Raw genomic sequence first — 121,896 nt, forward strand, 5'->3', positions numbered from 1 at the left:
CTTCAGAGTCTCCCAGAGGACCAGTGAGGTCTCTCTGGAGGCCACCACCCAGGCTGGCTCCTCCCGCGGCTCTCTTGCTCCTTCCCCCCCTCGCCCCAGACTTTGAGCTCAGGAGCCCGGCCTGATCGCCCCCCGCCTGCAGCGGCGGTCTCAGGGTCTGCGTCCCAGCGGGCAGGCCCGTCGGTTGCTGGCGCCCGCGGGTCTCCGAGGATGTGGGTGCCGGGCTGTGACTTCGGAACTGAGTCCCCACCATGGGCCTGAGCCAGGAGAGGAAGCCTCAGGCTGGGCTCTGAGGGTGTTGGTTGAGGCAGCAGGAGTGCAGACCGGACAAAGGACAAGGTGTCCATGCGGGGTCACGTCTCTAGGACACGGCATGTAGCGTCCCCGTGGGGGTGCACATGAGTGGCCAGGATAACCAAAACCATGGGAAAGTGGCGGCCCACGCTCACCAGCCACGGCTGCCGGGGAAGGAAAAGACCGAAAGGCTCACCGAAGAGGCCGCGCCGGGGCGGCCACACCATGAGGCAGAGCGCCCACCAAGACCGTGTCACGGGAGGTGCAGAGGACGCCGCATGCACTCCCGCAGCCCAGCACGTGCTGCTGAGCGGGGGGCCCGCAGCGCGCCGGCCGCCCTCTGTGGGCAGGGGCAGGAGGGGCTGCCATACAGAACCGGGCTCCCGAAGTGCAGCAGACGGCAGGGGCCTGAGCCGGGACAGGCTGGGGGCTCCCTCAGCCACAGAACCTAAGTGGACGCAGCGCTTGTAACGGGAGGCACAGGGCGGGGGGGCGGGGCGCGCCCCAGAGGCTCGCAGGCCCGGCGCACAGAACGCGGTGTTCCTGATGGCAGTGAAGTCAAGGGCGGGTGCATGAGAGGCTGGACGGTTTCTCAGAACTGGCTCACGCTGGCCGAGGGATGGTTGCAGTGCGTGCCTGCGCCGACCGCCAGCTCCAAGGCAGGGCCCGGGCACGGAAGGGCCCACCAGCCCCGGGCTGCGGCACAGCCGACCACCGCACCACCCGCCCTGTGGCTGTGAGAGGCGATGTTGTCAGAAGGAAGAGACCCCGGATGCGGTTCACGGAAAATTTCAGCGGGAGGGTCGTACTACCGACCTCGTCTGTCCGAGGGCAGTGTCATGCCGTGTGCAGCGTAAAACCACGTGTCGTTCCAAAAGCAGCTTCCGGCGTGCCCTTGGCCCCGGCAGAGGCCGAGTATCTGACCGGGGGACATCGAAGGACCATGTCACGAGAAGCACTCTCATGATTATCGTCAAATGTACCAAGTCCCAGAGTCGGGGAAGCCCAGCATGAGTCTCTCTCCTAAGGAGGAAGGGGCACCTCCGTGAGGAAGCGTCGGCGGCCCAGCAGGGGAGGTGCAGGCGTGGCAGGCGGGCGGCCCACACACCTGAGTCACCTGCCACCGCTGAGCCGGTGGCCCGCTCGGCTCACACCTCTGTGGGGAGCTGCTCAAGCCCAGCAGGGCAGGTTAGGGACGTGAGTGCCAGCCCAACGAGGATGAGGGTGCCCTGCCCCTCCCTCGGGCATGGCTTCGGACGTCAGAGGTCAGGGGATGTCCTCCGGATGGACAAGGCTCCCGGCTGCAGACCCGGCTGTCCCCTCACTCAGAAGGCTAAGCAGCTTGAGGCCCGGATGTCCGTAGCATGCACAGACTTCCTGGCAGTGCCGTGTGGTGGGCTGGTCTTCAGGAACTTGGACATGAGACCGCTTCAAGCTGGAGCGCAGTGGACAGGACGTGTGACGATCTCTGCATCTCATGGCGAGTATCTACGGCTGAGCAGCTCTCCCGGAAGAAGCGCCCAACTGTCAGGTCCTCGGCATGAGGTGGCAGGAGTCATGAGCCAGACCCCGCCGTGGCCCCCAAGGCTGTCGTGACGGACATGGGAATGGCGAGGCCGCGCGGGGAGGATGGAGACCCGGCAGTGAGGATTCACAAGGCTGGACCGACCGCTTCTGTTAAGGGCAGAGACCAACGCTGAATCTCCCCACAGGATGGCTGATGGAGGGGTCTGGGACATGGCAAAGAGGGGCAGGCTCGGGGTACACCTTTGGTACTGAGAGGGTCCAGAATGGGCCACCCCAAGATGTGCCTCTGTGGTGTGCAGATCACTGTGAACTACAGGCAACGTTAGCTGCAGGTTCAGGGGAACTCCTGCCCCCCTCCCCCATGAACTGCCTAGAGGACCTTGAATTAGAGGCCTTGCCTGGAAGAGATTACCAGTGATAACCTTGCAGCACACCTGTATGGCAGGGCAAACATTTGTCACCAGACCTTGGCCTGCGGTGGCCCTTTGCAGCCCCCAGGGTGCCCCGCCCCTTCCCTCGCTCCGGACGTCTCCTGTCCCCACGTCCCCGTCTGTCCGTGGCCCTCTCCGGTGGTGGGGTCTCTGACTCTCATGTGCGCAGGGCTCCCCTCACGGGTACCTGTTCAGTCCGGTCCTTTCTCTCGATTATGTCCCATGTTTGCGAGGGAAGGGGAGAGTCTGCTCCTCTCCGACGGTGCCCATGGGCGTGGGTCAGGATGAGCCGAGCTGTGAGCCGGGAGAGGGAGCACGGGCAGGGCCGGGGAGCGGCCGTGGCTCACGCACAGGTGCAGGGAGAGAGACTTCCACAGATGGCTGCGAAGGAGCCGTGGGGCCGTGAGAAGGAAAAGGACCCCGAGCCGAGGGAGGAGAGCTGCAGTAAGGAGAGGCACGAGCCGACTCGGGGACACAGAGGGCAACGACGAAGTCCGGCTGGAGCGGTGGCAAAGCCCACGGCGCCCAGGGGAGCGGAGACGCAGCTGGGAGCGGGGACGAGAGCGACGAGCGTGGGTTCCGTGCGAAGCACCACTGGCAGGGGAAGGACAGAGAAAGTGGTACCTGAGGAGGGAGGGGTGGGGGTCTGAAGTGGCCGCTATGGCCGCGTGAGAAGGACGGTCGCCACGCGCACCCGTGAGGCTCCCAGAGCCCGGCCAAAGGCGAGAGGAGGCCCAAGCCCACGGATTTGCGTGGGCCGGCGCGGGGGCTAGAACGCCGTTGGCTGGGCCTCCGGGTGGCTAGAAGGGCGAGTGTCCACGTTGAGGGAAGAGAGACAGTGACGCAGAGCCTCTGACGGTCACCACCCTGGGCAGCCAGTGACCGACGGGCAACTTCTCGTTCCTAAGAGAGGGGCTTAAAGGCCGGCCTCTGTCCTGTCCCGGTGTAGCCTGCACACACAGGAGAGGAGCAGACACAGGGTGCTGCGTGCTGGCAGGACGAAAAAATGATAAAAAATGGCTCTAGGGGCCAGAGGACTTCATGGTGGCTGCCGCCCTTAGAGGAGCTGGCGGGGGGCGAAGGGGCCGTCACAACTTGTTTCTTTCAGCTCAACGACAGAGTGATCGTCTTAGAGGCCACGCACGGCAGCAACGCTCCCTGATCCTCCTTGCAGTGAGGTGGGTCCCCTCGTCTGTGTCCTAACGGGCGAGCACAGAAGGGGGCCACCACGCAGCGACAACATGCCCGTCAGCCCGGCACACCCAACTTTCCACTCCTGTCCTCATCGGGTTCCCCCCGCAGAAGTCGCTGCTGCGTTTATTAACTTACGTCGGTGGATACTCTTTGGCAAGTTATGAAACAGTTCGTTTTACTTTTTAAAAAGTCAATAACACCACATCTGATTCTTTTTAACAGACCGTTTCTTCCTTTGAATACGGTCATTGCTTTTGCCTGCGGATTCCAGCCAGTTGTTGTTTTCTTGGAGGAACCCAGCTCTTCCAGTTTCTGGTCCGCCCTCCCTGGAGCTCGGAGACTTAAGGACGGTTAAAGGTGACTTGCGTGAAGTGGCTGGACTTCGCCTTCGTGGGAAGCGGAGAGTAGCTGCGCCTCGCGGTGCGTGAGCCGCCCGGCTGCTTACTCAGCAGGCTACGTGCGGTCGGGAAGGAGAGACGGGCCGCGTTCACGTGGAAAATAACGGAGCGCGGTCCAGCAGGATACCCGGGGGACTCTCGACTCATTAATTTTGGGATTAGGCCTTTACTTTGGCAACATGAGTAAATAAACAAGCATGATGAAATTAATTTATTGCATCAAGAGACATCTGTAATTCTGCAGTTCCTCGGCAAGACAAAAATTAAACAATTTCAGCTTTGACCGTTTCTCTTGTTATTCCAGCTAAACAAACCCTGCCGTCCTAAATTACTCAGCTCCTCGTTTCCAGCTGATAGGAAAACAAAGGGCCTCCGAAGTGAGCCTTTATGTCCATACGTGGAATACATATGAAAACACAAGGAGGACGTCCAGGTGCCGTAACGGGCCAGCTCAGAGCGTGGGAAAGGCTGATAAATGCTTCTCCCTTTAGGTGGGTCCGGGGCGTCTTGCTGCGTGAGCTCAGCTCCTGCCGTCCCGAGCTGTAAAGCCTGGGGGTGCGGATCACCTCTGAACAGCTCACGGATTCTGGGGCGTTCCACTCAACGGGGCGGTATTTCAGATTTTGTTTCTATTTTAATTTCCCTCCCTTTGACGAAAGGGGAAGCCAGGACTAAAGAAACACCGGTGCAGCCCATGGGACTGTCGTAGCGCCGTCTGCCCCGTGGAGGCGCTCTCTCTTGGGCTGCAGGCACGGCTGAAGGGCAGGTTGGCCTCTTCTGATCCGGGAAAGGGGACCCGAGGCTGGGGGCATGGCCAGTCCGGCCCTCGTGATTGACCAGCTTCATGCTCAAGAGTATGCGTGTGCTGTGGACTCAGGGGGGAGAGTCTTGAGACTCCTGCCAACATCAGCCAACTTTTAAGTCCCAATTGGGTACCAATGCGTGCTATTGGAAGAACCATGGGAAGAAGGGAGAGACTGGGAGGAAGATATCTCCAGGTGGCAGGATAATGGAGCCTCGAGGAGGGGAGGGGAGCCACTTAGTGATGAGGAAGGAGGCCTTCAACAGAAGGAAATGGCGACCTGTGGATGAAAAGGAGAAGAGGTTTGCAATAAGGGGTTAATGTCCCAACTGTACAAGGAACAAGGAACTCACACAGCTCTACAGGAAAACAAGCTAACAACCCAAAACACAGAATCTGATTTTAAAATGGGCAAACCACCTGAATAGATTTTTTTGTTGTTGTTTTACCAATGAAGGCATACCAACAGCCAGCAGTCGTCTGAAAAGATGCACAACATCAGTAATCATTAGGGAGATGCAAATAAAAACCACAGCGAGGTATCGCCTCACCCCTAACAGGGCGGCTATTATCAAAATATTTAAACCTAAGTGTCGGCGAGGACGTGGGGAAAGGAGCCCTCATGCACTGTTTGTGAGAATACACGTTAATACAGCCATTGTAGAAAATAGTCCAGACGTTCCTCAAAACATTAAAAACAGAACTACCGTATTACCCAGCAATCCTACTTTGGGGTATATATCCGAAGGGAATTAAATCAGCGTCAGAGATATCCGGCCACTTACGGTCATCGCAGCATTATTTACAGTAGCCAGGCCGTGGGAACGAGCAGAGTGTCTGTGACGGGATGAATGAATAAATAAAGTGTGGCCTATAACTCCGTAACGGTGCACCATTCGGCCTTAAAAAAGAAGGAAGTCTTGCTATTTGCAACGACATGGGTGGACCTGGAGGACATTTTGCTAAGCGAGGTAATCCAGATCCAGAAAGACATGCCCTGCACAGCCTCTTCTATGGGATCCTAAAAAAGTCAACTCACAGCAGAAAGAGCAGAACGGCGGTTAGCAGCGGCTGGGTGGGCCAGTCAGAGGGTGCGCAGTTTTCGTTATAAGATGAATACGTCTGGGGACCCAACGGAGAGCGTGGTCACTGTAGTTAATATACTGTACGCTTGAAATTTGCTAGTGGGTAGGTTCCAAGTATTCTTGCCACAAATACACACACACGTAACTGTGTGAAGTGAGGGGTGTGTTAATTAGCTTGGTCATAGTCATCATTTTACGGGGTATACATATATGAAAACACATTGTACATCTTAAATGTGCCCCCTTTTTTCTTGTCAGTCGTAGCTCAGTGAAGCCAGGGAAATGATGGTATCTTTGGAGAAAGCTCACAGTGGCTTCGGGACCTCCGCGAGCCCCGGGACTGTGGACCAGTGTGGGTTTTCCTGCTGGGGTATCGTCATTCAGTCACTGTGGCTGAGGTGGGGGTACGAAGAGGAGAGATATTTCAGATGCATTTTTTTTTTTTATACAAGAATCCTTTTGTCACCAGGTGTTGTTTTCAGAGTTTTGTGGAAGTAACTTGAACGGAGTAAGTGCCACGTATCAAATACCCACTATGTACTTGCTGTCAGAACGACATCGTAAGGGGTCTTACCTGGGTTTTAGAGACGAGGAAACTAAACCCCCAGAAGCTAAGAGACCTGCTCAGGGGATACACGTGACCAGAGAGCTTGGCTCGGTCCCGGGTCTGACTTCAAATCTGAGTGCCTTACTCGGCCCCTCCAGAGCACCCACTTCCCCGACGGCAGATCAAAACGTCTGCGTCTGTGTTGGGCACCTGAGTGTTCAAAGGGATTAACTTCCTTTAGAAAGATTTAACATTTGATTATATGAACATGTCATCTTCTTAATGTTCTTTTCTACTCTACAGAATGCTATTTTCTAGGTTCCTGTAGGACTTGGGTGACAGCAGAGGACAGAGAGGACAGACATGGGGCCTGAAAACGAAGACAATGACGTCCCTTTGGCATTGCTGGGCGCTCTCCTGGTACGTTACCTGTGCTTTTACTGCCTTTCAGCTCAGAGAGTTAGAATGTGAAATGATATTGACTCACAGAGTCCAAAAGAGCTCATAACCCATCTTGTTCTAGAAAGCATGTCAGGTGACCGGCATCACAGTCAACGAGGCATTGTTTGCCTTTTTTAAAATTGAATTTATTGGGGTGGCATTGGTTAATGATAGAGGTTTCAAGGGAACAATTCTATGATGTATTAGCCATGTATCGCATTGTCTGTTCACCGCCCGAGGTCAAATCTCCTTCCGTCACCACACACTTGACCCCTCCGCCCTGTGCTACCCCCCAACCCCACTTTCCTTCTGGTGACCACCACGCTGTTGTCTGCGTGATGAGATTTTGTTTATTAGTTTGTTCATTTGTTGCTTTTGGCTTTATATCCCGCCTGTGAGGGAAATGATACATTTTTCTTGCCCTTTTCTGTCTGACTTCACTAGCTAAGTAGTTTCTGATCCGTCATCTTTCCTAACTACACTGTCCCCTCTGTGGGGCGAGAGGCTGGCCTGGCCCCCTGCCTTCCGTCAGCAGTGCCCAGAACTCCTTGATGTGGGGAGTACCCAGCATCTGTTGAGTTTATTCTTGCTGGGACAGCGGAGTGTGTCAGATGGAGCGTACGCGTAAGAAGGGCTTCTGTACGGAAGAACTGTGTTGCTTGCCCTCTGGAAGAAATAGAATAATTTGGAATCAAGGCTACATGCCATTATTCATGTTTAATACTCTTTATGCATTAGTCGATTATCCTTTGGAGTCTATAAATATTAACAATCCTGTTGAATGAAGAACATTTCTGTATTTTAAATCTATCACTTCGTAAATGTTGTCCCGGGCCAGCGACGGTCATCGTTGATTGTATCCTTTTATCTGGATAGATAGCATTTCTGCTGCGTGATGAGAGAACCAGAGAGGCGGGTGCACTGAGGAGCCCCGGGCTCTGCTTCTATCCATCAACAGCTCTGTGGGTGTTCTAGGTGCCTTCTGCCTCTGTCCTTTTGGCTTCTTATTGATTGGCAGTTCTTCGTACTTTGAGAAAAAATACGTTCTTTACAGACTTTGGTTTGACTTTATTCTTGTATCATTTTTCACTTGTATCGTATGAGCGCTTTAATTAAAATGGCAATTACAAGCCAAGACTACATTATCTGTATTTAATGCTGTATTTATTCCCCGTGACGGTGCAAGGCCCCTGGTGGAAAGTCCGTCAGTGACCATGGGTTAAGAGATTGATCTCCAGCACCAGCCTTCGATGCCCGTGGCCTGCAGGCCGCTTGCTGAGACTTGGGAGAAGTCGCCCCAGCCCTCCAGCCTTCAGCCTGAGCACCTGACGGCTGAGGGGATGGAAGCAAACGGTCTGTCAGGGCCGTGGAAGTGGTGGCACCTGCTGACTGACTGTATGTTTGGGTCCGTTCATTCCCTGTTTTTCCACTAGGAAAGTCATGTTATCTGTATTTTATAGGCTATAGATGGGTTTAGAATACAGCTTTACCTTTTCTGCTTTTCTTAACCAGAGGCCAAGTTCAGGGCATGTTATAGTGAGGTGGCTTTTCTGGGTATCATAGATGTTCTTCCTTCTTCGACCCCTCAGGGTGGGCCGAGGGGAGGCAGAATAGGTTCTTTCTGGCATACTGTTCCCCTGATGGGGTCAAAGCTTTCAGAAATACCACCGATCCCATTGCCAGTCAAGCCACTCTGACTATTAAAACATGTTTTAGCCTCCTAAAGCTGCCCCGTAAAGACACAGAATAGCCAGCATCAACCCCGCTTCAGATGAAGTCATACACTAATCCAAACCCAATTGAGTTTGGAAGAAATGAAACTCTTTCACAGTGAACTTGTAGGCAAAGTTTGTGAAAGTGGTCACTATTGAGTAGGAAGGCTACCTGGCTGCCGATGACGCGGCGGGAGTCTGGGGGTCTGTGGATTGTTCTCAAGAGAGTGTCGGTGGTATTCTGGGTGGTCACAGGACCAATTTCCAGTCAGAGAATTAGCAGGGTTGACAGCTGATATACAAGCAAGTTAAAATTTAAAAAATAGGGGAGAAAACGTATCATAATTGACAATAAAATACTCACCATTTCCCTCTTCTTTTTAATTGAATGCTTTAAACATGGTTTCTTTTTCTTTTCTGGGTTCAGTGTTATGAATCTGGTAATATGTAATCCACAAGGTAACGTGCTCCAAAGGAGGAGGGGAATTGCCAAAGCTGGACAGGAGTGTGTTTTTAGAGCTTAGACTACCCAAAGGGTCAGAACATTTTTTCTAGGAATTCTGGAAAAATGTGGATTATGCTCCAGCCATGGGTAACTCACGCTCTGCATACCGTACTCACATACACAGACTGATATTTGTACTGAGATGCAGACAAATCTCTAGGTAGCCCCTCAGGTATCTGCTTGCTCCAGAACGTGTCCCTCAATTAGCGATAAAAGAGTTGCTAATCATTGGCAGATGACACTAATCAACTGTAAAGATGTTTTAAATCCATTTGGGTCTCGTATGGCAATAGATATGTCCTCAGTCACTGCCGTCCACTGCCTGTCTAAGCGTCCGAGCTTGCAGCTAATGTTTAACTGGATGCTTAGACATCAGTGTTTGGACTTACAGACGGACAGAGACCCCCAGCGGTCTTTTTTTTTTTTAATTTTTTTTATGGTATTAAATTCACCGTGGTGAGAAATAGTTCCTTTTAAAAGTACCTTCTGCACCCAACTTGTTGTTTCTGAGCATTATTAGAAATAGAAGGTGCCTGGGTTGTTAGGAGGATTTTGCCCCTGAGCAGACCTGGCGCAGGTCTGCACCGGAAATTCCGCTTGTCTGTGCAGGAGACTGCCCAGGGTGGGTTGGTACCTGGAATCCTGCCATCGCGCTGTGCTTGGCTTTGAAGTGCTGGCGTGATGTAAGGCGTGGCTTCTTCCATTTGTAGTGACCTTATGGCGGCTACAGGAAAATCATGATCGAAGGTCATGGCGGGTGCATCTGCTCCGTATAAACGCTTTATTTCACTTGGAAAAGGCTCAAATGATTGAGAGCCCACAGGTTTTGGCCCTATAGCTAGGCCGGTGAAGCTCTGGAATGTCAAGAGGTGATAAGGAAGTGTTTCGTTTTTTCAGGGACAATTGAGAAATGTCCGTCTTATTTACAAAAGACGTGGCTATCTTCGAAGGCACACTCTGTTTGCCTTCTCTCCACGGTGAGCCAACAAACACATCGCTCCAATTTCCTGGAGTTTCTTCACTCCTTCTCCTGCCAAGTCCCATCCCAGCCTCCTTTCAAAACTATGTGCAGAACACGTATCTTTCAGGGAGCTTTCTAGACCAACCCAGCAAGCTGCAGTCATTCTCCCAATATTCCTGCTGGGTTTTAATTTTACTGTTTAAGATTCAATCATTCATTCGCCGAGTCATGTACCGCGTGCACCAACCCCTGTGAGCCATAGTTCTAGGCACGTGAAACACGTTGGTGACCAAAATAAAGAGTTCTCTCCTCAGAGAGCCTATGCCTCCTTAAAGGAGCCTGCTGGTGCATTTTAGGTGTTGCCTAGCTCCGGCTATGGGGCCCGTTAGTCTAGATGTTTCTGCGATGGCTGTTTTTCAGAGGAGGTGACTCAGACTTTGAGTAAGCAGGTTAGCCCCATGATTGGGGTGGCCCCATCGAACAGCTGAAGCCCTTAAGGTGAAACACTGAGGTCTCCCGAGGAAGGAAGAATTCTGTCTCCAAAGCATCTTCAGCCCTGAGCTGTGTCTTCTCTGGGTCCCCGCCTGCCAGCCCGCCCTGCGAAATTCAAACTTCCTTGCCTCCCCTATTGTGTGAGCCAAATCCTTCAACTAAATCTCTCTACAGACCCACATGCATTTTTGTTGGTTTTGCTTCTCTGAAAAACCCTGAAAAATACAGAGACACGGACAATAAATACCGAATGCCGTCATTAAGTAAATTATATGGTATTTTAGAAGATGATAAATATGAAAGAAAAAATGGAAATGTAGAGCCGTAAAGGGGGCCTGGGGACGCTGGGGATGGGGGTCAGCTGTTTGATGCAGCAGAGGAGGCCTCAGGGTGAAGACGGGATTGAGAAAATGTCGGAAGATCTGGGGAGAGTCCCACAAGGGGCCCTCTGCTCAGGCAGAGCGACCCGTGGAGCCAATCGGCGTGTCCAGGGAAGAAGAAGGAAGCAGACGTGGCTGCGATGCAGCGCCCAGAGGCTGAGTCCCAGGGGATGCGGGCAGAGCAGCCACAGGAAGGAGCCGGGGAGCCAGGGCCGCCGAGGCCACTGCACAGCGCGCCGTTGCAGAGTGTTGAGCAAAACCGATGTGATGCCGATTTATGTTTAAAAAAAAATCCTTCCTGGGATTAGACATTAGAGGCCAGCAGGGACATGTGTTCGGAAGCTGGACCCGCCAGCTATTGTTCTGTACCTCACCACCCATGTTTCCACATTTCAGTGGCTGAAAACAAGCCCCACGATTGAACGCATAATGATGTAGATTGGCAAATCAGAAGTCATGGGTTCTTCACAGACTGAAGGCCAAGGAGTAGATTGCACATCCTGAGAGGAGAAGCTCCACGCAATGTTTTGAAGGGGTGGGCTACAGGAAGGGGGATAATCGCTGACATTTGGGGGCCAGTCTGCCGCAGAGGCCATTTTGACAATGAGATAGAGGACTACTGGGGACCCTAAGAACGACTTTGCATTTCTGATAAAAAGAACCTATGTGCTTGTTATATTCTTTCTCTCTATTCCTTATCTTGAATGCAGATATAATGTCTGGAGTGTCTGCATCCTTCTTGTGGCCATGAGGACGCAGATCCAAGGACACAACATCTCCAAGAATGGCAGAGAAGAAGTAGAAGGACCCAGGCCCGTAAGAATTCTGTTGGCTGCTGCCACGCCCCGAGACTGCCTATTTCTTGATTTCTTGTTAATGAAACAATAAGTGTTTATAGTTTTCATCAGGTTTTCTGTTTCTTGCAGATGACCTTATTCTTAATTCGGCTTGGCATTCAAACACCTACGTTCTCTGATTTGAACTTGTTCCTCCAGACACACCTGCCCTCTTCTTGGTTACTTGGTCTCTGTGTTTCAGAAAATCTTCACTGGTTTCCATCTCCGGGACCCTTCCTGGCCTTTTGTGCTTCAATGGCGTAGCTCTTGCTGTTTCTTCCACGTGGAATTGCAGCAACAGCCACCTCCTGTCCTTGTCTCTAGTCTTGCTATCCAGTCTGGATGTCCCGCTCACGTGTGACTTCCTCCACGGAAACTTGCCTGGTCTTCCTGAAGGTGAGCGTGTCCTTCTTTGAAATCCTCGGGAGCTTGGCTCTGCAGAGCAAAGACCACACCGAGCCCCAGAATATAACGTTTTATGGTCCGTCCTCTCATCTTCTGAAGTGTGATCTTTGACGTAAACTGGACTCGTCTGTCATTAGCTTTCCTTGGGGAGGGGTTGCACTTAGGTGTCCATTCATTTTTGTCCCCAAAAGGAGTAGAAGAAATGGATTCCAGGTGTCTGACATATAAAGTAGGTTTGGAGTGACAAGACTGGGACGTGGTGGCACAGAGAGGGCCCCCTTGATCAGGTCCGAGAACAGAGAATTCTCTCACTGTGAAGAGGCCAGGAAGAGTTCCGCCAATTACAGCACAACCGAAAAGAGGTTCTGGCCAATGGCAAGAAATGAAGAAGCTCTTTGGTCTCAAGTCACGTTTTTACTGTTGAGTGGTCATGTTTTTGTGCATTATTTTTGTTACATTTTATGAGAATTAGGCACATAATTCTATATATTCTACAAGAAAAGCTGGGCCCATAAAATATTCTGATTAAAAGTTGTGTTCTTTGTGGTTTTATACGCATGTTTTCTTTGTATTAGAACCTAATATGCTTGCTTAGAAAAACACATTTCATTGTTTTTGAGTCATTTCCCCATCTTGAGTTTATTAAACTTGAATTAAAATAAATTATTCTAAAAAACAAAGCTCTGTTTTCTACACGGGAACTTGAAAAACTTTTGAAACTAAATAGAGTTACAATTCAAAGCGTTAAGTGAATACAAGTCTTAAAAATGTGAAGGACTTGCCCATCTCAAATATAGAAATTTATTACTGCAACATGGTAATCATCTCTGTCCCTTGGTCCTTTCCAGCAGAGGCTCTTTGATTAATGGGATATTAGATGCCTAATATTAGGTCATGAATTAAATTACTCATGCTCTGCGTCGCCCCTTCGTATCCACTCGGAGCAGCAAAGGGCGGCTGAGGCTGCACAGCTCTGAGGGGGAAGCAAAGAAGCTGACACGCGTGGACCAAGGGGCCTACCCACAGCCCTAGGAAGCGAGGGAGAGGAGACACATCTTTGGGAGAAGCGCTTTCAATCCCGGGCCTTTCATCTCCCCCATATTTGTAAATAATGCATCAACAGAAGGGGGGAAAAAAAGGCGTAGCAAATGAGGAAAGCCCAGGAACACTCCCTAAGGATGCCTGTCACTACTGGGTCTTGACGATAGCCAGCTTGCTGAAGAAATATATCTAAATTATGGACTTTTTAAAAAACACGTGAAGAAGCCCAGAAAAGTCATAGGTCCTGACTACAGAGCCCGGCACGATGTCAGGAACAGTTTCTAGACACCATGTCCTCTTCTGAGCTGTAAGCCCACACGTGGGCCCCTCACTGGCCCAAGTGCAGAGCCATTTCCTCATGCGAGCCTGGAGCTCCAGCGACTCCTTTCTGGTCTTTCAACAGCTTTCAAGGAGTCAGCCTGCCTTCTTTCCAGAAAGCAAACACCCATCCTTTGAACTTCATGTCCCTACCATGACTCACCACCGTGGAGGCCTCGGCGAGGGTAAGCAGAGTTTTTATAAAGTTTGGAAGTTTCTTTCAGATTCACGTAAGGAGTTCGCTAGTCCATGAGGGTCGGCTTTCTCCTGTGATTGGAAGTTTCCTTACTTCGTTCATTCAATCCCTCTGCTCAACAGATATTGATCAAGCAGCTGCTCCGTGCCAGACACTGTTGAAGGCTGTGGGGAGACACCCGGGGACGAAACTATAATGGAGCGTGGGCTCTCGTGGGAAGGGATAGTTCTCAACAAGCAGACAAAGCAATGTGCCGGGAGTGGAAAGAGACCCGAGAAAAATAAGCAGAGCTCAGGGGGAAGAGGAAGCTGGGGGGTAGGGGGAGGCTGCTGTTTGCACTGGGTGGCCCGCGAAGGCTGCAGGGTGGGGTGCACTGGGCAGCTGTGGAGGGAAGAACCCTCGGGAGCGGGGTGGAAGTGCTGGGCGCCTGAGGCCTGAGCGTGCCGGGGGCACGGCAGAGGGCTGGGGTGGCAGGAGCAGAACGCGCGCTGGGTGGGGTTCAAGGCAAGGACCCCAGACAGGACTGCGAGGGCCTGGTCAGGGCCCTGTGGTCCCTTGTAAGGCTCCTGGCGGTTGCGCCAGACAAGATGGGACACCGTGGACCAGCTTTCAGCAAGGAGCGAGGGGATCCGGCGTAGGCCCCAAAGGGCCGCCTGGCGGCTGTGCCGAGAACAGAGGTCAGGTGAGGCTCAGGAGCAGGGAGCCCCACGCAGCGGAGGTGGCTGCAGGGCCCGGCGAGTTTTCGTCTGGGCGACAGGTCCCCAGCCCCGCCTGGGATACACGGATTCCCCAATTTCTCCACCGCAGGCCAGCTTCCGGGTGCAGCGCTGCCTCCGAGCTGTTCATAACCCGCGCTGATCTCATTTCTTTCTTTTCAAGAAGATGTTCTGATTGATTTTTAGAAGGAAGGAAGGGACGGAGACAGAGCGGGAGAGAAACATCGTGGGTTGCCTCTCGCACGCCCCTGACTGGGGACCTGGCCCGCAGCCCAGGCTCGTGCCCTGAATCGAGCCCGCGACCCTTCGGTTTGGGGGTCGCAGCCCCACTCATGGAGCCTTACCAGCCACGGCCCTGATGTCACTTCTGTACACGGACCGACTGTCCCTGGTCCCCCTGCCCATCAGCCTCTGCTCCAAGGGAGGACAACCTCGGCCTTTGACTCCCCGAGGGTCCTCCTGCGGGCTCCACAGGGGTGTGTGACTCCCGGAGGGTCCTCCTGCGGGCTTCACAGGGGTGTGCAGCAGCCCTGCGTTTCTCTCTCTCTTCCCAGGTGTTTCGGGTCCACCCACTTCCATCCCTCGATCTCGTTTTTAAGGCCTCCTTGGCCTTAGCGGCAGCAGGGTCACTTGTATGTTTCCCGAAGCCGGTCTGGCTCCAGGGGCAGCTCAGTGTCCCCCCACCCCACCCCTGTTCCTGTGGGCGGGTCTCTCCGGCCGCGTGGGCCCTGCAGCAGGTGGCACCGTCCCAGGGGCTCAGGAGCCCCCTCCTCCACTTTCCGCAGGGTTGGTCCTGCTCCCCCGACCCCTGGGCCCTCCTACACAGTCCCCGCTTCCAGCCCGGAGATGCTCCGGCCCCAGAGCTCACCCGAGGAGCAGCGGGCCGCTCAGGCCCCGGGCCATCGCTCGGCTTTCCGCTTCGGCCGCCTTCCCCGGCCCCGGGCCAGAGGCCGCTGGCCGCCCGCCAGCCGGCGGGGCGCGCAGATGTCTCGTTTGGCTCGCGCCGCGCTGTTGAACATTTTTGAATAATCGCCAGCACTTAAAATGATGAGCTTTATATAAAAACCTGAATTTTTCATTTCTCTTGAAAACCCAGAGACTTGGCTCAACGGAGCACATGTTCCCCCCGGCAACCGTGCGCCTGGGCGAAGTGGTGGCCTGCGGGGGTTGGGAGGGCGGGCCCTGCTTCCCCAGCCCCTGCCCGGTGGGGTCCCCGCAGGCCAGGTCCCGCTAGACACTTAGTGCAAAACCTACGGTTCCCACCCTCCTTCTGGCCTCCTACCCCGCTGGCCTTTCCAAGGTTGTTCTAGAGGTCCCAGTGCCTTTGAAGGCTTTTTAAAGAAGAGACGAATCTTTTAAAATGATACTTTAAGGTAAAAACAACATCATCTCCCAACAGATAGAAAGGAAAAAAAAGGGAGACTAACGTTCACGTAGGAAAAAAATGACCAGTCTCTTACAGCTTTGCAAAATAAGACCCTAAATCGATTTTGGCTCGTTGTCCCGATGACTGCCTTCTGGGTAACTATCGGGCACACACCTTGACCTTCCCCGTGGCCTAGCCCTCCCCACCCCCAGTCTGTTCTCGCACAGCCTCCTGGAGCAGCGCTTGGAGAAAGACCGACAAACAGTTCAATGCAACCGTGGACAGAGGTGCCAGGGCTGGACTTGCTGTTGCCATTTCTGGCCCAACGCCAGAGTCCCTGTGGCTTCCGGGTCTGCTTTCAGAGGTCTCCGTGGTGAGGGAGGGACTGTCCCACGTCCCCCTACGTACGGGGCCGCCTCCAGCCGGTGGGTGTGAGCATGGGAAGTTGTGTTTTTCCCAGTCACCACCTCCGGCCACCTCACTCATGAGCCGCTTCTTGTCACTTCCTATGACCTGCGCTCGGTCCCCTGAATTTCCAGGCACCTTGCGCCACGGAAATGTTATTTTAAAGTATCAGTCTCACATTTGATTTAAGTCCCTTCCCTGCTCTGCGACCTCTCCTGTGTGGCCCAGAGATGAGCCTTCCTGAGGGCCCCTCGCTCCACACTTCCCAGGCCCACGAGGTCCAGCCACCGTTCCGCCTCCTGGGCCTTGCGTTGGCTCCGGCCACCACCCCACAGCTGCCTATGCTTGGACTCCCCTTGCCAGGAGGTCCCTGCAGTGGGCAGGGAAGGAGGCCTCAACCTGGCCACTTCCTGTGGTCCCCTCCTAACCCAGAGCCACTGTGTTCGTCTTTGCCACGAAACGGGGGTGAGGAGCCCGTGCGCCCTCCCCTGCGGTCTCTCCTCCGGTGCCCTCTCTCCCACCAGCACGGCGCAGGGGCACACTGGCCGGCTGGCTGCCCAGCAGACTTCTCTGCAGGGCTTCTGTCGCACGGAGACTGCGGGTCCTCAGGCCACACCTCAGGGTCTCCTCTGGAGCATCCAGTTCCTACTGAGCTGGCAGGAGAGGCCCCCTCTTCTCCCGGGAAAGGGAGTGAATCTCCTCTTACCTAAACCCTCCCGTTTCCTTGAGGACAAGGAGTCTCCTCCTGCTGATGGCAGGGAGGAGGGCACCCACTGCGTGCGGGAGGCTCGCTGCCCTGGGGGGGGCGTCTGTCCCTCGGGGGCTGCTGTCTTCAGAGGACAGGGACAGCAGGTTTCACAAGCGTTGTGCTCTGTGCTGAGCCTCGGTGCCAAGTCTGGGACAGGCCTGCTCCGTGCCCCCCACGGTGTGCTCATCAAGCTGGCTGAGTCAGCAAGAGCACCTCCAGGAACGAGGGACAGGGCACTCGCCCCAAAATGGCTGTCAGCGAGGAACAACACAGTCCCACTTGACTGAGGACTGAGTGGGAAGGTCTGGCTTCAGGCTGCACTCGGGGGTCTTGGGGTGAGAGCCGGGGCCGGAAGGCTCAGGGTCGCTGGGGAGGCCAGGCCAGTGGAGATGCTGGCTGCCCGGTCACCCAGACAAAGTCATGGAACGTGACTCAGCCGCAGCTGTTGGATCCAGCGTCCCGTGTGTCAGTCAGACCCAGCGAAGTAATTGCTGTGACCACGTCTTCTCTGTGCCTCCTGCCTTGGCCGGCTCGTTTGTCAGTTACCTGTGGGAAGAGCTCACCTGTGACTGCGGCGTCCTCTACCTTTGTGTGCAGTTGTAGTTCCGTCAATGTTTGCTTTCTGTACTTTGAAGCCTTGTTCTCGGTATACGCCAGTTAGGGACTGTTACACCGTTCTCGCGAATTGACCCTTCATTGGGGGGAAAATCACTCTTCCTCTCCTATAATACGACTTCTCGTCTTAACAGGTGTCCTGTGCTTCCTCTGTGGCTGTGCTTTTCTCGGACTGTCCTTCCCATGCTTTCACTTTGACCTGCTCGCTGTCTTCCGGAGCCCAATCTGTCTGTTCTGGAGTTTGCAAACGGTCCTCCAAGAGAGAGCTGGGAGGAAGGTGGGGCTCACTACCGGGGCCTGCCTGCTCTCTGGGCCCCGAGGCCCTGTGACCCAGGGCCCACTGCCAGGTGCGTGATGCGTCTTCCAGCATCCATGACCTTTGTGAGCAGGTCAGCCCGCATCCAGCCCCTCTATCGACACCAGAACTGACGCCGACCCCTCTACACTCTGGTCCCCAACGTTCTCCTATTGCCGTTGCTGCTGTTTTTCTCCTCCTGCAGGCGGAGGCCTCTTTTCTCCTCACCCCGTGAGTTTTCAGAGAGAGGAGACCTGCCTGGCCTGCCTTGTTTAATCAGAATTCCTGTCCATGCGCTGCTGGAGCCTCCCTGGATGTGGCCTGTCTGTTCCCCCCACTTCCTGACTCTGTTTCTTTTATAAGTCACTTCTGCATGACTTTGCATTGCAGGAGCACCAGCTCTAAGATGTTTACTGTCCTGTAATAATTGCCTCTTAAATTAAAATGTATTTCTAGTCTGCCACCATAGTTCTCGTGATCATTTAAACTTGGTCACATAGTTAAACGGATTCGGTGATGCCCCCAGTCTTTTTTACAATGGCTTTGCTGTCGTTTTCTGTTAGATGGGATTTATCGTGAGCAAGGTTTTGTGACAGGGCATGTCACAAGTTCGTTCCCAAGTTCCCAAGTTCGTTCATAGCTGCCTGTGGTCTTTATAACTGAATGACAGAGTGTTGCAATGGCAGGCATTTGAGACTTAGTTTCTTTCCCTTTGCGTGTGGGCGACATTGGCCATTATCCTCTGATGCTCAATGTTACCGTGAAGAAATAAAAATGTAGCTTAATCTGTAAGTAACATTTTTATTTTTCCTGGACACCTGAAGAAAATTTACCCTTAAAATTCAGTAAAGACCAGGAAATATTTTCTTGTCTACTCTGCTGTTTCAGGATTTTACTGGAAAACACTGTGCCCTTGGACTTGGTCGTGCGAACTCCTCTATTTGGGAAAACTATCTTCTATTTTGATTTAAAGTTCATGCCATGTTCCGTTTGTTTAGATTTCTCCTTCAGCGCCACAGATTACCTTCATGTTCCACAGTCTTTATACCTCCTCTGTGTTTATTATGTTCTCTTTAATTGTTTAATCTCTTCTCTTTCTCTGTGTTCAGAGTAATTGTCCCCAGAGTTTCCTCTGGTCTAGACCCACAGTTCAATAAATAGCCATTAGCCAGATGCGGCTATTTAAAACTCAGCTAATTAAAATTTTTTAAATGCAACATTCGGTTTCCTGATTGCCCCGACCACATGCTGCGTGTCCAGTAAGCGCCGCGGCTCCTTCACGGCTCTAGAGGGAAGAGCCGCCTCCCTTACCCCCCAGACAAAACGCACTGTCCTGGATCCGTTTGTTCCACTGTGGCCGTGACACCGCTGCGGGACAGAGCAGTTCCCCACGGAGCCACCGTTGGGGGCACCTCCGCCTCCTCTGCCGCAGGCCCGCGCGGGCCCAGCAGACGGCTCTCCCCGCAGGACAGCTCTCCGCCGGGAGTTCGCGGCGGCCCGGCGGCCTTCCTCTTTCTTGTGCAGGCGTTGCTTTGTTCGGTACCGGTCCTGTGTCCGCCCTCAGCATTCCCGCAGGACCGTTATTTCCGTTGTGTGGCTCTGTCGTGACCTGGAGGTCGCATACAAACCTGTGCCCTGGGAAATTCTCCCACCGTGAGCGCCCTGAGAGTGTCCCCTTCGCCAGGGCGTTTGCTCTCTACAGGCAGGTATTTTCCTCTCACGGTCGCATACCACACTTTTTCGTTTTAGTTTTATTTAACTTGTGCTGAAATATATTTTCTCTTCTTTTTTTATAGTTTGTTTTCTGTTTAACTGCTACTTATCACGGAAAGATTCCTCCAGACCGATCGATTCCTGCCGACTGTAACGTGCTTCCACCTTTCCTCCTTAGGCGCCACGCTGCACGGTCAGCAGACACGGCCCGCGGCGCACGCTGGCCGCCTGCTGTCTTCCTAAGTGATTTCACGGACAGCCACGCTCCTTCATTGACCCGCGGTCACTGGCTGCTTTCCGGGGGCCCCAGCTGAGTTGACCGGCTGTGACAGAGATCACACAGCCTGGGATGTCTCAATATTTACTCTCTGGTCTTTCACAGAAAAGGCGGGCCCCGCCTGAGAAGGAGACAGGACCTGTAACCTGGGCGAGTGTGGAAGGTGGGGCCGGGCCGCACCAAGAGGAGAAGGACCTGCTCCGGGCAGCCCGGCAGGGGCTCTGGGCTCCGCCTCCCGCTCACCTGCCCCTGCCTCAGGTCACCTGCTCATTTCTGGGAGGTGGGCTTTCCATGTCTATAAAGAATTCGGCTTCACCATCGCCCCTGTGGTGTGATTTTTCAGCCTTTTGTCTTAATGAGTATCGGGAAGTTGGTATCAGGAGTTCCTTAAAAGAGCTTTGTTTTTCAATGACCCTTCGTGGTGTGTTTTTTCTTTTTCTTTCTTTCTGTGTGTTGTACATATCTTAGATTTTGCAGAAATAAAATCCTAAGGTCCAGCTTTCCTCTGACTCTGGAGGACAGCATGTAGGTTGCAGAACACGGTCAATGAAGAGCATCTTTACAAAAAGCTCTTGTATTTACTTTCTGCTTCTGAGAGGGAGGATTTGCAGTTGGAATCAGGAACCACAAGGGGGAGTATTTCTTTTCACTTTCTTTGAATAAACTACCAAGTATATAGAGTTTATGCTGTTTTTTTTTTTTTTTTTTGTTTGTTTTTTAATTGAAGACGACCAGTGGAGAAAACTACACAAGAAGAATGTGACATTTTGTAAATAATTTCATTCAATCACAAAATTGAATCAACAATATTCTGTACACCTGCAAGGTGCCAGGCACTCCAAAAGGCTGTGTATTAGTAAACACCATACTCTGTGCCCTTACAAGCCACTGGTATAGAAACGTGCTTGAAATTTTGGGTGCTCTTTTAAAATGAGTAATTCCAGATGGGCTTACACTGAACCAGTCTTTCAAAAAATAACTGCCGCATCCGGTTTTTAATGAGGAATGTGAATACCACCGAAGGTACGTTTTAGTCCACAGATCTCACACCGCGCTGTTCAAACTTTCTCAGACAGGGTTATTTTCACGTTTCACCAGTTCTGCTGCTCAGTAATAAAGCAGCTCATGTGGACTGAGATCTGAAAATCGATTTCCTCCACTTTTTAACACAGCGTAGGAGCATAGGATCCAAGTTGCTCCAAGGAAGTCAAGAAGCATTTCAGGAAGAATTCCTGATAACAGGGCCAAAACATGTGACCAGAAACCTAGGACAAATACTATTTCATTGCTGAAAATGATGGCAGGAAATACTTGGGCAAAATAAGGAATTTATTATCTCACGCAGTTGAAAAGTCCACAGATAAATCTTCGTCCGCTCCCTTTCTCTGTTTGTGTGTAGGATCCTGAAATTGGCTCACAGCAGATGCAGAAGCCTGTCCTTAAAAGGGGTGTGTGCGTGTGTGTGTTTGTGTGTGTGTTTGTGTGTGTGTGTGTCTTCCCACTGGAGGTACTGCAGAATAAAATCCGAACTGGCTTTCAAGACTGTACAGGATCTGTGTCAAGGTTCCCTGTAATCTCTTCAAAATCACCTCCCAGGCTCTCTCCTTTTTTTTACACCTCAGCCACGCCGGCCTCTCTTCTCTTCCTCAAAGGCGCAGGGTCCTTTCCTGCCCCAAAGCCAGGCTGCCTATGTCCCCACGCCTCATCCCGGCCCCGCACACCGCGGCTCTGTCACCCCTCAGGTCTCCACTCAGGCCAGGCCCTGCGCAGTCCCTACTGACCCTACGGAACCTGCACCGGCTCCTCCCCAGCCCATTTCCCCCTTAGCCCCCACCACACACTGACCTGCTCCCTCTTCTTACGGGAGCGACGGACCTGCCTGTGTTCCTAACGAGAATGTAAGCTCCGTGAGGCCAGGACCTTACTTTTACAGTTCATGGGTGTATCCCCCGTGCTTAAATAATAAGCACTCAAAACATGTTTATTGGATAAACAAATTACTTTAAAAATGAAGCAACACAGACATTTACTGAGAGGGAAACAAAAATATTTTAAAAATCAGCTACAATTCCGCTACCCATAATACAGTAACTACTGTCATTGGACGAATGCTAATCCTCCTCTTTCCTCTGGACACTAAAGTTACGTGGATATAATTTTTTTAAATGCAATGATACTATATACTATTTATCATTTCTTAGATTTTAATTTATTTGTATTTCAATATAACAGCAAAAGAACTGAAATGAAACTGAAGAAATTAGAAATCATCACGTTTTTATTCAGAAGGCATAGTTTTTAGTTGCCCCCTGATAGATCTTTCTAAAATGAAGAAATGAGATGATGAAAAATATTGAGGCTTGAATCAATGTTTTATAGCTACATGTCCTAATTTGGGGCAGTTTCTAGTATGATTTTTAAAATATTCTGATAACCTTCACATTTTATCCCGTAACCATAATCCCACAATTGATGTTCCTGTTTTATATTTAAATGGATTAAAATCTCATTTCCGTTATTTATTTATTTTTTACTATTAATTTCTTTATTACTAAGTTTTCTTACTTTGCTTAGTCTCTTGATTGACCGGATTTTTGTTCAAGGAGACTTTTTAAGAAGGGCTCTGGCTTTCTTTTTTTTTCCAGGTTGAGGCCCGCCAGGCTTGGCCTTTATCAGCACCCATTGGGCTGGATGTAACATCTGGCTCATGCTTTGTTCTGAGCCTTTCCTAGGTGCACACCGCCATGGTCCGGCATGGACGCCCGGACAAGTCTAAGGCCACGGCCATCATTCCCGTTTTCCCCGTCTGACTGTGAATGTGATTCTTTATCCTGGATGTTTACAAACGTTACCGGCATAGATGCTGGTGTTCCTCAGGCCTTGTCGACTGCTGCTGCCCTGGGTGACTGGCTGTACCTCCCGCCTCAGCCCCACGACTCCCTTGCAGGCGCACCGACCTGACAGCTCTGCTCGCCTCTGTGACCTCACCATGGGGCTCCCCCCGCTCTGCCCTTGCGTCTGCTCATTCTGGCAGCTTCCGCCCCAGCCGCTGCGGGGGGGCGGGCACCTCCGGGAGCCCAGGCACAGGTGAGCAGCCGCTCCCACGCAAGCAGCTGTACCCCTCGGACGGCCCCTGCTCCCCGGAGTCACCGTTCATGCTGTGCGACAGCGTCACACCCAGGACAGCGAGCTCCACGGGGAAGGGCCCTCCCTTGATAGCCACAGATCTAACCAGCAGTTGAACCCCGACTTCCTGCGGGTGAAAAGCTGGAAAGGTTGATGGATGTGCGCGGGCCAAGTACCGGGCAGCCAGTGGACAGGAGAAGCGCAAATGCGCCACGCTGCGCGCTCCACGTCTCAAGGCGGGTGGCTAAAAAGTGTTATTAAAGAGAAGACGCCTCACTGTGATGAAAGGCGACCTGCAACCAAGATTGCTCTACCCAGCAAAGCCATCATTAGAATGGAAGGGCAGATGAAGTGCTTCCCAGACAAGGAAAAGCTAAAGGAGCTCATCATCACCAAGCCATTATTATATGAAATGTCAAAGGGACTTACTTAAGAAAAAGAAGATCAAAACTACGAACATTAAAATGACAACAAACTCACAACTGTCAACAACTGAATCTAAAAAATAAAAACAATATCCAACTAAGGAAACCAGAATAGGAACAGAATCACAGGTATGGGGATCATTTGGAGGGAGGAGGAGAGGGAGAAATGGGGAAATGGTGCAGCGACTAAGAAGCATAATCGGTTGGTACAAAATAGACGGGGGGAAGTTAAGAATAATATAGGAAAGGGTGAAGCCGAAGAACTTATATGCACGACCCATGGACATGAACTAAGGGGGGGGAGGTGGAATTGCTGGGGGGAAGGGGGTACTGGGCGGAGGGGAGCAAAGGGGAAAAAAAAAAGACGCTGTAAGCGAGCGGGTGGGAGCGCCCGCCGCGCGGACGAGCAGGCCTGGCCCCCGCACCTCGGGACACCGCCCGCGCACACCATCCCCGCCGCCCGCTCGCGGGTGGGCACTAAGCTCCCCCGTTGCCAGGAGGCGGGGCTGCGCCGGTAGGGGGCGGGGCTCGTCGTGCGCATGCCCCGTGCGCGCGGGTGGGCGGAGCCGCAGGGGCGCCTGCGCGCGCGCGGGGTCCGCCTGTCCCCTCGGCGGCCCGGGCCCTCCGCCCCGCAGCTCGGGCGGGATGGTGCGGCAGTGCCAGGTAAGCGTGCGGACCCGTCCCGGACGTGCGCGCCCCGCTCCGTCCCCCGCCCCAGGCCCAGCCTCGACCCGCTTCGGGCACCCGGGCCGCTGCGATCCCTCCCGGCCTCGGAGGCTGCGCCCCGGCCCAGGGGACGGCCATTCCCGGGCGCCCGGGCGCGCAGGTTCCAGAGGCACCGCGACCTTTGTCCCTGCTCGCAGGCTCTCCGTTTTGACGCCGACAAGTTTTATTTTAAAAGATACGCGTCCTCTCTCTCTCTGAGAAAGTCTGCACCGAGCGCCTGTCCTTTTTCCCGTTGCAGTTTACAGCCGGCGCTGCTTTGTATTGGGTTCAGGTGTTACCGCCCGGTGCTTAGACTGTCGTCTACCTTATTTACCGGAAAGGGCCCCCGCCGGGGACGCGCGCGGCGGGGACAGGGGCGCGCTGCCCCTGGGCGCCTGCCAGCCTCCCACGGCTCGGGGGCGAGCTGCTGTGCGCCCGGCCGCCCTCCCGCCCCGGGTGCGCTCACCTGCGCCGCGCGCGCGCCTGCTCCGTGGGAACCCCGGGGCGCGGCGGTGGCGTAACCTGACCCCGCGCAGCTGGGCCACTGTGGCGGAGACGGGACTCAGAGGTCAGGTGCCCACCGGGACAGGCAGGTTTCCCCGTTTTTGGTAATTTGCTTTATTCGTGTGATTCCTCTCTGGACCCAGACACGTGTTCCGTGTGTGAGCGCTGGTTAGAGGCGCTGGAGTTCTGTGTCGGCTGCAGACCCTCCAAGCTTCCCCGTGTCTCGGGGCTGGCGTGAGGGTTTTAGTTGTTCATAACGACGTCTGTGAAACGCAGGAGCGCGCAGGAGCCGGTGCGAATGCTGCTTAAGGCATAAACGTTCAGAGTTTAAACGTGTAGAAACAAACTTTCAGGGGCGATTTAATGCTCTCTAACCTACAAAATCTGTCTTTGGTCCAGAGTAGTCCCCTGGGGACGCAGAACGCAGCGCGCACAGCCGGACGAGGGCTGCGGCTGTCACCCACGGCCTCTCCTCTCCTTTCAGGTGGAAGTGCTGTATTTCGCCCAAAGCGCCCAGATCGCAGGAACCCGCTCGGAGGCCGTTTCTGTGCCGCAGGAGATCAGCGCGCGGCAGCTGTGGGACGCGCTCGAGGCTCGCCATCCCGGGTAGGGACACGTTTGGGACGGGCACGTTTTAGTATTTAAAAAATGCGTAAATGAATAAGTGACAAAAGGGAGAGCTGAATTTTGATTTTCTTAATGTCAAAAAGGTCGTTCTGTGTTTCTGGAACTACCCTGAAAATGAAAACTCTAGGATTTAAAAACGCACAGTTCCTTAAGGGTAGAGATATTTTACTGAAAAACACGGTGAGCCGGGGTCTTCCCAAAGGGACAGGATTATATTTGCTCCTGTAATTTGCAAAACATTGGAAACGTAGGTTCGGCGTTTTTATAACGTTAAGTGAAATTGTTACAAATTCTGTTAAAAATCTGTGCTTTAAACTTGAAGTCAAAATCGAAATGTCTACGATTTAAAGAAAAACGAGAGATGAACCCTAGCTGCTGCTGAATTATCAGTGTTTTGCAGCAGTTGATTTTTTTCTGGTACTGAAAATCAGTAGTTTTACGGCTGCTGTTCCTGCCTCAAGTTCTTATGGCACAAATGAGAAAAGTGGCTTATCTGAAGGTGTTCGGGAATATCAGCAGTGTCACGCAAGTCCATTTAAACGTTTAACGTGCAGAAGATACTCCACAATGTATGTTCAAAAGGAAAACTACTTATTTTTTATTTTATATCTTTTAGTTGCCCTTAAAGTGCCCGGATAATCAGTGACACATGCTGAGATCTTTGTCCCACCTTACCTTTCACCTTTTATCTGCTGGGAGACACCTGGTCTTAGGGGAACTTCCGAGGTAGTCTTGTATACTTAGAAGGCTCCTGAGACTAGCAAATTTTTCTTTTTTCTTTTGACCTGGTCTGAATGTTGTCTTCAGTCTAGGTTTTTTGCTTTTTTGTTTTTGTTTTTTTAATTTCCCAAGACACACAGCGTCCGGTCAGGAGTTGTTAGCAGTTCAGTGGGTTCTTTGCAGTGAACACGTGTCTGTTCTCCAGCGGATGCGTCCTCTCTCTGCAGAACAGGTTACTTAGGAACTCTGCATGCAGGGCTTCCTAAAGTCATGTTTATGTGATGCCTTTCACCGCTGCCTGAGGCATCTGTGGTCCCACACAGCACTGACCCTTCCTGTTATACTGGTTTCCTTTCAGGTTGGCGGCTGTCAGAGACCAGGTGATACTGGCTGTTCGTCAGGAATATGTCGAGCTGGGAGACCAGCTCCTCGTGCTTCAGGCAGGAGACGAAGTGGCTGTCATCCCCCCCATCAGCGGGGGGTAGTGCCGTGGAGCCCCCCGAGTGCGGGAGGTCCGTGTTCCGTAAGCGGTCTTCAGGGGAAGGGCCGGGGCGCTTTGCCTTGGACTGTGCACCCTGGGCGAGCCTGTGTGCACCAGCTCTTGGTTAAAGCAGCAGCGCTCCGTCTGTGCACAGACTTACCAATGCCTGCCTGCCATCCCTGCGTCAGCTCTCTGGGAGCAGTTAATGTCAGATGGGTGTGTTCATCCGATTCGCTCAGCGGGGTTCGCGGAGATCTTATTGTTCGTCGGCCACAGTGCTGGGTGCTGGAGCACTCCTCTCAGTTTTTCAGGAGGGAAAACTATATTCAGGGAAGTTACAAAACTTGTCTGTGATCACGTAGCGGATACGTGGCAGAGCCAACACAGAACTCAGCTTATTGGACTCTGTGTACTTTTTCACAAACAGGCTTTATCAGTCTAGAGCATAGCTCTCCTGGGCAGAAATGGAGAACGACTACATAGGCAGAAAGTAAGAAGATCACTGTGCCCCAGGAGAGAGCGCGCCCGTGTCCAGCTGTGTCATAGCCATGTAAAGAACAGCTTCGTTGTGACAGCTGGGCCCCACGGGCTCCAGACTCTGTCGTCACTCCAAAAGCGGAGGGTGGTGTGAAGGACCCTCAACCATACAGTCCCGCGGGGCAGACAGAATGAGGCTTAATGTACCGTCAGCCGAAGAACAAATAACAGAGAAATGAACGGTCATACCCGATGAAAAACTTCGCTGAGTTAGGAATGAGAGAGAACTTTCCCAATTTGGTAGCGTTTTCCTCCAGAATCGGGAGTGCATGTCATCCTCAGCGGGACAACCTTGGTTTCACTGAGGGAAGGAGCAAGCCAGGGGTGCCTGAGTACTTCTTCACCCCCTTTCCCTGCCCCCTTCTTGGGGTGGGGGGCACCTCCCAACGGGAGGAGGAAACGGCACAGAGCCAATTGCCCAGCATGCCTGCCGAGGCCAGATCCTTCCTAGCCTTGCCATTTAGAACTACGCGAGGGATTCCTTGTTGGACAGGTAGCTCTTTTATTTGGAAACTGGGCTCACCTCGTCAGCTCCACAGTTTTAGGAAAATGCTCTCTTTCGGCGTTTGGAACGGAGGCAGAAAACGACGGGCCGCCACCGAAGGGAGGTGTGTGTGAAGCTTAGGGCTGTTCGGGGAAGGTTGGGGAGCCGACCCGGCCCCGCGGTGTGTTATCTGAGTGCGTTGGGCAGCGCTTGGAGCGTGCGGTTCTAGAACCTGAGACCCCGTAGAATCGGGTTGTGGGAACTTGGTGAGGTTCACGGGATGCGTTTGGGTTCCTTGTCTCATTGCCAGGAAAGGGGGCGGAGGAGGCTCGCGCGGGGTGTCCAGGCGCTGGGGACCCCCTGCCGCCCGGCGGTGCGGGGAGAGCTGCTCGCTCCTCTCCTGTGGCCGGGGAGCTGGGGAGCTGGGGAGCAGGGCGCGGGCTCTAGGAAGGTCACTCGGTTGGCATCCCCGTGAGTGAGCCCGTAACTGTCGTCTTTGCTCGTCTTTTCCTGTGGCCGAAACCCCACAGGCCGCGCGGTGCTACCCAGAATCCCCGGGGCCTGCGAGGCCCTCCCTGCCTGCCCGGCCCCCGCCCGGCCCTTCTTTCTGTCCTGCCCTTGCTTGCTGGGCTCTGAGGCCCCCCAGAGTTTCGGTGGCACCGCGTGCTCTTTCCTGCCCCAGAGCCTCGCCTTTGCCGGCCCCGCTGTCCCCGCCTGGGGGCAGCCTGATCAGGCGTCAACTCTAAATATCACCTCCTGAGAGAGGCCTTCCTCGGTAGGTCCTCTTTTTTGTTTTTAAAGATTTTATTTATTTACTTTTAGAAAGGGGAAGGGAGGGAGAAGGAGTGGGAGAGAAACATCAGTGTACGAGAGATACAGCGATTGGTTGCCTCTCACGCGCCCCCAACTGGGGACCCGGCCCGCAGCCCAGGCCTGTGCCCTGACTGGGAATCGAACCGGCGACCCTTGGGTTCACAGCCGGCACTCAGCCCACTGAGCCACAGCAGCCAGGGCCCTCGGTAGGCCCTCTTCTCTTGAATAACCCCCTCCCCAGCCCTGCGCTCGGGTGAGTCCTGCCTCCTGGTGATGCTGTTTGTTGCTTTGCTCCCCTCACCCCACAAGGAGCCCCCTGAGTGTGGAAACCCAGTCTGTTCCGCAGGCTGCGTGGGTGCGGGGTGCGTCCTGGCCCTTCCTGAGCTTGTTCTAAGTGCTCGGTGGGTGCAGTGAGGGGTGCTGGTGGGGGGGCGTGGAGTCATCCTTTTCTTTCCTCGGTGGCTTGGCTGGGCTTGCGCCCCGTCCCGTGAGGTCCCCCGTCTGCTCCCCCCGCAGTTCTGGGCAAGCTGCTCGGTCCCCCAGTGGGGGCGGGGGTGCGCGTGTGGATGAAGGTGTCGCGGTCGGAGCCGCACGGTGACGGGAGGTCAGAGCAGCAGCTCCAGGACGTGGAAGAAATCGGCCTATGAGATAGATTATGTTTTAAGTGATCATGTTATTGGTAAATTCCTTTGTGTGTCATACTTGGTTCATTCGGGATAGTTATACATAACACTGTTTTGCTCAAAATTTACTTTTTAAAAATATTTTTTAAATTTATTTTTAGAGAGAAAGGGAGAGAAAGAAATGGCAATGTGTGGTCGCCTCCTGCGTGCCCCCAACTGGGGACTGGCCCACAACCCAGGCCTGTGCCCTGACTGGGAATCGAACCGGCGACCCTTCGGTTCTCAGGCCGGCGCTCAGTCCCCTGAGCCAGTACACTGATTTTTCTCATGCAGAACAAACCATGCCTGCTGCCACATCTAACGTAGAAAAACTGAGTGGAAACACAGCCTGTAAGTTGGTCTTTTGCCTCTCTTACCACCATTAAGGTTTATTAATATCTCATTTCTAGGGAAGATGTGAACGGAGCTGAAGAGAAATCGAGAGATATAATAAAATTCACCACTGAGAAGCTTTCCGTGGATGAAGTCTCACAGCTGGTGGCGTCTCCCTGCTGCGGGGCAATATCCCTGTTTGTAGGTGAGCTGCTCTCCCCGGCCCGCCGGCGGCAGGGCGGCAGGTGGCAGGGTTTCCACGCTGAGTGTTAATGCGAAACTTCAAGCTCCTGAGCAGTAAGCCGCGAGGGCCCGTGGGCGCGGGGAGAAAGTTTGTTTCGGTAATCTTCAGGTTAACATGCTGAAGGCATAATGAAGGCAGGCTAAGAGTCATTATTAGCAGAGAGAATTCTCCTTTCCAAACAGTAAGGGAAAGACGGTGATGATTATAGCTTAATGATAATCCTGGGAACATGTTTTCCTTCTTCTTTATCCTCATTTTTTCATTGCTTAGAGAGAGAGAGAGAGAGAGAGAGGAACATCAATATGAGAGACATCGATTGGTTGCCTCTCATAAGCTCCCCGACCGGGGATTGAACCCACAGCCCTCTGGTGTGTGGGACGATGCCCAGCCAGCTGAGTCACACTGGCCAAGGCCGTAATGTTTTCCTTTTCGGTAATAAATGCCGTCAGAAGAGAAGCGTATCCTGGTTTATCATGTGTTTTCATTCGCTTGCCTGGTCGGTGCATTTTTTCTTGTGAAAATTATCTTCTGTTTAAAGATCATTTTCATTTTTAGAAAAGTTCAAAGTCGTATTTAGACAAATCGGTGTGCTACTTGTCTATTCAAAAGTAACCCTTTTTTATTATGTTAATGTGCAATTTCTATTATAAGGAGAAACCTTACTTTAATTGCCTTATTTATTTATTTTTTTTAGGGATCACAAGGAATAACTTCGAAGGGAAAAAAGTCGTCAGCCTCGAATACGAAGCCTACGTCCCGATGGCAGAGAGCGAGGTCCGCAGGATCTGCGGGGACGTGAGGCGCAGGTGGCCGGTCAGGCACCTGGCCGTGTTCCACAGGCTCGGGTAGGGCTCCGCGGGGGCTTCCGCGTCTGTGCCCGGGCCGCCTCTGCGGTTTCTCAGGGCCCCCCGGCGCGGTGGGAGAGGTTCGTGTGTTTCTCTGTGACGGTGGGGGCACCTCCCCGGCGGCTCGGCCGTTGCGACGTTGTTGGGGGGAGCGCCTGGTGCTGTGGCACTGCCCGGGGGTCACAGGGCTCCTGGGCGCCTAGTGGGACAGCGCATGCTCGCGTGCCCCGAGACCGTTAAAGAAGTGTTTTGTCGTCCAGACTCTGTGTGCGTGACAGCCGCTAGGGAAAACGTTCTCTAGTGTGAACGCCTTGGAAGGTCATCACATGACTTTGCCTTCCTGTGCCCCTAAGAGTGGAGTTCGGGGCTGTTAGAGGAGCCCAGCGACTGAGGCTCATCCATCGTATTCTGTTAGTTATTCCTTAGTTATTAATGACTGTAATTTTGTTAAGAATGAATGTTAGCAATGCTATTACTTAATACCTGTTGCTATTTAGTATTTTAAATTCTGTTCCACTCCTCATTTGGTAACTGAGTCTCCAGCATCACCCCGCACGGGCCTAGTGTGTTTGAGTCAGATGTTCGTTGAATCGGCGACGGGTCCCTTTCTTCCTGGTGCCCTCAGGCGGGTCTCGGGGGTGGACCGGCGCCCACAGATTAGCCACGGCCTCGGCGCCCCCTCGGCTGACGCGCCCGGGATGAGTTCTGTTTTCTAACGAAGCAGGATGTCTGGGGCGAGGAGCGGCGATGTTCCGCTCCAAGAGCGCGTCCCTGGGTTTACTTTCCTGTGCAGCAGACTCTTGACCGAGTAGCTTTAGAGCAGACGGTAACCCCCCTGCATTCTGTTCCAGCTCCGTGCCCGTGTCGGAAGCGAGTGTTGTCATCGCAGCGTCCTCGGCCCACCGGGCGGAGGCCCTCGCGGCCGTGAGCTACGTCATCGATACGTTGAAAGCCAAGGTGCCCATATGGAAGAAGGTGCGTTAAGCCTTTGGAAGTGACTTTTCTCAGGAATGTTTTAAGGACCGGGCAGAAGGGCACGTACATACAGAGTTTATATTCGTGGGTCTCCCCTGACTTCCTAAAATCTTGTTTTCTGTATCTGCGAGATAGGGTATTTGTGTGACATCTTTTTCCCAAGGTTGGTTCAGCATGAAAACTACATGCCCCCCAAATGCACGGCCCGGAGTCGGCCCCCACAATGGGGAGCATGCCTCATCCAGACTGTGGCCCTTGAATGTGGGGAGGGGGGCCTTCCCTTCGGAGAGCAGGAATAATGCCTGGCTACTTAGGCAACTGCTAAAGCAGAAAGTCCTCAAGGCAGAAGAACCTCCTAGAACTTCCTCCTTTTAGACAGAGAAAAGGGGTGGGGGGTCCTCTCCTCGGAGAAAATGCAGAGTGAGGGAGTTTAGACCACGCCTAGGAACGCGACCTTGTTTTCCGTCTGGGTCCAGCCCACCAGTCCCAGCCGACAGCTTCCCGGTCAGCAGAGCCTCCTGGAGAAGTGGGAAGGCCCCACTGCCTCGTGTCTGCCCCAGCGTGGGGGCGTGGGCAGTGGGCTGCTCTGTGCGCCCAGGGGAGACTTGTCCCCCGTGGTGAGGCTGTCACAAAGCTCAGCGAGCGAGCGAGAGGCCAGAGGGGGGCCAGCGGGGCAGTGTCTGCAGGGGCCGCTGTCAGCCGTGCAGAGGAGGCAGCGGGACTCCCAGCCGGGGACTGCGGGCTTCAGAGGCCGTGCTTCTGATACAGACCGAAGCCCGTTGTCGTGAGGACGCCGGTGGGTCCGAGGGCGGGACTCGCAGATGGCAGCTGCCTCGCCGCGGCTCAGCCCCATGGGTGCTGGTGGCAAACCAGGCTCCGCGGCCCGCAGGGCGGAGGCAGGTGCCCGGGAGCGCGTCCCAGGACGCGTTGTGAGCCTGGGGCGGGGCAGGGGACAGCCAGCCAGCCCACACAGAGCAGATGAGAGGGTCGGCCCCCAGTTATTGGGGGGACAGGTGTTCAGAGAACAAGTGAGTGTGGATTCTTGTTCCTGCAGAACAGGAGCCGACCGGAGAGGAAGACGAGAAGGTGCTAAGTCCCCCGCCTTCCAGGAACTGTCCGTGCTCCTCTGGTTCCGGCACAGCCGGGGCTCAGGGCCTCGGTCACACGGGCCGGCGGCAGGGTGCCTGTCACCAGGGCGCGGCTCAGACCCGCCGAAGGGCGTCTGCGGGTGGCCCCTTCGTCTCAGGGCCGAGGACACTGTCCCCCTGCCTTTGCGACAGTGTGTTTAGGAAGGGGGAGGTGGTGTGGGTGCTCGGAAGGAAACAGCGTGCAAACTACAGCCCCCCCAGAACTCATGGTCTGTTCTGCCCTGCGGGTGCCCCCGTCTCGTGGGGGCTTCTTGTCTGGTGAGCCTCCCACCGCTTGGGCGTCCCAAGTGTGGGGAACACGCTTGTTCCTGTTGGGCCCTCAGTGCCGTGTGCAGACGTCCGTGGGGCTGTGAAGGAGGAGCAGGTTTGCACAGTTGTGATGTGCGTTTCCCTTCATTGTTCCAGCGTATTCGTATTTATTCAAGCGCTGTGTTTTGAATTCCTGTTTGGTTCTGTTTTAGGAAGTGTATGAAGAATCATCATCCTGGAAGAAAAACAAAGAGTGCTTCTGGGCCGCCAAGGAGTAAATCGCTGTGTGTTCAGGATGCTAACACTGACATTCGGGCAACTGTTCTGTGATCACGTTCTGATTTTTCTTCTGCAGAAGTGACTGGCGCTTGTTTAGGATGAGGTCTTACGCTGGAACTAGAGGGGGGACAGGCTTCAGGGGGAACTGGAAGGAGAACTTAAATGTGGGAGACTGTGGCGGTGGCAGACCGACTGCCCCGTGACTGAGTTCTCGCCGTCACCGGGCTCGCTGCGGTGCGGCCCCTTCTCATGGGGTTTGTCTCCGAGCCCCGCCCCCTGCCCCAGCCCGTGGTGTCGTCGTCACCGGGAAGGTTATGGGAACGGTGGCAGAACCGGAGGGCATGCAGAGTCGTCACTGGACGGTCTTGATACATTTCTAGAATGTATGCATTTAAAAAATAAACCAAATAAACACTTGATTAGAAACATTTAAAAGCAGTATTTTTCTGTTTTTTTTTTTTTTTTAATTTAGTGATAATACCTAAAACATGTATTTCATAATATGGAACTTTCTAGTACTTCAGAGTCTCTCATGTTGCCATCACTTATTTTCTTTGTTACAAGCGCTGCATGAGTATACAAACCAGCATAAACGTGTTGTAACACCGGACTGACCAGCATCAGGACTCGTTTGTGTTACAATGTTAGCCGTATTTAAAATCTGACCCACAACCGATTAAAAAGGATTATGTGGTTATTTATTAAATCAGTTTCAGGTAGTATTCTTTCTAGCTGCCTGTGAAACATTATCATTAGTGACATCATCAATAAACACCCTTCTGCAAGATCTTTATACTGAACAGACTCTCTTCCTAGCTTGGAGTGTATATACGCTCCATACAGGCCTTAAAGTGATGAAACACTGATGTCATTTCAGGCAGTTGACACCGTCACAAAGTTGCCATTATGCATATCGGGAACAAAGACTCTACTTGCAGTCACTTAGTTTGATGGGGTTTTTTTTTTGGTAATATTTGTTACATCTAGTAAACCATTGTTTACATAAGGAAGTAATTTTTTCAACTCATTGAATGCCTGCGTGGTGCTGGGCACCCAGCTAGCTGGCGGTCCTTGTCCACCAGCCGCACCTGCCACAGGGAAGGTCCTCATCTCATCTTTCGCTGGGACCTACAGGACAGCCACACTGCCAGGAACCCCCCGGTTAATGGGGCTCTTCCCTCCGCCTGCCCAGAGGCTGGGCTGGAAGGACCCGGGGAGGCAGACACTCCCTTCCTGAGAAGTCTCGCTTCTCCCTCCGACCAGATCTGAGCCGGCCCCCGCGTGAGAACAGAGATGGTCTGATCATTCGGAAAGTGCATTATCGTGGCGTGACTGGCCCACGGTAGATACTCCTAGGATTTTGTAACCCTGTTAAGATTTTTGTTATGCCATAGATGTTAATTTTAGGGGTATGTGGACATGAGGCTTTTTCTACTCCAATGTTTCCTTAGAGGATCTTTATGGGCGGTAATTATCTTTTTTAAAAACAAAACCTTCTTCGAGCATGTTTTTAAACAATCGTGCATCCATGAAGTACGCTATATCCCGGGTCTGGAACACAGACCGTCTGCTCTCTGGTCTCCAGTGCTGGCGTCCAGGGGCCCAGCTGGGGCAGCTGGAGCACTGGGGGCATGGCCCTGGGCTGGAGAGGGTCCTTGCGACCCCCGCTTTCTCAGCAGCGGTGGGGTTCATTGGTGGTTGACATGCTGAGGGGCAGATGTCACCCCGACACAGCCCTGCTGTCTGCAACTGGACTGCTCAATTAATGGGAAGAGTAACTTTAAAAATATTAGCTGCTAAGCAGATTGCCTGTGGGGTTTCAGAGTCACTGAAACGGTGGCTGTGTGTCACAGCCAGGTAACTGCCTTTCAGAAGTGGGAAATTTAACCCTGGCTGGTGCGTCTCAGTGGACTGAGCACCAGCCTGCAAACCAAAGGGTTGCCGGTTCGATTCCCAGTCAGGGCACTTGTCTGGGTTGTGGGCCAGGTCCCCAGTTGGGGGCGAGCGAGAGGGAATTACACATTGATGTTTCTCTCCCTGTCTTTCTCCCTCGCCATCTCTAAAAGTGAGTACCTCTTTAAAAAAAAAAAACTGGGAAATCCAAGTTACTTACGAATTAAGTACTTTTCAATAGGTAGAAAAAGGAAGGGGGTTTTATAGTCTTTGAAAGTAACAGCAGGCGCTCAGTGAGCGACGTGTTTTCTGATGCTGGGCGTGTCTCTCCTGTAGGTGGGATATTGACACATAGTTCAGTGCCCTCTGAGGAATGGTGGTCAGGCAGCCCATAGTTTGAGTCTCAGTTTCAGGTCCCTGAGTGAAGCTACTGGGGAATTAGAAAACTGTTCCTGGGTATCCTGAACTCAGCGACTTCTCCCTCCTGCCACCGCGACCTCTGCCGTCCAAGGCCCCACTGCACGGCCGGGGCTGTCACTGCAGCCAGCTGACCCGCCCCTGCTCCGTCTCCCCCACAGGCCATTTCATACCCCAGGAACCTATGGAGGCTGAGCTCACCCTGGGACCTCCGAGCCCACAGGGTCCCTTGCGCTCCGCCCCGCCCCACGCCGCTCCTCTTGCTCAGGCTCGCAGCTGGTACGCGGAGGCTGCTTCTGCAGCAGGGCCTCCTCCCGTGCTTACAGAATGCTCTCCCCCCAGGTGTTCCCAGTCTGCTCCCACACCTGGGTCCCCGGGGGACCGTCCTCTGGCGTCGCCTAACTCTGCGTTACCGCTCGTTCTGGCGCTGCCTGCTCCCTGGTGCGCTGCGTCGTTAGTTCATCCCCATCCCTAGGCCGTGGAGTTCCCAAGTCAGCACTTCTGCTCGGTCACCACGACCGTGTCTAGCCAACACGTGTACTCAGAAGTACCGTTGGGCCCTGACGGGTGGTTCAGTGGGTTGGACATCCTGGAAAAGCCGAAGGTCGCTGGTTCGACTCCCCGTCAGGACACATACCTGGGTTGCAGACTGGTCTCCGGTGGGAGCATGTGCGAGAGGCAACCCGTTGATGTTTCTCTCCCTCTTTCTCCCTCCCTTCCCTCTAAAGATAAATAACCAAAACCTCTAAAAAAAGAATGTACTGCTGGTGTTTTGTGCCCCAAACCACACACCTGAGGCTTGTTATGTAGTTGGCGTGCCCTTTCCAGGTGCGTGCCCGGACCTGGCTCAGTGAACGGCTGGGTAGGTGCCGCCTCTGCCCTCCACGCCTTGCCCGGTCATGTCCGTGGCAGCGACGAGATGCTGGGCACTGAGCACGTGACAGCTCTTGGCGGCCCCGGGGCTGGTTCCGCATCCTGGCTGTCGCACACCACGCTGCAGTGACCCCGGGGCTGCATGGAGCTTTTCAAATCACTGTTTTCATTTTCTTTGGATAAATACCCAGAAGTGGGATCACTGGATCACGTGGTACTTTTATTTTTAGTTTTTTGAGGACCCTCCATACCGCTTTCCACAGCGGCTGCACCATCTGCATTCCCACCAGCAGGGCACTAGGGCCCCCTCTTCTCCGCATCCTCGCCAGCACTTGCTGTTAGTTGATTTATTAATGATGGCCATTCTGACTGGTGTGAGGTGGTATCTCATCGTGGCTTTGTTTTATTCTATTTATTTATTTATAACAATTTTATTTATTTATTTATTTTTAGAGAGAGGGGAAAGGAGGAAGAGAGGGAAAGAAACATCCCTGTGTGGTTGCCTCTCACTCACGCCCCCAACTGGGGACCTGACGTGCAACCGAGTCATGTGCCCTGACTGGGAATCGAACCAGCGGCACCTGGCTCGCAGGCCGACGCTCAATCCACGGAGCCCCAGCAGCCGGGGCTTCACTGTGGCTTTAATTGGCATCTCTGAGGGCTGTGACCGTGAGCACCTTTTCATATGCCTGTTGGCTCTCTGTATGGCCTCTTCGGAAAAATGCTCAAGTCCCCTGCCCTTTCGTAAACCGGGGTTTGTCTTTGATATGAAGATGTGTGCACTCTTCACGTACTGCGGGTATGTGATGGGGTGTATGGTTTTAGCTCAGTGGAATAAGAGGAAAACAAAGGCAGTCGGATTTCGCTCGTGTGTGGAATCTAATGAACAACAAACAGACTCATAGATTCAGGGAACACGCTGGGAGCTACCCGAGCGGAGTGGGGAAGGGGTGGGCAGAGTCGGTGAAGCGATTAAGAGCGACAGATGCCCAGTTATCAATGTCGCGGGGCTGTACAGTTCCGCACAGGGAACACAGGCGATAACACGGGAGCACCTGCGTGTGGCCTTCGGCGGGAACGGTCCGTGGGCGCAGTGAGGCAGCGCCCCCAGCAGGGGGCAGCAGAGCCCGGGTTACAGCGACAGCCACGCGCGTCTCAGGTGTCAGTGGGCTGGTTTTGTTTTGCGCACAACCAAAAAGTGCCGTTTGGTTAGTAGCCATTTTTTAAAATTTAATCTTTATTGTATTTTTTTCCATTACCGTTTCGTCCCCTTCCTTTTTTTGCTTAATCCCTCCACCCCTAACTACCCACCCCCCCACCCCCGCCCCCGGCAAACTGGCTGTCACCTGCTCTCCATCTATGAGTCTGTCTGTTTTGCGTATTAGTTCAGTCTGTTCATTAGCGTCCACACAGGAGGGAAATCACAGGGTATCTGTCTGTCTCTGGCAGGCTTATTTCCCTCAGCATGATGCTCTCCAGGTCCATCCACGCTGACACAAAAGGTAGGAGTCCTTTCTGCTGCATAGTATTCCATTGTGTAAATTAAAACCACAATGAGCTATCACCTCACACCTGTCAGAATGGCTACTGTCAATAACAAGTGCTGGCGAGGATGCAGAGAAAGGGGAACCCTGGTGCCCTGCTGGTGGGAACGCAGATGGTGCCGCCGCGGTGGAAACCAGTGTGGCACTGACGCAGGCACATTTCATTTCAAGAGACAAGCTGTGCTTTAGAGCAGGGCTCCTCACACTGGGCGGTAACAGGATTCCCGCGACCTTGTTACACTTCTGATTTGCAGTCAGTAGCTCCAGGTGGCACCTGAGCTCCGCCCTTTGCAAGAGGCTCCCATACCCGTGGGCCGGCGTGCCGGGCAAAGCGTGCCACCTGGGGGCTAAGCTCTGCGGGCGGCGGGGTGAGGTTCCCACGCACACTGAGCACGCACACCTGAGCGCCCTGCCGGTAAGGGGGGCGGGTTAGGCACAGCCTCTCCGTTCTATCTGCGTCCCGAAGGTGTGCTGAAGCGCAGGGGGCATGTAAGACAGAGTGAAATACACAGGTGGTAGAAGTCAAAATCCCAAGGAAGGAGCATTATTTTCAAAGACGATTTTAATTCAGGAACGTGGTATGGAAAGAGAGGTTTACAAAGAAATAACGCTTTGCGGCCCGGTCTCACACCTGAACAGCAGGCAGGCTCCTCAGTCAGGGTGGTGGGCTCCGCCTCCAGGTTGGCTTCTGTTTCTCAGAAAGCAAAGGACTTCTGCAGCTTTGTGTACAAACACGCTTACATTCATTTTTGTATTTTTAGTCGAGAGACAAAACAAAACTAGTTCATCAAAAACAATATACTTATTACATCTTAAGATTTATACATTACGGATGAAGGAAGATATCCAAGACACTTCGACTTTTAAAAATATACAATTCTGATATAGTTGTGCAATATATACATTTACATATTGCCTATATCTGCCAAAATAAAGCAGGTACATAAGAAACCATCTTTTTATATTTACATAATGGCTACATTTTCATCCTTTAAGGTTCAAAATGATTTACATTTTCATTTATTTCAAACTTTACCCCCATGTTCACCTCTAGATGGTCAGTCTTTCAAATGGATTAAAATGGGTATGAGTTACTAAACATGGAGGGCAGCGTCCTAAAGTGTTGGGTGTACAAGTATTCTCTGTGTGCAAACTGAAATATTAAAGATGGCCCAGGCAGTTTACTTTGAGGAACCCTGGTTTCTGTTGAATGATGTCTTAATTTATGAGATTTTCCTGCATTAAGTTATAGCTGTTGATCAGAATAAATACACTACAAAATTAATACCTTTTGTAATAACTTTAGCATAATCACTTGTGTGATTATAATAAATTGGTTTTTGTTTTCTTTCCTCTTCACAGTTCATAAGTGACTTCTACTGTTTTATATAAATAACCCTGCCTGCTAGAAAAAATCTGTCAGACGGTCTCATTTCGCTGCTAAAATGAACAAGGCCGATTTCAGGCCCCTCCAGTTTCTTCCCACGCGGTTTTCTAAGGGTTGCGTGGCATCCCATGTTCCTCATGTCACTCAGTCATGTCTGAATACCGCTGTGACATGGACTCTTGAAAAGAGCATCTTTTAAGTCCCATCTCTTAGTTTCCAAACAGAAGTGTGGCTAAATAGAAATACAAAGCTTCTTTTAAAACAATGTTTAAAAACGTCTTTGATGACTAGTCACCTTTGCCTCCAAGGCCGGAGAACCACTCCTGTACTGACAGGCACACCCTCCCCTGAAATCGTTGCTCGGGCCGCAGAAGCTGTGCATTTAGGCCACTTGCTGTTAGGGCCGTGGGTCGCGGTCCGGGGGATTCTGCCTCCCGAGAGGCAGTCCCGGACAGTGTTTGATTATCATGATCATCACGTGAGTGTGGTCCCGGCATCTGGTGGAGAGGGCCCGGGGACGTTGCTGGACATCTTACAAGGCACAGAACACCCCCCCACCCCCCCAGGAAAGCATTACCTGGCCCCATGCACGTGTCACAGTGCCAAGGCTGGAACCCCGGACCTTGTGTGCCAGGCAGGGCAGAGACTAGGGGCTACTTTACTTCGCTTACAGGCATCAGGCCGCGCCTGGAAACAGTGCCACGGAGAAGGCAGGACACCTGAGCCCTCGCTTCCCGGGCCCCGACCCCCACGCATGCAGGACCACGGTGTGGCGCTCAGTCCAGGAGGCCGGGCGAGGTAAAGAATTCTTCGTCCCGCACATCGAGGAACTAGGATGCTCGCAGACACACACAGAAGTTACAGGATTCATTCGATATTCTTCAGCAACTTAACGACCAGTTTCTCTCCCACACATTTTTTTTTTTTTTTAACTGTGTAGACGGCTTTCTCAGAGGAGAAGCCCACTTAGTCTTCCCAGAAGACAAACCCTCTACTTTGCTTTATGAGGCAGATAGTAACTCCAAACCACGAACAGGTTGGGATCTGCGCAGGCCTCAATTCTCCCACACATTTTTAAATGAAAATTGTATTGCAATGAAATAGAGGTTTACTCCAAGCCGTTGCTAGAAAAATCGGGTATAGGACGTCTCCCTGGAGACACACCGCGCCCCGTTGGCTACACACCCCTGACGCGTAGTGGCTGCTTTGTCGAACACAAAATAAACGGTCAGACGGTGCCCGGCTGTGGACTGCGGTCGCCGGGGCCAGACCCACGCGGGCGAGCTCCCGCTGCCCTCTGACCCCCCTTCAAAGTCAGGCCTTGCAGGTGGTCTGTTTGGGCTGCGAGCGTCCCTGAGGGGCTCCGACCCCGTCTTCCCATCTCTCCGCGGGGACACGGACGTCCACAGGGCCGATGCGACCTGCCCGCAGCTTCTGTTCTGCCGCGGGGCCTGGCATGGACCACTGTTCGCCCCCGCCCCCCGGGAAGGCGCGCACCCAGAGCCGGGAAGGACGGTGCGGAGGGGCGCTGAGCCGGGGCGCTTCGAGGAGGCCCGTGCGCACCGCGACGGTGGGCGCTCGGTGCCCGGGCACATCGGGGCCTCGTCTCCATCCGGCCCGGTCTCGGGAGCTGGGACCCGAGGGTCTAGCTTGTGAGCCAACGCGCCCAAGCGACAGCCTGCGCGGAGGTTTCGGTCCCCGGACACGGACAGCTCGGAGGGGCTCCGGCTGGTTCGGGGGCGCCCAAGGTGCCTCCTCGCAGGTCCCCGAGGCGGCCTGACGTTCCCTCCGGCTTCTCACTCAGTGAACTTGGCCCCCCAGGTTCAGCGAGCCTGCGAGCTGAGCAGGCGGCTTCTCACGATGCAGAGCGGCTGCCGCAGGGAGGGCGTGCGTGGGCAGCCGCGGGCCGCGGGGGAGGAGGCCGGCTCGGGGGCTTCCAGAAGACGGGGCTCCGGGGGCTCAGCGTGGGAGGTGGCGACGAGCAGAGCGTTCCTCCTCTTCCCCAAGTTCACCAGGGGCAGCCAGCGGGGACCCACAGCACCGGCGGCCCCTCTGCAGGCAGGATTGGGGGGCCACCCTGGGCTGTGCTGGCGCCTCCAAACTGCCTCCCCCCACTTAAATGGAGAAGTCCCCGGCGGGCGGCACACTCCAGTTATTCAGGGTTTTCTTAAGTCCGTCACAGCAAGAAAGGGACGAGAGGAGGCCGCCGGGGGTGACACCGGCCAACTTTACCCACTTTACAACCAAACTGTCCCCGTAAACTCTGTGTTAACTTCCGGTGACCTGCGTAAGGGGGAAAGTTGTTTTTTCCCGGACATGGATATCCGAGCAACTCTGTCTGTACTCCAAGTACTTCTACTTTTTTTGTCACTGTTTAAAAACAATCATTTTACACAGTTGGACTGCCCCCCCCCCACCCCCAAATCTCAGCAAGGCTACAGTTTTCTTTAAGACAGGTCACGTTCCTACGCGTTTCCCCGCTGCGGCACGGTGCCCATGCTAATGTAAACACTGGGCCAGCCAGATGAAGGTCGCTTTTCCATGTAAAATAACCCGCACCCCACCCCACCCCACCCCCATCCCCAGGTTCTTTCTTCTACGCTGACCTGCAGTGTTCTTAAAACATCAGGCGAGTTCATCTATTACACTGCCCAACACCGGGGTTTTCTCCAAAACCCAGGCCAGCAGCAGACCCCAGAGGGGAGGCTGCCCGGCCCACGGCAGGCCCTGGGCGGGTGCTCAGCTGTCCAGTTCTGTGGTTTCGTCCAGCTCATCTGCGTTTTTGGTCATTTTTTCATATTTCCTTTTGAAGAAGCCGAGCTGTGGGATGATGGAGCAATGTCACCATCTATGGCTTATTCTGGGGGGCGGGGGGGGGGGCTTAGAGCCCCTTCGCAGCCGCTTGACCTAAAGTGGGAGCCACTGGGGCTCTAGATGGATGTGTGTGTGTGTGTGCAGATGGATGGACCAGGTCTCACCCCAGGGAGCGGAACCGAACTGCATCACGTTCAGTCTCTCAGGCCGTATTTCCTTGCGGTTGAAGGAAACACTCGTGGGTCTGGATGAAAGGAAGGTTGTATAGGGGCCGGGGGTGGGGGTGGGGGCTGCAGACAAGACCCAGGAGGGAAAACCCTTTCTCCCTGTCTTCCGGGCCGGGAGCAAGAGTTGCTCATAACCTGCATGGCCGTCCCCCTAACAACTGGGCAGGGACCGTAGAAAACTTCAGGCTGCTGCCTGATCAGGAGCCTCAAGACAGAGGTCCTCAGGAGCCCCGCATTTTTAAATACGCGACTTTTCTTACCTTCCACAGCACCGCCACCAGAGCCAAGAGCAGCAGGATCCCAGCGATCACACTTCCTACGATAACCCCGGTCGGCACTTCAGCTTTCTCATGGGGCTTCATGACCGTGATGGGGATCTGCAGAGGGGCACACACAGCAGCTGAGTTCTGGCTCCGAAAAAGAAAGACGGGCTCTTCCAATTCTCCCATTTTATAAATGACGGCCACGTGACTTGTTTTTCCCTGAAACATCGTGCAGGACAATTTCTAGAGAAAACGCTCCTGCAAAGTACAGGCCAAGAACACACGTGTTCTGGTTTCCCCCTTTTAACTGCCCCAGGTTTTAGCAGACGTGGCGTCTCCAACAATCTCCGATGGGTTGATTATTTATGAAATCGCAATTTCAGTTTCTTACATACAGGTTCGTGGTCACGTGAAAGAGCCTGGAGCCCAGGGTTGGGGAGGAGAGCAAAAGGCCTTGGGTTTAAACGAGATGTCGGGTCCACTGAACTCCCACGCGCGCTTACTGATACGGAGTTTTAAGCAGCAGAAGTAATATCTCGCACGAAGCTGAACGCCAGCGAGCATGATGACAGCCCCCGTGCAGATAAAACCAAAGGAAATTTTTGGCCAACCCAGTACATTCTCCAAGAGCTTCCGGGGGACAAGGCCAGGTTCAGGCATCTGATTCCACGCGGGCTCAGCGACAGAGCTGCTTTGCATCCCAGAGATGACGAGCCGGGCTAATCCTGAAACTGGCCTTTTGGGGCCTGCATTTCCACTTGTATCTTCAAGAGCTAAAATCAGGCTTTTTAAAGTTAAGGACCCAATCACTATTCATTCATGCGGCGCTCTGCTCTCTACTTCTCTGTCCCAGAACTCCCTCATCTGCGGTCCATGGGTCTAGAGGACCCACGAGTATAAAGTTTTTCAGTCGGATTTTTAAATAAGCCTGGGATTCAAACAAATTTAAGAGTCACATAGTTGGCTCTAGGGATATGTCCAGTTATTATCTGGATTCCAAGTATTATTCAAAAAGTTCCCTACTTTTTATTTGGATGCAAATACTATTTCCATAGACACAATAAGGTTCTAGCTGGCCCTGCTACTTATCAGTATTGTTCAGAGAAAACCAGGAAAAGAAAAATTTCCTAAAAGGCCCATTAAAATTGTTCATTTGAATTTTCAATTAATACGTTTATTTAAAACTGCTTAAAAAACAAAACAAAACATGGACACTTCAGCAAAGGTCCAGGCATTGTCTGAACACTACATTTTTCTAAAATGAACTTAAAAAATTTCTCTAGTGCTTTCCCCCTAGTCTTAAGTTCATAGCACTTTGAACTTGAAGATGACATTTCCTTGGGTTTTATTTCTGACTTGGCCCGGCCTTGGCAGAGAGGGCGCGGTCCTCAGTAGGGGGCCCAGGGACAGAGAAGCTTCTCTGTGGTGTGGAATCCCTTTCCCTGGGAGGAGAGAGGAACAGCTGTACTGTGAACGCCACTCTCAGGCCGTGAGAGGCCTGGAGGTCACAGGCCGATGGCTCTGTAATCAAGTTCACAGCCTGCAGCAGGGGATGGAGGCCAAGCTGGCTTGAGGCAGAGTCTTGAAGTGCCTTCCAGTTCCTAACAAAAGCTCTGGGCGGAGAATGCTCAGGGATACCCCAGCAGAGAGCTGGGCAGGGCACCCCCACTGTATCTGAATGCGGCATGTTCTAACCAGAGCTCCAGGGCAAAGGAAACGCGGCCCCTGCCGGCTCTCAGAACAGGGAGCCTTTGTTTTCTCCAAAAGTACATTTCTTTGCAAAACTTAAAAAAAAAAAAAAATCAAGGCGAGCATTTACAGTTTTCTAGACTGTCAGACCTCATGAATGCACACTTCACTCCGTCTCGCTGTAAGGAATATGCTGAAAAAGAAGAAGCAGCCCTCCACGAAATGCCTCTTTTGTTAAGCGTGCTTTGCACTTCTCTTGGAAAAATACTTGCACAGATGATTCAGATAAGCCAGCCCTGGATTTAATGGGCTAAGACCTGGACTCTCCTGTTTCAGGGAGGAGGAAGCGGCCGGGGGTGCCGGCTCTGGCAGGGAGAGGGCGGCCACAGCAGACTGGGTCCCGCAGGCTGGGCCTGGCCCGGGACCCCTTCTGACCCAGCCTTGCCCACGTGGGGCCGGGAGGGGCGGGCAGGTAGCGCACACCTTGCCCGAAGCTCAGTGTAGAGACCGCAGGTGTTGAGCGTTTAGAGGCCACGCTCCATCGCTGCAGGTAAGAAACAGCCTGACCCGAACCCTCTGGAAGCGGCCCCGGGGGAGGGGCGCAGCACTCACCGTGACGGAGTTGTCCTCGATCACGTAGACCTGCGGGTTGTAGGTGCCGATTTCCGCCGAGGCCGTCAGCTGGACGGTCTGGAACGTGGACTGGAACACAGAGTAAAGAACACATTTCATCCTAGCACGAGGTCATGCATGAAGCTCGCGTGTTTATTATCGATTAATTTCCCTGTGGAACACTACAGGAGCAAAGTCCAATCTCAAGACTCAAGACACTCAGTGTCCCGAACCAGTGACAGGTGACAGGCCATATGCAAACGCCTGGGGACTTCCCGTGTGGGTGGCGCGCCTGCAGAGTAAATGAACCCCAAACTCCGGGGTTGAGTCCACACATCTCTGCAGGAGGCTCTACCTTCAAACGGGGTTACAGAACAAGGCTTTGGAAATGAGGTTTTTAATTGGGGAAGACCACAGTACAGATTTCTAAAAACTTAAGTTGAGGATATGAGGGAAAACCACACACGTGCTATTTTTATAGAAACAGACTCCTGGATCCGGGGGTTGGGGGTGGGGGCTGGTGTAAAAGGGGAAGGGACTCACAGCACAGACCAGCAGTTACAGAACAGCCCGGGACGTAAAGTCCAGCACAGAGGACACAGTCAAGAGTACTGTACTGATCAAACTAAACTATTAGCCAGTTTTTTGTCTCATGCAAAGAAAAAAAGAAAGAAAGAAAGAAAGAAAAAAAAAGAATACTGTACTGACTGTGTGGTGCCGGGCGGGGACTGGAAATCCCAGGGGGGTCGCTTTGTGACGTATGTGACTGTCTAACCGCCACGCTGTACACCCGAAACTGATACCTAATAATATGGAATCTAAACTGTAATTGAATTTTTTTAAAAAGGCAAACGATATTTTTATCTATTTCCTTGAGTAAGGAACAGCATGGAGTGGGAGACCAGATCATTCCTGCTGTGTGCACACGCGTGAAACGATGCTGCTTGAAAGTACACTTGAGCTCGGCAACGCATGTCCCTGAGCGTTGGTCGCGCGATGTAACGTGACCCGTTTCAGATTTCCTAATCTGAGCATGTCTATCAAAACACACGGGATTGCGGGCAGGCATCTAGGAAGCACATGTACATGATGCTGATGTTCCTAGGAACCTAATATGAGAGAGTTTGGCACGCATTCCTGGATCTGGCACGGAAAAATAAGTCTCTTTTCTGAAGGCTATGTTCTCGACATGCAAATTCGTTCCTCTGTGATGCAAACAGTGGGCCTGCTGCTTACTCTGAAATAGAACACCGTGCCCAGGTTTGAGAGCCGCCGCCCCCCCCCCCCCCCCCCCGGCCCCTCGGACTCAGTGGTCCAGGGGACTGGGGCACAGGGTGCGAAGGGCCCCATGAGGCGATTTTCCGCACGCCACCTGGGAGCCAGAAAAAGAGATGCATATCCAGAAAGGGAGCCATATACTTCCTTTCCACTAGCTCAGCACCTCTTAGTCGTCTTCATTTTCTCAACATGGAAGATGGCGTCAGAAAGTAACCCCAATCCCTGGTCTCTGAAACATATCTTATTGGGGGACCATTAAGAGTGTTCACGCCCTGGCCGGGCAGCTCGGTTGGTTAGAGCATCGTCCTGATAGGCCAAGGTTGTGGGTTCGATCTCCGGTCGGGGCACAGACAAGAAGAAACCAATGAATGCACTAATAAGTGGAACAACAGACCGATGTTTCTCTTTCTCTAAAAGTCAATTTTAAAAAAGAGTATTGATAAGGGTTAAAATTTTTTAAAAGCCTATCCATTAAGTGAATACTGGCTTCATAGTCCCTGTAGACTACAGATGGAAGACTCTCCTTACCACGCTGACCGTCTGCCCTCCCAAGTCAGGCCCGCTGCACAAGCACACACAACGCCTTCTGCAGGGCTAACACGCGGTGGCAGGTGCATACGCCACGCACGCCTGAGACCAGCCTCTAACACGGGTTTTCCGCACACAGGGCGGCCCACGGGGCCATCGGTCTGCAGGCCCACACGGTCACCTGGTGATGAAACTCCTTGTCATGTTCCCCCTGTTTGCAGTACGTCAGGAAGAGGGGGGAAGGCAGTGCCGTCATGGTTGCGACACAGGAAACGAGAGCCACACTGAAACGGAACAGCCCCCGTGCCGCTGAAAGGGCTGCAGACGGGCGGAGATACCCATCTGACCCCCGCGCGGGAGAAGATGGTGGGACCTGATACTCGCTGATCACGGTCCAGGCTGCGTTCTCAGTACAACCCCCGTAACCACGCTCAAAAGCCTCCCTATCGCTCGCCTTCAGAGCTTGGTTCCCAGAAATGACACGTTGTTTTTTCCTGAGCACCTTCGGACAGAGACTTTTAAAAGTCCGACAGTTAAAACAATGTAGCTTTAAACAAACTCAAGAAACGGCCAGTGCTTTCGAGAGAGTCGGCAGAATTGCCTGATTGGCAGCAGCTGGGTGGCGTCCCAGCGGGCGACAGTGGCTGCCATGGAAACCTGTCCCTCCCTCCGAGGAGCCCAGAGCCAGCTGGGGGCCTGAGCACTGAACTTCAGCACCTGACAGGGTCTGGGGGTCCCCCAGGCTCGAGAGCAAACACAACTAACGAGGAAGTGAAATAAAAGGAAGCAAGAAGAAACCCCGCTTCTCCTTCCCCTCCCCCCGCCCCCTCCTCTCTCTCTTCCCCTGCTTCTCGCGAGTCCTCTTCCTGTTATGCCTTTATCCAAGAATGCTGCTTATACTTTGGTTCCAGGGACAAGTTTTTTTGGGAGCCTAGTTCTCTAACAGGACACAAAACTCCACAGCAGGGCATGGGGTCTGTCGGAGAGACCGTGAAAGGGTTAGAGACTAGGGAGTAGAGTCTGGTGGGTAAGCACCTTCAGGACTGATTTATTTGTTATAAAAAAAAAAAAACCCACCCAGAGCCGCGAGGCCCCCAGGAGGCTTCAGACTAGCCGCTCCTCTGCTGCCTCGATCAGAGACCCTCCCCAGGCAGCCTCGGGAGCCCCGCCTTCCCTGCAGACTCCAGCCCTGGCTCCCCAAACCTCTGCTGAAAGCAGATATCACTACGGCTACACCTGCCAAGTGGCAAAACACACTGGCGTGGCTTCGGCGCTTCCTTCAAAGATTTCTCGAGATTGAAATGACTTAAAAACTTGTGAGCACACGGGGCTTCTTCCAGAGAAAGGGCGGGACGGGAGAGCTCAGTGGGTACCCGCTCCAACACAAACAGAGGAACCCTGTGTCAGAGCCGTCCCCTGGGTGGTTTGAGGCCAGCCCGACGGGCGGCTGGGAGCTCGGGGAGGAGGTGCGGAAGGCGCCGTGGCTGAGCACGCGGAGGGAGACACAGCTGGGGCCCCTCGCGCCCCGGGGCAGCCGAGGGCACCTTGGCATGGTGCCCCGAGACTGGCGCGGGGGGCTGGCGTGGAGTCTGAGAAGCAGGTGCTTCGCGAGCCCGGCCAGACTGGACAAGCTCTGGAAAGACACCCAGCGGCAGGCTTCCCGGGGGGGAGCTGCTCTCGGTCCCGCGGGCGCCGCGCAGTGGCCAGGACACTGATCTGGCCAGAAGGGAGGAGGAGCTCCTCGACCACGCAGCCTGGCGGCTTAGGGAGGAGCCTGGTCGGTGCAGCTGATACTCACCGCTGCGAACGTCCCGTTCCAGATCCTGGTGGACACGTCCAGGACGTACTCGGCCCTCACCTGCGGGTCTCTCAGCCAGCAGGTGACGTTCCGACAGGAGGCGGTCCTGCAGTTCTGCACGGCCGCGTCGAGGGGGACAGAAGAGAGGGTTAGTGTCGGCCTGGACAAGGGGAAGTCACAGCTTCACAGCGATGGATAGGGTGGGGAGGGCCAAGGGAAACGGGCGACCTCACGAGCTGTCGGGCGTGAGGACCCTCCCCTGTGCCGCCTGCTGGACCGGCGCGCTCCCTGGCCCGGCCGTTGGCCGTCTATCCGTACAGAAGGCCGGGGAGGACACCGCTCCTGCTCAGCGACTCTTTCTGCCCGTGACAACCACTCATTCGTGTTTGTCAGCCACTTACTAGCTCCGCAAAGTGCTGGGCCTCCACAGGCAGAAGGCAGCACAGCTCGGCCGGAAGCGTGACTGATAAAGCTCCATTTCGTAGATTTCAGGGACGTTGACAGCGATATAATTAGTAGCTGCCACGGGTCAGGGGCGGGAGGGATGGGCAGCTGAGGCCCAGAGGGTTCTCAGGGCTGTGAAACTCCTCTGCGTGGCATAATGCTAGACACACGTCACCATGCCAGTGCCCAAGCCAATGACGCCTACAGCCCTCGAGTGAGCCCACTGTCACCCCTGGGTGATTACAGCGGAAACACATGCACCACTCTGGTGGGGGGCTGGGCCTCTGTGAGGTGAGGGGTGTGTGGGGAACTTCTGGGTTTTCCACGCAGTTTTGCTGCGAACCTAAAACTGCCCTGGAAGAGAACGTCGCCTTCACGAAGCCCGTGGCGTTCCGGCCCGTAAAAAAGGAGCATCGTCCGCTCTGCCCCGGCGTTCGCACACACCCGTCCGTGACCGCCGCCGACGGGCAGAGAGGAGGCTGCTCGCTGGCTGCCGCCCGGGCCGCTGTCACGTCTCCCGAGACTTTCCGTTTCTTCGTGGCAGTTTTGGTTGCCACGTTTGGTTTCTGCTGTTTCCCCCTAGTGATGGCCCTTTTTACGAACTCAAAACATTTTTGCAAAAATAAGGCAAGTGCCAAGATGAGTTTCCACTGGGAATTTTTACATATTAGACATCAATTATATTTTTCCTGTAATTACTTTAAAAAGAAACCATTCCATCCTTCCACGTTCCCACTTCCCCCACGCACCATGACATAAGACAATTTCCTGTAGACAATTTCACGTTTGACTTTGATTCGCCCGGGTCATCCGAGGCGAAATAGAAATCTGTGGTGCGGGTGGGGGAGGGGTGGAAAAGGAAGTGCCCGGATTTCCAGGCAAATCGCACCCTGACTCCCCGAGAGAAACTGTCACCCCCCAGAGCCTGTCCTCACCAGATCTTTCACGTGCCGGAAATTTTCGCTCTTGAAAGATACAGGCAAAGACGTCTGCCCTATTTTCAGGGGATTTACTTCGGCGTTACAGCTGATGTCACCGGCCTGCAAAAACGGGACACCCGGTCAGTCTGGGGAAGGAAAAGCATTCATGACGTCCCTTTCCGCCTGCTGGGAAGGCCTGCTGTCCCAGGTCGGGGGCGGGGCTGTGAGGCTGGCTTCCCTGCGGGCCTGGCCACACTTCTCGTCCTCACTCGTGTGACCTGGGACGCACTCCGGTGCTGCTGACCTGCCCTGGAACTGCTGGAGGCCAGAGCTCATCAGCAACGAGACAAATCGGCAGGAACAAGAGACTGTGAGGTTCTGTCGTTCAGGGTTCCCTCCTGTGGGTCTGTGTCAGGTTTTGACGTTAGAACCAGCTCAGTAAGTGCCGGAGGACGGCAGACCAATGTCAGGGAATGTCAGAGCCACGAGGGGACTTTAAAGACAAGCACAGAGATCAGCCAGAGATTCCGGGCCGACTGCCGCCTGGGGTGCGGGGTGGCTCTGGGCAACCCCGTTCTCCAGAAAGTGACCTCAGAGATGGCCATGAGCAGCCAGGCCAGGGTGGCAGGGGGCAAGTCCAGGCCGCCAGCTTCATGACTAGCTACGAACGGCAGCCTGCAGACAACCGGTCCCCCCCAGGGTTCAACCTCTCCCTTCCCCGCCCTCTAACTTCTCCATGGCCGGGCCTCAGACGAAGTGGCTCTTGACCTGGCCAAGCCGGGGCTTCGGGAATCATTTCTGTCATCTAGACGCAGATATTTGTTTTCTTATGACAACATCCTGCTTCTGGTATGAAACTGATGTTCGTGAATTGGCACCAACCGGGTTGGTGTCCCAGTTTCCCGTCGACGGCCGTCGGACGAGATCACCCACCGAGCGGGAGTTTCCGTATCGAAAGGGCACATCGTTACAGGCGGCTCGGTGGCCCTTACCTGACCTGTGTGGACGCCCGTCAGGTACATCAGCGGGTTCTTCTCTCGGGTGTGCTGGGGGATGTGGATGGTGACGGACACCATGCTCACTGGAATAGTGCCCATGGTCACCTGCGCGTGCAGAAGAAAACAGTCCGTTTATAAGATTTTATTTTTCTGCCTCATCACGCACACATTGCAATAACCTCTGTGTTGATGAAGGTGATGAAGGGCAACTCATAAGCGGTGCGGCTGAGTCCATAAGGAAGTGAGTCAGGGCCCTACAGTGACACTTGCCACCTCTGTGGTTTTGCCTCTGGGAACAGTCGTAACATCTACCATGTGAACTAGTGGATAACTGGTGACTTAGGAGCTGGCCAAGAGCGCCCACCACGTGTGGGGCGGGGCTGCCAGGGCACGAAGTGGCCCCTGCGCCCGGCGGGCAGGTGGCTTGGGCAGGGCTGGCCTCTGCACGCTTCCTTTTTCCCTGTAAATAAAGATGATCAGGGCTGGGCACAGGGAGCGCGTCTGCTCTCCCTGGTGGGCGTCTGTTCACTCTGGCCCGTGAGTGTGCCCTACGGGGTGTTAACCATTGTAAGTAACACCCACGGGGATGATAACCTCACCACACTCCTGCCTGATGTGGGGCTACGTGGGACACCACAGGGAACGCACTTGGTCCAAAGGCTGAGTCTTACTACCGTCTCTCTGAACGTCACCTGGCTCGCAGGCCGGCACTCGGTCCACTGGGCCACACCAGCCGGGGCTCTAAATGTCATTTTATTGTGACTACAGATTGACTCAACGTTTCATTAAAGAGGTAGTTGCCAAATACCATGCATATTTTACAAATCCCAGTATTTGGATCACAAATCAAGGCTCTTTAAAAAAAAAATATCACCGAATTGCAAGGTTGCAACCATTGAACAGACTAGTAAATGTACAAAAGAACATTGTACAGACTCGGGGTAGGGGATAAATTTTCTTTTTCCTTCCCAAAGTTTCTGTAATGTTATATTATAAAATACTTTTACATATTAATCTCTCTTTACATAATTGATAATAATCTTTAGAGTAATAATTGCTTATACTAATAGACAATAAAAACTGATTTTAAAACTTTTAAACACTACCTAGCATGACTACCAAATGCGTGGTTGCTCACAAATGGTGAGCTTCTCAAATAGAGATGGTCTCTAGGGATAAACTGGCCTACGATGATGTCCCAGAGACTTTGCTCACACTAATTCCATTATGTGAACATTCTGTTGAGTAATGTTGGCCATTTCCTTTCATGGCGTATCAATGATCCCTCACCCAGGACACACGACTATGCACAGAGCCCAGCACGTCACATCTACGGTCCATCTCAGTGATTCTCAAAGTATGGCCGCCGGCCCGGCCCCGTTAGTATTGCCTGGGAACTTGTCACAGGCGCTCATTTTTAGACCCGCCCTAACTCAGAAACTCTGAGGATGGAGCCCCATGACCCGCTTTCCCAGGTGCCCCCGGAAATCTAACGTGTGCTCCAGTTTGGGGACCACCAGCACATTTCCACTTCTTTTTACTTTCTCTTTCTCGTCTCGGCCTCATTCCCCTCCCACCCCACCACTTCCCGTCTTTGTCACAGACACACCAACCTTGATGGAGAAGACGAAGCCTGGACCGATGTCCTCCAGGCTGTGCACCACAGAAGGAACATTCCCGTCTGAGGAGACTTCATAAAAACTTACGTTGGTAGACCTGCCGTAAAGCCAGATATTTTAGTTTTGCTGTTCTCCTCGAAACAGCATTTCCCACGTAAAGGTCTCCAGCTTAAGCTACAAGCCGAATAGTTTACATTTAGGCCCAAGACCACGAGATGAAAACAAATGCTTAGTATGGGCTTATGGTCCGGTGTCCATCTCGAAGGCTAAAACGAATTCTTTTCAAAGGTCGCCCCTTCACGGTGTTTCCGCTGAGACTCTCTGGGCTGTGAAGGACCTAGAACAAGTACAGTTGCTTTCCTCAGAACTGAGAGTGGCTCTCTTATCGAGGTTGCTCTGACCTTGGCTGGTGTGTTAGACAGTAGACAGCGGGTCCTTGCTGAGTGGGTGATGGGTCGATCCGCCGGAGGACGTCCCACCTGGGACGGCCGAAACCCAGCGACAGCGCTGGGCATTGCTCTGGCGCTCGTCATCACAGGACGCCTGTGACACAGGACACACGTCCTCCCTCCCCTCCTCTAGTTCCAAACAACTCTGATGCCTCTGGGCGGCACTGCATCGCTCAGTCTGTTTCCATCAGCGCGGAGACCACCCTTCAGTGGCCGACCCAGGGGTTTTGTGAGCTGAGGCCTAGAGGCGCTGGACTGATTTGACCTCTTGGTTGGAGAGGGTCAACTGGGGGTTGCAAGTGTGAGGATGACCAGGTCAGAGGGACATCACAGGACCAAACTGTCCTCTCTCACTTCTGAGGCTCTGAGGCTGGGCCCCAGAGCAGCTTTGTTGATGGGGAGAGCGCGGGGGGCTAGATGGAGTAGGAGACTGAGAAGCAGTATTTATTCTCACCTGGTCGCCTGTCCTAATTATAAGAGGTTGATTCTATTTCCTAAAAAGTTACAGTGGACATTTTCTGAGAGGGAGGTGTTTGATCTCTTCTCTGAAAATGCTGCCTTTCTCTTCACTAGGCCCCCTTTAGGAAAAACACGTTTCCGAATTCGCAAAAGGGAGGTCCATGTCGGGAGTCCTGAATAGAGGTGGTTTGTGAAGGTCCCACACAGGAGAGGAAGCGCGGGTCTGCGAGCCGTGCAGGGAGACCGGGGGGCCTGCTTGGGCCTGCCGAGGCCTGAGACAGAAAGCCACCGTTCTCCCTGTGCCTCCAGGAGACCTTTGTGGGGGCCCCGGGACACCCGTTTCTAAGTGGATTCATAGCTCTGCTTCTGCATTTGAAAGAGATCCAACACCGTTCCCATTGTCATTTCAATTTTCCTTAAGCCACTTAAGTGCTGGTGAATATATTTATAACAGCAGTTAGCTAACTCGGGGATTCTGTGTTAGAAGTAATTCACTATCATCTGCTTCCACCCATCATATTTGCCCAGTATAGCTGCACATTTAAATAAACAGTATCCAAGTGGTTGCTAAAGGTTACACTCAATAATTGGGAAGGACTTTTTTTCAAAAAGCTTATGAAGGTATTTGTTTAAGAATGGTTTCCCCCTCCACCATGGCTTGTGATGTTTTAATAAAACAAAATAAAAATGCAAAAAAACAAAAAAAACCAACCCATTAAATTGGTTACACACATTACAATCTAGCCAGGAATAGGGTAAGTTAGATCTGTACGTCCTGATGTGAATTTCTCTAGGATCACATAAAAAGCAAGCTTTATCATTCCATCTGGGTAAATAATGTGTGTGTGTGTCTGTGTGTGTGTGTGTGTGAGAGAGAGAGAGAGAGAGAGAGAGAGAGAGAGATGCCTGTAGGATGGTAGAAAAACAAACCCTGTGTTTGGAAGGTATTCTTAAAACAGTCCAGTTAGTCATCTACTGAGTGGGCAGAGGAGGTCGGGAGGGATGATTCCATTTTCCACTGTGTATCTTTCTCTGTTTGGATTTTCTGTCCATGTACATGTAATGTCTTTCTTTATAAAAAACATTAAAAGGGATTATCTGGGTGGTAGGATTAAGAGCCACGTTCTCTTTATTCTTCATAATTCTTCATATTAATTCTTTAAACTGCATGATATTTTTAAAAGAAGATCAGAATGTCTTAGAGTCCAACTTACCATCACAAAAATATACCATTAAGCTGTTAGCAAGGGGAAGCACTGCTGTTTATTCCATGGTCAAATATCTGAGAAAACTGACCGCGGTGGAGGGTGAAGTCATCAAGAGGCTGTACTGAGAAAAAGCTTTTAGGTCCCGGCCAGGTGGCTGGGCTCATCGCAGAGCCCTCCCGTGCACCGGAGGGTCGTGGGTTCGATTCCCAGTCAGGGCACATGCCTGGGTTGTAACTGACATTTTTCTTCCACATGGATATTGTTCTCTCTCTCTCCCTCCCTGTCTCTCTCTAGCATCAATAAATGTATCCTCAGGGGAGGACTTTTAAAAAAAAAGGGGACCCGTATCAGTGAAGGTAGGAAGAAAAAACTTCAAGTGGTGCATCCCGCCCACCCCCCCGACTGCGTGAGTCTTCGGTGGCTTCCCCAGCAATTAAGGACCGTCTGAAATCTGCGGCTGCTGATGACTTTTCAGGGCAGTGGCTTGGACGGACTTGTTTCTGCTTTTACTGTTTGCGACTTGCCTGATGAGAAGCATTCTTTTCCTCCCGGCTCATGCGTCTCAGTCTCCAGACATATTTTCCTGGTCGATTACTCAGGGACCTGGGGCTGACCTCCATGCTCCCGGCTTTTAGGGGCTGCAGTGACGTGGTGGGAGTGGGAGAATTCTTGTCGCTGGACACTTGGCAGCCTGGCCTTTTGGGAACACGCTGCTGACTGTTGCCCATGGTCCCTGATCTGTGCTGGGAGGCAGTCTAGCCAGGTAGAGAACTCCGGTCCCAAGGTGTAGAGGTGGGTGTCACCTGTCACACATGTCCCTGCATAGCTGAGCCCTAGGGTGTCTGCACCCAGAGAACCGCTTTGCTTCTAAGTGGGAGTGAAGGTGATGATGTCAACCTGCTAAGTGGCAACGGTGGTGTCTACGTGTGACTCACATCTCAAGACACCTGTCTCCCCGAACAATTCATGAGCGGTAGTGTCACCTGGCCCCATTCTGGGCTGCGCTCTGGGCAGGCAAGAGAAGCGAGCGGAGCGGTTCTTCGTGGGTGACCTCCTTTGGAAATGCCGCATTTCCTCTTGGTGGGAAGAAACTCTCCGTCTGTTAGGTCAGGAGTTTTCTACCCAGAAATTAATTCCTTTGGTAATTAGATTCAAGACTTGTGGACCGACTATGTGCAAAGCACTGTTCTTGGGGCTGCCATGTCTGCCAACGGGGACATCGCTGGGGAGCTCGTGTGCACAGTCGGGAAGGGGCCGGAGAAGGTGCGGGACTCTCGGGCCCCAAGCACGGGGTTGATGTCCTGGGGAGGCTCGCAGCTCGTCTGGGTGCCCGTGGGGGCCTCCCGGGCCAGAGGGGTTATTCCCCCGCCTTCCTGGTGTCATTCTGGCCAAAACACCTGGAGTGGCTCGAGGGTCCCCTACGGGCCAGGCTGCCCCTGGACTTCTGTTTGAGTTGACAAGGGACGAGCATTTTAATCCCCACGCTCCAGTTAAGAAGGAGCACACGGAGGTCACGTGGAGTCACGAGCCACCCGCGTCGGGCAGCGGGGTGGCGTCAGTGGCCGCGGGCTGCCCGCCGGGCCCCCTACCTTGTTATGTGAATCTCCGCGTCGTACAGCAGCGGGACGGTGAAGCCGACCACATTGTCCGCCGTGTCCTGTTCGTGGCTCTCGCTGTCGAGGCAAGCACCGCAAGTCACGCAAGGAGCAGTAACAGAAACTCCACTCCTTCCCCACTTCCTTAGGTCTCACCTTAAGGCTTGGAAGCGGACAGAGGCCTGATTCTGAAGGTTTTGAAGGTTGAAGTCGAAGATGATGGTGAACGTCACCTGCAGCCCAAAGTTAAAATTCATCAGTACAGGGTGCTCCGTGCTCGGGGGCCAACAGGAGAAAGCAAGGGGCCCATGGAGTCACGCCACCCCAGCCCAGTTCAGATTTTCTCTGCCGCAAGCTGCCACGTTGGTAGCGCCTGTGTTTGCCCGTCCACCTTCCTGCCTGCCTCACCTTCAAGGTGAGAGGGCTTAGCTCCCAGCCCACACAGACAAGCAAGCCCTCCCGCCTCAGGCACGGCCACTGCTCTGCTCATCAGGGGCCTGCAAAGCATCTCCGGGACCCGCGGTCCAGCCCTGGGACCCATGTTGGGCCATGTATTCATCAGGGAAGGCCTTTCCATGTTGTATGTGCATTTCAGAAGGAACTTCCTGGGGCGGGGGTGGGGGAATCTCGTTTTTATTAGCAACTTAACGAAAACATTCAGGTTTTAGACCCGTCCTCTAAATAGGCACCAGGTGTGTCGTGAGGCCGACGGCATGGTGGCCCCTCACAGGGCGGGTGGCATGTCGGGGAACCAGCGGCAGCGCGGAGGGGGCTGGCGTGGGTTTGAGGGTGAGCGCAGGCCGTACCTGTTGTCCCGTCTTTAAGGCAGGGTAGCCCACGCTGCAGGCGATAGACTGCTGAGACGGGGCCACCTGGCATGTGACTTCGGTCCCGTCCACCTGAGCGAGAGCAGGAAGCAGTGAGCAGTCAGCATGTGATGTGTGTGTGCGTGCAGGCCACACTGAAGGACATCTGAGCCACCCGGCATCATGGCGGCGAGATCGGTTCACACTGCAGTAACCTGCTGTCGCCCAGGACTTGAAAATCGCGCCCTGTCCAGACGGCTAATACACTCTTTTCATGGCTAAGCAAGACACCCAGCAAGTCAGAGGAGTTGCTTTTCCCCAAAGTAAACCACAGCTCTCATATTTTATAAGCACAAAATAACTTTAATCTAATAGTCAGAAACGCTGGCTTTAATATATACGTTTCTCTTAATATATTTGAAATTTGTAGTTTCATGAGAAGCCAAAATCGTATATTGGTGTTTATTTGTATTTTAAATAATCTGAGGGCTCTTTTTTATTTTTCCTTTTTTTTCTCTTTAAAATAAGAAGTTGTCATTTTGCCCAGGAAACTCAAACCCTGAAGTCAGAACAGGTTGAGAACACTGAATCTATGAAGCTCACACTGACTTTAAACCAGATGGAACTATTTCAGAATTCTTTCACCAGGTAGGGAGCTAATTTGGAAAATCTTAGCTTTCCCTCCTCTCCTTTCCCTGGCTTGGTGGCCGCGGAGGGACCCGGGAGCATTTGTGGTCAAGTGTGCTCCTGGTATAGTGATCAAGCCGACACAGTGAAGTGACCTCACTGGAATGTGTCTTCCTGGCAGCCGCTGCACCTGGCTGAGCCGTGGGACGCTGGCTTCCCCAAGCAAGTGTGGCTCAGAGCATCTGTGCTCGGCTCCACGGCCGCACCGCACAGGTGGCTGGAGGGCCACGCAAGCATCTGGCCGCGGCGGCCGAGTCTCGGGGCAGAGGGAACACTGTGCTGGCCCGCGGAAGACCTGGTCTGGACACAGAGCCAGGTCATGTCCTCATGTGGTTCAACCCCCTGGGAGCTGCCGAGTTAGGACCGGTCATGCTGATCACGGTCACAGGCTTCTCACAACATGGGGGACAGGAGGTCCGAGAATAAGGAGACGGTGACTGGCAAGTGGCCCTGGGAGCCTGGACGTCATCACCTACCGGCATGGACCAGGAAGCAAAAAACAGGTTCTCCGAAAAATCCACAACGATTCTGCTGTTGTACGCACTTTCCCCTTTGTTTTTCAGTGTTACAGAAAATGTTAACCTTTTGTTCTGGCTGCTGACAATAAAGGGTTTTTCTCTGTTAAAAAAGGAGAAAAAGGAGAGAAAAGGTCATGATGGGGAAAAAGGGGGTCAGTATTCCAATACTTCACTCATTTAGAAAATAAAGTCTTTAGATGTTTTTTGAATGCGGAGAAAATTGCTTAACAATGAACTTCATTGCAAAATGATATTGACAATAAATCAGGAAGTGCTACTGGGTTTTCTTCTTTGTTGCCTTTAATTACATGGCAGGACAAGAAACCATCCAAATACAGATGGTGTTATGTTTCTTATTGTTTTACACCTATATGGATGGTAGACACTGCAATTTAGATTTTAAAGGTCTTTATTACTTATGGACATTTCTTTTATAGGGAAAAATCTCCATAAACATTCACTTGAATAACACAATTAAATGTGTCTTTTATTTCTACATCTTACACAGAAGTTTATTTTTTTAAAAGATTTTATTTATTTATTTTTAGAGAGAGGGGAAGGGAGGGGAAAGAAAAGGGAGAGAAACACCCATCAGCTGCCTGTCACATGCCCTTAATTGGGGACCTGGCCCACAACCCAGGTGTGTGCCGGGACCCGGAATCGAACCGGCGCCCTTTCGGTTTGAGGGATGATGCCGCGCCCGCTGAGCTTTAACGTAAAACTTACGGAGCAGCCGGCACCTGTTGGACGTCAAGAACTAGGTCAGAAATGCAGACTCCATCTTCTCCACAGTCTTTATAGAAAGGGACCTACACAGGGGAAGCAATTCCAGACACCTGCGCGTCAGAAAGCAAACTGTGGAAGGATACACACAGCATTGTCCCATTCACATGAAGTTCCAAACCCTGCCGACCTACACCATGGCTTAGGAGTACACACTGGTAAGAACCATCAGAAAGAAAAGCATTGATCACCGCAGAATTCAAGGTGATGATGTGCCTGCGGGAGCAAAAGGAGTGTGGATCTGTCGGGGGTGGGGAGTGATGCAGAGAACTTCACGGGCGTTAGTGACATCTTACTTTTTAAGTGGGCGGTGAGCACAAGGTGTTTGCTTTATTGCTATTTATTTCTTCCACAAATATCTGTTGACCCCCTACGGCGACGCAGGCACCACTCGCCCGGCCAGGTGGGAATAGCGCAACGAACAAGGACAGAACTGTCAGCCTCTGTGGGGCTTCCATGCTGTATGCGTAAGTAATTGTATTTCATTCGGAAAATCAATGGGTTAAGGGCTGAGTTCAAAGCATCAGTCAAGCAGTAGCGACCAGGAGACTCGGCCGGGCTGACCTCCAGGAAGGGCGAAGCGCACTTACCTGGAAGACCTTGGCGGCCTCCGAGTAGGCCTCCAGGGTGGGGCTAGAGCCGGGTTCGGCCAGGCTGATGTTCACACAGAGGTCCAAGGGGCTGACAACGTCGGAGGGCTCCTAAACACACACGCACGCACGCGTGTGCGTGCACACAGGACACAGAGTCAGCTTATTAGCCCACAGAAGCATTAAAACAAGAAAACAACCCTGTCTTATTGCAAAATTTCAAGACTCTGCCTTCTTCCCGTCTGCCTTAATTCTGCGCTTTGCGTCTCCAGGGCTGAGAGACCCAAAGACTGGGGTTCAGTGACAACCAGAAGCAGCAGCTCCTCGTTACGCTCGTCAGCAATCTCACTATGTACACACAAAGGCTTATAAATATTTAGATGCTGTGTCCAGGTTTAATGCTCAAAGGACCCCGATATCAGTATCTGGCTCTGGGGTGGCTGGCTCTGGTCTTTCACTTCCTGTCCGCCACCCCTGGCCGTCCTTGGTGTCCTCAGCAAACCTCTGCAGGGGAATATGATGACCTCAAAGGGACAGTCCCCGAAGCTGGCTGGCAGGCAATGGGCAGGCGTTCCCTTCCTTAGCAGAACCTAAATCTGCTCTATCAGACCAGGTCAAGGTGGTCCCCACATCCGAAACCCAGCCCCCAACTTCGGCTCAAGCCGGCCGTTAGGAGCTACCCTCTCCTCGCACAGGTACGGTGACGCACGTCTCAGTCTGTGGCCACAAAGCCAACACGCCCCGACCGCCTTCTCCACGTGGCGTTGCGTGCAGGGCGTGCAGGACCTGCCCTGTTTCATGGGCCGCTTGGTTTCCGAGGCCTCTTCTCTGATGACAAATGTAACAATGCCAAAAGCGGGCTGTGAGGATTGTCTAGCAACTCTCTCACACACATGTTCCCCGTCCTTGTCAGGAAGAACCATGGACCAACGGGAAAGACTGAAACCCAGATTTGCCTTTTCCTGAGAAGCGAGAGCTGGTTATCAGCTTTGCTCACTCAGGAATCCCTCTCGTCTCCGGCCCTCTGCAGGCCTGGCTTCCAGGCAGGCCTCCTGACTCCGAGGAAAGGCTTCCTCGCCTGGCTCGGGATTGGCACAGAGGACAGACACCGGCATGGGTATCAAACACAGCGTTAATGGAAACAGTCTCTCCTAGCTGGCCAAAACACCACACAGCTCCTGGGAACTTCTCACGCGAGAAGGAACAGCCTCTACTTGAACAACAGCCCCGCTGTCTCATTGCCCCACTGTGGACCACATGTTTAGTTTGGTCTACCATTTAGCTCAGGGGTGGGAGAGGAGGGAAACCAGCTTTGATTCCTGTACGTGGTCAGTTTAATCAGCCCTTTAACAATAAACCAAGTCCGGGCCTTTGCAAATAAGATACCCGGGGCTTGAACAAACACACAACGGATTTTAACGCATCTAGGCATCACTTTGATGGTCTTTCAACTCGGCTTTTCCATTTAGAATTTCTGGAGATGTGGTCTCTGTATCATCTACCTACACTAGAACTAGCCGGGGGTGCCCCTTAAATCTGCATATTCCCTGGATCTCCAAACCCCAAACCTTTCATGGCAAGGACCCAGAATGTGCATTTTGTAAAAGTTGCCTTGGCAATTCTTTGGCATCTTAAACTCTCTGACAGTCACGTTCTAGAAAAGTTCTTAAACAGCTCTTTCAAAAATGGTTTCCTGAGTAAATTATACTTTCAAATACCATGATGTGCTTTCTAGGGGGAACTAGTCATATAATTCCTAAAATGATTTTCCTGTTGGACGTTTTCTCCTGAAAAGCAGTTTTCCTACTTCAGAGATTTTCAGAATCCACTTAAATGAGAGTAATTATGGCCAAGATTGGAGCAAAGCATTTTGACCTGATCCTCTACCATCTATCCCCTTTGTTAATGAAACCCAATAGTGGAAAAACCCAACTGAAATGTTCTTTTCAGTACCTTGAAAATGAAGACAATTTTTTCGGTGATAGGAAAATTGCCAAAACAAAACATATTGTCCACGGAAAGCTCTCCCTGTGATGTAGCTAATAACGCACCGTGTCCTTGATGGCTTCAAGAACCTCATATTTAGCTGTTAGCTGCAGTCCCTAGTAAAACCGAAAGCTACTAACTTGTCAGTAACGGAATGTGACCTCTATACACACATACAGGCAAAGGAAACACGTGCCCTGTTCATAGAAGAGAGAGGCTTTCATCAGAACGACACGTGTTTTCTGACTGGCTGGTTTCCATCTTAGACGGTCGCCGCAGAGTAGACGTGAGAAGGACGGAGAGGGCGGGGTGACGCCGAGGCCTCACCTGTATGTGGATGACAAACTCGGAGCACGTCTGTGCGTGACCGACAAGCGCGGTCTGCTGCAGGCCCCGCTCGTTGCTTTCCGTAAACACGCCCCGGGACGTGACTCTGGATGAATACAGGTCTGCGTCAATTGTGATGTCATAGGTAATGGCTGTGGTAAAAATCACAGAAACACGCCATTACAAAGTTTTTAAAGAAAAAAAGCACCCGTCTTAGTGAGTCTTATTGGGTAAGGTCACAACGAGGAGAAAGTGTAAAATGGTCTTTCTGCCGATGGGCTGTGAGCCATGGACAGCTCATGGCATCCGTGATTCTAGCTCTGTGATGTGCGTGACTACGGGGTCAGAGAAATGTGATTACACAGGTGTGGCCGGAAGCAGGGCAAGGAAAGCGGAGTTGTCACCAGGTACTGAGTCAGCTTGGCCTGGTCGCTCCCTTGGACTCTGGCTTCCGAGCAGCATTCGTAACAGGATGGTACAAGCAGGGAAGGAACACTTACTGAGTACCCCCCACGGACCACATTCTTATATGGTGCCTCATTCAAGTTTTACAGTAAACCGGGAAAGGAGCTGTAATTATCCTGCGTGTCAGACAATGAACGGAATAACAGGTAAAATAATTCACCCGCGTTCACGCAGAGAGGGCATGATCACCCCTGAAACGGGGGGAATGCTGAAGCCAGAGCCCATGTTCTTGCTGTCTCTGCCGCGGTGAGGACTCCCTGTCATTTGAGGAAGAATGAAACACTCCAAGGGACGCTGGGTGGCACTGGGCGTGTCCAGGTGCCCTCGGGGGGGAAAGGCATACAACGTTGCCATGAGGAGGTTTTAATCAGACAGACTTGTGTGGCTCCTAACCCGCTCTTACGAGCTGTATCCCTTCAGGCAGTCTGTTCAACCCCTTTGCACCTCCTCATCTATGGAACAGATAATGACACTAACCGGGGAAAGGAAATGGAACACCAGTGTGATAAAAACTGCCGTCAGAAGCCAAAGTCAAAGCCACCTTCAACCAAAGTCTGCTGACCGCACGTCTAAAATCAAGGGAGCTCTGATACTATCATGGCATCAGCTGGGGTTATCCTACCTTATTTTATTACTTTCAGTATTTTAAAGGCTAAAGAGACTTCCAAAAACATTGATTATAATGTGGCGGGACCCCAGCCAGGCCCTGAAAGAGGACGGGGCCACCCTGAGAGACGGTGACACTTCCTGCTGACATGTGTCCACGGGCCCCCTCCCTGACTCCTGCTGAGAACGGGTCTCAGCTTCTCCTCACCTCCCCGGATCACTTAGAAAGCTGAAAACACTGGGTGTGAATTTTGTATCCTTTTGTGTTTTCTCTCATTATTTCGTGCTCCTCGATTCCTGAGGAGTAGGAATACTGCCTGGTCCTCACACCGAACAACTCTATCTGGGTCATGGTGTGACCCACGGAGGCCCCGCCGGCCCCCGTGCCCCCAGAACGGGCTGCAGATCCGGGGGAGCTGGGCCAGCTGAGGTTTCATGTAGGGGACCCCGGGATTATGGCACAGAGGCCACAGCTCCGTGCACAGACCGTCACCTTCTAGAGATGACAGAGGAAGGTCTGAGCAAGGCTTCCTGCCTGATTCCCCCGTCCCAGGCACCTCACAGGCGTGACAATCTCAGTGTCTGCAAGGAAAACCCTATTTCTCCTGGTCTCCTGACTTAAGGCGTAAGCTGTGCTCAGGACTGAGGACCGTTAAGCGCACCTGCCTCCATTCAGATGACTTCAAGTCCACTCACCCACGTGGCTGTCCCGCTTGGTCGGTCTGAACTTCGCACTGAAGCAGAGGCGGAGGCGTACCTCGGCGTTCTTGTTGGACAGAGTGATTTTTTCTGGTGTGAATGAAGCGTCTATGGACACATCCGCGATGCTCTGTGACCTGGAGATGCGGGGGGAACAGGGGAATGGACATGTTGCCGGGGACCGCGCGGGGGACTAGGGCCAGCGTCTCCCCGTTATTCCCTCCCCGCTGTCTAAGCACATCAGTATTTTATATTTGAAAGCTCTAAGGTGGTGGTAGGGATACTGCTTTTTTTGTTTTGTTTTGTTTCCTTTTATCCTCCCCCAAGGACATTTTTTTCATTGTTTTTAGAGACAGAGGAAAGGGGGGCGTGGAGAGAGAGAGAGAGACATCCATGTGCGAACCATCAGCTGGTTGCCTCCTGCGTGCTCCCCGACTGGGAATCGAACCTGCAGCCTTTTGGTGCCTGGGACGAAGCTTCAACCAGCTGAGCCACCCCGGCCGGGGCGGGACGATGTTTTCGTCTGTGGCTGTATCCCCGGCCCCACTCCCATTTCCCGTATTCCACTGAATGACCGCAGGCCGGCGTGAGCCCAGGCGGTGAGTCTGCAGCCTCTCTGCAAGCGGGGTACAGAGTCATGGTCCCTGCCGTGTTTTGGCAGCTGGACGCAGTGACATTCATTCTCGTCACAGATCGGGGAGATGACAGGTGGCAAGGTGGGGGCGGCAGGGTGAAGAGTGGCTGTGGCCGGTCCTGTGGCCTCTGTGACTGGTGGTGGTTCCTGGGCACGTGACCACGATGGGGGCAAGCAGCCTGAGGCCAGACCACGGCAGGCCAGGCCACCTTGAGCCCGGCGCTCCGCCCTGTAGGTCCCTGGAGGACATCCCCCTGCACACGGCCTCTCGTTCCTACAGCCCTCCTCCGCAGCGCGATGGCCAAACCGCGTCTCCGTTAACCGGTGGGAAGTCTGAGACACGAGGACGTTGGGGGGCTTGACCGAGCAACAGCGAGTGAGGCTAACGGCGCCTGAGCCATCAGGGCCCGCGGCCTCTCCGTTCCTCGGCCAGTGGGACTTCTCCTCCGTCACGACGACCCGTCATGCACCCCCTTAACTACTGCCAAAGCAGCACCCAGAAGTCGGTCACTTCCCTGCTCCTGAAAGTACTTCAAGGAGACCTAGAAAACATTTTCTTTTCATTTCAGGACCTGAATCCATTGAAAAATTATTTTGGTGATTTCTCATGTATCTGCCAGGCCCCCCGATCAGCAGTCAGAAAACATCTCGTAACAAATGCAGCCTGTCTGCCCACTCACAAGGCCTACGGGGTCCACGCGAGGGTTTCCTTGAAGTCAGTCTCTGAGAAGTGGGGCGCTTATCCCAGGAGAAAGGGCATAGATTTAAATGGTTTTGTAAAGTTGTTTTTTAGAAATGATTCTTAAGAAGTCACCCAGAAAAACCAGTCTGAGCACCTCTGAGAGTGTGAGCACAAGATGCCATGAACCCGGCTTGACTGAACTTTAATAAATGGATTTCATGTGTCTTGACTGTTCTGAAGAATCAGATTCGCCTTCCGAGGGAACGGCGTGGCCGCCGTGGGCTGTGTGCGGGGCGGGCTTACACGGCGGGGCTGTGGCCCACGCACACGGCTGCGGGGAGCTCCCTGACGGTACAGTTTCTTGTTTAAAAAGCAGCCATGTAATTACACTACCACGCCCGGCATTTCCCCAACGGTCTGCCGCTCTGAACTGATTTCACTGATTGTGCTCAGTAAATAGGTTTTCTTAGTTTTAGAGTCTTAAATAGGATCCTTGGGTGTTATTTCTCCACGTAAAGATTTCATTCAAACAATGCATGTTGTTCTTCAAAACCACACGTGAGATCCTGTTAACAGTGTCATCAAACTCAGGACCAGCACAGCCTCCCTGCACAGCTGTTCTCGATGTATTTGGACGTTTAAAGCACAGTCGTCAGCAGAAGCAAGGGGACAGGAGGCTGAACGACCCTTTCTGGGGGACTCTGGGACCAGGCTCTCGGTTTCTTTCTGATTCCATTTCCTCCCCAGCCCCCGAGGCTTATTCATTTTTGTCCTTGAATCACGTGGCCCTGAATCACTCATTGTCCCCGCTCTCCAGGACTCCTGAGTTCAAGGAGAGGTCACTGGGCCTCTGTCACCGCTTCCTGTTTGCTTTGAAAGGCGCCCCTTCACAGGAAGTAGCGCTTTGCCCCTGCGGTCTCAGGGCTCAGCGCCTGCAGGTCACACCCCAGCCTCCCCCCCCCCCCCACCCCCGTGCACCGAGGGAGGTAGAATCCCAGCCGCCCCCGGAGGCCACGGGCCCGGCTCTGTCCTTCCAGGCACGTCTGCCCACCGCAGACTGCGTGCCCCTGGGAAGCCAATGGTTTTCTTTTTCTTTCTTTTAAAAAAAAAATTATTTATATATTTATTTGTTTATTTATTTATTTATTTTATTTGTAGAGAGAGGGGACAGGAGAAAAAGGGAGAGAAACATCACTGTGTGGTTGCCTCTCACGCGCGCCCCCAACTGGGGACCTGACGTGCAACCTAGTCCTGTGCCCTGACTGGGAATCGAACCAGTGACCCTTGGCTCGCAGGCCAACGCTCAATCCACTGAGCCACAGCAGCCAGGGCGAGCCAATGGTTCTCGTGTCCCACCAGGGGAAATGTATTCCTTCCTTCACGCCAACCACGTCACAGGGCGACCTGGCGTCCTGCGGAGCACGGTGGCATTTCCGCGGGGCCGGAACTGCGGCCGGCCTGCGTCTCGCCCCGTGCCACTCACTGCTGCGCGCCTGGCCCTGCCCCACTCACCAGAGCTGAACGACCCGTCCGAAGGCGCCGACGGACAGGTCGGTGATGGAGTCGCCGTTCAAGTCCCCGTAGCCGTCCAAGGACCTCCCGAAGTACTGCAGGGGGCTCTGGAAGGCTCTGTCAGACCCCAGGATTTTCTGAAAGGGCACATTGGACACGAAATTACAGGGCACAGCCACTGGAACAGAGAGAGAGGCCGCGCCTACACGGCCCTGTGCATTTGCTGCGCAGCCGCGCCCCATAAAACACCATTGGTCTGTCAGTGTCTTCTCGTCTGATCTTTTTTTCATTCCTGCAACCACATTTTCATCGGAGAAACAGCACGAATCTTTTAGCGTAAAATCACGAACCAGCACAACGCAGTGGCGGGTCAGTGGCCTGGGAAGGAGCCGGTCAAGTTCAGGTCCAAGGGCAGCCCCACCCCGCTTCCTCTGGGTCCTGACCCCAAGCTGCCTGCTCAGCGAAGCCTCCCGTCCCCTGTGACACAGTTGACGCCTCCCATCCCTCAGCGCTCATTCCCTGTCTCATTAAACACATGCTTGGTGACAACCTGGGACGCTTTATCTTAGTTCTGTTATTCTTCCTCCGCCTCGTCCGCAGGAATATGTCAACGAGACCCACGGAGAGCAGAAGGCGGTCCTGCTCTTGGCAGCAGAGCCGAGGGCCGTCCTGGCACCCAGTAGGTGTCACAGCACGGTCCCTGAACGTGTGAGCCGAGTTGCAAGGGAGGACGGGCAGAGCGGGTGGTCCGCACAGGCCTCTCTAGCTCTGGCACGAGGACCCCCACACGCTAGCGCATCGCCACGAGACGCAGCGTTACCTGGGAACACGTCCTGCGGATGCTGGTCCCCTGGCCATTGTAGACGTACACGGCGCCCGCGTTGTGGTTTTCCAGAGGCGCCCCGACGGCCACGTCATTGAGGCCGTCCATGTTGACGTCGGAGAGGACGGCAATGGCCGAGCCGAACCGAGCATTTTCCGCCCCCTCGGGGCCTTCCAGGAGCTGGTGCGAGTTCAAAATGCCCTTGCAGGAGGGAAAAGGGGGCGATGAAAGCAACCGGACAGCTTCTGGGGTTACAATTCACAGCCGACCGTGGCCGAGCCCGTTGGCCCGCCGGGAGGCGCGGACCGGACTGTAACCCTGCAGTTCCACATTCTCCGGCCACAATGAGAACGTTAAGGACGAATCGTCATAAGTCAGGTCACAGGATACGTGCTCATTAAACAAGCGAAAGGAGGGCATTCTCTGTAGCAACACGACCCACATAAAATACCCGTTCCTTTATCTCCTTTCCCCTCCATGTTAAGGTCGTCACCTGTTTCTAAACCTTTTGACTTAAAAATTTTTCCAGTGAAAATTAAAGATTCTGAATAAAATTAAGGTTGCAGACAAAATAAAATACACTATCTTAATTTAGACCTTTACATAACATTTACTGAACAGTGGCATGATTGTAATGGTACGGGAAATGAACAGCGAGGTTGTCAATATCCCATTATATGAAACACTAAATCATTCCACCCAAAGAGAGGCCCCTTCCTTGTAAAAGATGCAGCTGTTTTTATAGATTTTGACATCAAGAATGGAACTATTTCGTGCCTTCACAAGAAAGCAACGTTCAACTCCACGAAACTGGGTCAGTGCTGAGTCTCTCTCCTCCGTGATAATCCTCCAGAAATCGGTTTGCTAGTAAGTTGGAGGAAGTATTCGATCTTCACACCTTCAGCAATTAATGAGGGTTCAGAACCGCTGACGAGCAAGAAACATTTAAGACACTGGGATTTGCTCTCTCTTGATTGAATGTGCGGTTACGCATTCTTTATGTTCTTTAGAATGGCTTTAATTGCTTCTGTTCAAGGGCTGACCTTACATTAATTTAAATAAATTAGGGCAAAATATCACAACAGCTAAACATAATCCTTCCTGTATCAATATCGGCTCCTCTTTTCCGCCCCTTCCTCTCTGTGAGCAGCTGGTCTTCTCTGCCGCCACACTTACGTGGATGGATTTCGAGAGTTCAGTCTTCGAGTTGGAAAAACTGTTTTTCCATGTTAGAGAAGGCTGAGTTTTAGGTGCAAGGACTGGAAAGTCCAAGAGTTGGACGTATACCTAACCGTTACACGCAGCAATGGAATTTCCTGACGAAACCGAGGCAGAAAGCATCCAGGACTGTATGGAGGTTTCCAGAGGGCCCGGTTCGCTCTATCCATCGCAGGTAAAACGTTAATGAGATCGTTGTGAGCTGTCAGCATGATCGCTGCGCAGCAAAAAAGAACTGGGTGAGGTGCTTGGAAAATACACAGATGTTTGTGCGTGCGCGTGCCTGTGAGGGCTTAAAAAGCGATACGCATTCATAACAGCTTTACTTGTCAAAGAGAACGCATGGTCAGAGGCCTCCTACGGAAAATGTCACTGCAGGAGACGTGAAGCTCTCGACTAATGTGATTTTTAAAATTATAACTACATGGCGACATTCTCAAAATGAAGAAATATCATCCATACTATATAGGAAAATCATTATTCGAGAATAATAGATGTCTTTAACCACAGGCAGCAATGAAGGAGAACTTTTATTTCCCAACACGGACACGCATCGAGTCGGGGTACCGCTTTTTGTTACCTTGGTGATGGTGAAGAGGTAGACCCGTCCTTCCTCTCTCTTTCGCTCGTTCATGTACATGGGCGCGCCCACCAGGAGCACATCTGTCACGCCGTCTCTGTCGACGTCAACGGAGCACAGCACGCTGCCGAAATAGGACCCGATCTGGAGCAAGAAAGCACGTCCCCCTTAGGGTTGCTGGGGTTCCCAGACCCCTGACAGGACCCTGAGCCTGCATGTCCTCATTCGACAAATAAACAGGGAGCCGTTACTACCTGTTCAGTGCTAGGAACACAAAGGTGAGAAATCCAGCCCCTTCTCTCAGGCTGTATCATCACCTGATACTTGGCCCTTAAACTGTAGGGCACACAGAAGCCACCGAGAAAAGCTCTTTAAAAATACTGATTCCTGAGCCCCCTTTCCATTCCGATGCAATGCCGAGAATGGGATGCAGGAAATAGTGTTTTTATAAACACTGCCGCTGTTACTGAGGCTGGTGGGTCAAAGACCCCCCCCCTTAGAAGGTGGGGAAAGGTGTGTTCTAGAGAAAGGGGGGAGGAGAAGAGAGAGGGAAGTGGAGCAAACGTTGGGCTTCCATGGAAAACATATTATAACAGAGCAGAACACCAAACGCTGTGTGAGCAGAGAGCAGGGAGCCAGGGAGGCCTAGAAGGTCAAGTGTATGCATAGCATTTCAAGGTCGCCAAGGAAGCCCTGGCTGCTGTGGCTCAGTGGATTGAGCGTCGGCCTGCGAGCCAAGTGTCGCTGGTTCGATTCCCAGTCAGGGCACATGACTAGGGTGCACGTCAGGCCCCCAGTTGGGGGTGCGAGTGAGAGGCACCCACACATTGATGTTTCTCTCTCTCTCTTTCTCCTTTCCTCTCTAATAAAATTAAATAAATAAATAAATAAAAATAAATAAACAAATAAATAAAGGACGCCAAGGACTTTTCTAAGTGAAGAGGAGCAGGGATGCCTGAGTAATGTTCGTGTCCACGGCCTGATCTGGGACAGGAGGGTCATTGCCAGACAGATCGGGACGGGTGATCAGACAGAGAGAAGGTGAGATGAGACCGGCTGGGACCCCGAGTGTTCCTCCCATTCACCCCCTGTTCAGCACATGCCCCGTGAACCCCTCTTAAGCCTTTGGAAACGAATAGGGAATGATTTCTCCCATAACACTTTCATGGTTTTCTTTTTTCTCAAAATTAAAGCATCCTTTTAAAAAGCATTAAAGAGGAGGGAAAAATGCCCAGTCACAATTGGTGAGTGGGGAAGGGTGTCGAAGACTCAGGGCTTCTCACTCCCGGAAAATCCAGAGAAGGTGGGATCGGACTCACGCCCAGAGAAGAGAAATCTGGAGAGGGTCGGTCCCTCTGACACAGAGAAGGGAAATTCCCCGTGGTTGTCTGACATCCGTGATGCTCATTTCAAACGCATGCCTCGCCCACGGGTCAAAGCTGCTCGGCGAGGAAACAAGTCTCCCGGCTGCCGTGCCTGCGACAGCCATGACTGTTTGACCACAAAACCGTCACACACCCGGGGAGAGTGGCTGAGGAGAGCTGCTCTGCTTTTAGCGAGCTCACAGCAACAGGAGCCTGCTCCCTGCTTCTCATTATTTCTCCTCCAAACCCTCGGCTCCTGGCAGGCGCCTGCCTACAGAGCAGTGGCGAGGTGCTGCCATCACGGCTAAATGACGCCCGTGCGTGTTTATCTGGGGGTCACAACTCTAGTGGGAAGTAGCCAAACGGCACGGGCTCTGAGGCCACCTGGGCCTGGGTCTGACGGACAGCTCCGCCTGACGAAAGCTACGGGACCTAGAACGGCAGCCAGCCTCTCCAGAACCTGTCAAAAGGAGATGGCAGGTCTCCACGCCCCTGTGAAGACGCAGGGAGTATTCGAGTAAGGGCAACGACAGGGCAGCGCCAGCCACAGAGCAGGCCCCCAGTCGGTGGTGCGCTCCGTTCCCACCAGCCCCCACCTGCCCCGGCTGTGCGATGGACTTTACCTGGTCGCCTCTGTGCGCCTGAACGATGGTGACGTTGCCACTCTCGCTGACACGGTAGAGCACCACCTGGCCGGTATAATTGGCCCGAGGCGCGCCCGCCACGAAGTGGAGCCCTTTCCCAGTGGAGACCGCAGCCACCGAGTAACCTAGGAGAGAAGGGGTCCCGAGTGGCTGCCAGACCAGCTCAGCAGGCAGCAGCGCTCAGCGGCCCTTTCCCGTGGGGTGCGAGGCACCGCTCCGTGTCCTGAGCGTGTCCCTGAGGGCACGTCTCGCTGTTTCTAAGATGACCTGCTCCTGCCCTGTGACCAGTGGCACTGCCCTCCGTAGGGGGGACAGCTGACTCTACGTCCCGGGGTGTCCCCGTCAGCCACTCACGAACCTGCCTCGCAACAGCGTTTCTTGAATGAATCACTAAATGGATGGAAAGGTCATGGTGCAGAGTGGAGAGAACACGGGCTTTGGACTCAGACAGTCGCCGCTTCAAATTCCGGATCTGCCACCTTCAGGCAAATTATTAACCTCACTGGCCCTCAAAGGTACAATGGGGACAGGGAGACTTCCCTCCAAGGGTCATTGCAAGGATTGACGTGCTCACGTAGATTTCTACCGGCCGCTCAGGAACTGTCCCAGAGTAAGTGCCCCAAATCGGGGGCGGCTCACCATAGGAACAGAAGACCGAGAACTCTACGTTTATATAAGAGCGGCGCCTGCCGGGGTGGCTGTTAGGAGCCATTTCTGTTTTGGAGAAACACAGGAATAACGCCACCTGGACAGGCAGAAGAGATCGGTGACCACGATCCAGGCTTCATTAGGCCGTGACGGGCGTGGGCCTGACTGGCAAACGGGGACACAGACGCTGGGTAATAAAGTGATGAGGGGTGGCAGGTCAGGGGCTGTGCAGAACTGACCCTGAGATTCAACAGGGGACTGGTTGAGGGGAGGGAACGTGAGTTTGCCGAGCCCAGCGCTCTCTGCCTCACCTAAATACGAACTGTGATTTCTGTCCTGCAGAATTTCATCAAAGGCTTGCTTAGGGAAGATCAGACGGCCGCGAGGTGTCCGCTGAACGACAGTCCCGCTCCAGTCATAGGCGCCGACGGCCCCCAGCATCAGCACACCCTAAAGTAGCGGAAACACGGAGAGGGGACACATCTCCGTCAAAGCCTATAAATTCAGGAGAAGCAAAGCGTTGAAATGAATCACCCGGGTTTAAGGGAGACAAAAAACTGAGCGTGATGAAGAAACAGCAGATAAATGTCTGTGGATCTATCACAGAATGGCTTTAACGTATTTGTGCTGGAAAGTCAGCCGGTACCACCCCGGGCTTCGTTTGTCTGAGGTGTTATACAGACAAATCTGTATAATAAGCCATAACAGGAGGAGCACACAGCTGTATTCAGATTTCCATTCCCAGGAGCACATGTGCTCATGATGGAGAGACGTGAGCCTCTAGAAGGGGGTTGGCAGGAGCCTCCAGTCTCACGGATTCATAAGAGAAGCCCACGGTTGGGTACGAGGCCGCCTGAGAAACAGTGAATGCTCCCCCATCACCTCTCTCCGGTCCCATGTACTTGAAAATAGCACAGCTACAAAAGGCCCTGCGTCTCAGGTTGTTGGAGCATCACCCCACACCAGAAGGTGGCCAGTTCGATTCCTGGTCAGGGCACATGCCAGGGTTGGGGGTTCAGTCCCCAGTCTGGCCTCGTACAAGAGGCCACCGATCAGTGTTTCTCTCTCACATTGATGTTTCTCTCCCTCTCTTTCTCCTCCACTTCCCCTCTCTCTAAAAGTAAGTAAGTAAATAAATAAATTTTTTTTTAAAAAAGGGGCACTCAAAGCTGTGACAGCCAGGTCAGCACCAGTGGGGGGAGGGGGAAGGAGACAAGCTACTCTGGCCAAAATACACTCCAACCTGAAATATTCAAACCTCTGAGTCTTCACAGAACACAGGGTTGGGCGGGATGGGAATCATTACTTTTAAAGTTTTTACCGTACATATTAGGAAACATTTTGAATTGAGAAAACACGAACCGTTAAAACATAACAAACAAGGAAGTGTGTTTGAGACTAGGAGACCATGAAATTAGGCAAGTCACTCGTAAACCCGGGACTTGGCATCCAGGGAATGGCGCGGAGCTTCAGGGAGTGTACCAAAACGTCAGGAATTCGTGTGAAGAATTCTCCGTGTGGGGGTTCATTCATATTTCTGAGGGGAAGACCTGTGACTTTTACGAGTATCTCTGACGATTGGTGACCCAGCAAAAGTCAGCACCTTTCGTTCTAGGAAGAAGATGAGCTGTGTCTGCTGACCAGTCCTCTGAGCTCACGCTGTCCCCTGAGTACTGCTGTGTCCCCACGCCCTTCAGAGCCCTCGCGTCCTGAGCAGAGTTGGACTCAGAGGCCCGGGAGACGGCTGTTCCTGAGAACGGACTTCCCCCGAGCTAAGAAGATGCCCCCTCTCCCATTTTCCTAACTCCTTACTTTTCCAACTATTTTCTGTCTCTGCTCTTAGAGGAGACACAAGTCGGAACTTAGCAATGCCGGCAATGACAGGAATCCATGTCTCTAACACACCTGTCCCTTAGTCAATTGACTCAAAGGAAATTCCTGCCGTGATAATACCTTGAATTAATATAGTGCCCATGCGTCCCTGCAGCACTCAAAGCTTTCTTGTACATCACCTGTTTTTCTTTTTTGTTTGCATACAAAATCCCTGTGGAGGAGGGAAGGGCGGGCATGGTCACCCTCTGTGTTTAGGTGGCAAGTGGGCGGCACAAAGAAACACAAGGACCCCGACTGGGAGTCAGCACTGTTGCCCCCCCCCGGGGGCTGCTTTTCCCATCGGGTGCGCGAAGCGACGGCGCGCGCAGGGGAGCAGCCCCCGACCGCACGGCCGGAAGGGAGCTGATATACACACGTTTGCCGGAGCGTAGTCCGCGCTGAAGCCCACTTGTGCCATCTCCATCTGGAACTTATCGCCTCCTTGCACGGTGCCTGGGAAGTGGCAGTGTCAAGAATTATATCGCTGCCGTGCATTGTAAATCAGTGTTCCAATCACGGACACACACGCACACGCACACGCAGAGTTCTGGGGTTCACTCGGAAATACAGGGCTGGCAGGCGGGAACAATCACTAAGGAAGTGTCTCGACAGACACGGAAGTCCTCGGTATTTCCACGGCGCAGCTTCATGTGGTCACTGATCTTGATTACACATGAATACATTGACTGAGATGAGGTTTCTAGTGTCAAAGAACGCTCAATATAGGGGGTGGGGTCAGGGGACTACGGAGGTGACAACCTTATAAAAAACGACCTATCGTTGTAGCTAAGAAGCCCTCTGAACCTTTAGCTTTCAATGCTGGTACTAACATTCAGCCTTTAAATATCGGTCCCAATAAATGCGTACGCGCCGCAGATGGCAGTCACCTGTAATGAAGCCTACACCGAGAGGCACTGGGGTCAGGCTCTGGGAGCCAGCACGCAACACTGAGCAGAAACTTCACCCATTGGGGCGTCTGTCCCAGTTCAACATGTACGGTGCCTCTGACTCAGCCCCAGGAGGCTCAGTGAGTCCTCATTTCCATACATTGTGGTCAAAACGTGCCTCATTAATCTTCGCCAAAACAAAGCTCAATTTCTGCAGCGTCATTTTAATGGAGAAGACCAACTGTACCCGTGACTCCGTCACTTGTTTAGAAGACGTAATCATTTACACAAGATGAGCAGAGAGCATTCTCGGGAAAGTAACACAGCGTTCCCCAAAACCTCACACTGGCGGGCAATACACAAGTTCATCAGTCGTGAGCATTTAGACTGCGAGAAGATTGTTCATATTCATGCCGCCACAAAAGAACAAAATCATTACAATAGGTAGCTAAATAATTTTTTGATTATTTCAGGGCACGTGAGATTTTGATAATGATTTAAACAACTCAGGAGCACCATGGGATGTTTAAGAAGCAATATGATCTTTTGGATAGGACTTTCCAGTGGATAATTAGATTAGGATATGACTGATGCAGCCCCCTTGGCCCTAGGTTCAGAAGCAGTTCTGATAGATAGTAGGTACTCAATAAATATGCATTTTATTGTTAATGGTTAACCATCAGGAACCAGGTTTGGGATCATATGGGCCTTTTCACTAACTGGGGTGTGCGTTCCAGTCTGCATGTAAGCGACCTCTTGAAGCCAGGCCATTCCTCCACTGACTTGACCTTCCAAGGCCATGCAACTAAATGATTGTAGATCTGGAAAACGCTTCCTTGAAATCCAAACTACTAACAATCTTCACTATATTTTTCTGATTTTAAAAGTACATGTTTTTTTAATAAAGAAATCCAAGACTTTCTGAAATTTCATAACCCAATGTAAAAAAGACTTCTTACAATGACCAAAACCACAGTGCCAAAAGGTAAAACTACTTACGATCACAACAGACATTACTAAATTGCCCCCAAAATGTTAGAGAATTTATAATCTTATCAACAGTCTCTGAGATGCTTTGCTTCTCCATAATCTCTCCAAAAATTAGCCATTACTAATCTTTGTTTTCTTTTAAGCACAAAGCCACATTGATTTCATTTATGCTTTTAAATAATCAGGAATATTTTCTTGGCCATCTGCATTTTATCTTTTTTAAAATACTTATTCATGCTATTTGCCCATTTTTCTTACTGATTTTTGAGAGTCCTTTTCATACGAGGTCAACAAGTTCACATTCAGAGGGCAAGTACGCAGGAATAAAACCGACAATTCTTGGAAGAAGTGTTTGGAAGGAAACTGTTGGAAGGAGTCTTTTTACCTTCGATGCTGAAAATGTGTTCTCCTATCGTCCCGGCCTTTTCCAGGAGATCCGCCTCATCAGACACATTGAAGAAATATCGTTCGGTTGGAACACTGGCGATGGCTTTAATTTCTTTTATTAAGTTTTTAGTGTCAAGTGCATTTCTGTTTAGGTACCCTAGAACCTTGGAAACAGAAGGACAGGAAGCAAAGGTCATGGGGCACGTTCTGACCCCAGTAGGCCCTCTGGACGAGGAAACCTACCCCACCCCCACCGACAGGACGGAAATCAGCAAGCAGCAGCCACAGGGTAAATTTTTCTTTGATATAAAGTTTTGTGAGCCAGTGAGAAAGGCAGTCTTGGGAAGCGATGTTATAAAGGATCATGAACAGAAAGATCATGAAAAGAAAATGCACGTAGCCTGGCCGGTGTGACTCAGTTGGTCGGAGAATCATCCATACACCAAAAGGTGGCTGGTTTGATTCCCAGTCAGGGCGCATGCCCGGGCTGTGGGTTCCATCCCCAGTCGGGGCGTGCACGGGAGGCAACCAACTGATGTTTCTCCCTCACATCAACGTCTCTCCCTCTCTTTCCCTCGTCTCTAAAATCAGCAAGAATGTCCTCAGGCAAGGATTAAAACAAACGCACTTACGGCTATGCCGAACCTCAGGATGTTGTCCTCATTACATAGTTCGATGACTTCTTTCAGCATGGAACCGTCGTGGGACTCCCCGTCCGTCACCACCACCATGACCCTGGTAGCGCCGGGCCGGCCTCCGGCTGCCGTCGCAAAGGCGAAGTCCCTGCGGCCGATAAGAGGGAAGACTTACCACCGAGATGGGAAGCTAAAACAGGCGCCTCTGCTTGGACAGACACACAAAGCTGCTTTAGCCCAGCCTGTCGTGACTCAGGGTCTCTCTCTGCGTCAGCCTGCAGGTCTACTCAGCACACTCTACTTGTAGCTCGTAGGAAAACATAAACGTGTAACTCTCGCGAGGCATTAAAACAAGTTTCCGTGGGTCCCAAGTTGTGTGTTATGTGTGTGCACCTGTGTTTTACATCAAAAACCCTTAGAATTATCTTTTGATGAGAAAATTAAATTCATTAATACTAATGAACAGATCCAAAGTACTCAAAGTTGTCATAAATTTTACTCACTGAATCTGCATGTACTTTTCCAATATAAATTGTTTTTTTAAAAATAGGTATACATGGTAAAAAAGCATCTGGAAAAGCATCAAACAAAAATCTGACATCAGGCCCCTCTTCCCAAAGCGCTGTCACAGCCGCTGACCCAGTTTCCTGTCACCGGGCGCTTCGGCCACGCTGGATTTCCCAGCTAACACTGTAACAGATGCCCCGGGTGTCTCAGTACGCTTTTCCAAACGTATATGTACAATAAAATAACTGGGACAGAAGACATAGACATTTCAAATATTGATAGGTAATGCTAAATTGATCTTCAAAATGTTCAAGTGATTTACATAACCATGATGTACAAGAATACATTTCTTTACCTCTTTTCCTTAACAATGAAGATTGTGAAACCTTTTAATTTGGGGCATTCTGGGTAGTAACAAATAATACATCATTGTAGTTTTAAGATGCATTTTTTAAATTATGAAGGCATAATGAGCATTTTATATGTTTATTAGCCATTTGTATTTTTCTCTAGGAACTCTTGATTTTTTAATATTTGCCCATTTTCTTTTGGTGTGTTCATCATTTTCTTAGTGATTCATAAGATCTTTTGTTAAGAAAGAAAATGATCCTTCGTCACATATATTGTAAAAAATGTCTTCAACTTATTAATCATCTTTTGAATTTTGATGGTATTACTTCTGTACAGAAATTTCATATAATCAAACCCGTTTGCTTTTTGTGGGTGTTTTACATTTGACACTGTATTTTAAGAGGACTCCTTATCTCTTAGCCCCTTTCCCATCGCCCGTTTCCTCCCAGCACTCTGAGACGCACAGAGGGTCAGCGGTGACCAAAACGCAGGAAAAATGTGGCGCAGAGCCGAGGAGATCAGACACAGAACTGACGAGATGTGGCCTCTGGGGTGGCATCACTAGAGGGACGAGAAGCACCGTCAAGGTCTCGGCCTCCCTGCCTGGAGGAGGGGTGGAGTGTGCGTGAGAACAGCGAGGCCAAGGGCAGGGGCAGGACAAAGGACGAGGCCCCCCGTCCAGGGACCAGAGAGTGTGAAAAGTGACCCCCCTGACTCTGGATAAAGAGAAGCTGCAGAGCTGGCTCCTGTGGGCGTTCGGGAGGGAGCTGAGCGGACGGCGGAGCCTCAGGGGGACGGCATGGGGCTGGGCTGCTGTCACATGTGGACCCAGGGGATCAGAGAGAAGAGGGCCCTGTCCTGGGCAGGAAAACAGGACAAGGGCCCGGTGTAGGCGCAAAACCATTGACAGACAGTTGGCAGGGACTCAAGACATCTGCGGGGTGCTGGCCGAGGACAGGAAGAGCAGTGTGTTCTCATCATTGTCAAGTAGTCAGGGACGCGGGAGGGCGGGATCTGAGGCAGGGCCTCCGTGTGCACGGGTGACCAAGGGCACCAGCTTCCTGCCCGGTGGCAGAGCCGTGCGCGTCACGGAGGTGGCGGGAGGCAGCGCAGGCCCTTGGGACGTTAATGGCAATGGAAGGAAGGAAGGTACGAGGAGGTGCACGGGCGGGAAGTAGGTTTAAGGGAACGTGAGCGCGTTTCCTCGTTTACTTTTTAACAGGAGGAGCGCGGTTAGCACTTCTGTAAAGGCATCTGATTAAAACAGTGGAGGCGAAGGTCTGGGGAGCTGAGAAAACAGGGACACTGAGAACGAGGGACGCTCTGCAGTGGTAAAGCCACACGGCCGAGACAGTCACGAAGCCATTCCACTGAGCTCGGAGCCTCGGGTCACTGCACGGAAGAGTCCAGGGCCCTCCTTAATCTGCAGCAAGTGCTCCCTGAGCTCAAGTCGTCTGTGGCCTTGACACACGTCAGAAGTCATTTCAGGTCGCTCCGCCTCCTGCTATTTTAACCGAAGGCCATTTCATTTCATTTCATTCCATCATGTCATGTACCATCTTTTTAAAAATCATGGACTATCTCCTAAAAGTCCTAGAAATCAAAGATGTTTAAACTTCATTTCCTACTGTCTGCGCAAAGTGTTTCTGTTACAGAATCTTTAAACTTTCTCCTTCACCGTTTCTGACTTCAGCGGGGGTGCCAGGATTTTATTTTTCCTTGTCTTTTCCTCACTTACAAGCGGCTGGGACTTGATCAGAACCCCGGCCCCTTAGCTTCGTCACTCACCGCGCGTATTTAATTGCCTTGAAGGTGTTTGTGCGGTCCCCGCCGTTCTGGACTGTCTGGGCTGTGGCCACGATCATCTCCGCTTTGGTTTGAAAAGTGTTCAGGTTAAACACGACCCTCGGGTTGTTGGCGTACTGAATGAGCCCCACCTGCGAGAGGGCAGGGGATCGTCAAAGGCTGTGAATTAAGTTATAAGTCATTTCTATTTGATCATGATAATAAAAACCGGAAGTGCATTTAGACAGGGGCTGATCGCTTAAGAGGATCGTTTCCAACTTTGTTCGTAAGAACAGTTATTTTCTTCCAGTAAAACGACCTCTTTGTTAGGGGCTGTCGTGTGTGGCAACAGTACTCAGTGACAAGCTAGCTGATGTGCTGTAGTGTCTGATTTTGTTCTCACGAGTAACAGCTGTAAAATTTTAAGTGCTGCCCTATAATATTTTATATGGATAAATATTGGAATAAAGTTAATAACAGAAAGATAAAATGATATAACTTTTCTAATTAACAATGGATGTAAACATGTAAATAATTATGAGCAGTCACAGATCATCGATTCAGGATAATTATACACTAAGCAGAGAATAAGAGTTCAAGACAACTGATTATTGCTAATAATCACTGCCGTCAACGTGGGTGTATTTATTCTTGTGCTGGATCTCCTCTCATTGCTCACGTGAGAGGCAAAGGTGCTGCCTTCGTATGTGGGGCAGACGCCGTTCGAGAGAGTCTGATCGGAGAGAGCCAAGCGGCAGAAGGGCTTCTGAACCAGGTGTCCGGGCACATAACCCTGACCCTTCAGATCAAGAGGGTGAAGCCCTTCCTTCCCTGCTCCTGCTCTCAGCCCTGACCTCACCCTCTGTGCCTAGGAGTGGGGCTCCCGGAGCCGGAAGGGGCAGTGACAGGTCAGGGTCACGGGTCTCTGTAACATAGGTCAGCAGGTAAGGAAGGTGGAAGGGCAGGGCCTGGGTCTCTGAGTCCCATAAGCTCCTTTCACTAAGTGGCGACAATGTGATATCACCGGGCCCTCTTTTCAGGGGAGATTGTCAGACTTGAGAGAGAGGGAAGGACCGAGAAGAACGCTGAGGCCTTCCCAGTGCCTGGGAGAGGAAGACTGGGCACGTCCGTGACACAGCCCAACGATGCCCGTGTGAGGGAGGGGAAGGCTGAGCAGCAGAGGGATGGAGGTGTAGGGCGACCGGACTTACAGAAAGGCCACAGCGGGATGATAAGAGGAGACTGAGGAAGACTCTGGGGATGAAGAAGATGCACTGGGGTAGGAAGTCAAGACGAGAAAGGCCATGAATTCCATCCAAGAGACTATTAGACCAAGTAAGGCACGTTACGGGGCAGTCCATTCAGAGACGGAGCAGACAGCAGGCACACTGGAAAGCTTCGCCCACGCGGGGCCTTAACAGTGGCGCTCTCCGGAAACCAGGGCTACGCTCACTCTTAGTGAACAGAATTTTCTGGTAAAAGCCCACAGTGAACCCTTCACCGTTTGGGAAGTTTAATCTCCTCCTGGTATTGAAGGTCAATGGGTAAAAAGTTTAACAGTTTTTTATAATACTGCATGGAAAAGCTGAAAAACACACTCGAACGCAGACAACTAAAGGCATTTAGGGGCAAACAGCTGCCGGACACCGGACGCCGGAACATCAGCTGCAGCCCCAGGACCGCGCGCGGTGACTCGGTGACTCTCAGAACGGCTCCCTGTTGAGAGCGGGTCAGCGCACCGCTGCGGCCCGGACGGCCCGTGGGATGGCAGCGCCAATAAGGAAAAAAACACGAACCTGAAAAATAAACGCAAGGGTTTAGTCAAGGGACTAGTTGGTATAAATGACCCACGGACATGGACGACAGGGTGGGGTGACTGCGGGGGAGGGGGAGGGGGTGGGCGGGCCAGGGGGAGCCGTGGGGGAAAAGGGGCAAGTGCAACAGAACAACAGTCAGTTAATGTGAACAAATAAAAAGTAAATAAATGTTACTCGGTTGCATGGAAGCATGAAGCTTCCGCCCCTAGTTCTGGTTGCCCATCTCAGGAAGACAGAAAAGCAAATTAAAGGCTCCTGAAAACATGGAGAAATATACAACGTTCTTGAAAAGAGAACGTGTACAAAGGAGGGCAGAGTAGAATGTGGTAAAAGACTACAAAATAATGAACAGGGCAATGATGCTGTCTACAGACTTAGTCATAAAAATCCCGGCATTCAAGGGTAACTGTTTAGCAGCGAGGAGTAAACAAATTCGTTATTAGTCCAGTGGGTGTGAAAAAAATGATATTGGATTTTAAAATGTATTAATACATGCATGAGCTAGAGGATGAAAACATTAAAGAGGATTAAAATGCTCTGTTCCATATTTGATGCCTGGGCCAGAACTAGAAATCCAAGTTCAAAGGCCAGCCCTGGGCAAAGTCACAGACAGAATAACTTTAGTACGAGTTTCCTTAAACTCTCAAGGGTGCCATTCAATGCAGGGAATATGAGGGGTGGCCAAGCGCAGAAATTAAGATTTTCTCACGAAGCAAGCGGTGGGTTCGTTTCTGTGTGATTGACGTCCATACCTGCGTCTTCGTGGGGCCGATATCCAGGCCTTGCACAAATTTTTCCAGAAAGTTCTTCACTGCCTCCCAGGGGTAGATACTGTTGGACTCATCACACACCACCACCACGTCTAGGAAGGAGGTGCAGGCTGCATTGGGAAAGACGGGAGAAACCGATTGGCAGGGGGGAGTCAGAATCCACACGGCACCCACGGGAGACGTGCTGGGGGGCGGGCGGCGTGCGGATACGTGTCCTCCTCCCTTTGATGCGAGGCCTCGCTCAGACCCTCCCCGTGTGCTTAACTTACTCTGCACCGCTGGGGAGAAGCTGCCCGAGAGCTGGAAGTCGGGGCCCACGGCCGAGCAGACGCCCGTGGCGTAATACTGGCTTCCACACTGCTGTGCCCACAGGGGACCGCAGGCCTTCAAAAGAACGAGAACAAGGACAAAAGGTGGGGACGCGCTCCTCTGCGACACCCTACACTCACGTCTGTTCATCTGCAAGATGTTAGGAACTGTCAGCCCTTGAAACTGACATGTCGCATATGCCTCTGAGGGACAGTGAGTCGGGAGGACAAGTGAGGGCCCGGTGGGGATGTGCTGGTCCTGATGACAGGCTTCAGGGAGAGCAGTTTGGGGGCTGTCAGGGACAGGGGGAGCCCATCAGGTCCCTGGCACGCTAGACAAAAGGGGGGCTTGCGTTCCAGGGGGTGCCCAGGAGAAAAACGAGTGCAATGCTCATTTCTTGTCTCTATTTCCTGGGTCTCGGGGGCTTCATGTGCAAAACGAAGATAATCACGCCTCCTGTTTTTCTCAAGTGGGTGTGGAGGTCAAATGGGTCTGCAGGTATAACACACTTAGAACAGTGCTGGGGAGACAGCAAGTCATATGGGAGGGTCATTGTCATTGTTACTCATGAACACAGGGCTCCTCCGGTCCCTTCCATCAGGACTAGTCGGCAGAAACCGTAAACCCCTGTGCCCCCAAGGGCCAGGCGGGGAACCTGGACGAGCGCTGGGGGCCAGGCAGACGCAGCAGGGTCAGTGAGGGAGCAGGCTGCTCTGGCCCCGGCCCGGGCCCCGCAGATGGCTCCCCTCCTCAAGGAGAGTCAGAGAGACAAATTGTGTGTGCATGGTCATTCTTAAAGAACCCCCCGGTGCTAAACAGACACAGATGAGGTTCATGAACTGCCAGTTTTGAACTTTGCAAGAGAGTATTTCTTTGAGGACTTCAGAGCCCCTCATTTCCACCCTGAAGCCGGGGCCCCGGAGGCCGGCCCACACGGTGTGTGCTCATCACGTCTCTCCACCAGCCCACCCCGAACCTCCCCCGCTCAGCACCCCCAAACACCAACAACTCCCAATCCATCCCACGGGAGAGATCAGGTGAATCCTGAAATCATTAGATGTCAAAGGGAAAAAATGGGAAAGAGACGTTCAGGCATGATCTTAAGAAACATCTACAACGTTTACTATTCAGCCGTGGACTAGTCAGTAAAGCTGAACAGCAGAGTGTAGACTTGCAAAAAGCAATTGGAAGACTAGGAGGACATTTATTGGACCCAGAGTAATTGCTGGTAGCTGGAAGGAGAAGGCAGCAGCCGTGGTCATTTTTCATGCCCAGTGAGCGAAGAAGGCCAGGTCTCCCTAGGAAACAGGTTCCCTGTGCCAATCAGGGGAAAATCACAACCGATGCACCTGGTAGTCTACCAGGTCACAGACACCGGTTATTGACTCCTCTAAGCCCCGCCCCCAAGCTGACTGTTCTAATAACCTTGAAAAAAAATAACTCATGACAATAACTCAAAACAACCTTTCAAAGCGATGGAAAACAGCATTAAGAAGTTGAAACCAGAATGTGCCAATTGTTAATGCCAGAACGACATTCCTGCCGTAAGCCCAGAATTTAAGAAGGTTCAAAAAAAAGTGATGATTGTCAGTCTTTTCCATATAATTCTTAAGAGTATCTTAAGATTTTGGGCTCTTAGGCGTGTAAAGAAAACTGGCTTTTTTCCTCTTTCTTTTTTTCTTTCTTTCTCACCCCCCACCTTCCCGCCCTCCCTTCGTCTCTGCTCGCTACATGATTAAATTAATCTCTCCAATTCTCTTGCAGTTTTATTTTATTGTATCTGAAGTTTCAGGTTAAAAACTTTTGAAGCACATTCTGTAATCCTTATGTCTCAATATATTTCTCTTTCTGAATTTTTTCAACTTTAAAAACAAACATGCCACAAAAAATAGCTAAAGGCAATCCTATCACGAGGACTTTGGGGCATCATAAAGCATGAAGGGTCATTGCCACATTCACCTACGCATCGTTGCTACACATGTTACACGCAAACCCGATTTAATTAGTGGTACAAAGCCCGTCTGACGACTGACATCCATTAGTGAAAGGAGAAGGACATCGCTCAAAACCGATGACACTTTCAGGGAAATACAGTTAGACACACAGGCGTTTAGGTTAGCAGGTCATAGATGTGACTAACATGAAATTAAGTTAAGCCTGCTAAGACTGTTTTTACACAGAAAACACAACTGGGATACACATGTGAGAGCGGGTGGACATGTGAAATAAAACTGGGCTTTTATTTGCCTTTAAACTTCCTTTCGCCTGTGTGCCATGGTGTGAATTTTTTTTATATAGTCAAATCTTTCCCACAATGTTCTATATTATTTCTTCTGTTAGTTCTGAGCTCAGAAATTCTTTTCTCTTTCAGAAAATTTCCACTTTCTTCTACTTGTCCACATTAACTCTTTCATTCACTTGGAGGTGGGTTTGGACATGCAAGGGATTGACCCACCGACTGGCCCAGACCACTCGTGAAATCGGTGTTCTATCGCACTGGTCTGTGAGGTCTTTTCACAACATTCTAGAAAGTAACTGGGAGCCAACACTAACGGGAAATAAAATGTGACCGGGCTGCGCCTTACCTAATATCGGATTAGCCAAAAGTTAGCGGAAATGAAGAAAAACAACGGCACGTTTAGCTGTGAAACCTGCTTTGGAATCATCAGCACCTCCCTTGCGTGTTCCTGCGGAAGGGACATGAGCCCGAGCGTTCTAAAGCATCAGCCAAGACGGGTGCCCTTTCCCAGGCAACGTCTCTGGGTGCCTCTGGTTCCCCCTTTCAGAACGTTCTGTGGCAAGAACTTGGCTGAGTATCCTAAGGGGTCTCCTATGCATGGTGGACGGCCATGGGGCACAGCCAATCAGAAAGCAAGCTCCTGAACCTCAAGACCTGACACGACACGCGGGACGGGGAGAGACACGGGCCTCACCCTTCCCGGAGAAGAATGGGGGTTTGAAAAGTGAGCACTCACGAGAAATCCGCCGGTCGCCCCGTCCCTGGTGAGCGTCAAGCCGAGGCTCATGTTGGTTTTCATCTCGGTCACGTTGGGGATGCTTATGGAAGCTTTCAAAGGGGAAAAAAAAAATTAAATAGTGACTAAATTTCCTCCACTTATTTAAAGCTGTATTGTATTTTATTTTTATTTTTTTAAAATAACTTATTTATTTATTTGTTTGTTTTATTTTATTTTTTAGAGAGGGGAAAGGAGAAAGAGAGGGAGAGAAACGTCACTGTGTGGTTGCCTCTCACTCGCGCCCCCAACTGGGGACCTGACGTGCAACCTAGTCATGTGCCCCGACTGGGAATCGAACCAGCGACCCTTGGCTCGCAGGCTGACGCTCAATCGACTGAGCCCCAGCAGCCGGGGCTTTTAAAGCTGTATTTTAAAAGCAGCCCCCGCACACTCATATTTATTGGTAGCATTGAGTTCAGCGTCCCACAGGCAGAAGCCTGGTAGAAGGTCACGTGCAGGGAAACGAGGGGCCCCCGGTGGCCGCTGCTCACCTGCACATGGTGGGGGAGGGGCTGCAGGGGCAGGTTATCGGGGTGTGGTCTGGAGAGGGCATATCTTATAGGCATTTAGATTTAAAATTGGTAAAGCGTGGGCCAAGCAAAACACACCCGAGGACACCCTCCGCCCTCCAGTCCGCTGTTCCTGCTATTTGCAAGGTCACGATGACCCCACCCAATGCCTCGTTCTGGGGCAGAGGAGACACGGGTCCCCTGCCAGCGTGCTCTGGGCGGACTGCGGCCCCAGGCCACGGGGAGAGGGCGGGGACGTGGGCCCTGAGACTGGCCACGTCGAACCGTAGGTGCATCTCCGCAGCCGCCGCCCCAGCGCTGCCGGCCGGACTCAGCCTGAGCCCCGACGGCCATCGCAGCTCTCGGCCAGGACGTCGCTGGCCCGGGCTCCCGATTTCGGCCAAGCCCATGCGCCCGCTGTCCCTCAGCCCTCGCGCCCGAGGAGGCCCATTGAAAACCAGACCCCTCTTCTCCGGCCTCCAGCCTCAGCCCAGGCCCCAGCCCTGCGGGGGCGCCGCGCTCCGCGTGGAGGCCGGGCTCTCGCCTGCGCCCCGAATGGGCGTTCTGGGAACTTGAGGGGCGCGTCGCGGGCACCCCGATGTCGCCAGGGAACGCTGCTCTGCGCTGAGAGCCTCTCCCTTTTGCCCGCCTCCTTCCTTTCTCCCTGCCGACAGGCTCGTCTTCTTCCTGGAAACTCCTCTCTTCGCCCTGCTGCCCCGTCACCCTGTCCCCTCGTCCTCAGCGCTCGGCCTGTGGAAACGGAGCCCCGCTCACTCCCGGCCCGTGGGCGCCGCACCCCTGCTCCCACACGCGCTCTCGTCCACGTGCTCCCCTCCACGCTGTCGGGGTCATCCTCTGGGCCAGGGAGTTACAGAACACGACGCCGCGGGGAGCGGGAGGAAAATGACACAGCTCCTACGTGGATGCTTTTATTCTTTTAAACGCATCACTTACTTAGGAAGATAACATGCCAGTACAGGCATATAATTTTATAAAAAAATAAAATGCATCCGTTAGGGATGAATGTTCGAAAGTCAGAGGAAATATGAAACATTAGGGGTAATATAATGAGGCTTTTGAGCACTCACCCTGCTTTTCTGACTTTAGAAATGTGACGCTTACATGCATTGTTATCTACAGTGAGCGCTGACAATGCTCGGAGAGCACCGATCTGGGTCACCCACACGCCCTCCCACAAGACGACCGTCGGTATTCAGTACCCTCCACCTCCGGCGTCGACATGATTGACATTCATCCCACTTCACTGAAAATGGGTTAACTGAGCACGCACTGTCTGCGAGACGCGATGCGGGACGTCAGCTAGACAGATGTGCCCGACGCTCCGGCCCTTGTTCCCAGATCTGAGTCACTGTTCATGAATATCTCCTTCCCCCGATTTCCACAACACTGCATTTTCCTAACCCGTGCCTTAATTTTGCAGGGTTCTATGACTCCTCAGGGCTGGCTCTTTGGAATGATGATGATGATGATCAAATTGAGTAATTTTTTATTTGCTATGTGGAAATATGACTCATTCAGGTTTCCAGTAACTTTTAATAACTTTTCGCATTAATAGAAAGTATCTGGGTTCTGGGTAATAATCAGCAATTCCAAACAATTACAGGTAATTCCAAATCTTGAACATTTTTACTAGAATGACATCATTTAGATACAGCACCTCCGAAACCAGTCCTCGGACCGACACCTCCACACTTCGTGGTCTGTTTGAGGAGAGAGAGGTTTGGGGAGCCTCAGATTCCTGTCAATAATCAGCAAGATAACCCTACATGTTGGTGGAAACCAGTTCCCATCTGGGGGCGGAGGGCCCAGGAGGCAGTGCGTTTGCCATGCGCTGTATTAAATCGGGTCTTCAGGCTGTGTTGGAAATGTGCATGCAATTGGGCCCCGTGTAACCGGGAAAAAGAAATACAGGCAGCCCTGACCAGTGTGGCTCACTGGGCTAGGCATGGTCCCTCAGACCGAAAAGTCCCTGGTTTGACTCCCGGTCAGGGCACATGCCTGGGCTGAGGGCCAGGTCCCTGGCTGGGGTGCATACAAGAGGCAACCACACACTGATGTTTCTCTCCTTCTCTTTCTCCCTCCCTTCCTCTCTCTCTAAAAATAAATAAATACATAAAATCTTTAAAAAAAAAGAATATAGGCAAAAAAAAAAAGCCTATTTCTTTCAGACAGAACTATGATTGGATTTGCTATTATTGTTCAGTTCTAGGGGTGACAGATCAGGTTTTGTTATTTGTAAACACTCACATTGCTCAACGGGACTTACTTTGCAAGTTGAGCTTTTCACACGGAGCAGCGGGCAGGTCGACAGGACATCTGTACACGTCTCCCATCCGGTTCTCAGGAAAGCCACTCCAAGGTGACCCAACCAGTAACCTAAAAATAGGGTTTTTTTCCCGTTAGATCCGAAATGTTAGCTAATGTTTTTTAAAGATAAAAACTGACCACGGAACAGTGGGAAAACACATTTAACTTCAGTGTTTACTCAGTGAATGGTTCATATTTGTTCAGCTATAATTTGATCTCTCTCCCCTGACCCCAACCCTTTCCTCTTTGCTGATCAAGAAGCTTGAGGGACATCAGGCGTCTTGTCTCAGCTTCCTGGGAGGTCTCAGGGACGCAGCGCTGACCGAGGGAAACGCAGTGCAAGCCACCGGTGCCAGCCATAAATGCCATGTTTAATTGTCTAGTAGCTACACCAACGAAATAAAAAGTCACACGTGACATTACGTAATATACTTAATTCAGCATATCAAAACTAGCATGTAATCGATATTAAAAATTATTGACGAGCGATCTGACGTTCTATTTTTCCCCACAGACAGTCTGTGAAATCCCTTGTGTGACTCCTCCTCGGGGCACATACCAACGTGGACAGCGAACACCCTGGGTGCCAGCAGCCAGTGGCCGGCCGACTGGTCAGCCGAACTCTGCGCAAGGGCACCGTGTTGAACCCAGAAGTGAAGATGCCCATTTGCCAAGGGCTTTGTGAGCCCCACGAACGTCTGTGTTATTGGGGAGCAAAGGAGTTACCCGAAGGGCTTTATGCTCATTGTTTCTGTCAGTGGATCCTTAGCAAAAACTCAGAGCAGCTACGTTACAGACGGAATCCAGGACGTGCAGGGGGTCCCGGCGGGCGCGCACACCCCCTCTTTGGTCAGTGTCACGTCTCTTGGAGTGGGTCCAGCTAGAAACCACTGCCTTCGCTGCAGACCGCCCACCCAGCACAGATGAAGGGACGGAAGGAGTCTCTGTGACAGGCTCAGTTTTAGAAACTAAAGCAGGTGAATTACTCAGCGACTCCGGCTGCTAAGGAAGAATATTGGATCCAACGTTTTCTCTTTGTCAGAGTTGGGAAGGCTTATTTCTCTAGGACGCGTACACTCTTCCACAGTCCATGTGGATAAAAACTTTATCATATCAATGACAGAACACGTGTCCCATGCTGAGTTTGACAGTGGGTTAGGAAGGGTTCAGGTGCGCTTCTGCTTACTAAATGTAGTAACACTGTTTAAAATACGTGACAATGAAGACAATACTAATGCAAATGAATGAAAAGATGGGAATAAGGTCCCCTCTGGAACAGATATGAAAATGGTCCAAGGATGAAGGTGTATCGTCATCCGTCGCAGAGGGAACAGGGAAACACAGATCATTTTGAGAGACAGTGAATGGCTCAGTAATAAGTTTCTCCCCTTAGTCATCTTATATACTTATTCTCAAACTAATAACTCATAGGTCATTCTGGAATACTTTAATTCAGTTAACTGTGGTTAAGATTAGAGTTGAAAGGGTCTTCTTCTTCTCAGCATATCATCTAGCATAATTTACCTATACTCACTACAGACAGGGTTACAATACCCCAGGCATATGGGTTAGGGTTTTTGAAAAAGAACTCTCAATGGTGGGTATTAGTAAGTCTCAGGGAGAGAGAGGTACCAGGACTGCAAAAGGAAAGTGGGGCACAGCTTCTGTTCTTCAAACTCAAGACGACTCGGAGGAGAGGGAACTTTGCAAAGCTCTGGACTGTGAAAACGTCTTTCAGCCTCATCTGCACACGTCCGTGGTCTCCGTTCCACAGTGGGCCAGGCCAGGAAGTGCGACCTCTGGGTTTTGTGGGTCGGACACGCCCAGAGCACGAGAAAGACACAAGAAGACGGAGGACCCAGCGCCCCCCTCCCACGCCATTTTCTCCCCACGTGCCTCCCAGAAACCCGCATTTCAGTCACGTGCCACTCTGCCCCTCCACCCAGTCGGGGGCTCGCTGGCTTCTAAGCCTGCACCCCGTCCGCGTCCTGCCTGGCAAAGTCCTCCACTCTCACTGTCTCCCATTAGGCACCGCTTCCTCCAGGAAGTCCTCTGGCTCTTCTGAGTGTGGGCAGGGAGGCTTTGCTAGGACTCCCACAGCCTCTGACTTTCCCAGTTTGTATCACTAAGTCCCTACTCGGGAGGAAAGGTCCACGAGGACTGGGAATTGTGCAGGGGCGCCGAGGAACTCCCTGTTGAACTGAATGAGTGAATGAAAAAAACAAATGGACGTATGAAGCAAGGGATGAGGCCATGCTATCATTTAAAAGGACTCTCTTGCTTGGGACAAGTAGAAAAAAATATATATTTTTTGCTTTATTTATTTATCCTCACCCGAGGACACGTCATTGCTTTTAGAGAGAGTGGAACACAGAGAGAGAAACGTTGATTGGTTGCCTCTGTACCCACCCGGACCTGGGATCGTAAGTGCCCTGACCAGGAATCGAACCCACGGCCTTTCGGTTATCAGATGATGCTCCAACCAACTGAGCGACACCAACCAGGGTTTTTAGCTTAAAGAAAATAATTTTTTTAAATGAAATTTTTAATTCTGTTCTCACTGTCTGAGTTAAAGGTAAAAGAAATAAGCAATGAAAAGCTCACCTGAGCTGAGAGGAAAGGACGCTGTCCCTGGCCATCCCGTCTGCTGTCCCGCGTCAGCCCCACACCCCGACCGGGAAGCAGAGGTGCGTGTTTTTAAGCGAAAGCTGGCTGTGGCGTCTGGAGGGGACCCAGTGGCACCTCCCAGCATGACACGCGAGGAGGGGGAGGCTCCGCGCTGGGCGCAGCGCTATCTCCAGCAAACCCCGTGAGAGCTGGTCCCGGGTGTGTGTGAGGCTTTCCCAGCACGATCTCATTTCCTGCGCAAAGCACGGCGGAGCGGGGCTGTCCCCATTCCCCAGACGGCGCCACTGAGACAGACACAGGAGCAGCTGCTGCGCCCTCAGCCCAGGGCAGCCCCGTGTCACCCAGTGAGAGGCCCGCCCTGCACCCTCAGCCCGTTCTCCCACCTCCAAGGGGCGACAGGGCCGGGCGCCGGCCGCACTGGGAGGGCTCACAGAGGCCCCTAGGAGTGCACACTGGACACTGGGTCCAGACACGCCTGCCGTGGCGGAGCTGTGGGCACGTGCTGTCGGGGGGCCACCAGCCAAGGTCGTCCTGGGAGAGCCCGTCCACATGCCCGTTACATCATCAACTGCCGCAGGAGGAGACGTGTTCACAGGGAAGGCTACGAAGGGGGGATGGGGCGAGGCGGGACCTCTCCCAAGTCCCGGGCTCCACCTGGTCACAGGTGCACGGACCAGCGGCCGCGCAGCTGCGCGTGCCGAGTCCCTGACCACGCAGAATCCCGAGACGTAAACTTCTTTCTTCCCGCAGTGAAAATGGGAATTCTTCCAAGGCTGCTTAAAATAACACTCACTGTTCAATTATATTGTGGCAAAATAGTGATTACAGAGAGTCCCCAAACAGAGCCAATTTGCCCACCTCCACAGGAGTTCAAAATTCTTTGTGAAGCTGGTAAACAGTATTTATGGTGGCCTAGGTCACGTCAAACCCACAATCCAGGAGTTGTTATAAATATCGTCCTTCAGTCTGTGGGTCTCTAAGCTCTCCAAGGGTTCCTTCAAACCTAGCGCCTCTTCTACGGATTATCGACAGATGAAGAGTAGGGCAGAACATGTTTTCTTTGATTCAGCAAATGGTTGTTGAGATCCTCTGGGCTGACCTTTTGCACAACTCCAGGGGGTGCCCTTCCCACAGAAATGGTGAGCCCCGGCCACGTGCAGTGCCCAACCTGGGAGGCTGTGCATGGGGCCAAACTACCATGAGCCAGACGTGAGCCAAAGCACGGGGGGTACAGTAGGGAATAAGTCGGGCAGAGCTTTCTGGCCTCATGGAGCTTACGTTCTAGCGGGAAAAGAGAGAATAAAGGGAATAAGTTAGTAAAACAGAGGGTGATGGCGATCAGTGCCTCGTGGAAAAACAAACAGGATAGAGTCAGGAGGGTGGGCCGTGGAAATTCTTACTAGAATGGTCAGGGAAGGCCTCACGGAGGAGGTGACAGGTAAGCAAAGACCCGGAGAAGCTGAAGGACTAAACCAGAGGCTCCGGCGGAGGCAGTCCCGGCTGCGGAAACAGCACATGCAATAGCCCTGTGGCAGGACGGGCGTGTGGCCGCAGGGGCGGGCGGAGGTGGAGTGAGACGGCCTGCAGCGTGTGGGGCAGAGTCGCGATGTGGTCTGACATCTTCTGGAAGGCTTAGAAGTCTGCTCTCTGGAGCAGGGCTGCTCTGGAGCAAAGTTCAGGCAGGGAGCAGGCAACGGAACACTCTGGGCAACGGGTGCAGAAGGGGAGGTGGGGAGCACACCCTTATTTTGGGGATATTTTGAAGGCTGAGCCACCAGGGTCTCTTGAGAGGGTAGGTTTTGAATTAAAAAATAGAAATGAGTCCAGAATGACTGCAGGGTTTTGGCTAGATGTTGAAAGGAAGGGCGTGGCCAGCACCAGGTAAGGAGGCTCCTACCAGTGGAGCGAGACTGAGCGAGGAGGGGCTCAGGGGGGCCATCAGACACCCAAGCGGACGTTTTCCTGGGGGTTAGAAGCCTATTGCCCATGAATGTGAGAAACTTCAAAGCCTGTGGTATATGAATATTGTTTCTTATATAGCTGAGTTCCAAGCCATTGACAGCATAAGACGAACTTACGATGGAAAGAATTCACCTGCGAAGACTGTACCTCCTGGAAGGAGGGAGACCGGTAGAGAGGTCATTTTTAGTTCTCAGCTGGGAAACATCGCTATTATAAATTTCATACTTACACTCCCTGGCATTTGCTGAAAAGCAATTTTAGTATCTAAGCCTCCTTATGCCGCCGGAGACTTCTCTGGTGACCGGCTGGCTCCCTCCAACAGTGGGACAGCTACACCCGGCGGCGGAGCCCCCAACCCCATTAGCGCTGCACGTCCGTCGGAAGCTCGCTGCTGTCTCATGAAAACCCCGGGGATGAGCTTTGGCACTGAAAGCAGATGAATCAATAAAACCTGACTCTGTTATGTTGCCTCATCCAATAGGCGGTTCTCCTGAAGTTAAAATCCAGAGCCAGAACGCTCCGTTTAAAGCCTAGCGATGGCATGAATTCCACATTCTCGGGTCCCGGTGGGGAGAGAGGAAATGATCTTAAAACCACGTTTTATAAATCAAAGCCCCCGAATAGCACCTTCCCCTCGGTACTTGAGCAGATGGTTGTTTTATCCAGGACAGAAACTGGAAGAGGGACAACGTTTATAAACTGCTTTCAGTCCATAAACACTTTTTATAGACACCGAGTCCTCTGATCCTCATAGATGCTCTGGGAGGACAGCAGGCGTACCTGTCCCTGTTTTCTCACAAAGGAACTGAGCTGAAGCGTCTGACCAGCCACCACGCCTCGACCGGAGGCTGTGAGCTTTGGGTCCAGTTCTCGATTCTTCCTTTCGTGTTGACCTCGCTCGGGACTCTTCTAGAGGAGAGGTACGCTGTCTTCCCGCCACAGGGGCCAGAAACAAAGTGACTGAGAGGCCCCGCCTGCGGCACACAGCGGCCTCCAGGTAAGAAGGAAACATAGCTGACACCCGGCCACCAGGAAGGCGTAGACGTGTTGACCCCACTCACTTCCGTACGTGAATTTTATTCCAGAAACAGACATTCAGGTGCTCACAGAGCGGGAAACTCAACGTGGTAAGATGAGCTAGGGAGGCAAGGGCAAATGTGAAGGTCATGGAAGGACTGCCCTCCCTCGGACACGCTGAGGGCCACAGAGACGTGTGCGTGCGTCCATGTTGGCAGGTAGCTCACGGATCTGTGCCGGGGTGGGGGCAGGGAGAAGCCAGGCAGAGCAGGGGCGTGTACGTGCCCTTTCTGCTGCAGACCAATGTGACCACAAAGATTTTTTCTACTTAGTGGGAAATAAAGGAACTATGGTGTGACGCATGTAGCAGAGTCCACATTGGGGGTGTGTGGCGGGGCACGGGGGTCAGGAGGGTGCTCGGTTCTGTGTGTCTTGTCCCGACGGCTGGACCGGAGCACGTTACTGTGGACGGGAGGCACGCCGGTCAGTTCTGTGGCAGAAGCGTAATGATTGCTTACAAAGACGTTGAGGCTTTCAGACTTGCAATAAAAGTGCAAGGCTGTATTACAGTCAGATTTCTAACGTCTTTACAGAGTGAAAAATTGGACTAAGTTACAGTTAGGGAGACTAACTAACTGAGATGAAAGAACAAAATGGAATAAAGGTGTCCAGGATTTAAAATAAACGCAAACCTGGTGAACAAGTGCAGGGACAACCTAGCGGCAAGAGAAAGAAGCATAAAGGTGACGCTGGCTAATATTCCAAGGCCCTGACGGAAGACAACAGCGCAGTTATTTTGAAAGGGGGGTTGGAGTAGCGTTCATGGCCAAGAAGAAGAGGCAACGGACCGCAGCAGATCCCAGGGGCCTGGCCCTGAGCCACGGCCGATGGGAGGTGGCGGAGGAGCAGGTGGAGCAACGGAGGGCTGAGCAGGTGGTGAAAAATACCGACTGTCTTCCTAGTTATTAGTACGCAGCGGTCATGACAGCGCGTCACCTGGGCACAGCTCGCAAAGGGCTTTCCTTCTACTCTCTCGCCAGGCGCTCCGGACGCTCCGGGGTGGGAGGGACAGCACTGCGCTCCGGAGAGCCTGTGTGACTTTGCCAGCGTCACTCAGCTCTTTCTGGGGAGGCTGCGGGTAGACCCTCACGCTCTGGCTCCTGACTCGGTTGGCAAGTCCCTCCCCACAAGAGACCGAGAAGACAGAGGTGAACCCTCGCCCGTGCCCAGGCCAGGCCACGCTTCCTGTAGCAGAAATTTCTGTTCCAAGTACTGAAGCTGATCTGACTTTATCAGGTTTATATGAAAACTACACTTAAACATATGTATACAGGCTGTCACTCTCCTCCTTGGACATTTATAGAAACATGGGCATTGAGAACATTCTATCTCTGTTTTGCGTTAACCTTCCCTAGGTGTACTGGTTTTTAGCTCTGTCATCTTAGGCAGACTACTTAATCTGAGTCTCAGGTCCCTCATTGGTAAATGGGGTAATGACTTTACAAAGCTCTTAGAAGCGTTATGAGTATCATGTGTTTGGTGAAGAAAGAATGCTCAGTAAATACCAGGTGTTGTTTTTACCAACATTCTACAGGACAGTCTTTAACATCTGTGATGGAATTGAATGTTTCTTCTTTATTATTTACCTAAAATTCTCTTATAATCTGTTATTTTTAGAGTGAAGGGGAGGGAGGGAGAAAGAGAGGGAGAGAAACATGGATGTGAGGGAGAAACATCAATCAGTTGCCTCTTGTGCACCCCCAACCAGGGGCCTGGCCTGCAACCCAGGCATGTGCCGTGACTGGGAATCAACCTGGCAAACCGGCGACCCTTCAGTTCGCAGGCTGGAGCTCAATCCACTGAACCACAGCAGCCATATATAATCTCATATAAAGATGAGATTTTTTGTTGGCATGACACATGTTCCTTCTCATTCTTCTCTTTTCTTAAGAAATATGCATGCCCTAGTTGTTACCAGAATAAAAAAAAAAAAAAAAACAGAATCCTGCCACTGGAAACACACCACTTCCCAGACAGCCCTCGTCACCCCAGTGACTGTACTGTTCTCATGTATCTGAGTCATAATTGAGCTCAGCGTGTTCCTGGGATAGACCTCCGGGTATGACAAACAGACCCAGGGTGTCAACCACGAGCTTCCAGGAAGGGAGTTCAAACACGTCTCCGTTCTCTGTGCAATTGTGTGATAAGGATTGCATCATCTGCACTCGAACATTCTGCATGTGTCATGAGGAACGACTCCCAGGCAGATGACCTGATGACCCTCCGGCCACACGGTGGGGGAGACAGACCGCAAAGGCACTTCCGGACTGAGGGGTGTGCCCACGCGCTGCTTGGGAGGGGGAACCTGCTTTGAAAATCATCGGTGACTGTTCAGAAGGCTCAAGAATCCTCAGAGCCATGCCACCACTATATCTAGGGGAACTTCTGCAGCACCATAAAATATAACAAATAAACCAGTAAACATTTTGCCAGCGTCATGTAGATACCAATGTTGAATGTGCTTATAAATTCTTAGAAACACGGGCTGAATGCAACAGCTGAAGGTGTACTTGAAACACAGCAAAGTGTGACCTAGGGAAACTCAGACCGGCGCTGTCAGTGAGCTGTCGGGGGGCACGAGAGGGCTGGGAGATGGAGCGGGGACCCCACAGAGGGCTGTGAAGCCAGGGCCCCAAGGAACACCCGACCACAGCAGCTTCCGAATGAGCAGTCGGGGAGGAGCACAGAGAAAGGGGTGTGCTTTGTGTGTATGCATGTGTGTGCTTTGTGTGTGCGCGCGTGTGCATTGCGTGTGCGCGCGTGTGCATTGCAGATCTAAGGTTTAAAGGAGAAAAGCTCACAGCACGTAAAGGAACGCATAGCAATATTAACTGAACTTGACTGGTGTCAGAAGGAAAGTTAATGTTTACTCAACCCTGCCCGCCTCCGCTGGCCCCGTAACGGCTGCGGGGCTGTCATAAATGAGAAGTGGAGGCGGCGTGGTGCCAACCGTTGAGATAGAGGCAGTTCTGGATTTCAGGTTTCCCATCATGTCCCTGAAGCCTGAGAGCTAGGAAGGATGGCTGCGCCCTCATGGGCCACTTCAGCCCTGGAGGGAACACCGGCTCCCTGGGCCCTGCCACAGCCCTGCCCTCTGTGGCAAGTCCCCGGGGCAGGGCCAGGCCAAAGAAGGGCGTCAGGAGCGCACCTGCCCCTCCAGCGTCCCAGGGCTCGGGAAGAGGGAATGAGCTGGGAACAGCGAGGGTCACCAAAATGGCACCCTGAGAAGGGGCTGGTATTTCCTGCGTCTGCTGTCACCCGGCTGCCCACTCTGCCCTCAGCGCTTCCTCCCTCACGCAACCGCTCTGTGGAGCCCAGGTCTGCGTTCAGTACTGTGCACCTCACCCACACGGGCCAGCAGTGGGTGGGAGGGGCCGGCCCATGACAAGGCCTCTCCTGCTTCTCTGCTTTACAAGGACAGACCAGGGACAGGCCCCGGCTCGGTGTGCTGGCCAGCTGCTGCCCTTTCCTGCCTGTGGACACCCCCACAGGGCTTCACCCTCAGGTCAGGCGGGGACCCACCTTTCCCTCTCTCTCGTGTGTGGGGGTGTCCCGCCAGCTGGTGGCTCAGCACAGGCTCGGGGGAAAGAAGGCCGTGGAAGGCCCGACTCTGCACCCTTCCAGAAGGCTCTGCACGGGGGGTAAAAGCAGGAGCCCAGCCAATAACTAACAGTGGCACCTCGTTTCCTCGGAGCCACCGTCCGGTGTTCTATGTCTTTCGGGAGTGTCATGAGAAGGCCCAGGGGGAACTTAGGAATGTCTGGGGTCCCCCTGACCCATGCCAGAATCTCACCATAAGCTGCGAACACGCTGGCCTTTGAACAATGCTGGGTGCGCTAGAGGGAATCCTGGGGACAGACGGGGTTGTCCCTCACTTTTCCCAGGCCTCTGCCTGCTGGCTTCCGGTCAACTTGGTGTCCGTTTTGGTCTCACACAACTTCCAGCGTGCGATGCGGCCAGTGGCTGAGTTTCCTTACAATCCTTGACAGACTTGCGGTCTCTAATACCTCTGTGACGGACGGTGATTCCTCCTCTCGGAGGTGTCCGGTCCCAGGACAAGTGCTCCTTACAAAGAATAACCTCAGGCTTCACGGCAGGTGTCCTAAGCAAGGCCACGCTCAGGAAGGAGACCACGGAGTGCGTCTGAAGGCCCCAATCAGCCCACATGCCCGTCACTGTGCCATCGTGTGCTCTGTGGTGTTCCCTGCACGAATCATTGGGAACTAGGACTTCCAATCAGTCACTCAACAAATGATTATTGATCCTCTGCCCTAGGCCAGTTGGCACTCTGGGTTCAAGGACACACGAGTGAACAAGACAACGTCCCTACACCCAGAGGCAGAGAGAAAGACAGACAGGGAGCATCTGAAGAAATAAAGACTATTTCAGAGGGTGCTGACTGCTATACGGAAACTCAGCCGGCATAAGGGGGGGTGGCGAGCGCTCATTCACACAGACAGACAGAGACACGGACCCGCCAGCCAAGGCAGGGCCTTGGGCATGCGGGGGCCTGCAGGACAGAAGCGCGTGCAGAAGCTTCTAGGCAGGGGTGGCCTCGGCGGGCACGCGGCGGGCAAGAGGCAGGACCCCCGGAGCACAGTGAACACGGGGAAAGCGGGCCACCGGGAGGTGGGGGCGGCCAACAGAGACCAGGCCCTAAAGCAGCCTCTAGGGAACGTTCGCTTACTCTAATTGCTGCGGACAGTCGCGGGGGGCTGTCATCGAGGGAGTGACAATGTTTGAATAACAAGTTCACTCCGGCGGCAGTGAGGAGAGCGCAGGGGTCCGCGGGGCGGCCAGCGGGGGCGGAGAAGCTGCCGCAGCAGCAGCTGCGGGACCCGCGGTGACAGCGGTGTCATCGTTACCTACTTGGGTGGCAGGCTCTGCAGGACGGGCCAGGGGGCGGGATACGGGGACGGGAGAGAAAGAGGGGTCTCATCAGCTGGTGCAAAAAGCCGGATATTTGCTCTTTCTCGAGGGGCCTTTCCTGTGTCGCGTGTTAGGCGGTGAAGCGGAGCCGCTCGGTGGGGTGTCGACCATTCGAGAAAGACCGGGGACGAGCATGTGGAACTGAGGGTCATGGGCACAGTCATCTGCCGGGTTCCAAGGCCAAACGACCCTCTTCGTGGCCTCCTTACGGTTTATGGCCCTCGAAGGGAATCATTACTCGTGAGAGACTCTCGCTCCCCTCTCATATGCCAAATGATGACAGGAAGTGCTGCTCTGGGGGTTCCAATGAAACCGCTCTTATCCTGCGGGGGGACTGACAAGCTCTCTGCACACACACCGCTTCCTGAGCCTCCGTGCGTTGGCCCCCTCGTCCGCAGCCTGCTCCCCTCCACCCCCAACACCTGCCTCGAGACTCACCTCCTCCAAGACGCTCCCGAGACACACGACCCACCCCAGGGGTAACGTCACTCCCTTCCCCCATCACAGACAGCCACGCTCCGAAGTGGGAATCACTTGCATTGTTTCTTTGAAGTTATTTTGTAGAGCATCAAACATAAGTTCCCACAGGGAAAGATGGTTATAAATCATCACTCTTATCTGACAAGCCCACTTAGTCATTGCAAAGAGGACCCCGCCTCTGAACCCAGGGGAGCCCGGGGCCTCGGGCGGTCACGGGATCGAAAATCATATGATGCTTAATGAATAAGAACACAAGAATAAACTGTTTTGCAGACTCACAGCTGTAAGCCTACATTTGCCAACCGCCCCCCTCCCACCCGTATAAATTTGGCCGTGGGTTAGAAATGCCACCATTACTCAGCATTAAAAACTGAGGGCGCTTCTGGGAAAACACGAAAGCTGTTAAATGCACTGAAGAAAGACATCACGGTAACTTTGGCATAAACGCTTGGGAGGGCCCTTCACCATGCGCGGTCGGGACGGCTGACAGAACGAAACCCGTGACAAAGCCCGCAGAAGGTGACAACTGACAGAACAACCCTGTCATCTAGAAACGGCCCGGGGGCACCGTCAGCTGGCTGAGCACCCACAACGCTCAACAATTACCAGTTTACAGAAAAGGAAACGGAGACCAATCTAGCTATCCTCCATGACACGGTCCAAACTGGTATTATGAGTGTGCTGTGCAATACTCAGAGGAACTCTTCTGTTCAGGTTTTTAGGAAGTAGCATCGCGCCGTCCCAGGAATGATCCGTCTGAGAGTTATCAACTCTCAGAGAAGAAGCCTTCATTTAAAAACCTCTGAGGCCTACTCGTCAATACTGTATTCATGCTGCAATTTCAACAGGCACGTTCAGTGAAATATTAACCGCAGTGAGTGCTTTTATTGAAAGAGCAAAGAAGAGAGTCATCTTACCAGTTGCCTTTCGGGTTTACCAACTGCTGCACTGCATAGCCAAACTGTTCACTTGAAGGCCCGGAAAATATCTTTGCTTCTAGGAGACCAACATTGTAAGCCGTACAACAATTTAAAATGCCTGTTAAGAAAAATAAAAATAGATTCCATATTTACAATGTGTGAATACAAAATTTTAATGTAATTCTTAAAGCCAGTTCTAAAACACCTTATTTGATGCAACCCTTCCCCTTATCAGTTTACCAAGAAATAGTAGCCACTGCTTTTGGGGTCCTTACTGGGGACCTGGCGCCACGCTTAGCACTTTATGTACAGGATCCATCCCCTCATTCATCCTCAGAGGCACGCCTGTGAGGGGGCTGCTAATGTCATCACTGCTCCGGGGAGACTTCTCTTCTGGGGCGCCGGGGAGAGTGTGTCGCACGGGTGCAGAGTGGGGGTAGGAGCGGAGCACAGGGCTGTCTGGTTCAAGGGCTTGAATCTTGAGCCACATACCACGTGTAGGGATTTTTCAGTGACTGCTGTCCTATCTGTCCTTTCTAACAGGGAAAGACTCGAAGCCACCTGAGCGCAGGGCCTGACGCCTGTTTCTGTCTCTGCTGAATTCCCTTGAAGGCCTTGGCATGGCCTCGTCACGAGAAGTCTGCTGAGAACACGTGGCTGTCCACATCCAGGAGGGAGCAGAGCAGAATCGCGGCTCCTGGGACCCCGTGGCACTTCCCTCCAGAGACATCACTTCGTGAGGATGAAGATGCAGGGAAAGGTGTCGGTTCTCTTTGATTCCCGTGGGAAAGACAGAGGAGTTCTGCCTTTGGATGCTTCTTTCTGAAGCTCAAGAAATGACCACCAGCTTCAGAAACAAAGACCAAGAAGGATAAAGCCTTGACAGGCATTTCTGAGAAAACCTGACTCTACTGGGAAGAAGGAGGGGAGACGCAGCTTTCACAAGGGAATACCCCACGTGCTGGGCAGCACCGGAGGCCCACGGTGTTTCCTGTCTGCTGTTGGCGCGCAGAGAGCACAGAGGAAGAGGCTTGCCCGCCACGCAGCCTGCGCCGTGGGAGCAGACGTGGTCAAGGGCTCCAGAGGAGCAACGCGGTCACTGATGTCACCGATGGCGCTTCGGGGACAGAAAGCAGTTCCTTCTGTAGGCGCCCAGATCATTCCTTCCATCCCGGGTCTGTTCCCTCCAGAGAGACAGCCCATTATTGCTTAGAAAGACGTGCTGCCAGGAAGGGAACACATCATGCTTTTCAAATACTCAGTAGCAAAGTCCACACCGCTCTATGTCTGCAAACTTTCTCCTCAACCCCTTTGTTCAGATGCTCCGCTGCTCATCTCTACCTTTTTAAGAGAGAGGGAGAGAGAAAGAGAGTGGGGGATTTGTTGCCCCACTTACTGATGCATCATTGGTTGACTCCTGTATGTGCCCTGACCAGGGATAGAACCCACAGCCTTGGTGTGTCAGGGTGACGCTCTAACCAACTGAGCTACCCGACCAGGGAGATCAGTTTTACTTTTCAGGAAATAAAATGCAAACAAAAGAAAGAAAGAGAGAGAGGGGGGGGGGAGGAAGGAAGGAAGGAAGACAGAGAGAGGAAAAAAGAAAGAAAGAAAGAAAGAAAGAAAGAAAGAAAGAAAGAAAGAAAGAAAGAAAGAAAGAAAGAAAGGAAGGAAGGAAGGAAGGAAGGAAGGAAGGAAGGAAGAAAGAAAGAAAGAAAGAAAGAAAGAAAGAAAGAAAGAAAGAAAGAAAGAAAGAAAGAAAGAAAGAAAGAAAGAAAGAAAGAAAGAAAGAAAGAAAGAAAGAAAGAAAGAAAGAAAGAAAGAAAGAAAGAAAGAAAGAAAGAAAAAGAGAAAGAAAGAAAAGCAAATTTAGCAGGGAACTCGAACAAACGTTCAGAAAACTGGAACTTCCAATGAACAGGTTAACATTGCCCCATTTTGCAGAACTCAGAAATGCTACTGAAATGTGTTACCAATGCTCCAACATCCTCGTAAAACCTTAGGGAGATGACGTCAAACTGCTCCCCCACTTAAAAAATATCTAATTCTGGAAAGACCACATATGACTGTGTACATAACGCTGTCATTTCTTCCCCTGGGCAGATCACGATGGAGTTCATTTTATCATTGGGCAGTTACCTTTTATTACATGTGTGCCTATAGTATGTGCGAGCATACCATATGTGTACTTATGTACATGTGTGTACATGTGTGTGTGCATATAAAATATAATATGTACGTAATATAAACCCTGAGGCCTGAGCCTATGTCTAAGCAGGCTCGGGTGTCCCCTCCTTAAGCACATGGAGCCCACTTCTCCCGTGCCCGGTGGGAACGGGCCTCAGCAGCTGCGGGGCGCAGGCGGGCGCAGGGACGGAGGACAGTGAGCTGGGTGTCACCGGGCAGCAGGAAGGTTCAGCGTCATCGAGACCCAGGGAGCACTCTTAGGGGACAGCAGAGATGCCCAGGAGAAGTGTGCCCGAGGGTGCAGGAGGGACAATCGCCCAGTCAGGTATCAGGGAGACCAGCGATGGTCTATTCTCGGGAAACCTTCCGCCCCGGCTGTGGTTCTGCGAACCCAGAAAACGAGGTGTCTGCTTCTACAGCGCACGGTGTGGCAGGCGTGCCGTAGACATTTCCATTTCAAAGGGGGGGCATTAGAAGGAGTCAAGGGGTCTCCAGGACCAAGAATGTTTGACCGAGCAGGTCAAATGCCTTTAGGGGTCAGGCCTGACCATAACCCCCTGAGGCTGAAGAGCCCTGGGGCCTCGGCTACCTGTCCCCTTCAGTCCGAGACGGAAGCGTTTCTGCTGAGACCACATTCTGGAAACTCGTAGGTCCCCTGGGTATGTGGGGGGTCCGTGCCATCAGCCTGGAGAGTTGTCCCCAGGCCTCTTCTGGATGTAACCCCAGGTCCCCTGCTGGCCTCGGTGACCGGCTGCGAGCACCTCGGAATCCCTCTCGCAGTCTGAGGGCAAAATGTTTCCCCCCGGCCCGACCTCTTCCGAGCGCACTTGCCCAACTGTGAGTCTTTTTAAAGTTTTAACTAATTTATTTATTTTCGGTAATTTGGACAGGCTGAGAGTTCCTCCAATCATTAACTTTTGTCTTCTATCTACTCCCCCTTGCTTTTTCCTACATTCGCTCAGGAAGAAGCAGGCCCCACCGTGAACATTTTGCGTGGAAATTCCCTCCGCTTAATAACTAAGTTCATTGCTTACAAGCTCCCCTTTCCACGTCTGGAGGACACAGTGAGGCCACGATGTGACAAGGGTCCCCTCTGACCAGTTCCCAGTAACAGGCGCCCCCTCTGACCAGTTCCCAGTAACAGGTGCCCCCTCTGACGCTGAGCTCTCCCCCCAGAAGCAGCTTCGCGTCCATGTTCCTAGGGACGGCCTCACGGGCCAACTTCAAAGACCCTCTCCTCTGTCCAAACAAGGTGCAGTTCACAGATCAGAGGGGCTAGCGCAGAGAAATATATATGGGGGACGCACCATTCAATTCCATACAACGGGTACGATCCCGACAGCTGGTCACTGGGCCACTCCTCAGGGGTGGGCTTGCAGCCGCAGCCTCGAGGGGTGACAGCCCCTCCCTCCAGGACACAGAGCGCGCTGGCCAACACCCGGCTGCTTCCTGCAGTGCACCTGCTGGGCAAGGCTGCACCCATGCAGACCCTCTCAGATGGCCCTCTGGGTGGGGGGTGGGCACGAAGGGAAATGACGGGCACAGCCTCCTGCTCACGGGACCGCTGTGCTCTGAGTGCTGACATCCTTCGTCACTGACTCAGCAATCTCGTGTCTGTCAGCATCCATGCAGCGGGACAGGCTCTCCTGCATGAGCTTGTACGCGGGAGACCCCAATACCAGGCCCGACGGGGGGGGACAAAAAACTCCAGTCAAGCCGTTGGGGCCTGAGTGACCACGCACATGGACACCTCCTGGGAGCTTGGCGGGACCTTGGGAGGGCCTTGTATTTTCCTCCGAGGGGGGAGTAGCAATTTGAACAAACCTGGTTTCAGTGCTGAGAAGCAGAGCAACTCCTCTAGCGGGCCTCTGGGTAGTAATTTGCTGCTTTATTTCTTCCACTTTTTTTTATAATACACACGTGTGTCATTTACTTGACCATCTCTGTGTCATATCAAAGAAATATGTGCATCAGTTGCATGCCCAGAAATGAACCCATTTACACACTGTTACGCCAAAGGGGTGGTGTGATGGGGGGATTGCATGCCTCCCGAATTCATACGCTGAAGCCTGGACCCCGAATGTGACTCTGTTTGGAGACAGGAACTTGGAGGGGGGAACTGTGTTGAAAGAGGTCATCGGTGGGCCCCTAATCTGACAGCTCTGGTGCCCACGTGCAAAGCGAGGAGCAGCAATGTGGTGCCCACCCAGGACGGGCCACGTGAGCTCAGCAAGAGGTCACAGTCTACAAGCCAGGAAGGGGGTCCTCACCGGAAACCCTCCCTAGGGCCCCTGTTCTGGGACTGCAGTTTCCACAACCGTGAAAAAGTGGATTTCAGTGGTTAAAGCCACCACACGGTGTGGGGTCCCTTGGTCGGGCAGCCCCAGCAGAGTGGACAGGGGGGAAGTCAGATTACAGCAGACAATTCCAATGTGTCGTTCCGAGTGTCAGAGGGAAGTCTATCAGTCCGCAGAATACAGGAGAGAGACACAGGAACTAATGCCGGTTCTGTCACTAACGGCACACATTTTGTGTGGAGCAGGTTTTTGGTGACAAAGCCAGTGCGTGGGGTCTGGGGGGCAATGGCCCACAGCCCGGCGGGCGGAGTCCCTTTCCCAGGGTCGGTCCTGCAGGTGGTGAGCGTCGGCGGAGGCCACCGCAGTCTCTTCTCACGTCCACTGCGTACAGCTCAGTCGATTTCCCTTTTTATAAGGCTGCTGGAGGGTGAGGAGTCACCCGGCAGATTCCCTGGGTCCCACGGCCCAGAGGACCGGGAGAACCACCAGGAAGGCCAGCTCCCCGCCCATCCACCTTCGATTGGCCGCTTCCTTCCTAAACGCCTCCCCTGGGAGCCGACACCGAGCAAGGCCGCACTTGCAGAAGGACTTGCTGAGGAGCGACAAGACGGGCCTCGCACCCCTGAGACCCCGCATTAAACACCAGGCCAACCGAAGTCAGTACTTCTTCTGTTATGTACCGCTCTGTCCACGGGACACCTCTCTGCGGACCTTGGTGGCCTCTCTCATTGCAATCAGACAACGTGTGGACAAGTCTCAGCCGAGTCTAGCCAACGGCGAGCACTGAATAAAAACTTTCTGTTTGGCCTCTTACTCTTAACAGCCTTGGGTTACTGAGGATGGCGTACTTGTTGAGAGATTTTAAAAGGTACAGCCCTTGAGTTCTCACATGACACACACATCCTGAGCCCCTTCCCACGCAAGTCCCCGAGCCCCAAGGGACGGACGAGAGGGGACCACGTGGCTGCCTTTTGCTGAGGGCACTCAAAGCATGCCACCCAAGTCAGGAAAACGTTTTCAGTCCACGGACCCCGCCCCAGGAAGCCACGGCGGCAGGAAGCCGGGTCATTCAGACCCTGACTTGGAAACTAAGAAAATAGCCTTCAAAGTCGAAAGTGCGGCTAATCATGACCCAGAATACGCGCGACAACGGAAGGCGGTCACAGGCCACAGCAGATCGCTCGGACACACTCATGCCCACAGGAAGTCACTTTCAATAGCATTGTCTCCCTGCGGGAAGGACACGTTCGCAGGCGTCCTGCAGAAAGCCGCCCCCTCGCCTCCCCCCACCCCATAAAAAAGGCAACTCATCCTGGAAACCAGAGGCTGCTGGGAACGGGCACACAGTGGGCACCGACCTACGCTCTGCAACAGCCGGAGTATGGCTACGGTGCTTTACAGGAAAGGACGGTGCAAAGCCAGCACGCAGACTGGCCCCCACAGCAGCTGCTGGGTACGGCGGGTGACATTCCCCTGCTCTCGTGAAGGCGGAAAAGTGCCATTTTCCTTTAGGTCTTTGTGCTGAGTGGCAAATTCTACTTTCAGGAAGGGCTGAGGTGCCCCTTCTCCTCCACAGGGGACGTGAGGATGGAAGGCGGGGCTCAGAGGGGCTGCCCTGAATGCTACAAGCCCTGCCGGATCTGATGCGCTTCTCCTGCCGTATGACAGACACCCACGGGTCCCCCCCAGAATGAATGATGATAACAATGAATGGGCATCCAGTTCATGGATTTACAAAAAATAGCATCACGTATGCTGTTACAATGTGCAACGTCCTTTTTCATTCATAATCCCACTCGATCCCCACAGTGGGAGCAGTTTGCCTGTGATTCACCCGAAGCCACCCAGGAAAGCGGCCCTTAAGTTCCTCTTCAGACCTGGCATGCTTTCTGCGATGCATGACCATTACGTGTGCTTAGTACACACTTGTTTCATGTAGTGGTTCTCTGCTGGGGTCAGTTTTGTCCGTCAGGGGGCATCTGGTAACGCCTGGACCCAGCGGGGGTGTCACTGTGTGCGGGGAGGTGGCTCCTGGCTGCTACTGCGTGGACACCGGTGATGCCCCTGAACATCCTGCCATGCACAGGACACCCCCCTTCGCCGTCACACCCCTGTTCCCAAATGCCCACACTGCCACCGTGGAGCAGCTCTGGCCTCAGCAGCGAACAGTGGTGTGGGCACCGCAGGAGACTAAGTCACCATGGGGGCTTTAAAACATGCCTGGGGACGAAGGATGGGACAGTGTTTGGGTCTAGAAGCAGAGCCAGCCTCCTCCCCGGGACCCGGGCAGGACCTTGGGTGGCTTTGACCTTAGCGGCAGCTGCGTGACTGCGGAGTCTGGTCTGGAAAGGTCACGCAGCCCAGCACGTGACGGGACCAATGGGGAGAGAGAGCCGCCCCCCTCGGGTGAGCCACAGGAGACTGGGGCCACACCTGCCCGGGAAAGCTCGTCTTCAAGTCCTCCTTAAGGCAGCGTGAGAGACAACAGGTGATGGCTGTCCCCTGAAGCTGCTGCGTTTTAGGGGCTTGGTTACGAGGCTCACCGGCCTGAGCTCCAGCATCAGTGATCAAAGCCAACACCCTCGCAAACAGAACATCTTCTCACTTTCCCGAAAGGGCTCTGAGCCCTGGACACAGGGACATTTTACCCAGAGGACAGCACTCAGCCTGTGGGACACAGGGACAAGGGGACGTTGGTCCAAGAGATTTTGAGAAGGCATCCCTAAGGACAGCCTGCAAGGACGGAGAGCACAGAGCAGGCTGGAGTCCCGGGCTGCAGTCACACCGAGGGCCGGTCATTATAAAAATGAAGTGTTCACAGGCGATCTCTAGAGGTTTCAGCCAGGCCTGAATTTTCAAACATCCTAATCTACACGTAGTTTTCAAAAGGCAGGCATTTTTTAACGGTAACAAAAGGTGTACCAGGATGAAGAATAAATGAGAATTAAAATAAATACGAAGCGCCACCTTACCTCCACCGAACTATAAGAGGATTTTAAAAACTACGAGAAGTAAATTAAAATCTCACGCTGGAGAAACTGGTCAGTCCACATACAACCGAGGACGCCACTATTCAATGTGCTGCAGGAACTACAAAGCACACAATATCTTTGACCCAGTAATGCCTCCTCTGGAAATCACCCAGAAGGAAACGAGAAAGAAAAGAAAAGGTGTCTTGTACAATGATATTTATAACCACCTTATTTATAGTGGGGGCACAACACCCCACAGGAGAGAACCTCACTCTGCAACGAGACAATACCCAACCTCAACACAGCACGGGGCCTTACTGCAAGGTGACAGGTCTGCAGCCCACATGGAAAGGCACACACAAAAGCTATCACAGGAAAACACGTAAACCACTTCTTTTCATAGAACTGTGAGTATGTCTGTGAAAAATTACAGCGACACATATGCATATCAAAGAAATGCAAATATTTCTTCTGTGAAGATGAATATTTAGCATGTGTAATTTTTTTCTATAAAAATATTACAATATTAAGCCCTAGCTGCTGTGGCTCAGTGGATTGAGCGTCAGCCTGCGAGCCAGGAGTCGCTGGTTCGATTCCCAGTCAGGGCACATGACTAGGTTGCACGTCAGGTCCCCAGTTGGGGGCGTGAGTGAGAGGCAACCACACAGTGATGTTTCTCTCTCTCTCTTTCTCCTGTCCCCTCTCTCTAAAAGTAAATAAATAAGCAAACAAACAAATAAATAAATAATAAAAAAAATAATTCTTTTAAAACAATTATAATATTTTGCTTTGGAAAGAAAAGATTCTATAAGCTGAAATTATTAATGAAGTTTAATGTTCCGATGGATACGTTTACCACCTGGTTATCTGCATTCTAATTTGCTGTTATTGTAACATACTTCTGACTGATTATTTTCTGGGCACTTATTACATCCTAGGCCCTGGGATTGCCAGGTGAGCTTAACGAGTACTCGGTGCGAGTCCGCTGAAGATCAGCTACAGCGCGACTTTGTGAGAACAGGGAGGGTTCAGAACAGAACGGAGGAGAGACACGTCTGCCTTCTCCCAGCACTTCCAGTCACCTCGCTACCTGTCCGATGGCAGTTTTGTCACAGACATTTCAAGGCGAAGGAGAAACTTTTCCAAAGCAAACAAACTCTGTCAAGTAAAAAACAACATCACCTAAAAGAATATTATAGCAAATTTGGGCAAACTCGCCAGTGGTGTTTGCATATATCCCCATTGGAGAGAAGCAGGACTCCTTTCGGCCTGGCATCCGGGCAGAGCATGAGCCTCTGGTCTGTGGCCCGGTGGCTGTCCCTCATGTCTTCCCCGGTCACCACTTATTCACCAAAGCGCCACTCGGCACAAGCAAAGAGACTGGGCCCTGTGTTCTCCGAGTCTGCCATCTGTAGGGGCCAGAGCCCAGCACACAGAAGGGGACAAGGGCCCCAAAGGGTCCACGTGAGCACGTCACCTAACTGGGTTAGGGTTGGGAAGCCTTCCTGGGTGCGTGGGCCTCAGTGACACCGAGACCTGAGTGACAGACAGACGAGGAGTCAGGGGCTCACCTGTGGTCCAGACAGAACCCAGGCCCAGGGAGAGACCCTGGCGCTGGGCTCTTAAACGGGGGGGGAGGGGTGCCCTGCTCTTAAACCGTAACAGAACTACAATGATAAACTGACACCAATATATTCAAGTCTGATTAGTGGGGGGCAAAAATTAAACACTGTAATAATAAAGGGATTTCTTAATTACTGTGTGCTGGGATCTGAATGCTGGTGTCCCCGGGCTTCTTAAGTTGAAATGCTCACCCCCAGAGGTGACACTATGAGGAAGTGGGGCCGGTGGAGGTGATTAGTGCTTCATAAATGAGGGTCCAAGGGACCCCAGCCCCGTGCACCCCACGAGGACAGAGCAAAGTGGTGTCAGTGGCTCCAATCCGGAAAGAGGGCTGTCACCAGGAGATGAGCATGCGGACACCCCGATCTTGGACTTCTGGCCCCCGGAACGGTGAGAGGTCCCCCAGTCAGGGTGCTGTCACAGCAGTCCCCACCGGCTAACACCCTGGAACATCTGCACCCATCGCTTACTGAACCGCCTTTTTATGGGGCTGTGTATTATCACAGGTTCGCACAGGAAGGACACCCACAAAGATCACACACCAGGACCCCCATTTCCAGGGCTAAGTTTTAATATTATTCCCCCGGGGGGACAACATTAATAAGCACATGGCCTCGGTGTCTCCAGTGGGGCCTCTGCTTTCAGACCACTGCCCTCCCTGCTGCCAGAGTGACCTGCCTCAGGGGTCAATGTGATCAGGCCCCGTCAAGCCTCCCCGCTGTCCTCAGGACAAAGCCATGCTCCCCGCAACGGCTTACAAGGCCCTTCATGGCTGCCGTCTGCTGACACTCAGCCTTCGCTCTCCGTGAGCCCCGTGAGCCGTGTGTTCTGGGCAGAAGGCCCTTCTCCTTTCCCGTGCGTCTCAAACCCCTGGCCCGGGCACCAGGAGCCGTGGGTCCCAGCCGTGGTCGCGGGGCTCCGTATCTTCCAGTCCTGCATTGTCACCGATAGCCCTTCTGGGAAGGGGCGCCGGGCCCCGGGATCCCTGAGGGCCTTCGCAGCCAATGGGACAGGAAACGATTCTTTCCCGTCCCCAGGAGGGCTTCTCTGCGCGCTTTGGACTCGCATGTGTCACAGAGGTCTTCTCCGTTCTCTGAACTCAACACTTGGTTTGGAGCCCCTCACTGAGCCATTAATTAAAGGGGGCCCTATGAGATCTGTGATGACACAGAAGCTGCTGGTGTGTTGCGTCTCCATGTTACAGGCACCGACAACGTGACAACGTAACAAAAACAACGTGACTAGATTTTAAGGTAGATGGAAGTATTTTAAGACACTAAGAGATAAAGCGACTATACATTTCAAGGCTTTGGAAACTCAGAGACCGGTGTTCTGTCTCCCCACGAGGACAGCTTTATCCTCGAGTGGGCGGATGCCTCGGCTGCTAGGTGGCCACAGCTGTTCTGAGCTTCCTGCCTCGATCTCACAATAGGTTTCTTGAAAGTGTCTCCCTTTGGGAAGAAAAATGTTTTTCCCGACGTCCCGGAGCACTCTCCCTCCGCGTCCCGTGGGCCCAAACTGCGTTAGGTGCCTGTGTCTGACCCAAACTCTGCGGGAGGTTCGGGGCCACCAGGACTGGCTTGGCCAATCTCCGCGGGTGTCCCTGACCTCCCAGCTATAGGGCGGGGGTCAACCCAACAACTGGCCTCGGTCGGAAAGGAGGATGGCAGGATGCGACGCTGGTCAGGACGCCATCGGGGCTGAGGTGGTGTCCCTCCCTCACGTCTGCCCCCGTCCTCCGGTGGGCGGAACCCTCTCTGACCCGGTCTCCAGCCGCCCTCAGTGCCACACGGGGCCAGCTCGCTGCCCGACATCAAGCGGTCCCTGCAGGAACGTCTGATCAAACCCCGGGTCTTGGAATTCACTGCAACCAGGTCGAAAGAGCCCCTGCGCACCACCTGCAGGACGCACGTCCCTGCGCAGCGCCGAGAGTTGTCTCAGAATGTGTGGCATCAGATTCTTCTCTCCTGTGCATTTTTTCAGGTAAATCATCAGTCACCGCGACAAATGAACGCAAACCAACCAACCAACCACAAAACCCTCCACGTCTCTGGTGTGATGACTAGTCTCTTCCTCATTGATGCCGAGCCTTTCAGCAACATCCCGGCAGGCTGACCGTCCAGGCTGCCCCTGGTGACCTCAGTGCTAACGCTTAGACGATGTCAGATGATACTGCTGGTCCCAATATTGTTTGAAAATCTTTCTTTCTTTACGTTTAATTATTTTTTCTGATTTGAGAGAGAGAGAGAGAGACACTGCTTTGTGGATCCAATTATTGATGCATCATTGGTTGAGTCCTGTATGTGCCCCGACTGGGGATCGAACCCGCAACCCTGGTGCATGGGGACAACACTCTAACCAACTGAGCTGCCCGGCCAGGGCTGACAGTCTTTATTGTCGACCTACTGACTGAAAGCGTGTCTTTATTTTGTCGAGTGTCTAAAATTCCATCACGAGAAGCTCATTTCTCTACAGTCACACACTTGTCCCTTTTAATCTGCCCGAGGCTGTTGGCACATGGAGGCCGGAGCAGCCGGCACCTGCTTGAGAGGGAACACATTCAGGCTGACACACCCGCTGCCTCTTGGTGTTGAAATCTACCCGTCTTGGCCGTCACCTCACAAGGTGGTACAAGCAACACTGGGATTTCATTTGCTGGGAGATATGGGGGGTACTAATATTTCAGAAGGTACTTCCAAACCTGGTGGTGATCAGAAACATATGACTTTTTAAATACGAACTAAATCCTGCACCCCAATCCATTAATTTAAATCAAACAGAGCCTCGTGAACCCAAGCTTCTCGAGGTTGGGCAGTGGTAGCCAGGGGCTGTGGGGGTGGGGATACTTTATCAGACGGTGGTCTGCGGTTTGGGGGCAGGTCCCAGAAACGAGAGATTGCCTCACATTTTCCTTCCTGTTATCGAAGAAAAACTTCCCTTCTTGATAATTTTGCTTGGGGTTTCGTCTTCTAACACAGGACAATGGTAAGTTGCAAAGCAATGGGAGGGAAGGGAGGAGGTATCCAGGCAGCAGAGGTGAGAGAACAGCCTGGAAAGTGTGCTAACACCGGCCACGGCCCGGCCAGGTGTGGTCAGCACACAGAGGTGCATGTGTGCGCACCCATGGCCCTGGGCGGCGTATCGTGTGTGCCTGAGTGCGATGTGAGCGCCTGTGTGTGCGCAGGGCGGGCGTGGCCGAGGAGAGGCTGAGGCCAGATGGCAAAGGGCTTCTGCTCAACCTGCCAAGACGTCTGGACTTTACCCTCTGCAAGACGGGGAGCCACCAAACGTTGGGAGCAAGGGAGTGACGGGGTACAGGTCAGTGTTCAGAAAGACAACATCGGACAGTGAGGAGTTGGGACCAGAGGATGAGGGACAAGACAGGAAAGCCAGTGGGAAGTCTGCAGCAGTCCAGACACACATGCACACACACACACACACACAGACACACACACACACACACACACACAGAAACCCAGGGCCTCACGTGGACGGCACAGCGCAGGTGCTCGGGCTGGGGAGAAGGGACAGAACTTGGAGGCGGGAGAAGGGTCGTGAGGCTGAGAACGAGGAAGAGGCCCCTGGCGTGGTGTCTGCATGGAATGCTGCCACCAAACGATAGCAGGCAACAGAAGAGCAGGATTCAGAGGACAGGTGCCAACCTCACGGAGGGGGACGCGTCACGTTGAGTCTGACGTGCTCCTAGAACACCTGGAGGGAAACGCTGGCGGCCGAGGGACGCACCGCTCGGGAAGTCAGCCCAGAAGCGCGGCCGGGATGCTGGCTTGCGCTGTGACTGGCCCGGGAGAGAGCGGGTAGGACGGAGAGGAAGATCCAGGACGGAACCCCTCAGACCCCACCTGGGACGGGGCCAACCACAGCGTCCGCAGAGGAGACTGGGGGAGAACAGCCAGGAAGGTAAGAGAAAAGACTAGGGGAACAGGAGCCAGAGGTGGAGGGAGTTTCCGGAGAAAGAGCTGCCAAACCACATATTCACAGGACCTGCTCACCGGAGAGCGACTAGGATACACGGAGCCCGAGGGGAAGTGAGCGAGAAGGCTGGGGAAACAGTCAGAGCCCGGGGGAAGGCTGTGGTGGGCACCGGAGGCAGCAGGGGAAGAAGCCTCGAACCCAGGGGGGAGGCCAGCTCTTGGCCTGGTGACGGAGGAGCCGCCGTGAGTGACAGTGTGAGCGATGCCATGCACTTAGCAGTGACACTGCCCTTGCCTCTCTGGACCTGTTAGTCCCCATGGATTACCTGGGCCTCTGTGGCCTTCCTCGCCCATCCCCCACCTGCAGACCACCGCAGCAGCAAGTGCTTCAGCAGAGGCAGGGTCAGTGGGAGGGAGAACCACGGACCCCGACTTCGAGCACTGCTTGTTCTTCAATGCCCGTGGGGAGCGCGGTGGGAACGGAGCTTGCAGCGAAGTGTTAAAATGAGAGCGGAGGGTGTCGTGTTTCTACAGGGCTTGGCATGCATGCTGGAGAGAATAATGCATGACATATAAACACATCCACACATGTGCCATTCACATTCTAAAGTTTGGTATGCATTCACATTACACAATTGTACATGTATACAATTCATAAACAACTCTACACGTGTGCAGAGTAATGATGAACCCTTGACAACTATACAGACAGGGTGATGCCATAAACGATTTCAGCCACCACTGACCTAGAGATTTCAGTTATTCACGTTCATCTTGGATATCACGGGACCCCTAAATGTTGCCTCTTCCCCAGGCACCTCCACTGCTACCCCAAAGGCAAAGCTTTGTGCATCCTGGATGAGGAGGAAGCCTGTTCCTTGAGTATGCAAATGCCCGCAGCAGAAGGAAGAAATAAGGACACAAAGGACTTCACTGGGGCGACACTAAATCTGCTTGCTTGCTTGCACCGAGTTGTCCTCACAGAGACAAACTAATTCCCGGTGAAAAGCTCTGTACCTGACTTTGTGCCTGGAAGCAACACATTCCAGCCTGGTGCGACTCACCGCTCTTCAAAAGACAAGCCCCAACATTTCCGAGATGAGAAAATGATGTTATGTTTCCATAGCTCCTGTTAGTAATGGGTAATTAAAGGGAGATGAAAAGCTTGGGATTAGGTGTCTATTAGCTCTTGGGACGGTGGTAGTGTTGCAGGCCCCGGCTTTCCATGTGAATCCGACTTGACCTGAAACCCCTAGGCTAGGGCCCATGGGCCCTCCAGAGCACTCCGGAAGGGGGAGCAGGAGAGGGGGTCTCAGCACCAGGCGCAGCTTAAACAGGAAGCCTGATGATGCCTGTTCTCGCTGGCGAAGGGGATGGCGGGGCTCGTTCTCGGTTCTCTCAGGCCGGAGAAAATGCCCAGGGTCCTCGGGATTACATGTCTCCCACAATAAGGAATAGCGACTGGCCAAGTGTCTCAAGGGAAGGCAGTTTAGGGAATATTTAACTTCTTTGTAAAAACACTTGAAAAGCAGAGACTATATTTTTGTTGGACAGCTGATCAAATTACAAAATACAAACGTGACCCCCGCCCCCGTCCCCCAAGAAAAGTAGGAATCTTACAGCAGTACGGGGCTCTGCAGAAGGTCTGGGGAAAGTGCCCTCGGTGCGCGACGGCGGAGCAGCGCCCCGCACCCCCAGCCTCATTTCCCAACTTGGGGCGAAAGGAGTCAGGCAACGGGTGGGCCCCCTCTTGCCGCCCTGCAGCTGGAGATGCAGCTCCGTCAGTTCTCTTCGTGGCGCCAAGATCAAGAAAGTGGAAAGAACTTTTCCTGGCCTGCGTTTCCATTCCCCGAACAGACCACGTTAGAACAATAAGAGGAAGGCAGGAGGGAAGGAAGACTTCCCCTTTGCCAGGGACCTAGGAGGCGCTTGGTTTTTCTGTCCCCTACGGCAAGGAACACCCGTTTTGTGTCCTGAAGAAGTGGGGGCATTAGCACACCCTTGGGGCGAAAAACCAGCATTTGGGGCGCCCGCGTTCCTGCAAAGCCACCAGGCATGGCTCTGAGGAGGAGCGGGCTGCCGCCCAGGACCAGATGGATTCCCGGCACCTGCCTAGGCCGGGCTGCGGCCTCGCCCTCCGGACGCCCACTGCTGTCCACCGTCTGGACCCAGGTGTGCGCGCGCGCGTGTGCCCAAACGCAGAGCCCGCCCTGCCCTGACTTCGGAGGGTGCTTAACAGAAAGGGAGCCTCCCCTTCGTGGGGGCACCAGGCGGGTCAGCGCGGGATGGAAGACTCTCGCCCCCGCCCCGAATGGCTGGGAGCCTGGGTCCACGTCGAGCAGAAGCGGAGGCGCGCCCCGCCTGTGCCCGGGTCCCCAGCGCCCGTCCCCCGGGTCGCCCCTGCGGCGCGCCGCCCTCACTTACCTTGAATGAGCACCAGCGCCAGCCGCAGCCGCGGGGTCCCCGTGCGTCGCGGCTGCATCCTGTGCCCCAGGGGCTGTAGCGCTCGGGCACTGCAGAGGGACCAGGGAACCCGGACGCTCGCCGGAGGCCGTCCCGAGGGCTGGGCTCCCCGCGCGGGCGAGCGCAGGGAAAAGTCTCCGGGCAGCTCCCGGGGAGCCAAGGCCCGCCCCGGCCCGCCCCTGGGGCTGGCTAATGAATGTACCCGCCCCGCCCCGCCGCCATCGGGCTGCACCTGGGCCCTGCGCCCCCGGAAACCGCACCTTCGCTCGGCAGCAAGGTCGCAGCCCTGGGGTCCGGAAACATGCGGAGGCGGCCGGCGCGGACGGCACCCTTTCCTGCCCTCGAAGGGACAGCCCCGGGCACCTCCGACGGGCGACAGCCAGCCTGCCACCACCCCGCCCCCTGGCAGCCGGACACCTGCCCGTCGGAGCCCCCGGGGCCCCGGGAGCACGCCGGTCCTCATGCAGCCCTTGGCGGCTCCTGGCGGCGGTGGGGCTCAGGGGCTGGAGCTCCTAGACCCGCTAATCTTAGGGGCTGCCCTGCCTTTCCCAGGTGGGCGGAGAACCTGACCAAAATAAACCTAGAACGACCAGGTTAGAAAGAAAATGTGCTCCCAAGCTATGATTATCCTAGGTGACATTTAAACAAGACCTGATAATCCGGGGCGGGGTGTGTGTGTGTGTGTCTCTTGAGCGACTGACTCCAAGGCTCAGGGAGAAGAGAGCCCAGAGCCCCTGTATGGAAGCCGGACCCTTCCTCGTCTGCATCACACCATGACCGTTTTATTTTCCTCCATCGCGTGGGTCTTATGTCTGGAAAGAGGACATTCTGCAACCATATGTGACATTTTTACTTACCAACCTAAGAAATAATAGCACATTCACTTTCTTTAAACCTGACTTTTCCTCCAAAGATTCATCTACAAATTTCCAGCATGTTGCTGAAACCAGAATTCCTGCAGTGACTGGCTGCTTCTGTGAAGCCATCAAGAGTCTTAATAAATTCAACTTAAGGAGTTATTGTCACCGTCCCAGATCTCTGGGGAGCCGGGACCCAGTGCGGGGGGGGTGGGGGGGGGCTGAGGGCACGTCCCTGGGAAGCAAAGGGGCTCGAAGTGGAAGGAATTCATTAGTTGGTGAAAATGAAATGCTCCATTTTGCCATAGCCAGGCCGGAGCCTGGAACTTTTAAAGTCAAATTGGTGCTCATCAAATGTTCCTGCTTCTAATCGTGCCTGTAAACTCAGTACCTTTGAACCCAGGATGTGTAGCCCTCGGTTCTTTCCCGCTTCCTTGTTTGTCTGACTAACTCTCCTTACTAATCCTGACGACACCGGAGGGCCTTTTTTCCTGACCTATCCATGGCCCTCACCTGCTTACTAGACTCCAGATAGCGCCCCTGAGCTCTCGGGTGGCTGCTCACCAACCCAGCACCCACCCTGGGTTCTCCTTTCTCCCAGGAAGTCAGCCAGGTTTCAGGGAGATGAATAGGCCTGTTTCCTTTGACTTACTGGAATGTGATGAGAGTTTGGAACAGAGGGTGCTGGGCAGGCAGGAGGACTCCTTCTCCTGAGACAGGAATGTGTGCTTTGTCCGCGGGTGCTGGGGACAGAAATGCACCTTTTTTTTGCTTTTGTGCTCAGAGCTGGACAAGTGAACCTTTTGCTGGCATGAGGGACAAAAGAAATGAGGAGTTATATGTTTTCCAGAGCAGACAGACATTCCAAATTTTAGGAAACAAAGTGCCAACTCCTGCTCTGCGTGAATTTTAAGAGTGTGAAGGGCTCCTCCTAAGACAAACGTCAGAGGACGCGCGCTGTGAGACTCTGGGAGCTGTCGGCTGCGCGGCCCGGTTGTGCTGGGCCCTATTCAGAGCAGGAGATGAGACTAGGGAAGGCTTCTTAAACACCTTGATCTCGGGCGCTCCTTACACTCCTAAAATTATTGAGAATCTCTTGGGTGGATGTATTTAAAACGCATTTTACAAACATATGCACATATATGTATATATATGATGGATGGGTAATTACTCAGCCATAAAAAGAAGACAGTCCTGCCATCTGCAACGACATGAATGAACCCGGAGGACATTACACTAAGTGAAAGAAGCCAGACAGAGAAAGACAAGGACCATATGATCTCACCGATGTGTGGGATTTTAAAAAGCCTGTTCACAGCAGAGAACAGAAAGGTGGCTCCCGGGGGTGGGGGGTGGGGGAATGCCAGAATGCTGGTCAGATGTACGATGAGTGAGTTCTGGGACTCGAATGTGCAGCGCGGTGACCATAGCTAATAATACTGCACTGTATACTTAAAATTTGGTGAGAGAGTAAATCTTAAGCGGTCTCACCACACACATGTACACAGACGGTAACTGTGAGACGGTAGATGTGTTCATTAGCATGATTGTGGTAAACATTTCACATACGTATATGTAGATCCAACCATAACTTTGTACATTTTAAATATATAAACTCTTTAACTGTCAATTACACCTCAATATGGCAGGAAAAATCATTGAGGATCCCAAAGAACTTTTGTTTATGTGGATTCTTTCTACCAACGCTTACCAAATAAGAAATTGAAACAGATAAATTTTCAAATATTTGTGTGTTAATGCCCTAAAATAACAATAAGGCTATTACATGTTAACATAAAAACATAATTTGTGTAAAATAACTTTATTTCCAAAAATAAAAAGAATTCATGAGAAGAATCACATTTTGCCAGTCTCTTAAATGTCTGCGTAGAAATAAACACTGGATTTGTGCATCCGCTTCTGCATTCACTCTGTCGTGACATGTAGTTGCAATGAAATTGTGTGAATTATTCCCGTATCACACAGATGTGTAGTTGGAAAAACAGGACACGATTGGGAATCTCTATACTCAGCCTCCAGAACCTTAAGAATTTGTGTAAAGTTCTTAACAGGGTCTGGCCGCATATGCCATTCAGATGGCCTCAAGAACCCACTGCTCTGTCAAGGCTGCGTCCGTGAAGTGGCTCCAGGTGAGGGGACAGGGGGCAGAAGGGACATTCCAAAGACGGGAAGCGGTAAGGAGCCTCTGATGGCCTGGGCTGACCAGTAGTTACACCTTGATGACCTCCAGCATCCAGTGCGTTAGAACCCATTGGCCAGCTGAGCACTTTAATAGGTCTTTCGCCCATCCACATCCGATGACGTCCCTTCACGAACCGGTCCTTCGGCAAATATCAGCTTACTGAGCGATGCAGCTCTTCCCGTTGCTGATACGTTTTATGGCACAAACAGGCGGCCTCATCAGAAAAGCCTTCCCATTTGGGGACACTGTCAAGTTCATGCTGGTGGAGACACGTGTTCCACAATTCTCTCTCTCATTAGAAACTTGAAGTTCGTCATTGGCAACACATACTAGCCATTGTTTGGTTTTCTTATTTTTATTTTTTATGCTGCTTAGTCCCCGCACCATGTCCCCATTTCTCCCCCTCCCCCTCCCAGCTGATAACCCTGCAAATGATCCCCATACCTGTGATTCTGTTCCTGTTCTGGTTTGCTTAGTTTGTTTTTGTTTCTGAGATTCAGTTGTTGACAGTTGTGAGTTCATTCTCATTTTAATGTTCATAGAGGTGATCTTCCCTTTCTTAAATAAGAAAAGCCTGCTTTGTTCATTTTTGAGAAGTGTCTGTCAAACACATCACAGTCCTCTCCCTAAAATGCAGAGCTGACCTGCTGACAATGCTGGCAGGCCCACGGAACGAAGCTCAAGCCCCTGAGCATTTAAACTCCCCATGAACCCTAACCTGACTCCGCAGCCTCCCCCTTCACCCCGTTTGTACGCCACACTCAGGCCAAATTCACCTGCTACTCGCTACGCCCCCCTTTGTCCTTGGCTAACTTCTTAACCATTTTTATGCCTAGCATGTCTTTCTTCCCTTTCTCCATTTCTTAAAAATCTACTTCAAGACTCCTGTCTAATCTTACATCATCTGCCGACTTTCCTCTCCCCTTTATTCAGAACCAGTGTTCGTTCGTTTGTTTTTTTCTTTCTTGGTTCCTGACTCCCCTAGTTAAAAAATATCATATTTTTGTGTGTATTAAGGTATCACTTGAGCTTCATTATATGTGTATGCTTCTCACTCAAATGCTGGATCTCTGAAATCTTATATATTCATATCACAAGAGTTTAGTCTTGTACCTGGCAAATGAGCTCCTAAAAATAGTTACTAAGTTGTAATAAATTTTATGAGTTCCATATTCTTCTCCCCGGAACTGAGAAGGGTGGTGAGTGTGAAATTCCATATAAGTCCTGGAAATTTTGAAGTGAAGTAACCAGTGACTTCCCAAATGTTATCCAGTAAATCAGTGACAAGGCTGAGTGACTCCCAGAATCCACCGTGCCTGACTCACCCACAGGTCTCTCGGCACTGGTTGACTTGCCTGATGTCCAAAAATAAAAGAGAAACTCTCAGCTTAAAAACAAACACAAGAAGCAAATAAGAGTAGAATCTATATTCCCAGCTCCCCGGACTCGTGAATACAGCACGCATTCTGTCCATCCTCGCAGGCGGGCCCTGCTAGGGCTGACAGTCCCTAATGGCCACCGTTGACCTCATTACTCACACACCTGGCAGACGTGCAAAGGATCTGCCAGCGCTGCCCATGGGTCACGCTGAGTCTGCCATGACTCCCCTCCGGAACTCACTGATGCACCCCACCCTGCCTCCCAGGGCTGTGGACGGACACCCAACCCAAGCTGGAGCCTCCACCTCCTTCCCAGGGGTTTGTGTGCACGGACCAGGAATTCACATCCGCCTGGGGCCATTTTCTTTACGGAGCACAGAAAGTGCCAATTTGCAGCTTTTCACATAAAACAGAGATGCAGAGATAAGAAACCCAGAAACTGAGGCATGCCTGCAGGCGGGAGGGAAAGGGGAAAGGAGAGGGTGAGAGAGGGAGGGGGAGGGGACAGAGGGATGGCGTTCATTTTTATCTCCTCCGCCGTTGTGTCTTCAGCCATCTGTGAGGTCTGGCCGGCCCTTCCCGCCTTTACTTCCCCGAAATGCCCCTGCGTCCTCCTGACATTTTCCCTTTTCCTTTAGTCTAGCTTCAGCAGGCTCTTATTCCTCATACTAGCTTCCTTTTAAGACATACACCTCCTCCTCCGGGGAGTCCTTGAGGACAGCGAACAGGTGTCATTAACCCCTTTTACTCTCGGTCCCTGAAACACGGCCTGTCGCAGCCGTGGATGGGCAATAAATGGTCATTGCGCTGCCGAACACACACATTCGTTCCAACAATGGCCGAGGTCATAGTTTAATGAGATGAGCCAGAGCAAAGAAGAAGCTGAAAAGTTTTCTCCTACGACGTGAAAAAGTCCCGCGGAGGGGAAACATTGTTCATACGGACGTCAGGTTTTATTTTTGTACGGAATGTGTCACGGGATGGCCCAAGCCGGCCGTCTGGCTCTTGTCACCCTCCTTCCTTGGAAAACTTACATGGTTCAGCTAGAGATCAGTTATTTTTCAAGGGGGAAAAAAATCAATCTAACTTAAACTGGACGAAGTCAAAGAGTAGTTTGTGAAAGGGCAGGAGGAAATTTCAGAGCCCCCAGGACAGGAATGCCCGCCTGGAGACGGGGAAGACGAGAACCCAGGTGCTGTGAGTTCTCGGCCCGCCTCCTGCCCTCCGCGGGGTCCAGCCCCTCCCCCACCCGGCAGACCCACTTCCTCTGACCACTCACCGTCCGCTGCCCCAGAACTTGGCCTTGCGCGTGCCTTTGCTTTTCCGAGGCCTGCCTGGTCCTCAGCGCGGCATCTTCTTCAGCCTGACACACTCAGAAGATTGCTCGCAATGAAAGTATTTCTCCCCTGAGGTTCTCTGCCAAGATTATACAATTTTATTGTTCAGGTAGCTTCTGTTCCTTCCTGAAGCCAAGGCCCCTCCTGTCCCCTTGCTCAGCCCCTTGGCCACGTGACGTTCAGTGCTTCCTATGAGCGGCGCCAGCTCCTATTTTATGGGAAGTGGGTTCCCTGCACCGTTTACATCGGAGCCTGCCCTTGCAGAGGGAAACGCACAGCAAGTGTTTAACATCAGAAAGTCAAACGGAGCCAATTTTGCCATTAGGGCTCACGTGCCTGGCAGGCCCGTGCGTTCTGTGTACACATCAAAGAACGAAATCGGTGAAGAGGGCAGAGCCTCCGGAGACGCTGAACCGAAGTTTTGGCAGGAAGCTCCGTCTCCCTCACCCACTGAAGCTCCCTAGCTTCAGCATCTCCCCTTCTGCGCATGAGAAAGGGGAGCTTCTTCTCCTGGCTCACAAACACCGTCTACGGCACGGCCTTCCAGTGTCTGTCCCTGAGTGCCCTGCATAATTCCCCTCCAGACTTCCTCCCTCTTCCTCACAGACCCTTACCATTGCTGGCACGACCCTCTGCTCAGATGAACCTGAGAATCTCGCAGTAACTTACTGTTTGTCACTCATGCACTCACGTGACACGTGTCGGTTTCGAACCCACCGTGGGAGGCAGTTGACAGACGTGAGCAGAGGAAGGACCCTGGGCCGGGCAGGAAGCGTTGCCAGGTGGGAAGGTGGGAAGCCCCAGGTGCCTAACGAGGGGCCGAACTGGGAAAGCAAGGACCTCCCTGCTGGGGTATCCTTTCCTCCTGGGGCACACCTCGGGTCATGCAGTCCGGACCCTGCCCTAACGTGTCCTTCCCTGGTATGTGGATAGGCATTCAGGTCAGAGCCCTTAAAGGGGGGACAAACAAGGGGCCGGAGAACAGCGTTAAGCCCCCAGGACGGTGAGGCTCTGAGCTGCATCAGATGCGTGTGGGCCTCAG

General features: G+C 52.6%; 2 protein-coding genes across 3 annotated transcripts; one reads left to right on the forward strand and one right to left on the reverse strand.

Annotated features, from left to right (window-relative positions):
• The first annotated feature begins 23,820 nt into the window (after positions 1–23,820).
• On the forward strand, positions 23,821–33,292 carry MOCS2 (molybdenum cofactor synthesis 2). 2 transcript variants are annotated; one of them, XM_090276121.1, is made up of 6 exons: positions 23,821–23,914; positions 24,945–25,066; positions 29,195–29,322; positions 30,056–30,206; positions 31,058–31,181; positions 32,791–33,292. In XM_090276121.1, exons 1-6 carry the CDS (start codon positions 23,897–23,899, stop codon positions 32,854–32,856), a joined length of 609 nt encoding a protein of 202 aa, XP_090132247.1. In that variant the 5' UTR covers positions 23,821–23,896; the 3' UTR covers positions 32,857–33,292. The 2 variants fall into 2 exon arrangements, with proteins under 2 accessions (XP_090132247.1, XP_090132246.1); XM_090276120.1 differs by lacking the exons at positions 23,821–23,914; positions 24,945–25,066 and adding an exon at positions 26,129–26,319.
• An 8,418-nt stretch (positions 33,293–41,710) lies between these two features.
• Positions 41,711–115,230, reverse strand: ITGA2 (integrin subunit alpha 2). The gene is made up of 30 exons (XM_090276122.1): positions 115,040–115,230; positions 99,602–99,722; positions 87,568–87,677; positions 84,730–84,821; positions 81,715–81,829; positions 81,428–81,555; positions 78,862–79,010; positions 76,213–76,363; positions 75,579–75,744; positions 73,693–73,769; positions 71,756–71,894; positions 70,776–70,921; positions 68,789–68,932; positions 66,988–67,191; positions 66,168–66,304; positions 63,337–63,476; positions 61,570–61,721; positions 59,257–59,367; positions 58,610–58,692; positions 57,842–57,983; positions 56,679–56,771; positions 56,029–56,105; positions 55,867–55,950; positions 52,156–52,258; positions 50,537–50,647; positions 49,560–49,664; positions 48,181–48,294; positions 44,577–44,666; positions 42,273–42,389; positions 41,711–41,791 (listed from the first exon to the last, which is right to left on the reverse strand). The coding sequence occupies exons 1-30, from the start codon at positions 115,095–115,097 to the stop codon at positions 41,711–41,713; spliced, it is 3,540 nt and encodes a 1,179-aa protein (XP_090132248.1). The 5' UTR covers positions 115,098–115,230.
• Positions 115,231–121,896: the final 6,666 nt, after the last annotated feature.

The sequence above is a fragment of the Furipterus horrens genome, unplaced genomic scaffold (assembly GCF_987537825.1).
Source record: "Furipterus horrens unplaced genomic scaffold, mFurHor1.1.pri manual_scaffold_5, whole genome shotgun sequence".
Taxonomy (NCBI): domain Eukaryota; kingdom Metazoa; phylum Chordata; class Mammalia; order Chiroptera; family Furipteridae; genus Furipterus; species Furipterus horrens.

What these genes read in the sequence shown, in the direction of transcription:
- ITGA2 (XM_090276122.1), bottom strand. Translation starts at nt 115,097, where the DNA reads ATGCAGCCGCGACGCACGGGGACCCCGCGGCTGCGGCTGGCGCTGGTG. An exon ending in AGTTTGTCATCCACATACAG is followed by an intron (nt 59,368 to 61,569) that starts GTGAGGCCTCGG and finishes GTGTGTGTTTAG; the next exon opens with GAGCCCTCCGACGTTGTCAG. An exon ending in CAACAGGTGCCGGCTGCTCC is followed by an intron (nt 57,984 to 58,609) that starts GTAAGTTTTACG and finishes CTTTTTTAACAG; the next exon opens with AGAAAAACCCTTTATTGTCA.
- MOCS2 (XM_090276121.1), top strand. An exon ending in CTCGAGGCTCGCCATCCCGG is followed by an intron (nt 25,067 to 29,194) that starts GTAGGGACACGT and finishes TCTCATTTCTAG; the next exon opens with GGAAGATGTGAACGGAGCTG. An exon ending in AGGTGCCCATATGGAAGAAG is followed by an intron (nt 31,182 to 32,790) that starts GTGCGTTAAGCC and finishes GTTCTGTTTTAG; the next exon opens with GAAGTGTATGAAGAATCATC.